Raw genomic sequence first — 142,069 nt, forward strand, 5'->3', positions numbered from 1 at the left:
TAATAACGCCAATTATACATTTCTCTTTATCACTGCTGATGGCATGATTGACCGTGCGTGCGTTGTGAGTGAGACGTCTGATTCAGCAGCTAAGTCAACTGCTGGGTTTACTCAGATTTCTGACGGGGTGATTAGCATGTGCCACCTGCTGGAAACATCGACAATGTCCCCAAGTGACAAGGACTCCTGGAACGTGGCCTGGAGCCATTGGGCAAACCCAGGAGCCTGTCAGCACTTGTGGGGCTGCTGAGGGTCGGTGGTCAGACCACAGGTCCTCTGCTGACTGGACTTCCTCCAGATCTTCCCCAGCCACTGGGATCCTAAGGTTCCTCTGTTAAACAAGCCTCTCTGGGCCTCCACCAGACAAACCTGGGCCTCGCCTCTCCCAGAGCCAGTTCATACCATCAGCACGACCTGAGGGGCCCATTAAAAGCAGCTGCTTTTTAAAAGCAGAACCATCCTGAGGTTCTGACTCAGCAGTCCAAGGCAGGCCCAGAATTGGCCTTTCCTCTGATCCTGAAGGATGCTGCACTGTTGTTTCTGGAAAAGAGTAGCCAGCAGCCCCAGTCTGCCCTAGACAAAGGGGGTCCTTAGGACTCCAGTTAAAACTGGAGTGTCCGGGGAGCCTGTGATGGCCCTCTGCGACCCCAACCAAAGCCCCCCAGGGGTGGGGTTCTGTCACTAGCTCGCGGTGCGTTCCTGGAAGACGTCCTCCTGAGGAGTAAACACATCAGCAGGATCACAGAACAAGCCTCAAAACACCTAATCTGGATTTGTTTACAAGAAGTTTTCTCTTATAAAGAGGAACTTTGAAAGAAGTAACCATTCAAATAGGGGAAAAAACTTTCAGCCATTGTGCATCTAAACTAAAGATGAATTTTATATACTTCACTTCTTTAGGTCTCAGCTCTGAACTTTATAAAGTGTTATGTTCTTTTCTAATATAGTGCATAGGTTCATTTCCATATCTTCATTTTATGCATGAAGCAGCTTTAGCTACATCTACTAACATTCAGAAAACTAAGATCATGGCATCTGGTCCCGTCACTTCATGAGAAATAGATGGGGAAACAGTGGAAACAGCGTCAGACTTTATTTTTAGGGGGCTCCAAAATCACTACAGATGGTGATTGCAGCCATGAAATTAAAAGACGCTTACTCCTTAGAAGGAAAGTTATGACCAACCTAGATAGCATATTAAAAAGCAGAGACATTACTTTGTCAACAAAGGTCCGTCTGGTCAAGGCTATGGTGTTTCCAGTGGTTATGTATGGATGTGAGAGTTGGACTGTGAAGAAAGCTGAGCGCCGAAGAATTGATGCTTTTGAACTGTGGTGTTGGAGAAGACTTTTGAGAGTCCCTTGGACTGCAGGGAGATCCAACCAGTCCATCCTAAAGGAGATCAGTCCTGGGTGTTCATTGGAAGGACTGATGCTGAAGCTGAAACTCCAATACTTTGGCTACCTCATGCGAAGAGTTGACTCATTGGAAAAGACCCTGATGCTGGGAGGGATTGGGGGCAGGAGGAGAAGGGGGCGACAGAAGATCAGATGGCTGGATGGCATCACCAACTCGATGGGCATGAGCTTGAGTGAACTCCGGGAGTTGGTGATGGACAGGGAGGCCTGGCGTGCTGCGATTCATGGGGTTGCAAAGAGTCGGACACGACTGAGCGACTGAACTGAACTAACATGTTAGCAACATTTCTGTTAGTTATATAGCAACCATCAAACAGACACCTTGTGGCTTAAAGTGGCACCACCCTCTGGTTCTGGGGTTGGTGGGCAGTTCTCCTGGTGGCGGGACGGGTGCTCTAGGGTGGCCTCATTTGCCAGTGCAGGGGTGGTCTTGTTTCCCCACATTTGATCACTCATTCTCACAGCAGCAAACCAGCCTTGTTAGCTCAGCATCAAGGGGTTTCCCACAGCATGCGCAGCAAACTCCAGGATCTGTGCACATTTCAAGCCCGTGCTTGTATCCCAGTGGTCAAACCAATTTACGTGGCCAAGCCTAGAATCAGCGGGGAAACGGACCTTTGACTCTTTGTCTCAGGGAGACAAAGGAGTGTGGATTATTTGCCAAAATCTCTGTTTCTCGTAACAAAAACTTCATTTCTTAATTGTCTTTCAAAGCAACTTGTGAGAAAGGAAAAGACTTACTACCAGAACACTAACCGGCCAAGTGCTAACAGGGAGAGCTCTAAGCAACAGAGTGCTAACCGGCATGCCACTAACCAGCAGAGTGCTAACCAGCAGAGCGCTAACTAGCAGAATGCCAGCTCACAGAGCACTAACCAGCAGAGTGCTAACCAGCGTGCCACTAACCAGCAGAGCGCTGACCAGTAGAGCGCTAACTGGCAGACCACTAACCAGCAGAACGCTAACTCACAGAGCACTAACTAGCAGAGCACTAACTGGCAGACCACTAACCGGCAGAATGCTAACTCACAGAGCACTAACCAGCAGAGTGCTAACTGGCAGACCACTGTGAGGCTGTGCCATGACAGGCAGCCTAGATTAGGAGTAGGCCTGGTTTCCCGGGGTAACATGATTATCAGGCCACCTGGAGCCAGCCAATCAATATACGCCTAGCAAACAAAAGGGAACCTATCAGGGAAAGCTGAAAAAGCCCGCGAACACCCAAGTTTGAAAAAAAGCCCGTGAAGGTTTGGGCCAATGAGATTACTTCGCAAACAGGTAACCAATCCGCTTAAGCCAGCCACCAACTGCTTATGCGCACCCTATAAATTTGGGTGACCGTTTGGGCCCGGGGCTCTCTGACCCTGCACCACTGCGTTGGTTGCGGCAGGGGCCCTGACTCGAGTCAGCAATAAACTTCCCTTTCTTTGCGTGTTGCATTGTCTTGGAAGCCTTCTCTCTTCCCGCTCGTGGATTTGGACATCGGGCATAACACCACTAACCAGCAGAACACTAAGTCACAGAGCACTAACCAGCAGAGTGCTAACCAGCAGAGCACTCCCCCAAGTCTGCACTGACAGGCAGGCCCGGTTCCAGGTCCTCAGACCGATCAGCCAGGCCCCCAGCACAACCCCAACTCTAGGGTCCAAGGACACCCTCAGCCTGGGCAAACGGAGAGAGCGGTCGCCTGTAGTCACCCTGTGAGCCGGAACCCCTGTCCCCCTTCGGCAGGGGAACACCGGGGCCGGGAGGCACACAGGGCTGTCCGGCGCTCTGATGGGGAAGGTTCAGGCTGAGGACCAGCCTGTGCACACGGCAGCTCCTGTGACGACCGAGGGCATTGTCCCCTCCGCGCGGGGCTGCTGCCCGGTCCTCACTCGCTTCATTCAAGATCATGATTCCTGATTCCTGTGGTCTGCATTAAAACTGTTTCAGGATGCGCCATAACAGGGAGGAGGTGTGGCTGGCTCTGAAGAAGCGTGAAAACCCGCGAGGATGGGGCCCCCAGAGCCCCCACACAGCTCCTGGCAACCCTTGCTCGTGCTTCTCGGGGTCATGAATCTTCACGGTTTTAAGGCCAGGGCGTTTCTCTTGCTGTGAAATGTCTGTTCATCATTATTGCTCACTTTTCTGTTGGGTCTGTGCTCTTTTGTATTGACTCATTGGTATCTTCATTTATTAAAGAAATGACTCTTGCTTAGATTATAGTATGCAAATACCTCTGGGTTTGGTTATTTTGCCTTTGGCTTGTGTTTTGTTAAAGATATAGTTTATTTTTCTATAATAAAATTTATTGATAGATTTATTTTTTAATATAGTTTTTAATCAGCTAACCTAAAGACCTTTATTTGATTTTTGAACATTTTTATTTTAAAATTCTTTTCATTAGGGCTCAGATCCCATATATTATCAGCAGATGCTTCCAGTGATGTGATGCTATGCTGTGTTATTTTATTTTTAAAATTATCTTTATTAACTATTTTCTCCTGGCGTTTCGTATCATACTGTAGAAAGAGCTTTCCCTCTCACATTATTTTTAAAATCATTCTTATTTTCATTTACTATTTTCATGCTTCCTTTGTCTCCAGTTAAATTTTTATTTGTTTTGAGTTTTTTTGATTAAGATATAAGATGTGGATTGAAGCTAATTTTTCAGATGGCTCTTTAGTTTTCTCAGACCACGTGTGGCTAATCCTTTCCCTACTGTCTGAAATGGCATTTTTATCAGTAGATTCCTGTGTAATCTTGCATTTCTGGGTTTTCTAATTTGTTCATTGATCTGTTTGTGGACCAGCACTACGCCACCACGGTGAGTCTTTTTCCTCGGGTATTTTTTGTGGCTGTCTTTGCTTCCTTACCTTCTCTGGTTAAAAAGGACGTGCGGCCCCGGGTGCGTGCTCTCCGCAGGGCCGTCTGTCTGGCACGGCTCTGCCGGCTCTCCCACTGCACCCCCCTGACTCCCTCCGCTGCAGGCTGGTTCCTGCTTTGTGATTCAACCCGACAGTCTTTCTTTTAGACAGTGAATTGAACTGATTTAAGGACGGTGGTTGCTGGTCACACTCCCAGTGTCCTCAGCCTTGTGGGGTCAGTCCCTGAGCCGCTCAGGAAGTTTTCCTGGTACGCACTCATGGTCGCTCATCCTTCTGTTTCTCTGAAACCCTAGTATTCAGACACTTCACTCCCGAGCTGACCACAAATCGCCCACACCTCTTCTCGGGTGTCTCCCCATCTCTACATTTGAGCTCTGTCCTGGCCGACAGACCTTCATGGGATTTGAGTTCAGTAAGCCTATATCTTAATTTCTTTCCTGTTCTCTGCCCGTTAGAAGATAGCATCCTGTTCTTACATGATGGATATGCACTAATTTCTGAAATGTTCCTGAGGACAGTAATTCGACCTTTAACTTTCTATTTTTTTATGTAGCTGTCTGCTCCAAGGTCATGTCAGCTCATCTCTGTGAGGATGCTTTGCAGCGTGAGTGACAATCCTCTGGGTTCACTAATAGGCCAGATCCCTAAACTCAAGTGTAAAGAGAAGAAGCAGTATCTACCGGCCATGTTCTCAACATACCTGTGTGTTTCACCTCAGTGTTGCTCCACTGAATTGGTAAGAATTGTGCTGACTCGTTGCCCAATTCACTGACATCTTTTAAAATTAGGCTTCACAGCAAATTACTATTCCATGCTCGAGGGCAAAATATCACATCCTGTGTGTTAGTTATTAGCTTTAACATTTAGGATTCCAGTCATGGATTACTTTGCTTTTCATAGTTCCTCTGAATTCCACGAAGTTTTCTTCACACCAAAACACAAAATCAAATATTAAATGTGTCTAGGTAGAGTCGATCTGGTTGAGTGTGGAAGGCTCTTGGGGTCCTGCCGTCTCAGCCTCATACCCTTCAGGGACCCAGCGGCCATCCAGCAGGGAACACAGGAGCAGGGAGGGGCTGCAGGGAAGGAAGAGGTACAAGCAGCAGCAGGTCCTGAAGGAGGTGTGACTGGAAGCTGGCAGAGGGGGTCGTCTATTGAAAAGAAGGTTAAAGTTATGAAGAGAAGACCACTCGTGTCTTCCCAAGGCCTTGGGTGCAGTGAAGGCTCTGGACTTCAGCTTTTTTGGCTTCAGGGCAAATCTGCATTTCTTCTGCAGAGAGGCCAGTGGGAGAGAGGCGGGAGGGGCAGAAGCGAGGCCAGGTCAGGGTGGGACGGAATCTTCGGGTTTGGCAATGAGCAAGTAAGATGTCAGAAATTTTAATCGGTGAGGTCTCCACGAAGACTTGAGGTCAGAAACCTGACTGAAAGGGTCCCAGAAGCTCACACAGCAAAGGACACTGCTGGTGGGAGCTGGTGAACTGGCGAAGGAGGTAGGACACCGCGGCTCCCGCCAGTCTGGCGCCACCCTCGCCTGCACCCCACAACCTCAAGGCAAGTAGCAGCTCATCTTCAGCTGAAGACTCGGTCAGACTTGCTGCCTTGTTTGTCCTTGACACCAAGATACCTACTGTGATGCTGCAGAAGGCAGGTTACTTCACCGAGGCGCGGCAGACGCTGAGGCCTAGGCGAGGGGAAACATCCCTGACCCAGAGTCAGAGCCCTGGACCCAGCTCTGCCTCCCCTCCAGCCCGGCCTGCCCTGTGAGGTTGAAACATGTGTTATTGCTATCCACTGGGTATGGGGCCGTTTTCACAGCATCACTTCCATTTTTAAAAGTTAAGTAGCTCAAGAGTGCCTCTGGACCCAGGACAAGGTGACTCTAAAACACTTTCTGACATTTATGTTCAATTTTGTCCTGGAAGAAACGAGCTTCAAGAACTCATCCGCTTATTTTAGTGAAGTGAGGGTGGTAGGGTAGAGTCTAAAACCAGAGAGACCACACACATAACTACTTATGCTAACTTTGCCAGCAAGAAGGCCCCACCTCCCCACCACCCCCGCACACAGCACCAAGACACGACCTCTGCCTGGTCACCCAACAACATGCAAAGCCAGCCGCCTCCACAGTGAGGGTCACACAGGCACATGGACGGGGCAGTGAGTGCCCCCCAGACCGCCTTCCCACATAGAGGCCAGGGCCCTTCGTTAGAGTGCATTTCCAGTCTCTCCACCCCATGTGAATATGGCAGGTGACCCGCCCCTAGAGGACACTGAAGGTGCATCGCCGCAATGGCAGTAAAACTAGAAACATGGAAATTCATCATTTGTGTTCAAAACTTTTCTCTTCTTCTGGATTAATTCCCTAAGAATATCTCCAGGGCAGGATTAAGAGACATAAGTGAACCTTCTCAGGACTAACATCCCTGAAAAGTGATTGTGTAACTGAGGCTACAGATAACCCCACCATCACTAATTACTGGCAACTAAAACTCCTTGTTTTCAAAACACCCAACAAATATATCAGATGTATCCTAAAAGCACACTCACCGGCTGCAGGAACACCCTGTCTTCTTCTTGGCCTTGGAGCTCATCCAGATACAGGTGGTTCCCAGTTGTCCCTCTGCTTAATCCTTAGCTCAATCCCCACACTGCATCATTATCTGTATGATCGTGGTTCTTTGAAACTTGTGGAGACTTTACGGCTCAGCATATGGTCAAATTTTGCCAATTTTGTAAATGTTCCTCATGTGTTGAAAATTTTGTGGTTTCCTGTTCCCTGAAGATATTTCCAGTTTCATCTTTTTTTCCATTTAAAACACAGGGAGCACCATTGTCCTCTAATCATCTCATGATTTCAGTAGCTGTTGTCTCTGGGAGTCAGTTCTGAGGTTTCTACTGGTTCTACTCATGTCAACTCACTTTGCAAGATGCTCATGCCTTGGAGACACTGGGCAGGTTTGGGGCCTTGAATGGAGACTGTCACTTTTTCTTGGCATCTTGGGATGTCTCCAACCACGGCTGCTTCAGCCAGTCCCGTGGAGTGAGAGCGTTTGGCTGCCCAGACACAGGAGCTGGGGGCAGGGACTCCCCACTCTGTCCCTGCCCTGCAGGAGCCTGGAAACTGCTTTTAGAGATTGTTTCTGGTTCACCTTCCCCCAGGGCTCTCCTGTGGGGCCCCCACGTGTCTCTCACAGAGACTGCAATTTCTGGTACCTGGAAAACCCCCGGGAAGAGCCCCCTCTGTGCTGGCTCAGGACTCTGGCTGCTTTGACTGCAGCGTCACAGCTTCGAAACTCCTGAGCCTGAGTCAACCCCTCGGTGCATTTAAGATGCCGTCTCAGGCCGGAGGAGCAGCAGCCCTGACTGGACAGAGGTGCCCAGTATCCCCATCAAGGCCCCCCATGACCTGTAATCTCCAGAGGCCACCGGCGGCACCTCCGTATTCCTCAGAACAGATATCTGTGGGCCAATTTCCCTCCAAAAGGAAGTAAGTTTGAGGCAATTTGAGATTCCTGCAAAATAAGGATGGGGCCTGTTGCTCACACTGCCCTTGTGGAAAGGCAGAGGGACAGGAAAGTCTGCTGCGGTCACAGCACGAGGGAAGATTTACAAATATTAAGGATTTAATTAAAACGTATTGTGTCACAAACACTCGATCCTGTGCACACATCACAACCAGTCGTGTGCAAGGGCTTCATGTAGCTGTGGTATCACTGGTAACATCTCAAGGCCTTACTAATAAACTCAATTTTCAAGGCAAATTGGACCAAAACACGGATTGAAGCTGAGCCAAACACACAGTTATCATGTGAATGAGCAAATCAAAAAAGGCTCTGGTATTTATTTTCTGCAGAACATAGGTAGAAACTGTTTTAATATTAAACATTTAAATCTAGAACCATGTAAAAATTCACTACTTAAAAGTTCACAGAATGCAAAATGGTGTCACGGATCGGGTCTTGGACAGAAAAGAACACCAGTAGAGACTAGCACTGTCTCTTGCTACAAACTGAACTCGAGGCCTTCCAGCCTTTCACTTCTATGAGTAATTCCTCAGTGTGTGTGAATCCTTGCCAGTGTTTCAGATTCTTCCCTCAGGACAAGCCCTTAGGAACTCCGAACTAGCAGACTTTTCTGCTCTAATCTTGTTGAGAGCATGCTAGTAACTAAAACTTAGTTCCAGCCAGGGTGGATGGGCGAGTGGGAGCCAGACCAGGCAGCTGATGGTGACCTTTCTGTTCATGGGGGCAGGTGCAGTTTCTCCAGGTTCTCTGCCTTGGGCCCCACCATCAAATCAATCAAGTAGCAAATGTGAATCAAGTGGTCAGTGGAGAGAGAGCCCAGGCGGACAGTCAGCACACGGCTGGAAGGGCGAGCGCAGCAAAACCACACGTTCAGAAGCATCCTGTGACTTGCCCAGTCTCTGCTTTGCCCTTCACGCACAGGCTGTCCACACTGTGTGAGCAAACGGGACAGAGCGGCTTCTGCCCCAGGCACCTGGCAGGATGCTGAAGTGATCAAAAACTTCTCAGCCTGTGTGGCCAATGGGCTTCAGAAAAAGAAAGACGAGAGTCATGTAGACCCACGATTGAATGAAAAGTCTCAGATTCCCAGCTGCAGACTCGGTCACTGACATCAGTCCTATGTTCCATCATTGCTAATGGCAGATATCCACCAAGCACCACTGACTGTGGGCCTGATCAGTGCCCGTAACCAGGTAAACAAAAATAACAGAAGTCTTTTGATTGTGACGTGCAGGCTTTATAGACTAAGAAATTTTATAGACTTTATAAAATTTAGACTAGACTATAAAATCTAGACTTTATAGACTTAAAGTGCCGACTATTTTTTAGGCAGTAATTCATACATTTATCTTCTACTGTGCGGAACCCAATTCCTCATAATATGCCCCCTTCCACAGAGCTGCATGGTGAACTCCCATTCGCGAACTCTGCACTGCAGAGCTTTGTAATTGTTACTGTAATGTAGTGAAGACCAGAATTCTGAAATGAAAATAGCACTGCTATTTTGTCATTAACCCGTTCCTCTAACTATGTCATCCTCAAAATTACGCATGTAATTCTGACAAAGAAGAATGAATCAAAAGATAATGTTATCATCACTTTATTTCCTTTGTATCACAGAAAACCCATTCCTAACAGAAAAAGCTGGGGAGAGAGGAATGGCTTAAAACGGCTAAAACTTTCTGTCTTCAAGTCCACTGGAGAAAAAGTTACTGAAGATCCGCCACCTAAGCTGCAGATGAAAATATTTGGAACTGTCCAAGTTATTATAAAATTCAAAGACAGAAGAGGAAGGGACTGAGGAAGGGAAGGGGAGGGGGGAGGACGCACGGAAAGAGAAGAGGAGAAGATGGAAGGAGTTAGCTGGGGGAGAATCAGTTCCGTTCAGTTCAGTCGCTCAGTCGTGTCTGACTTTTTGCGACTCCATGAACCGCAGAACACCGGGCCTCCTGTCCATCACCAACTCCCAGAGTCCACCCAAACCTATGTCCATCAAGTCGGTGGTGCCATCCAACCATCTCATCCTCTGTCGTCCCCTTCTCCTCCTGCTCTCAATCTTTCCCAGCATCAGGGTCTTTTCAAGTGAGTCAGCTCTTCGCATCAGGTGGCCAAAGTACTGGAGTTTCAGCTTCAACATCAGTCCTTCCAATGAACACCCAGGACTGATCTCCTTTAGGCTGGATCTCCCTGTAGTCCAAGGGACTCTCAAGAGTCTTCTCCAACACCACAGTTCAAAAGCATCAATTCTTCGGCACTCAGCTTTCTTTATAGTGCAACTCTCACATCCATACATGACCACTGGAAAAACACAGCCTTGACTAGACAGACCTTTGTTGGCAAAGTAATGTCTGCTTTTTAATATGCTGTCTAGGTTGGTCATAACTTTCCTTCCAAGGAGTAAACATTTTTTAATTTCATGGCTGCAGTCACCATCTGCAGTGATTTTGGAGCCCTGAAAAGTAAAGTCAGCCACTGTTTCCACTGTTTCCCCATCTATTTCCCATGAAGTGATGGGACCAGATGCCATGATCTTAGTTTTCTAAGATCTTGAATATTTTTGAGAAGAGAACGTCTTCACCTTATTCCTGAGCATGGGGCGCTGAGGTGCGCTCCTCCAAGCGGCATCACTGAGAGGATACCCCCTGCAGGGAAGGACATTCATTCCTTCTGCCAAGTGCAGAGGCCACTCTCTGGTCTCTCCCCTTCCCGGAGCTTGGGTGCCATGGAGACTGTCATGTGACCCAGCAAACACAGTCGTCCAGGCTGCACCGGACAGGCGTCCACTCTCCGTCCTCTCCGAGATGCTTGGAGGCCCCCGACTGACTCTTTCCCACGGCAGGGGGTGCCTGCAGGGCACGTGGGAGAAAGCCTACCAGGATCACAGGAGAAAGGTAGGGGCAGATGTGCAGAGCAGCACCTCGAAGCCACAGATCCCCTGAAAGCCAAAGGCTAATTTTCTTTTTGGAGATGGAATAGGTGAAATGGCATATCCTTAAAAGGTTGGTCATGCCACGCAATGAAAATTCCATTAAATAGACTATGGCTTCCAAGTGCCATGTTTTAGGACCATCCTTTCTCAATCATGGCATATTTCCCCTATCGAAACAACAAACTCCAGTAGGGACTAGGAATGGGCTTTTGTTTCTGTTAAGAGATACACTATTATTTCCATATATCTGATGCAAACGTGGGTCTCATTTGAGAAGGTGGCCCTGTGGTCCCAAGTGGCTGGGCAGTCTTCTGCCCTCGAGACCTCTCAGAGCCATCCAGGTGCAGGGTGCTGGCTGACCATCAAAGCTGAGAAACAAAGAAGCGGCTGTGTGGGAATTGGGGTGCCAGGGGATGATCTAAAGGAGTGAACCCAAGGTTCCTGCTCCTCCCGGGGTACCGCCCGCCTGGGTGCAAGGCTTGCACACTGCCTCCTCACCTGGCCTCGCACCTGCTTCCCTGCGGGAGCCCCTAGGAGCCTCTTGGCTTCGCCCCAGTTCACCTCCCTTCCTGCGACCCCCAGTTCTGGAGCCTTCCCTGCTCACTGATAACAAGGATGGCATGCAACCTCCCTGTCCCCCTCCGCCCCTCCCCAGTCTGGGAGGGTGGCCAGTCTGGTTGCTCAAGCATGTTGGAGGGTGGGAAGGACTCACCCCAGTATCCCTGTGGTTCTTCTTCTGTACTCGATGGGGTCAGCTCTTTAGAGGAGCTCCTCACTGCTTGGGCTGAGAACCCCTGAGGGTAGGAAGGGACTCAGTGCAGCTTTAGGATGACTGGAACCCCTCCACCAGCCCACAGCACCCCCAGAGTGAGGCCCCTCCCCATGTCTGGGCAGGGCCTCGTCTCAGAACCTCAACACCCGTTCATGCTAAGAAAATTACCTTAATAAAACAGAAATTGCTGCTGATATTTCCTTAACAAAACCCCGTAGCGCCTCCACCCTCCTCTGACCCCACCCTAACAGACTCACGCTGAGGAGTCTGGCTCACTTCTGCCCGCTCCCACGGCCCTGGGCGATGGGGCAGCACAGACTGTCCAGTCTCATCCACCATGCCCTCCTCCACACGCAGTGGGGAGGCCCTCTCTCTTGCCTGTCCTTCTGGGGTCCCCTTGCTTCAGGGCACAAGTGCTGGCTCCCAAGCCTGCTTTCCGAGACCCCCGGCCAGCTCCGGGCTCTCCGAGAAGACGCCTGCTCCGTCACCGCAGGGCTCCGTGGGCTCGGGTCCCAGGTGCCTAGAGCTCGGGTCCTCACACTGGAAGACGCAGTCGTGCAGCTGCTGCTTCCAGATGATCAGATCAGAGGTCTCAGCAGCTGGGGCTGCGTGAGCAAGTGGCTAGAATACGGGGTTCCTTCTTACTGCGAGTGTGATACTTACGGCCCTCGTGCGTTTCGTCCATCACATTTTAAATACAAATGCTTCCCTTGTTTGTACAATTTCTGATACAAAACTCGGCATGGATCATTTTGCACTTAATCAATGGCTAAGATGCTAATGCTGAAAATACTGCTGGAAGCTCAGAAACTAGAGTCCGGTGGACTCAGGGATGTAGTTCACTGTCTCAAAGCCAGGCAGTGCAGAGTGGAGATGTCAGCGCAGCTCTATTTAATATCTCATCCCACACACACTTGATTCTCTGCTTGAAAATGACCATGTTGAGCCATGTCTGAGGGCTGCCTGTTCCCCTCCAGGGGATGCTCAGGTTCTGAATCAAGTCCAGAGCCTCTTTCAGAACTTTCTGCCCAGACCAACTTGGTATCTCCGACGCTGTAACAACCTGCACGTGTTCCCAGGGCCCAGAGACCAGAAGCTGCCCAGTGAAAACTCAGGGTAATTGACTGGTGAGGGTGTGTGGGTCACACTGCCCGCTCTGTGCAGGTGCAGGAGGCCCGGCCGGTGGTGGACAGCCGCGCCCCGCCAACCCTCAGTCACCTCTGCCTGAAACTCGGCAAACTCAAGGTAAGTTTCAGTTCTATTCCAGTTACTGTTACGGCCAACACAACACAAAAAATATCAGCTTAAAAACCCAGGAAAACGAAAAAAACAGGCTCATAGGGAAGAAGCAAGTCATGTATCAAAAATAAAATGCCTCTCAGTTCAGTTCAGTCGCTCAGTCGTGTCCGACTCTGCCACCCCGTGAATCGCATCCCGCCAGCTAAGCCTGTCTCGCCCAGAATGGAGCTGGCGACAGCTGGGCCAGGGATCTTCCTCTGATCTCCCTGCTGACCGGGCAGGGATCCGGAAGTGGGGAGGGGGCAGAGGGGATCCACCGTAGCAATTTATTCAGCACAGATCTAGAGTAATTAATTAGCATTGTTCCTTTAAACCAGACCCTTCCGTGGCCACCTCGAAATTTTTATTTCTTGGAGTTGAAGCCATCTGGTGAGAGTTAGCATCGCACACCTCCCAGAGCAAAACGCTGCGAGCTTTCCGTGCCCCCAGTGTCAGCCTAACCAGGCAAAATAGAGGAGCAAATAGGCAGATCAGTCGGTTCAAACCTTCTTTACTTCTGAGCAGTATAAAATCTCCCTCTTAAAATATAAAGTGATTTCCTTTGTATTTCACTGACACAGCTCAGAGGTTTTGAGGAATGACCTAATTTCGCAAAGAATCGCTTCTCCCTCCCGGTTACTTCCACTCCAAGTCTGTGAAATTTGGCCCCGCCCTCAGGTATCCCAGTTAGGACACAGGAGCCCGCCTGCTGCCCAGGGAGCGGCCGCAGCAGCGCGGGCAGGTGCGAGGGGGCCCCGAGGCCCGGGGCGGGGCTGCAGGCCCCCTGGACAGGGCTGTGCGCGGGGCGGCCCTGGCGCGGCCCTGGCACGGCCGGTGTGTCTGTGCAGCTGGAGGAGGGCCGGCTGTCCGTCATCGACAGGGATAACCGTCTGCTGCTGGAGAAGGTGTCCCGCATCGTGAGGACTGGGGGGTGGGCCTGCAGCGGTGTCACCTGTGCGCACAGGAGGTAAGGGGGCCCCATCCGTGGGTGGGACCACACTGGGCGAGCCAGGCGCCTCCACCCCCGGCAGAAAGAGAGCCGGCGCCTCCAGAGTCAGGCCGGTTCCCACCCTCAGCGACACCTGGACATGGGCAGCAGCTCTCACGGTTGCAGGTCCCGGTCCACACTGGCCCTCCCAAGCCCGTTCACTTCATTGTGAACGAGAGGTGACACTCCTGCTCAGGAAACCTTCCTGCCCAGAAGGCACCCAGCTCCTTCTCTTGAAATGAGGATGAGAGTTGATGCCACCACAGGCTTCAACTCTCTCCATGTTTCAACATCTATGCTGTTTTTTGGAGTCTAAACAGGGAGAAAAGAGAGCAGCAGCTTTGCAGCCTGAGAGAGAAAAACCCGTTCTGGAGAAGGTCACAAACTCAGCGCAGGACCTGTTCGCCACACACCCTGTGGAAGGCAGACCCACCGCTGGAGGAGGTACCTCCCTTTTCTATTCCTTCCAACCCAGAGCTGTCTGAGTTTTCCATTCCTTTCATCAGATTCATCACAGGTATGGACACGCAGACTCTTTGCTACTTTAGGGCATTTTACTCTATTGTCAGCAAATGTGCCGAATGGTCGTACCTTAATAATGGAAGACACAGAACAATGACTCAACTGAGGAATTCGCCCACTGTTTCCTCACTTAGAAATGATGTGCGTGTCAGTCGCTCACTCGTGTTTGACTCTTTGCAGCCCTATGGACTGTAGCCTGCCAGGCTCCTCTGTCCATGGAATTCTCCAGGCAAGAATACTGGAGTGGGTTGTTGAATATTGGAATGGGTTGCCTTCTCCAAGGGATCTTTCCGACCCAGGGATTGAATGTGGGTCTCCCACACTGCAGGAAGATTCTTTACCATCTGAGTCACCAAAGAAACCTCCTTGAAAAATTGTAAGGAGATAAAAATGAGCTCAGTTGATCAATTATAGGTTGTAGGAGAAAGATTTGATGAAAAGCCTTCCTCAGTGGGAAGTTTTGTGACAATCCTGAAATAGCGGTCCCATGCTGCACCCAGAGAGGCGAAGGAAACTAATCTGAACATGTTTGCCAGATACTTTTAACTGTAAGCTCTCCCTTTTCATCTCGTCCTTGTTGCTGGCAAAACCATAATTCTGAATGAAAAGATGATTTTAATTTTGTCCTTAATTATCCTGTTTATGAATGTCCCAATGAATCCGATTAAAGGGCTGTAAAACCTTCACTTGCCCCATTTGTATGCATGGCTCTGGTATTTCGGGGACTTGCTTTCCCTTGAAATGCAGCCCATCACAGGGAACAACGCTAGATGTCAAAGTTTAAGGAAATACTCGGTGCCCAATCCCCTCCTCCCCCGCCCCTGCGGCCTGACGCAGACCCCCTCAGGGGCCCGGCTCTGTTGGGTGGTTTACCGAGCCTGCAGGCGTGTGAGTGGACCTGGCTCTGCTAATGCCTCTCTCCTCACTTGGGGGGAGTGTTGAGAAGCCCCCACCTTCCTGCCTGCTTGCCTTGGAAGCTTCTTACAGAATCCGGAGGCACGGGAAGAACACACACATTTCACAAAGATACGTAACTTACAAGTGATTACTAATAACAGGCACACCTGCTCGGCCCCGTTCCAGAACACCACAACAAAGTGAAGGTCACAGGAAAGGGAGTTAGGAGCGATCCGGCTTCCTGGCCCGTGTGAGCGCTGTGTTCACACCGTGCTGCACGTGTGAGCGCTGTGTTCACACCGTGCTGCACGTGTGAGCGCTGTGTTCACACCGTGCTGCACGTGTGAGCGCTGTGTTCACACCGTGCTATAGTCTACTAAGTGTGCAGCAGCATTGCGTCTTTAACAAGCACATTCCTTAATTAAAAACATTACTGCTAGAAAATGCCAGCCATCATCTGAGCCTTCAGTGAGTCATAGTAATGACATAGCAGATCACTTAAAAATATAATAACAATGAAGAACTTTAAAATATTGTGATAATTACCAAAATGTGACACAAATACACAAGGTGAGCAAAGGCTGTGGGAAGAATGACATCAGTGGACTTACTGGACATAGGGTTGCCCCAGACCTTCCATTTGTATAAAACAGCAGTGTCTGTGGAGTGCAGTAAAACAAGGTGCTAAAGCATTCAGAGAATCTAGCTTGCAATTTATATTGAAGACATGAACAGTTCGTTACAAATCTTTATTTTTAATTATAAAACTAATACTTGTTTACCATAAAAAAATAAACTATAAACCAGTACCGAGTGGGTGAGTAAGAGGGGGGCTCTCCCGGTCTGAACTGTCCGGAAGTGATCATTGCCAACATTCTGCTTATGAACTCTGCCTTTGCTCCTCTGTAGAGTTGCCTGTTAAAACAAAATTGGCACCACATCCTACATAGTTTTCTATCAGTTGCTCATTTCATTCAACAACATATCATGAAGACAGTTTCATGTCAGTATAAAAAGATCTTCTCCATTCCTTTTTAGCAGTTACAAAGTATTTTTGCACAGATGTGCCCTAATTTATTTAATCAGCCCCCTAACTATAGAAATTTAGGTTGTTTCCAGTTTTTCACTATTCCACGTGAAACTATGATAATCATCCTAGCCCATGTTATTTCTGCAACTTACATTCCTAGAAGTGAAATCATTCAATCCGAAGGTGCACACTTAATTTTTCGGTGCTAGCAAACTGCCCGTGAGAAGCGCCCAGCAGTGTGCACGTCCCCCTGTGACGGCTGCACCCTCACACTCCGGCCTCCGGATTTCTTCTGCAGAGTAACTGTCTGCGCCTGCCTTTGGTCAACTTCGCACTGCTGTGTCTCCTTTAGTTTTTAACATGCTTTATCAATATTTACTTTTTCTATTATCAGTGTCATAAATATTTTCCCATTATTATTTATCATTTCACCTAGTTTATTTCTAGGTCATTAAATCTGTGACTCTTTTCCCTCATGGCATCTTATTCTTCTACTGTATGTAGAAAGGGCTCTCTCAAGCTAAGACTGGAAAAATATTCTGTTATCCTTAATTTTTCATAGTTTTCCTGATTCACTTTAAATCTTTAATTAATATAGACTTTAATCAATGTGGAATTTTTGTTCATAGTGTGAGAAAAAGTTCCCCCAAATTTATTGCCTAAAAAATACCAGCGTGTTATATCAGAAGCTTTTCATACTTGACACAGACTACTTTCCAGAGGATTACACAGAGCCTGTGTAACAGGGTTACAGGCTCACACCCCAGGGCATGAAAGGCTCCTGGGTCCTCCCAGATGGAGAAGGGGTCCCTGCATGCGTTTCACATGGGTCTTGGGCCTTTTCCATTGGGATGTCATGTATTTACTCCTCTGGTTTACGTGACTAATTTTTTTTTTGACATCATTTAATTTGTAATGTTTCTGTGTCATTTTATTTCAGATTTGTATCTTCCAAGTGGAACACTATAATTTTGTTTTATAATCTAGTCCAAGTGGCTTTCCCCCCAGTTTTACCCATTTATATTTATGGACTTAAGTATCGTATCGTGTTTGCTCTCATTTCTGGTTTTTTGTTTGTTTATGTTTCCTTACTTTTTCCCCATTTATCATTTTGTTTAGCAAATGTCAAGAAAATGCTTGGATCCTGTGCTTCAGATTCATTCTTCATTTATTTACTTTGACTCCCTTGAAACCCTCCTTTTACAAAACAGGAAACAGATAAAGGCCACGAGCAAAGGGAGATGTTAAAGCCAAACCAAGAAAGGGAAAACAGAAGCCCCTCGCAGCAGGGCTTCCTGCACTTTATTTGAAGTGTCACCAGCTGCGCTGAGTGTTTAAGTGTGGGGCCAAGGAGCTGCCAGGACGGGACAGGAACCCAAGCGGGGAAACGCTCCCAGTTTTGACAAAGACCAGACCCCAGGGAGCTGGCGGGCAGGCGTCCCAGTGCTGGGCTCCTGGCGAGGTCATCGCTGCTCTGTGCTTCCCTTTGTGAAAAGACAACCGTGGAAAGCATGAGGAAGCGACTGCCAGCTCACTGCCTCTGGTCCCAAGTCAGAACTGTGACCTGAGTGTCACAGTCCAGACCCAAAGGCAGCTCCCTCCCAAGCGGCTCTCACACCCAGCATGGAGTTCCCAACCTCAGCTTCTGTGCAGGACGAGGGTGGGGACAGACACAGGACAGAGGGGCAGACGGCCTGCTGTGGATCTCCCCTGCCGAGGGTCCCCTTCCCTGCCTCGAACCAGCAGGACTCTTCCTTGACAAGCCCCTTCTCTCTATCCTTGGAAACACAGGGACTTGGTCAGCATCCAGGTGGGAGCAGGGGTTGCAACAAAAAACCAAGCTATTTGAAAACTGCAAGTTTAGGGAGGAGAGGACTCTGTTATAGGACCAGAGAGTTGGAAGATGGTCCAAAGAAAGTCCAGTGGCTACCCTTGCCCAGCTGTCTGAAGACTGATATTCCTACCCAACGTCCGGTCAGCTGAGCCTGGGGCCTTTGCTGGTCAGGCACAGACAGGATATGCTGCAGTTTACGTTTAAAATTCCAGAAAATATGCTCATTGACTTGGCAGAAAAAAACAGCCCTTCCTCTGGAGCCCTGATTCCTTCACCAGAGCAGCATCTCCTCAATCTTTCTATAGTTTTTGCTAGTTTAGATATTAACTTGCAAAGTATCTCAAATATTTTGAAGGAAAGGTTTCAACCTTTCGTCTTCCTTATGCTTTCAAATCATCCTCACTTATCCCTAACTCCAAACTGAGAAATTACTGAACTGATTTGATAACTTTTTATTGAGGGAGGATAAGATTTCTAAAAGATCAACCGATAAAACCTACTAGGCACCCTGGATTTGCTGGAGCCTGCAGTTCCTAGAAGTGTGTATTATTCTAATCTAGTGCCCCAGCCCCAGATGACCCCCACACGTGAGAAGGAAACAAAAACAGGACAAACACCAGTGATCTTGCAGCCAGTCCAGAGGACCTGGCGGAGACGCAGAGGGCATGAGGCTGACCCCGAGCTCACTCGGTCCCCGTGAGCTTCCATCGCTCCTTTGTGAAGAGAACCCTCTCCAGAACTCATGTCAGGGTCAGATGTTTGCAAAAACGACTACCACAGTGCCTGGCGTTTACTTGGCCAGCATGAAATCATGAAACATTATTTTATTCCTTCTTTACTGTATGCATCTGCCACACAGGATAAAAACACTAACCAAAAAAAGCACTAACTTGAAAGGTGTACACGCCCCCCCCCCATGTTCATAGCAGTATTGTTTACAACAGCCAAAATATGGAAGCAGCCCAAGTGCCCATCAACCAAAGAATGGATAAAGAAATCACAAGATATATAGTTATGCATATAGACATTATTCAGTCACCAAAGGAATGAAATCTTGCCATTTGAGAAAACATGAATGGACCTCTTGGACATTATGCTGAGAAAAATAAGTCAGACAGACAGAGAAAAACAAACTGTACAATCTCTCTTTTATGTAAAATATAGTAATAATAACAAGCTCATAGATCAGAGAACAGATTGGTGGTTGCCAGAGGTTGGTGTGGGTGGTGGGAGGTATGGGTCAAGAGGGTCAAAAAGCTTAACAAAGTAAGAGAGCCTTTGACATTATGCACACCCCAAATTCTGTTTATCTAAAATCCTTAATTAAGAGCACATGGAGAGAAGCTGCTTTGGCAGTTCAAGGGTAAAGAATCTGCCTGCCAGTGCAGGAGACAGAGGTTCGATTCCTGGCCCAGGAAGATCCCACGTGCCCTGAAGCCACAACTACTGAGGCTGTGCTCCACCAGAGAGGCCACCGCAGTGAGAAGCCCATGTACCTGAGAGCGGCCCCCGCTTGCCGCAGCTGGAGAAAAAGCCCACACAGCGATGAAGACCCAGTGCAGCCATAAATATGTAAAAATTTCACCCTTTCTGCCTCTGCTGCCCCCAAGGCGCTGGTGAAAAAGCTTGTGACAAAAAAAGAAGCCGGTCCTGCAGTGCACTGCGGACTAGGCCCATCCTGCGGAAGATGCCAGTCACGGATGCCACCAAAACTGAGCCATTTCTTCAGGAGAGGATCAAAGTGAATGGAAACGGCCGCAATCTGGGCAGCGGTGTCACAACAGTCAGAAAGAAGCCAAAGCAAGATCACTGTAACTTCTGGGGTCCTTTTCCAAAAGATATTTGAAATATCTTACAAAAAGTATCTGAAAAAAATAATCTACATGATTACGCATAGTTGCTAACAGCAAAGAAGCTCATAAACTGCGTTACTTCCAGATTAATCAAGATAAAGAAGAGGAGGAAAATGAGAATTAAAACTCAATCTAGAATATTTGTATAAGTTCTTAAACAAAATTTATCAACCCCCAAAAAAATTTTTTTAAAAGAACACACGATGGGCAAGTGGTACTTTAAGATATTTCCCCACTTCAAGGACTTTATAATCTTGGGGGGTTGTGTGTGTGTGTGTGTGTGTGTGTGCATGCTGGAAATAAATGAACGATGAAACATTAGGGGATGCTGTTGTTAAGATTATTTGAATTCTTACATGAGAATATTGAACTAGGAACAGGGTGACATTTTTACATAGCTGACTGAATTCAATTATGAAATATTCTTGTATTATCATTCAGTGTGTTATATGAGAGCCTATTACTTACCAAGCATTCAGCATCCAACAGGGATTTATTATTTTAGGCTTATAATTAAAGGTGAAAGAGAACACAGTAGGTTCTATTTAAAGGTTTTAGCCATTTAAGATAATGGGGAAAAATTCAGCATGGTTTTTTAAAAATCTATTTTTAATTGAAGGATTTTTACAATATTGTGTTGGTTTCTGCCATACATCAACATGGATGAGTCATAGGTATACATATGTCCCCTCCCTGGTGAGCTTCCCTCCCACCTTCCACCCCATCCCCCTCTGCTTATTTTAAGCCACAGGATTCCATCAACATGTTGACTGAGGTGGCTCTTCTACCTGACAATAAGTTTTAGGAATATCTTCTGATCATGCAGGCTATCCCTTGAGGGGTTGTGTGCCTGATTACTCCTTAACTATATCGTGCAAATAAAATCTGTGAGAATTCAACTCCTAGTATTTCACATGAGACTTTGCTTTGCACTGTGTAGTCCCCCTGACACCCGCAGTGTGCAAGGTCGGGGTAAGCAGACACGCTCCAGGGCAGGAGGTGACGGAGAGCCTTCATTCTCTCCTCTTCCGGGTCCTAATGCGTCCACAGCAGAGAAAGCAGCCCTGGTCTACCCTTTCCCTGAGAGACCTGGACGACTAGGTCCCATTGCCGCAGTCTCTATCCAAGGGCAGTTCCCAGCACAGACTTTCAGGGAGGGATGAGGGAAATAACAGGAAAAAGAAAACTTCTGGGATGTGGCTGACTTCCTAAAGGCCCAGCATCTTCCAACACCAACAAGCCAGAAAGTTCAAAGTGCAATCGTGGAAGTACCAATCTAGTATAAAAGTACTTTGACCCATTTCAGAAAGATTTTCAACAATACAATTGACATAGCAAAAGATCATCTGATTATTTAGATATTTCTCCAAAGAATATGGACAAATGGCTAAGAAACCCGTGAAAAGATGCTCAATACTATTAGGGGAATGCAAGTCAAAACCACAATGAGAACTTACTCCACACCCACCAGGAGACTAAAATCAAAACACAGAAGACGAGAGTTGAGGCGGGCTGTGGTGACGGGACGTGAACTTGTGCAGCCAACCTGGGAAACAGTCTGGCCTCTAAAGCTAAGTACGTACTTACCAAAGCACCTAATAATTCCACTCTGTGGTGCATACCCAAGAGAATTAAGGACACATGTCCACACAAAAAGTTGTACAATAATGTTCCATCAACTGATGAACAAATGAACAAAACAGGATACAACCATGCTATAGAATATTATGCAACCACAAAAAGGAATAAGGACTTCCCTGGTGGCTCAGACAGTGAAGAATTTTCCTGCAATGCAGGAGACCTGGGAATAAAGTTCTATACACACTGCATTGCAGATAAACATTGAGACATTCTGCTTGGTGAAAGAGGCCTGATACAAATGGCCACATAGTGCATGATTCCATTTCTATGAAATGCCCAGAATGGCCAGTCCGCAGAGACATGAAGTAGGCTAGTGGGTGCCAAGGGCTGGGGAGGAGAACTGGGAGCCATAGCTGCATGTGGCATTTTGGGTGGGAATGATGAAAGTTTCCTAAAATTGGATTTGGGGACAACTGCACAATGTAGAATATAACAAAACCACTGAAAATGCACCTTGAAATGGTGAATTTTATGTTATACAATTATGTCTCAATAATGCTGTTATTTTTTTAAAGAGGGCCAGGAGGATCCCCTGGAGGAAGGCATGGCAACCCACTCCAGTATTCTTTTCTTGCCTGGAGAATCCCCATGGACAGAAGAGCCTGGCTGGCCGCAGTCCATGTAGTCACACAGAGTCAGACATGGCTGAAGCGACTTAGCATGCACACAAGGCTGTTATTTTTTAAGGTTATATAATTAATTCTAAATAAAGTAGAACTGTCAACGAATTTAAATACTTCATTTCCCAGTGTTCTAGAAAACTGATATTTTACCATTTTTACCTAAGAAAAGTGTTTGTTTCCAACATGTATTTTTGATCCCATGGGAACTGAAGCTGAAGTTCAGCAAGGCCACCGCCTGGACCCAAAAGATGAAGTGGAGGGGAGGACTCAGAACACAGAGGAGGAGAAGATGCGTCAGAAGCAGTGGTGGACAAACGGCAAGGCTGTCATGGCCTCCTGGGGCAGCCCCCTGTCCTCAGGGACACTGCTTCCCACCCTGGCCAGGCCTCCTCACCTTATCACGCAGGGACAGCTACACGCGTGTGAGTCAGCATCCAAACTGCATGTGTTCACAGGATGTCTGAGCAGATGATGCAGCAAAACTATTTTCTGTGCTTCTAGGGCTGATAGCTGAAAACAAATTATGCAGAGTAATACTGGGAGCTAAAGCCTTTTGAATTGGATTTTTCTCTCTAGTTAGGAACACACACTCTGTTACCATATTTTGTGTTGTTGTGGATTTGTTTATAATTCTCAGATATATTTGTATAATTTGCCTTAAAAGTCTGTGATTATTACTTTAACAAATATCTAAATAAATCAGATTAAAACTCCTCAATGGGACAAAATTACACCGTGATCCCAAGATACAGAACCTAAGAAGTAAGAGTAATCAGTAGGTCTTGGTTAGGGACCAGCGCATGTGTGTACGCGCCAGGCCCTGGGACAGGCCTGGGGCTCCAGACGAGAAGATGGATGTGGTCCCACTTCACAGAGCTGGACCCTTGCGCGCATCATGGTGTGTAATGCTTGGCTGTATCTAGCTCACACTGCAGGTTTGGGTTGAATTCTCTGCTGAAATAAAGGAGGAGAACCAGGAGCTCACATCACCCCTTCCTGCACAAACTCTTGAAGATCCATGGTCCGTCTCCTCTCAGGCTTCCATGTCCACGTGGAATCACCCAGGTTCTTCCCTGCTCCCAGCATGCAGGCCCTTCAATGATGGTGTTTAAAATCATAGGCCTGGAGTCAGACAGACCTGGATATGAGTTTTGACCCTTCAGAGGATTCTCTGAGTGACTGTGAGAAGATTACTCAGCCTCTCTGAACCCCCATTGGCAGGGAGAACTGGTTCTAGAACCTGGCTCAAGACTGAATTTGGCCTTCATTATGTTAGGGGGAAACCTCAGAACCACTGTAAGCTGTCCACACTCCTTCCCTGTCCAGAAGCCTCAAACTGGGCATAGTACTGTGTCAAGAATCTTGAGCTCAATGCCAAATTGCTAGAAAAAGCCCTCCAGTAGCGATTGAATCGGAGAAGGCAATGGCACCCCACTCCAGTACTCTTGCCTGGAAAACCCCATGGACGGAGGAGCCTGGTAGACTGCGGTCCATGGGGTCGCTAAGAGTCAGACAGGACTGAGCGACTTCACTTTCACTTTTCACTTTCATGCATTGCAGAAGGAAATGGAAGTCCACTGCAGTGTTCTTGCCTGGAGAATCCCTGGGACGGGGGAGCCTGGTGGGCTGCTGTCTATGGGGTTGCACAGAGTCGGACATGACTGAAGAGACTTAGCAGCAGCCGCAGTGATCGAATGATGGTTTATGAGCCCTCATACCTGTGCCTCCTTTATAACTGTGGCTACTTAGGGTCGACTTAGGGCAGGACGTCCTTCCCAACCACAGCCAGTGTTCGTCTTGCCTTTGTCCCCTCCCCAATGACCACTTATTCCCAGAGGTGAGTTTTAGTAGCTGGTCTCTGCAGCTTCACCCTGAAAAGTCCCAATGCAGTGAATTTACTCAATATGTTTCTGATGTTTGCGGCTCCTTAGTGCTCAACTCCAAAATTCAAAAGAAGCTTGGTTGCACACAGGGGGAAAAAGATTTGTTATACATGATAAAGTTGTCCAAAGATGTCTTATTTCTAGCAAAAAAAACACCAAACCTTGTTATCTGGAGCTTTTGAAACAATTACTCAACTACCTGTATTCACTAATGTACTGTGTGCTCAGCTGTGTCCGGCTCTTTGCAACCCCATGGACAGTAGCCCACCAGGCTCCTCTGTGCATGGAATTCCCCAGGCAAGAATGCTGAGTGGGTTGCCATGCCCTCCTCCAGGGGATCTTCCCGACCCAGGGATCCACCCAGTGTCTCCTGCATTAACCCGGGAGCAAGTTGGGGAAACCACAAAACAAACTAACCCTCAAAACAATGGCCGAAACCGACAAGGCCTCCGTGATCCTCAGGGTCCGGCCTTCCGAGGCCCTTCGCCTGACCTGGCCCGGGTCCGGTTCAAGGCGTCCGCGGAACTGGCCGGCCTGCAGCCTCTGCAGGGCCTGGAGGAGCGGCGGAGGCCCGCCCTCTGGTGTTGGCTCCTGGGACCGCAGCCCAGCTCAGAGGCTGCCGTGCGGGTGGGACCACAGAGTCCTCAGCTGCCCCGACAGGAGGCTTCTGTCCCTTCCTGCCATTTGATGAGAAAGGTCAGACGCCCACAACTCCAGCTCGCCTAATTAGCACTCTTTCTCTCAGGTTGTTTGCAATATCTTCATCAAATTGTAAATTGTAGCAAAGTAATCAATTGTTCTCAACAAATATGTACTAAGTCACCCAAAATACTCAGGCCTGATCAAGAAGAATGAGTGAATCCAATCACCCCCGGTGCTTCCCTGGTGGCTCAGGGAAGAATCTGCCTGCAATTCAAGAGACCTGGGTTTGATCCCTGGGTCAGCAAGATCCCCTGGAGAAGGAAATGGCTACTCATGCCAGTATTCTTGCCAGGGAATCCCATGCACACAGGAGCCTGGCTGGCTACAGTCCATGGGGTCCCAAGAGTCGGAAACGACTGAGCAGCTAAACCACCACCATGACCACCTGCTCAGTTCTTCAGCGTGGTTTTATGGGCTGTTTTATAACAAGTCTCTGAGTCATGAAATCCAGTTCAGGAACATAATAGATTCCCCAAGAATTTTAACAGAGTCGTGTGTAGAAGCAGCAGAGGTAAGACCTGCCCTTCAAGGATCTGTGTCCGTCAGGGCAGTAACCTGTGGGGCCGTGGCTGGGGGTTGAACCAGGGACACAAGCACTAGTTCCCAAGTGAGTGTTCGCTGCAGCCCTCGGAGCCTGTGTAGTGAGCACATTTGGACGCAGGGATGGCTCTGGGAGGCAGAGCTGATGTTTGCACAGAGGCTAGCCCCAAATTTGCAGAACTGTCATTGTAAAATGACAACAGAATGTCTGAAAATCACCATCTCCTTGAGAATCACCTGTATCCTTTCAACTTTAGCCAATTAGAGTCTTTTATTGTTGTTGCTCAGTCACCCAGTCATGTCCGACTCTTTGCGACCCCATGGACGGCAACATGCCAGGCTTCCCTGTCCTTCACCAACTCCCAGAGCTTGCTCAAACTCATGTCCGTCGAGTCGATGATGCCATCCAACCATCTCATCCTCTGTTGTCCCCTTCTCCTCCCACCTTCAATCTTTCCCAGCATCAGGGTCTTTCCCAATGAGTCAGTTCTTTGCATCAGGTGGCCAAGGTATCTGAGCTTCAGCTTCAGCATCCGTCCTTCCAATGAATATTCAGGACTGATTTCCTTTAGGATGGACTGGTTGGATCTCCTTGCTGCCCCAGGGACTCTCAAGAGTCTTCTCCAACACCACAGTTCAAAAGCATCAATTCTTCAGCACTCAACTTTCTTTATAGTCCACCTCTCACATCTATACATGATTGCTGGAAAAACCATAGCTTTGACTAGGCAGAACTTTGTTGGCAAAGTAATGTCTCTGATTTTTAATGTGCTGTCTAGGCTGGTCACAGCTTTTCTTCCAAGGAGCAAACGTCTTTTAATTTTATGGCTGCGGTCACCATCTGCAGTGATTGTGGAGTCCAAGAAAATAAAGTCTGTCACTGTTTCCATTCTTTCCCCATCTATTTGCCATGGGTGATAAGTGATAAGTGATAAGTCCCATAAGTGATGGGACCCGATGCCATGATCTTAGTTTTCTGAATGTTGGGCTTTAAGCCAGCTTTTTCACTCTCCTCTTTCACTTTCATCAAGAGGCTCTTTAGTTCCTCTTTGCTTTCTGCCATATGGGTGGAGTTATCTGCATATCTGAGGTTATTGATGTTTCTCCCAACAATCTTGATCCCAGCTTGTGCTTCATCCAGCCTGGTATTTCGCATGATGTACTCTGCATAGAAGTTAAATAAATAGGGTGACAATATACAGCCTTGATGTACTCCTCTCCCAATTTGGAACCAGTCCAGCGCTTCTTAAATGACTCTCCTGCCATGGCCTGATCACAGCAGTCCTCACTCCAGTGAGCAAGATGGCTCTCTCTTTGTTTCTGAGTAATTTAATTTCTTAAGAAACCTCTTGGGATGTTTAATATTCTGGTCAGACTGAAAATCCGTGCCTTGTTTTCCTGACTGTGTTTCATGGACTATTTTAGGAGGGACTCATCAGAGAGACAGTAAAACAGAGACTTGCACGTGTGCAATTTCACAAAACTTAGTACTGCATAAGAATATCAGTGAGCAGCTGTTCCCTAGTATCTTGCTGACTTCAGACAAGTTCACATGCCAGGAAAGTCCTGGACTAGGGATTTAGAACCCCTTGGATGAAGTTGTATTATTGTCTAATGTAATTCATGACTTGATTGATGGTATCAGGGTCCTATTCTCTTTCCAAGTGTGATTCTTCATTGTCCCACTTTGAAGGCAGTGGAAGTGAGCCCTGCAGAAAAAGTAGGCAGTTTGAGGGACCACCCCTCAGATACCTGAGCTGTTGCCTCTGACTGGAGTTTTTATGTCGAAGGTGTGAGGGGGCGAGTTGGGGGACAGTCATGCACACTTAGCTGAAGTGAAGTTGCTGCTGCTGGAAATGGCATGACCCTTCACACCCCTGGTTAGAACCTGAGGGCGAGGCCGTGGTCCCAAGGTCTGCGGAGACATGACAGGCAGGGAAAGCAAATCCAAGTCCAGACCAAGCTGCTACTCCAGAAAGAAAAGAGTGCTGCTCTCTCCAAGGTAGGAGCCCAGGGCAGTCAGCCTGGCCTGCAGTAGCTGGCTGGGCCTTGGTACCAAGGACCCTTATAGGCCCAGGGCTGGCCACCTGGCTACTGAACAATGGCTCCCTCATCTGAGGTGAGGGAGGCCATGCCACCTGCTCAAGGCCACCATGGCCAAGGAAGGAAGGGGAGGGAGAGGGAGGAGGAGGAGAAGGGGAAGGGGAGAGGAGTGGGATGGTGCTGGCTGACTGAGGAGTTTGCCCTTCGGCCAGGCTGAGACTGGCCTGGAGCTGCTGGGTAAACATAGTCCTGAGGGAGGTGTGTTAAAAGTGTCAGTCGCTCCATTGGAACTCAGACCCCTGATCTGAGAGGAGGTGACTCTGCCACAGCCCAGGAGGTGGTGAGGTGCATGATTGTTACATAGGCGTGCATGTGTGCTCAGGCATGTTGGCTCTTTTTGTGACCCCAGGGACTGCACCCTGCCAGGCTCCTCTGTCCATGGAATTTTCTAGGTAAGACTACTGGAGTGGGTTGCCATTTCCTCCTCCAGGGGAGCTTCCTGACCCAGGGATCAAACCCATGTCTCCTGCATTGGCAGGCGAATTCTTTACCACTGAGCCACCAGGGGAGGGTGCTTTGAAAGCTGAGAAATCTCATTTGGATGTTGGTTATCACTTCAGGATTCTTGTGACTTTGAAATTAAACTTTCTCAAGGTTTAGATTCATAACGTAGTCGAACGCCACTGCGATTATCTTGATCGTGTGCAATGGAGACGGTTCTGGAGCTGCCATCAAGAGCAAGAAAGAATGAACTGGAAAAAAGTGATAGATTGTGCTTTCAAGAGTATGTGTTCACTTTATTAAATCCTTTTGCAGTGAAGCTTTTAATGCCTGAAGACGTTGGGAGAATCTGGCCTCATGGAATGAAATAAAAGATGTGTAATCTTCAAACTACTGCACAATTGTCCTCATCTCACACACTAGCAAAGTAATGCTCAAAATTCTCCAAGCTAGGTTTCAACACGACACGAACCAAGAACTTCCAGATGTTCAAGTTGGGTTTAGAAAAGGCAGAGGAACCAGAGATCAAATTGCCAACATCTGTTAGATCATAGAGAAAGCAAGAGAATCCCAGGAAAACATCTACTTCTGCTTCATTGACGATGTGAAAGCCTTTGACTATGTAAACCACACCAAACTGGGGAAAATTCTTCAAGAGATGGGAATACCAGACCACCTGATCTGCCTCCTGAGAAATCTGTATACAGGTCAAGAAGCAACAGTTAGAACTGGACATGGGACAATGCACTGGTTCCAAATTGGGAAAGGAGTACATCAAGGCTGTATAGTCACCCTGCTTATTTAACTTATTTACAGAGTACATCATGAGAAACGCCTAGCTGGATGAAGCACAAGTTGGAATCAAGATTGCTGGGAGAAACATCAATAACCTCAGATATGCAGATAACTCCACACTCATGGCAGAAAGCAAAGAGGAACTAAAGAGCCTCTTGATGAAAGTGAAAGAGGAGAGTGAAAAAGCTGGCTTAAAGCCCAACATTCAGAAAACTAAGATCATGGCATCGGGTCCCATCACTTATGGGACTTATCACTTATTACTTATCACCCATGGCAAATAGATGGGGAAAGAATGGAAACAGTGACAGACTTTATTTTCTTGGACTCCACAATCACTGCAGATGGTGACCGCAGCCATAAAATTAAAAGACGTTTGCTCCTTGGAAGAAAAGCTATGACCAGCCTAGACAGCACATTAAAAATCAGAGACATTACTTTGCCAACAAAGTTCTGCCTAGTCAAAGCTATGGTTTTTCCAGCAATCATGTATAGATGTGAGAGGTGGACTATAAAGAAAGTTGAGTGCTGAAGAATTGATGCTTTTGAACTGTGGTGTTGGAGAAGACTCTTGAGAGTCCCTGGGGCAGCAAGGAGATCCAACCAGTCCATCCTAAAGGAAATCAGTCCTGAATATTCATTGGAAGGACGGATGCTGAAGCTGAAGCTCAGATACCTTGGCCACCTGATGCAAAGAACTGACTCATTGGGAAAGACCCTGATGCTGGGAAAGATTGAAGGTGGGAGGAGAAGGGGACAACAGAGGATGAGATGGTTGGATGGCATCATCGACTCGACGGACATGAGTTTGAGCAAGCTCTGGGAGTTGGTGAAGGACAGGGAAGCCTGGCATGCTGCAATCCATGGGGTCTCAAAGTGTCAGACACAACTGAGTGACTGATCTGAACTGAATCTTCGAACACATCTAGGAAATGTCAGAATGATTCAGTTACTGAGGTCTTTAATCCAAACTGAATTCACTCTTTTATTTTGTCATTTTAAAAATGTGTTTGAAGGAAGGAAAATTTTAGATTATATTTATGATTTTACTAAATATTCATCTCAAATATATGACTTTAACACTAATATATATTAATTTAAAAATGTTCAGTTAAGATGGTAAACATGAAATTGGCTATGACAAGTCACCTGGCCAGTCTTAGCACAGCAGAGAAGGTCCGGGCCCACCTGAGGTTCCAGAAACTGTCTGGCAGCCTGGTTAGCTAGTCCATGGAGCTGAGCAGGTCAGAAGGTAAACTAGAGCTGTCTTGGTGCAGAGACCCCAAGTGGAGTAGAGCAAACCATCTGGCCCTGAGATGGGCTCAGAAATGGCTGATTTTCACTTTGCTGGTTTGTCTGTCTCAGGCCTCTTAGCAAGACTTCCACTACAACTATTGCCTCTAGTAATAAATGGCATTAATAACGTAATCTAGTGTGAGGCAATGTATCTTGATATTCATGTTAATATAATCATGCTCCTTTCAGAAGACATTGCAAATGTCCTAATTTGTCCTCCCATGGATAGTTTAAAGATCTTTCTACCCATTGTTCAGTTAGTTTTCTATCCTACCCAAATGGTCACATATGATAAGCACTTCTGTATCCCTTGCTTCTTCCCCCTTAACATATCTTGGAGGTTGTTCCATATCACACATAGAACTGCTTGTTCCTGTAAATAGCTGCATGGTATTTCACTATGTGAGAATGCTGTGACTTTTTAAATCCATTTCCAACTTGATGGACTGTTAAACTGTCCCTAACTTTTTGCTTTTACAGACAATATTGTGATGACTATCCCCAGGCAACAGGTCACTCTGCACACATGCAGAATGCGTCTCTAGAAGATGTTTCCCAGAATTGGGAGCTTTAGGGCTGAGTATGTACATTCTTAGCTTTGGAAGACATGCCAGCTTGTTCCCAATAGAGCATGCATCAACATCACTCAAAAACAGTGTATGAAGAGGTCTGTTTCCCCTACTTTTGCCAACAAAGTGTCACCAAACCTTTGGATCTTTGCTAATGTATGAAAAGTGATATCCCACTATTTTAGTTTTCTTATTATGAGTGAAGTTGAGTTTTCTTTCATATGTTTAGAATCCACTTGCGTTTCTTATCCTATGAACTGCATTTTCATGTCATTTACCCATTTTCCCCCCGTCTTGAGCCATTGGTCCCTTTATAGATGTACTAAAGGAAATTAGCATCTTATGGTAGATTTAAAATTTCTCCCTAGCTTGTCTTTTGACTTCGTGTGCTGTTTGTCTACAATTTTTTTTTTAGTATGGTAATGAGAATGTATTGCCTTTATTTTGAAAGTTGAACTTCTTTATGGGGAAGGAAGGTTCAGCTTACATCACCTCCATTCCAATGGCTTACATGTCATTTGATTTCTGACTTTGTTAGTACCAACCATTCCCTATTAGTCCCTCTACTCCTTCCTGAGTCTTGTGTCTTTGCACTTTGCACTTACATATTTACTCATCTGTTTCCCTCTACTAGACTGAACATTTTACACACACAGAGATTGCTCTCAAGTAAGCACAGGACTGTCTCGTCTTTGCACAGCTAACTGCTGGCACAGTGTCATGCACAGTATGGGAAATGTACTTGTCAAATAGTTCCTTTTTGCATAATTGTCAAAGATGAGCTTTTAAAGGCATTTCATTGAAATATCTTTCACATACCATAAAGTCGAAAGTGTAGAGGTTGTGGCTTTCAGTTTATTCACGGAGCTATATAGCAACCACTACAATCCATTTTTTTTTTTTTTTTTTGCTTTGGCTCCATCCCTTCATTCTTTCTGGAGTTATTTCTCCACTGATCTCCAGTATCATATTGGGCACCTACTGACCTGGGGAGTTTCTCTTTCAGTATCCTATCATTTTGCCTTCTCATACTGTTCATGGGGTTCTCAAGGCAAGAATACTGAAGTGGTTTGCCATTCCCTTCTCCAGTGGACCACATTCTGTCAGACCTCTCCACCAAGACCCAACCGTCTTGGGTGGCCCCATACAGTGTGGCTTAGTTTCATTGAGTTAGACAAGACTGTGGTCCCTGTGATCAGATTGGCTAGTTTTCTGTGATTATGGTTTTAGTGTGTCTGCCCTCTGATGCCCTCTCACAGCACCTACCGTCTTACTTGGGGTTCTCTTACCTTGGACGTGGGGTATCTCTTCACGGCTGCTCCAGCAAAGCACAGCCGCTGCTCCTTACCTTGGACGAGGGGTATCTCTTCACGGCCGCCCCTCCTGACCTTGAACGTGGAGTAGCTCCTCTCGGCCCTCCTGTGCCTGTGCAGCAGCCGCTCCTTGGAGGAGCAAGGTCTGGTGCTGTAAAGAGCAATATTGCATAGGAACCTGGAATGTTAGGTCCATGAATCAAGGCAAATTGGAAGTGGTCAAACAGGAGATGGGAAGAGTGAATGTCGACATTCTAGGAATGGGTGAATTTAACTCAGATGACCATTATATCTACTACTGTGGGCAGGAATCCCTTAGAAGAAATGGAGTAGCCATCATAGTCAACAAAAGAGTCTGAAATGCAGTACTTGGATGCAATCTCAAAAATGACAGAATGATTTCTGTTTGTTTCCAAGGCAAACCATTCAATATCATGGTAATCCAAGCCTATGCCCCAACCAATAACACTGAAGCCGAAGTTGAACGGTTCTATGAAGACCTACAAGACCTTTTAGAACTAACACCCAAAAAAGATGTCCTTTTCATTATAGGGGACTGGAATGCAAAAGTAGGAAGTCAAGAAACACCTGGAGTAACAGGCAAATTTGGCCTTGGAGTATGGAATGAAGCAGAGCAAAAGCTAATAGAGTTTTGCCAAGAGAACGCACTGGTCATAGCAAACACCCTCTTTCAACAACACAAAAGAAGACTCTACACATGGACATCACCAGATGGCCAACACTGAAATCAGATTGATTGTATTCTTTGCAGCCAAAGATGGAGAAACTCTATACAGTCAGCAAAAACAAGACCTGGAGCAGACTGTGGCTCAGATCATGAACTCCTTATTGCCAAATTCAGACTTAAACTGTAGAGAGTAGGGATAACCACTAGACCATTCAGGTATAACTTAAATCAAATCCCTTATGACTGACTATACAGTGGAAGTGAGAAATAGATTTAAGGGACTAGATATGACAGACAGAGAGCCTGATAAACTATGGAGGGAGGTTCGTGACATTGTACAGGAGACAGGGATCAAGACCATCCCCATGGAAAAGAAATGCAAAAAGGCAAAATGGTTGTCTGAGGAGGCCTTACAAACAGCTGTGAAAAGAAGAGAAGCAAAAACCAAAGGAGAAAAGGAAAGATATTCCCATTTGAATGCAGAGTTCCAAAGAACAGCCAGGAGAGCTAAGAAAGCCTTCCTCAGCAATCAATGCAAAGAAATAGAGGAAAACAACAGAATGGGAAAGACTAGAGATCTCTTCAAGAAAATTAGAGATACCAAGGGAACATTTCATGCAAAAATGGGCTCAATAAAGGACAGAAATAGTATGGACCTAACAGAAGCAGAAGATATTAAGAAGAGGTGGCAAGAATACACAGAAGAACTGTACAAAAAAGATCTTCATGGATGTGAGGGCGATCTGGTTGTGACATCTGTCACCCCATTGATCGCCAGGGTTGATTCGGCTGATCTGGCTGGCTTGGCGGGTGTCCCCTTCCTCCCTCACCGCTCCATGTGCATCCCTCCCGAAGCTGTGCGCTCGGTCAAAGAGGACGACCATCCCCGATAGAGGAGGACCGGTCTTCGGTCAAGGGTATACGAGTAGCTGCGCTCCCCTGCTAGAGCCTCCAAACAAGCTCTCAAAAAAGATCTTCACGACCCAGATAATCACAATGGTGTGATCACTCATCTAGAGCCAGACATCCTGGAATGTGAAGTCAAGTGGGCCTTAGAAACATCACTATGAACAAAGCTAGTGGATGCGATGGAATTCCAGTTGAACTATTTCAAATCCTGAAAGATGATGCTGTGAAGGTGCTGCACTCAATATGCCAGCAAATTTGGAAAACTCAGCAGTGGCCACAGGACTGGAAAAGGTCAGTTTTCATTCTAATCCCTAAGAAAGGCAATGCCAAAGAATGCTCAAACTACCGCACAATTACACTCATCTCACACATTAGTAAAGTAACGCTCAAAATTCTCCAAGCCAGGCTTCAGCAATACGTGAATCAAGAACTTCCAGATGTTCAAGCTGGTTTTAGAAATGGCAGAGGAACCAGAGATCAAATTGCCAACATCCGCTGGATCATCGAAAAAGCAAGAGAGTTCCAGAAAAACATCTATTTCTGCTTTATTGACTACGCCAAAGCCTTTGACTGTGTGGATCACAGCAAACTGTGGAAAGTTCTGAAGGAGATGTGAGTACCAGACCACCTGACCTGCCTCTTGAGAAACCTGTATGCAGGTCAGGAAGCAACAGTTCGAACTGGACATGGAACGACAGACTGGTTCCAAATAGGAAAAGGAGTATGGCAAGGCTGTATATTGTCACCCTGCTTATTTAACTTATATGCAGAGTACATCATGAGAAACGCTGGGCTGGAAGAAGCACAAGCTGGAATTAAGATTGCCGGGAGAAATATCAATAACCTCAGATATGCAGATGACACCACCCTTATGGCAGAAAGTGAAGAGGAACTAAAGGGCCTCTTGATGAAAGTGAAAGAGGAGAGTGAAAAAGCTGGCTTAAAGCTTAACATTCAGAAGACTAAGATCACGGCATCTGGTCCCATCACTTCATGGCAAATAGATGGGGAGACAGTGGAAACAGTGTCAGACTTTATTTTTTTTGGCTCCAAAATCACTGCAGATGGTGATTGCAGCATGAAATTAAAAGACGCTTACTCCTTAGAAGGAAAGTTATGACCAACCTTGATAGCACATTAAAAAGCAGAGACATTACTTTGTCAACAAAGGTCCATCTGGTCAAGGCTATGGTTTTTCCAGTGGTCATGTATGGATGTGAGAGTTGGACTGTGAAGAAAGCTGAGCACCGAAAAATTGATGCTTTTGAACTGTGGTGTTGGAGAAGACTCTTGAGAGTCCCTTGGACTGCAAGCAGATCCAACCAGTCCATCCTGAAGGAGATAAGTCCTGGGTGTTCATTGGAAGGACTGATGCTGAAGCTGAAACTCCAATACTTTGGCCACCTCACGCGAAGAGTTGACTCATTGGAAAAGACCCTGATGCTGGGAGGGATTGGGGACAGGAGGAGAAGGGGACGACAGAGGATGAGATGGCTGGATGGCATCACCGACTCGATGAACGTGAGTTTGAGTAAACTCCGGGAGTTGGTGATGGACAGGGGGGCCTGGCGTGCTGCGATTCATGGGGTCACAAAGAGTCGGACACGACTGAGCGACTGAACTGAACAATCCATTTTAGATCATTATCATCACTCTAAAAGAAATCCCATACCGTTTAGAGGTCACTTGTCATCTGCCCAACCCCACCCCTCACTCCAGCCCCTGACAACTACTGTCAATTCTCTATTGATTGGCCTCTTTTGGATATTTCATTTGAATGATGTTAAAGAAAAAAATTATTCAAATGACATTTCTTAAGGCACCGTAAGATTTTATTCAAACGTGGGAAACTGTCAACACGGGGACAAGGACCTCTGCGATGGAAATCTGCAGCGAGGGAGACACTGGTTAACTCAGGACGCAGCACACGCGAGTGGGAAGGCGCAGCCAAGGAGCTCGTGTGGGTCCACCGGAGGAAAAGGACTGGGAGCCGACTCCGGACCTCACGGGGCTCTCTGTGAAAGCAGGCCAAGGCGATCAGACGTCACCTGGGAGATTGCAGTGGATAAGGAGGGTAAAGAGTGGGGGATTCCGGCTAAAAGGACATCAGAATTCTTGCAAAAACTGGACGATACAGAAAACAACGTAGCAGCCCTGGCCACCGAAAGGGAAAGAGAGCATCTCGGAACGCACAGCGCGACGCCCGTTTCCGGCGCCAGAAGGGACGCGTTTGCACAGGGCTTCCGGGGCGGGGCCAGCCGGGAGCGGAAGTTCCCGTGCTCTGCGCGCGGTCCAGTGGGGTCGGCGCGGGCGCCGGGCGCGGGCACGGCTCCGCCGGGTGGGCAGCGGGACGCGGCAAGCGCGCCGGGCCCGGCCCCGCAGCCATGAACCTGGAGCGACTGCGGAAGCGCGTCCGTCAGTATCTGGACCAGGTGGGGCCGTCCGGGGACGCGGGCGGGGCTCTGGAGACGCGGGTCCTGGCGGCGCGCGGTCCTGCGGCCCTGGGCTTTGGTGCGGGCCGGAGCCCTGGAGGAGGCGTCGAGTGCCGGCCTCTGTTGCAGGCCGGCCGGGGAGCGCTGGGTCTCGGGCGTCTCCGCGCGCCGCGAGCCGGGCACGTGTCGGCGCCTCCCAGTCCGGCCCGAGGTGTTCAGCACACGCTTCGTACTGAACGCAAGTCGAGGGGTGGCTTGTGAACTTCGATAGTAAATAGAAAACGTTTAAAGCCTAGTTGTTCTTATTTGGGCAAGTTTAAGTGAATAGTGATAAAGACAAACTTGTAGTGTCAAAATCAGTACTTTAAAAAGTTCACGTTAACTACACCTCTTCTCCCTGCCCTTTGCTTGAATGAGCATCAGTGTTTAAGGGAAGACGTATTTCCAGAATCAGCAGCATCCCTTTAGTCTACGATGTCACCTAGTTTTTGTAAAATGTATGTGGTCCCAATAAATTGGAAACCAAGAAGGGGAGAGAAAAGCATGTTCACTGTAAACTGTTAGGTGTTGGATGTGAAATATTGTTGCCGGTTGTTTGCAACATTCAGAACGCTGTATTTTGGTTTGCTGTAAGTCAGATGAGTTAACCAAATGCTTCCGGAGCACTTTTCCTCTGTCTCTGGGGATATAGTGAGGAAGGGGACAGGCCTGTTTTCAGCCTCCAGGCACTAAGGTTGGGCAGATCTGTGACCCTCCCAGAGCATCCCTCTTCCCACATTGATTGGCAGCAGAGTTCCTGGTTTGCATCTAGGAGGCCTGAGGGAAGGACTGAGAACCTTGCTAGTGATCACTTGAATTAACCAGTTCCTTAGATACCTTCTGATGTACTTTTGCAGAGTATAAATTTTTTAAAAATCTGCCTTCTTCAACTTGTGTGTCAACAGTCTTCCAATGATATTTTTATTTTTTTTTTGTACCACTGAACTAAAACTCACCTGGGATAGAAGATTAGAGATATGACTGATACATGTTAAAAAAAAATACTGTATTGAGATGTTGGTTTGTTATATAGTATTAAAGCCTTCTAGTAGTACTAGCTATCTGTGTAAAATTATTGAAATAACCAGGGCAATTACTGCTTTTTCTTTTTATGATGCAGCAACAGTATCAGAGTGCTCTATTTTGGGCAGATAAAGTAGCTTCACTCTCTCATGGTAAGTGACAAATTCTATTTTTTCTCATTTCTCTACCCTTAAAAGAACTTTCTACTTTACCTTGCACCTCTGACCCTTTATGTTTTTCCCTCCAGAGGACCCCCAGGACATTTACTGGTTGGCTCAGTGTCTTTACCTGACAGCCCAGTATCACAGGGCAGCTCATGCACTTCGGTCTCGGAAACTGGACAAAGTAAGTGAGTCCAAAGGTGTTAAAAATGTCGTTAGATTAGTATTTTAGGTATATGTTCTTTTTTATGTGATAATACTTTAAAGAATATTTTAAAGGATTCAGTTTCTCTTATGAAATGTAAAGAGAAATTTCTTGCGTATGTTTCTTTTTGGTCTCGGCATGAGGCATGCAGAATTTTAGTTCCCTGAATAGGGATGGAACCCATGTCCCTTGCATTGGAATCGCCAGGGAAGTCAAAGAGAAATGTTTTATTCCTAATCTTGATCACTTTGTTTTTCCCTCCTGCCACCCCCGCCCCCCCCCGCCCCGCCCCCACTACCATCTGGTCACTAAGTTTTGACAATACTGTTTTCTAAATAGTTCTGAAAGTATGGGCTGTTCCTTTCTATCTGATATCCACTCTGCACATCAGGCCTGTAATTTGTCTGTTTTGTTGTTTTAGCCTCTCTCTTTTGTTCAGTAACATCTTTCCCACACCCTTTCCTCCTCTCCAGTTCATCCTTTAAACTCTCATAGGGTGGTCTTCCTAAAACAGATGTGATTACAACGCTCACAGTACCACTCAGCGCTTTCCCAGTACCTGCAGGATTCCCTTGTGGCTCAGCTGGTAAAGAATCCATCTGCAGTGTAGGAGACCTGGGTTTGATCCCTGGTTTGGGAAGATCCCCTGGAGAAGGGAAAGGCTACCCATTCCAGTATTCTGGCCTAGAGGATTCCATGGACCAGTCCATGGGGTTGCAGAGTTGGACATGACTCAGTGACTTTAACTCACAGGCTAAAGTCAGATGCTTTCATGGACACCCCCTGCCCCCCACCAGGCGCTTTGTGACTTCTCTCCAGTTGTCACATAGCCACCACCACCGTCCACCACCACCGTCAGTGCATGGAGTGTGTATCCAGTCATGCTCACCGACTGCAGCTCCTGAGATGTGTGACAGCTACTCAGACTCAGTGCTGGGATGCTGACCAACTCCCAAGTAACCTTCTCCCCCTGGAAGTGTTTCCTTATTCAACTGGCTAGTATTTTTTTGTGCGATTCTTTCATAGCTTGTAAAAGAAACGGTGTGCTGTGTTTATGTCTCCCCTGTTACAACCTCCTTGAGGCAGGTCCTTATTCCTTTTTGAATCCTTGGTGCTTGGCAAACAGTAGGTTCATGACGAATATGAGTTAAAAAGACTTTTTTCTCTGTGAGAGTAAAAGAGGAGTTACGAAAATAACTTTCATCTCTTTTTTGTTATAGTTTTCTTTTTGATTGAAGATGCATGTTTTCTTGATTACTTTTTTGATGGATTAATTTCTTTTCTAGTTGTATGAAGCATGTCGCTACCTTGCAGCTAGATGCCATGTAAGTATGCTCTCGTTATTTGGTAAAGGTTTAGTGCTGTGAATCTTTGCATCCCTCACGAGTGTGAGAATTCAGTATACCGATTCTCCATTTACTAAAAGCTGATGTGCATGAAGAAAATTCTACTTTAAACATTTTAAATTTACGTAATGAGTGGGTACAATATTCATTACCTTTTAAAATCTACAGTGGCTGTGTGTATCTAGTATCAGAAGTCATAGTGACAAAGGCTGTTTTTGTTTTCTACAGTTTGCTGCGAAAGAACATCAGCAGGCTCTTGATATTCTTGACATGGAGGAGCCGATCAACAAACGGCTGTTTGAGAAATGTTTGAAGGATGAAAGTGGCTTGAAAGACCCCTCCAGTGACTGGGAAATGTCACAGTCCTCAGTAAGTAATACAGTAAGAAGCTTCAGTGACATCAGTAAGAATTGCCCACAGGAGAGGGCAAATGTAAATCACCTTCTTTTACTTCAGTATAATTGTCTTAAAATAGTTGGGTTGCCAACTTAGTTGATTTTCTCAACCCCAAAAGATTTTAAGACATTTCTGAGCCATCAATTAGAGGTTGTAATTGTGTCCTCAGATGCTTGAATCTCAAATAGGCAGACTTAAGCTCTTTCTTCTCACCATTGATGTTTTAAATTCTTTTCCACTTTTCCCTTCTTAACTGTGTTTTGACAGTGTTTTGTAGGTATCCCCAAGAAACCTCGCTTACCTTAGATTGGTTCTTTCCAGGAAGTGGTTTGATGTTACTATTTGTGTTATTTTCTGTATTTCAGTTTATGTACTTCATACCTGCCTGAAATTGCAAATTCCTGCTGGCAGAAATTATATAATGTAATGTAATAGATAACATTCATAGTCAGAGTGCTAATCTGGACTGTTACTCTTTTCTTAAACAACTTTCTTGAAATGTAATTCACATAACATGTAGTTCATTCTTCAGAAGTGTATAGTACATTGGTTTTTAGTATATTTATTGAGCTGTATAATCCTTACCATAATCACTTTGAGAACTTTTTCTTTTTTAATTTCAGCAAGAGATCCTATATCACTTAGCTGTTAGCCACCAATTCCTTCATATCCCAGTTACTCTTTGTAACATATCTATGCAGGAACTTGGTTACTCTGCTCTTCACCATATAATGATAGGAATACTAAACATTCTTAGGTTTTTTCTTTTGAAGAGACACATTGTTTTTTGTGTGAGGAAATACATTTATGAGCGAGTTGAGGATCATTACTTTTGGACCTCTTATACATTAACTGCTAAGAAATGCATGATTTATTTTTAATGCAGTATTTATTTTATTGAGTGTGTTTTGTTTTTTTTTAATAACTCACAGATACTGCATAGGTCTAAGATTCTCCCATAATGTCCTCTACTATTTTTGAATTGTGATTTTATGATGAATCTCCTTCATCTCCTTACCAGTTAGTGGCATCTCTGCATGCATATGTGCTCAGTCATGTCCTGCTCGTTTGCTGCCCCACGGACTGTAGCCTGTGAGGCTTCTCTGTCCAGGGAACTTTCCAGGCAAGATTACTGGAGTGGGTTGCTGTTTCCTTCTCCAGGGGATCTTCCCCACCCAGGAATAGAGCCCCCGTCTCCTGCATTGGCAGGCAGATTCTTTAAGCCACCTGAGAAGCCTAATGGCATCTCTGGACAACCTGTAAGCGCACTTATTTGTGTTTTGAGGTTCAGAGTCTGGAACATAAATCTGGTTTCTACATCCTTTTGTTATTGGTAGTGGTGCGGTGGCTGCTGTGTGATCCGCTTACCATGTGCTGGCTCCGGAGGGTGCCACCTCTGACCCTTACAGCGCTGTGAGTTAGATGAGGAGGGGGCTGGGGCGTGAGCAGCTGGAGCCTGGTCCAGGGTCACTTGGGAGCATCACAGCTGGGGCTGGAGCTCGCCTCGCTCTGGCTCCCGCGGCCAAGCTCCTAACCTGTGCCGCACTGCTGCCCGTGTTCTGGTACTTACTGAGGTTCGTTCCTGAGATGCGCCCGTCAGACTGTCCTCATGTTTACTTAGTATGTGTGTGCTCTGTGTGCTCTCTCTAAGCTGTTGCCCTCTTTGAGTCAGAACAAGTGTGAACAAAGTGGCAGTGACGCTTAACCTAGTTATAAAGGTTTGTTGACCTGAGGGAGCCTAGGGAAGATAGATGACAGAAATTTTACTTTGTTTTTATGATTCTATTAATGTATATTGTGTGTGACACTGAGATGGAGTGAATCCTTTTAGATGTTAAAAAAAAAGAGTCTTCACCTTTGGACAGTATATGATTTTTGATGAAAACTACTTTGAGTAGTATTGACTTGTATGTGACTTATTTTTCCAACAGATAAAGAGTTCCATTTGTCTTTTGCGAGGAAAAATCTATGACGCTCTAGACAACCGAACCCTCGCTACCTACAGCTATAAAGAAGCTTTGAAGCTTGACGTGTATTGCTTTGAAGCATTTGATCTGTTAACATCCCACCATATGTTGACAGCCCAAGAAGGTTTGGAAACCCAGGTGTTTTTATGTTTAGCACAATTAATATTGTTTGTATTTTTTTTTTTTCCTGAGATTTATAGACTCCATAGCAGGCTATGTACAGGTTTTAAAGAAACCCATTCACTTCCTTCACGTCTTCAAGCATGAAGCACGTTGCGGAACACAGTACTGTGAGGTGCTTCTTGTAGTCAGTCTCCTGGTGACCTGAGGTTGTGTAAGAATTCAGGGTCTGATGCCGTGATTACCAGCATGGCTGCACTTTAAACCCCGAGGAGTTTGACAGATAATCAGTGTGCAGGTCCCAACTCCTGACCAGGCAAGTCAGGGTCTGTGGCAGGACCCTGGCATCAGAGGGTGTAAAGCCCCCAGATGGTTCTGAGGTGACGCACAGCCTGAGAGCCACTGGCTGAGTGTGTGGCCAGTGGTGCCAGGCGCCTGCACGCGAGAAGCAGAGGAGCTGCGGTATTAACAGGACTCAGACATACTTTGGCCCAAAGCATTGTTCTCAGCCTGTGGCTTTGTCCCCTGGAGGACGTTTGGCAGTGTCTGGGGAGAGTCTGACTGTCTCAGCTTGGGGGCGGGTGGGGGTGGGGGTTGGAGGTTGCCTGTGGAATCTAGTGGGTAGAGGGCAGAGATTGTCCCCACAGAGTCCATCGTGCCGAGGCTGGGAAAGTGGCCTGGTGGCTCTCAAGTCTGGGGGTGACTGGAGTTGCCCGAAGATTCGCGCACAGCTGTTGTGCGGTTCTCGTCAGCTGGGTCTTAGTTTTCTGTAGTACGTTTGATCTTGTTATTTCCTCTTTTGAGTTCTGTATGCTTAGACCCAGAATAAGCATATAGAAGATACATGCTTAGAATATAGAAGAATAATTTTTGTTGCTGATTTTTTTCACCATAATTACTGAGGACATTGTATTTTTTGTTAATATTTTTTAGAAAAAGAACTTCTTCAATCACTACCTCTTAGCAAGCTCTGCACTGAAGAACAGGAATTGCTACGTTTTCTGTTTGAGAACAAGTTGAAAAAGGTAAGTTAAAACACCAAGTTAGTATTTGCTTTATATAAGTATAGTATTTCTTTCTTTAAATTTGGCCTCTATTCTTTTATGGGTTAAGAATTTAAACATTAATTTTCATTAGTTTAGCACATTTTCAGGAATACACATAGGTTATTTTAAATAATATGATTCCTAGCAAAGCTTTCAAAAATACGTCTTTCTCCCAGGAACAACTCTTATTTTTAAATGATGAAGCTGTCAGATAATGGGACGATGATGTGTGAAAATGAGGGTTTTTCTTACGCTTCCTGTACTTCTGCTTTGTAAAATACTTCCTACCATGGGACTCTGATAAGAGTGAGACAAGACTCAGCCTTGTGAAAGGAGTACTGGGAGCGCTCGAAGCTGGAAGTTTCAAGAGCGTCACACCTGTTGTGTGAGACGCTGAAGCGCTCGGGTCGGGTTGAGTGCGCCTTCAGTGCTTCCCACTGAGTCATGTTTGCACTCCTCTTTTTCAGTATAATAAGCCTAGTGAAACTGTCATCCCCGAGTCTGTAGATGGCTTGCAGGAGAATCTGGATGTGGTCGTGTCTTTAGCTGAAAGACATTATTATAACTGTGATTTTAAAATGTGCTACAAGCTGACTTCTGTGTAAGTACGCCCACTTCTTTTGTGCAGGAACATAGAGCATATAGTCCACTTTACATGACGGTGTGTGGGACATGCTTTCTGAGTAATGGCAACTGACGGGTGAGCCTTTGCAGAGCACAGAGCGGGTATTGGCTCAGAAGAGCGGTCTGCAGACAGAGGCATGCACACATTTGTTGCTTCGTGTCATTAACTCGGGAGTGTCTTTGTCACTCCCCAGTGATAATTTGCAAGTTTGGGAATCCCATCCCGGCCCATGTTTTATAAAGCCCATTCTTTGTTGAAGTAGAGACGAATAAAATCCCTACAGGGATTTTATTTTATTTTATTTTATCCTACAAGTGAGTCAGGCTCACTTGCCAAGCCTCCTCCTCCACTGTCAGTTCTATATACATAGTTCACATTTGTCTTTGGGCTTGCTTAAAATCCTTGAATTCACAAAGGTTTTAATTGACAAGTAGGATTCATTTAATATTTCATATTATTTTTGATCCTTCTAAATAATTAGACCACTTAAATTATATCTGTTAATTTAAAGTAAATGTTTATAGTGATGTTTATATTTATTGCTTCTGAGTAAATCTGGATTTTCAGTTTCATTTATAACCTAATCATTACCTTAACTAAGAAAGTCTGAGGATAATGGAGTTAAGAAACCAAAAATGCATTATAACTCACAGTATTGTGTGTAATGTGGAAATGACTATCTAAATAAACATAGCTAATTGTAATGAGTGCTGTTACATTGTACCTACATACATGATATGCTGCTTTAACTTTCAGAGTGATGGAAAAAGATCCTTTCCATGCGAATTGTTTACCTGTACATATAGGAACACTTGTAGAGCTGAATAAAGCAAATGGTAAGAATATTTTAAAACTAAGAATTTTGATAACAAAAATATTCTGTAACTGGAAATTCTCTCTCTCGAGTCCTGGGTAATTGAGTTGCAGGTGGCAGCTGGGGGAGAAGCGCTGGTCAGACTGAGCAGTGGTCTGTCTCGGCACTGCGGCGGGGCATGCTTCCTTTATCCCTACTTTCTGCTTCCTTTTTTTAAATGTAACTTGTGCTCCAAGATGTCATAACTCTAGAGTGTTGGCTGGCAGTTTGCCTTTTTCTTTTTCTTGTAAAATCCATAAGAAAGCTGATAGGGCAAGAGTCAGTAACTTTAGAATCGTAAGGGGGTAGAGTTTTTGTTAATGTTTTCCGTATTTTAGCATTTCAGAAACATTTAGAGTTTGGACTATATTTGCCCTTAAATCTTTTAAGCTGAATAATCAGCTCTGTCAAGAAGGGTAGCCAGGCACTCCAGCTCTGGGCTTGCTGCTCCAAGTACCGTCCGTGGACCTGCAGCATCACGTCTCCTGCGAGTCTGCTGGGGGTGCAGGCTCTCTAGCTGCCCTGGTCTTTGTGTCAGTCAGGAGGAGCTCACCTTGCTGATGCAACAAACTGGAGAGTTTGGTCAACCACGCTGGTTGTGGGTGGTTAAGATGGTCTGTAATAGGCCCCTGCAGTAAGAGACGTGGGCTTTAAGACAAGCGAGGCTGTTGGAAGTAACCCAAGCGCATGAAGCGCTCTGTCTGTGCTGCCCGCCCACTCACTGCCGGGGTGGGGCGGGGAGTCCATGAAGCCACAGCGACTGCTCCTGGAGTTTCTGTGTTGCATCCGATAAATGAATTTTGTGTCTAGGAAGAAAGAAAAGTATAAAATTATTGCTATGAGAACACAATTTATATGATTGTAAAGAGTTGTAACTGGGGGAAACTCATATCTTAAAATTTACTTGCTATGAATAATTTTATTCTTTTTTTTTCTTTTTCTCTAATGTAGAACTTTTCTATCTTTCTCATAAATTGGTGGATTTATATCCTAGTAATCCTGTAAGTAAATATAAACTTTTTTTCCTTATAGTATTTTTTTCTTACCTAAACTTTAAGAAAATACTTAACTAGTGTTTAGACAGAGGCTAAATTTAAGTTGATACAGATGTTTTATTTTAAGTTGTTGGAGCAGAATCTTCTAATGGTTATGATAATTAGAAGCAGTGTTCACTTTTTCAAATCACAAAAGTATTTTTTTAGTATATAACTTAAAAATCTTTTATTTTTTATGATTATAGGAATAATATATGCTTATCATTTAAAAATACTTAACATACAGAAAAATTAAATACTGAAAGTGAAAGTCATATATCTTTCATAAGCAATGTTAATACCTGCTTGGTATTTCTTCTGTTGCATGTATGACAACTTACTGAATTATGCACTGAGTGAATCACTGGGTCTTCCAAACTGCCATAGATCAGAACGAAACATAGAAATTGAAAATGGAATCAGAAACTATGTGCTTAAAGACAAACGTCAGGAGTCAGGGTTTAAGTCTGAGAATAATCTGCACCCCATAGTGGAAACGGTTTATAAAGTGGAGAAATCAGTGCAAGAGAAGTTAGCTGACGAGGTGGAGTCTGTGGACCCAAGCTGGGGCCCGGAAGACAGGGCGAGTCCGGGGCCTCATGCCTCAGATGCTGCAGGCGCACGGTGGGAGGCACCTGGAGCAGCGGCTGTAGGAGAGTCTGGTCTCTCTTCCCCCCGGACCCTTTGTAGACGGCCTGTGCCGGGAAGGCTCTGCCGTGAGCTGAGTGTGTGATGGGACATCTGACTTGTTGCCGATTCCCAGTGCAAGGTTACGTCCCTTTGGTCATGGTGCATTTTAAACTTTTTAGGTGTCTTGGTTTGCAGTGGGATGCTATTATCTCATGGTTGGTCATAAAAATGAACATGCCAGAAGATATCTCAGGTATGAACTTACTGTCTTCCTCCCTTTGTTGTAAACCTACAGGAAGTAATTTCTTCGTTATCTGCTTTAATACAGTAATTTGTAGTACGTTAAAAGCAGTATGAAAGAAAGTGTTTTCTTCAGATTTTATTCAGTTGCATCCATTGTGTTCCCTGCTCTTTATAAGATGCTGTAGGAGGAAGGGGAGATAAAAGTAGTCAGTGGTATAGACCTTGTCTTCAAGGGGCTTATGATGTATTTAAATTTTTATTTATAAATTAGAATAAATATGAATAGTGAATAATATGAAATATTTTGGGAGTTTGTTATTTACAGAGATAGTATTAACCTCTTACTATGAGGACTTTTTTAATTGTGAAATTACACAAAACTCTTTGTGAGGTTAGGGTCACTAAATGTGACTGTAAAACAATTCTTGCGGACTTCCCTGGTGGTCCAGTGGTTAAGACTCTGCTTCCACTACAGGGGGCACAGGTTTGATGTGTGGTGTGGAAACTAAGATCACACATGCCACTCCGTGCAGCCTAAATAAATAAATAAAATAAAAAATACTTAAAAAAGAACAACCGGAATGCTTGGCAAAGTCAACAGGTTTATGTAAAGATCTGCTGTGGTATTAGCTTGAGGAGCTCCATGCAGCCCAGTCCAGCTGCCTAGCCAGTGTTAATTCAATTACTCAAGTACAGAAAAAGCTCTAGTAATACCTGTGACTTCCTGCATTACGAACGGAATAGAAAACAGATCTATGGTAAAGTTCACAAACTCTGGACCAGCCTTGATTTCTAGCCCCCATGCTGCCACTTACTAGATATGATTCCTTTGGGAGAGTTCATTTCTCTGACCCTCCCTCTCCTGTGAAGTGGGGAGTGATGTAGCTGTATGCCAGGGTTGTTAAGAAGATGAGATGAGAGGAGAGGATCCTGCACTAGGGGAAAAATTAGGGAGAGCACTCTGACTGTTTGAGTGTTAAGCACTTTAGAAACATGTGCTTGTGGTTTTTGGGAGCAGGATGATTCATGTTATAGCAGTTCTCTTGGACTGTGCTTTGATTTGCTGCACTTACTCAGTGATGAATTCTGCATGAAATGGACCATCTGGGTAAAAGAAATCCTAGAAAATAAAATGCTAAGAAAGTGGGAATGTCACCCTTTTTATTTTTCACGTTTTGTGATATGCTGTCTTTATTCCTGATTGTGGGTCACCTAGTTGAAGAGTGTGTAAGATTATGTAGTCCTGTCCATCGAACCAGCGTGAGTCTCCCAAGTCATCTGTAGGGTGTCACTTAATCTTTCCAGCCTCGATATACTTAGCCTTAAAACATAAATAATCCTGAAAGTTGTTAGGATTAGATGGTGCATATGAGGCACAAAGCAGGCCTTCATTAAAAGGTTGCTGCTGCCACTGATTCTCTCTTCCACTTTGAAATGAAGCTCCTGGGTTAACTAATATTTGTTAAGTCTATGCAGAAAGCTAATGGGTTCCACTACATACCTAGGAAGTTGTGGACCTCTCCTAAAATTACTTAAAATTTTGCTTGTACTGTTAAGCATTATTTTATTTCAAGTGAATTAACACAGTGTTAAATCAGTGTTTAATACATGGACAGCTCATTCATTGACAAAATTCTGATGTCCTTGAAATAGTCAACTTAGGTAAAATTAACCTAACAACTTCAAACATTACACACGTGAATGAAATTTCATCTTTTAGCAAAGCTACGACGCTGGAGAAGACCTACGGGCCGGCGTGGATCGCGTACGGGCATTCGTTCGCAGTTGAGAGTGAACACGACCAAGCAATGGCCGCGTACTTCACAGCAGCGCAGCTGATGAAAGGGTGCGTGGGACAGCAAAGTGGGCTTTCGTTATCACCGTCTCGGCCACTGGGTCGCTAAACTGTAGTGTGTCTTGTTAGTAGCTTATGTTTGTGAAGTAGCTATGGGGGTGAGGGAAGAAAGCTGATGTGACTTTGCCAAGTAGTTTATCCTGACCAGCACAGGGGAGCTCACACATCAGCTGAGGGAGCAGAGGAGGGTGGAAGCTGTTTCTCATGTGCTTGTACAGGAGTGGCAGGGTCCACGAGCAGGGAGATTACTTGTATCCTGCTTCTGTGGCTTCATTCATGATTCAGATTCAGGACTGAGCCTGCCGGTTCCCTGTTAACTGTGTTGGTACTAGCTGAGCCCTGGCAGCGTGCTGCTTTGCGGAGCGGAGCCTGCTGTCCTTCCTGCTGACTCTCCAGGTTTGCACTCGTCTCACTTTGCCCCGTTCTCTCGTGCAGGCTGCTGCTGACCACGGCCTTCCCTCTGGTGGGGAGGTGTGGGAGTGCCAGGGTGCCTGCTGGCCTTGGCCAGTTACTCACCTCCTGAGAAATGGGAGCAGCAGCAACACATAGGCCTATGCTGACTGTGAGGAGTAGTGAAGAAAATTCTAGTTACAGACTGGGATCAGTTTCTGACACACAGCAAGCACTCAGTGAAAGTTAGCTACCTTACCTTGTTTGCTTGAATTGCATTTGTTAGGTTTGATTTACCAGCACTCAGTTCTGCATCTATATTATTTAGGGTCCCAGCTTTTTTAAGTGTATTGCATTTTCTGTGTATGACTTTGATATCTAATTAGCTGTCCATGAAACTATTATAAAAGACACAGCTCCCTAAGAATCCTAGTTTTTCAGGCTGCCATAACAGAGACCATAGACAGTGATTTAAACTAAAGAAGTCAGGTTTCTCCTGTCTCAGAGGCTGGCTGGCCGATTTGGTTCCCGGTGAGGGTTTTCGTCCTGGCCTTCAGGTGGCTGCCTTTTCACTGTGTCCGCACAGACGGGGGACTCGATCTACTGTCCCTTGTAGGGCATGAGCCCTGTTGTGTTGGGGCCCACCTTTACACCCTCATCTAACCTTTATTATTTCCTCACAGGCCCTCTCTCTGAGTGTAGTCACTGGGGGCCAGCATGGGGCCCAAGGTATGGGTTTGGGGGGAGACCTACATTCAGTCCATAAGTCCATGAGCCTGACATATTACTGGTACAGTCCTCCAGATTACAGTTGTTCAACCAGTTATTGACCCACCTAAATGGTCCTCGTACCCAGTCCATCCCGTTCACCAGGACTTCGAGACACTTTCCAGTGCTTTGCTGAAGCGTGGCTCAGTGTCCGCATGCACCCCTAATCTGTCAATCTGGTAAACTGCAGCAAATAATAACAACTTACTGTGGGTTGTTTCTTCAGAGCAAATGCTAGAGTCTGCTAGTTTTATTTTGCTCTTCTTGGTGCTCACAAACCCAGAATAGTTATTACTAACAGTTACTTGTTAGTTACTAATCAAGAGTCAAAACCAATAGTTAATTGTATGACTAACACTTTTAATGTTTCCCAGTTGAGCACTTTTCTAATTAAATTTTCACATTACCTCATCAGGATAAGCATTATTTTCTTCTCCGTTTTACTTCCTTGTCAGAATAGCTTTGTATTCCCTTAGCTTACTCTGTGTTTGGTTAATTGTTTGAAATTGCATGCATCTGTTAAAATTTTCTTTATGACTTCTTGAGCCATTGGTTATTTAAGAGTGTGTTGTTTAATTATCAGATATTTGTGAATTTCCAACATTTTCTTCAGTTATTTCTAATTTAATTCCAGTGTGACTGAAGATCATACTCTGTGATTTCAGTGTTTTAGGTTCCTTGAGGTTCTTTACAACCTAGCGCGTCTGTCCTAGAGGACACCCCACACCAGCCCTCCCGTGTCCGAGAGCCCCACTCCCGCCCGCACGCTGCTCGGCTGCCTCGAGTCCCGCCGGGCCACACTGTTGTTCGTGGCTTGTGTTTGTTGTTGCTCCTCCACCTCGTGATTTCATTCATGATTGCAAGTGGGTGTGGGTCTCCCCTCCTCACAAGTGGAGTGTTCCTGTGAAACCTTTTATAAAGCTGAAGTTGTGGAAAGTTTCTTTCTCATAAAAGCAGATACCCTCTTCATATTTCCATTGGTTAGCCAAAACAGGTGGGTCTTTCATGGACGTGAAGTCGTGTAAAGCATGTTTTCAGATGGCAGCTGATTTCCTTATTGAAGTCTCCCAACTGTTGAATTGTCTTTTCCCCTCCAATTCTGGCAGTTTTTACTACTAGCTTTTGGGGTCTCTGTTGTTAGATTCTTGATGGATTTAGCCTTTTATCTTTGTAAAATATCTTCAGTTGTTTGTAGTAACAGATTTTGTCTTGAGTTTGTTTTATTTAATGTTTAGTGTAGCCGTTCCTGCTTATTTTGGTTGCTATCTGCATGGTGTATCTCTTTCAGTCTTTTCAGTTTCAACTTGAGTCTTTTGAATCTAAAGTGTGTCACTTGTGGACAACAAATAGTTGGAATGTGGTTTTATTATTGATTCTGCCAATTTCTTGCCTTTTGTTGGAGTTTTATCCATTTGTGTATAATATAATTAGTGATAAGGTAGGATTTATGCTTGCCATTTTGCTCTGTGTTTTAATGTTACATCTTTTTTTCTTTTGTTTCTCATTACTGCTCTTTCTTTGCTTAGATACTTTGTAATTACCACTTTAATTCCCTGTTTTGTTCATAGGGTAAATTTTTTGAGGTTTTAGTTATTATCTTGGGGGGTTACAATTAACATCTTAAACAATCGACTTTGGATTAATACTGACTACTGACTAGAGTACTTTCCAACACTAGCAGCCAGTTCTCTGATTCTCCAGACACCTCCGGAGTCCTACGAGTCAGTTCAGTTCTCACACTGGTCCTGGGTCACTTGTCCTTCTGACTGACTGGCTATAAATCAGGGGTTCGCACAGCTCCTCCTTGGGTCTGATTATTTGCCCAAATGACTCACAGAATTCTGGAAAGTGTTTTGTTTATAATAAATGATACAACTCAGGAAGAACCAAATGGAAGAAAAAGGCAGTGCAGGGTCTGTGGGTAGGAGTGAATGCAGCCGACAGCTCTCCCGGGACCGTGGTGTGTTCACCAATTCAGAAGCTCTCAGAATCTCACAGTCAAGAGCATGTCCAGAGTTCAGGTTCCAGCTTCTCTACCGGGAAGTCTGTGCATGGGGCTGAAAGTTCCAGTCCTCTCAGCACCTGGTCTTCCTGGTGACCAGCCTCGCTCTGAGTCCCCATTAATGTAAATTGGGTGTAATCAGGAGGGGCTTGTGCATGAAAAGGACACACCTCTCACTCAGGAACCTCCGGGCTTTTAGGAGGTCTGTGCCAGCAACCAGGGACAACACCAAATGTGTTTCTTACTTTATGACACCAATTTAATTTCAGTAGGTCAAGTTCAAGAAGAGCTGCAAACAGAAATACATTTATACTGTCTTATCCTTGCCTATGTGGTTGTTTTGTCCAAATTGTTTTTCCCTTTGGATTTGAGTTACTGTCTAAGTGTCTCTCTGTTTCAGCCTGAAGACTCCCTTTAGTATTTCTGGTTGGGCAGATCTGCTAACAGCAGCTTCCCTCAGTTATCCACTGTTGTAATGATTTCAGTATGTAATGTTGTTTTCCAAGGAAGCTGTGAGAAGGAGAGCAGGTATATGTTTATGTCCTTTGTTACACTGACCTTTTTTTTACTATTTCAAGTTCTCTTCGTTTGTTCCTGTGAATTTGAGATACTACCCAGCGTCACTTCCTTACTCCAGGACACATTACTTCCTTACTTCCAAGACTCCGTACTCCAAGTGTCCTTATTCCAAGATGCTATCTGGTGTCACTTACTTACTCCAGGACTCCATACTTTCTTACTCCAAGCTGCTGTCCAGTGTACTTCCTTACTCTAAGACTCGTTACTCCAAGACAGCTTCTGTGCTGTTAGCAGTGAACATTACATTTCTGTATACGTTAGGCCTATCAGTCAAGAGAAGAAAGATGAAATGTAATCACCTTTATTGGCACTCTATTTTTTTTGTGGATTTGAATTACAGTCTGGGGTCAGTAATTGCCCATTACTTCCTCTAGGTATGTGTGTAGAGGCTCTTTGTGACGCTCATGTAGGCAGCACGGCTGTAACTTCAGTCGTGATCCTGGAGTTGCTGAGCCTGGCACCTCCAGCTGGGTGGTCAGTGCTCACTGACACTGTCCGACCATCTTCAGGGAAAGGTTATCTTACTGTGTCACTGTCTGACAGCATGAAGTGATGAAAATTCAGATAAATTAGTTCCTCTGCCTAGTCAGAGTCTATGAGAATAGAATATGACGTATCCCAAGCTCTTTAGCATAGAACTGCTAATAGCCGATGCAGTGGAAGTCCACTCGAGGGCAGGGCTGGTTCCATAGTGGGAGGTGGGACTGACTACAGCCATGAAGGGTCTGTGTTGCTGAGTCAGTGAGAGGAAGACAGTCTTGGCTGGGGCATGGACGTGAACACATGGGGCCTGCCCTTCTGCTTTACAAGGGTTTTGTTTTTGTCTTTTTACTGTAGAATAATGGAAAATAAGGGTAAATAGTTACTAACAGATTCTAGAAGTGGCAGCTGATTATTCTAAAAACTTATTAGGTATTCATTAAATATAAGTAAATGAAGTGTTAGAAAAAAGCTAAGTGCTCTTTTTGGTATGTTAAAGTAATTTTGCAGACAGGGTTTGAAAATCTGAATTCTAAAGTTTTGAGTGTTGAATATGTGAACTTTTCCAATACTTTTAGGTGTCACTTGCCAATGCTTTATATTGGATTAGAATATGGATTGACCAATAACTCAAAATTGGCTGAAAGATTCTTTGGCCAAGCTCTAAGCATCGCACCAGAAGACCCTTTCGTTATGCACGAGGTTGGAGTGGTTGCATTTCAAAATGGAGAGTAAGTACCAAAAAGCTCAAGTCTGTCTGTTCCTTTCTGTAAACAGAGCAAAACCTTGATAACCAGAGTTTAACCTTAACTGGCCAGTGACTCTTGATAAGATGTCTTATTTTTAGAAGGAGGTGGACAGTTAAAAAGAAATAGCAACCATTGCCTTGGAAGTCTTTAAAAAGACTAAACCGGGCTTTGCTGCCCTCCCTGTGGGCTGGCACAAGCTCTCAGGTCCAGGCCTGGGCCCTGCGGGTGGGCTGGAGGCACTGCAGAGCCCCTTGTCACCTCTTTGTTGACCAGGAATTGGATTCATACATGTGAGAAAGAGTCTCACAATTTTGAAACAAAAATGTTCCCCTTTCAGAAAGTTACCAGTTAATCCAAAAATTAACCCAATTAGAGTGGCCCAGTCTCTGAGTTTCCTGGTCAGTAGCTGAGGCTTGCTGTTGTCTTGGATGTTTACAGAGCAGGCAGTTCAGCCTCGTACTGAAAGAACTGCCTGTAATCCTTTGCACTAAACTATGGGTAAATTTTAAACCAGTAAATTAGTACCAGTATAGTGTTCTCTGTGGCACTGGTGTGTATTCTAAAAACTGGGTTATCTAGTGTTCATGAGTTTGGAGCCTTTTAAAATAATGTATAGTAATAATTTCATCCAGTCAATTTAGTTGTAGTCTATTTGGTGCCCCTCCGCCGTCCCCCTCCCCCTCGTGCTTCTCTTGGTTATTTCACAGTTTAAAATGATCCCCAAGCAGAATGCTGAAGTGCTGCTTGTACCCTAAGTGCAGGAAGGCTGAGATGGCCCTTGAACAGAATGTAGGGTTAGGTAAGCTCTGTGCAGGCAGCAGTCACAGTGCTTTTCCTGTGAGTTTGGTGTTAGTGAATCCACAATATACATCGAGCAAGATGGTGCCAAGCTGGAGCCTGTGTGAAGCAGGTACTTCAAACAGCTGGTGCATCTGTGAGCAGAGGAGCATGGTTTTTCTGCTGGGTGCGATGCTTTGGCGTTAGCTAAAGTGGTGCTCACAGTGTCTTTATAGGACCTGATGACTCAGAATAATGAGGATATGCTGTCTTGCCTGAGTATTGAGCTCTTGTGAAGTTAACGCCATAAAAGTAATCATTTGTCTCACTTGAATTTTAAAAAAACTAATTACAGAAGTTTACCTCATTTTTATTATTAGAAGGAGATAATTCAAATATTTTTAAAATGTTTATACATGCCAATTTTGAATAAACTGCAACTTTTTCCCTCCCCTCTATTTTAGATGGAAAACAGCAGAAAAATGGTTTCTCGATGCTTTGGAAAAAATTAAAGCAATTGGGAATGAGGTATTCTATATAATATCTGTAAATACACACACACTCATAAGTGTGTTTAGTATTGAGTGAAGAAAATAGTATTTGTCTTGCCTAGTATATATTAGCCTAATATTTATCGTAGCAAATGTTTGTTAGTATTTGACTTATCATGGTACGTGGTGAAAAATGAGTGTGAGAGGGCAGTTGTGGGCTAGTTGCTTCTTCGGAGGCTCTGGTTTTGATCTGTGGGCGTAGTCGGAATGCATTTGGTGATTGTTCAGTAGGGAGAGCATGTGATGATCCTGGAAGTGGGTGGGCACTGCCACGTCTGACTTGTCCTCTCTCTCTGATGAATGGGTACCTGTAGCAGCAGATCCCATTTCTGCAGGAACAGGGCTAGGTGTAATTAAAATTGTTGTTCTTCCTTACCTGGTAAATTTAAGATGTGTTTAGATCTATAACCAGGCTTTGGCTCATGAAAGATGCATGAATCTGTGCTTCCAGCTCTCTTGGATGTGTTGAACATGATACTATATTAAATGTGGCAACTTTGGGCGCCTGTGCACCTCCCTAGGTCAGAGGTTTGCATGTTGTTGCTCTTTGTATCCTGATTGCTTTTATTCACACCCATGTTGTCCTATTCTGTTCCGGCCCACAGGAACACTTACCCACAACACACATCTTCCTCAGCTGTCAGTTTCTTTTTACTGAGGAGACGGTCGGAGCTCCCCTGGGCTCCCTACCAGGTGGCAGCTTACTTGTCCCTGTAGACACAGCTTTGCTTACTTTGGCCTCTTGTCACATGAACTTAAAAACACTGTATTCTGTGTGTCTGCATGTTTGTATATAAGCGGGTCATCCGCAGTTCAGTCTTGGGTGGTCTGGATGATGTATGTGTTTCTGTTAATACAGGGCTGTGCTTGTGAGCTTGCCCATTTTCTAAGGGTTGAATACCTTAGGATCTTGCCCCTCAGACTGGAACAGCGTGTCGGCATCACCTGGGAGCTTGTTAGAAGCACAGACCCTTGCGTCTGCTGAACCAGAATTGCAGCGTTAGCGAGACCTCCAGGCGATTCTCATGCACAGGGGAGTTTGAGAGGCACTGTTGCAAAGCACAGTTGAAACTGAAATTATGACTTTGATGATCTGAAGGCACTCTGGGTTCTTGCAGACATTTAAAGTAATGGTTTAAATGCAAAAGCACAATACTATTAAATTTTCCAAGTACCCATCAAAAAGTTACATGAGGAGGCAAAGATACTGTGTGACTTTGTTGCAGATGTCAGAGTAGCAGCAGGAAAGCAGTTGAGCCTAAGAATCATAGAGGATTTGTTTCTTTCACATGGGCAGTGCCTCCCAGAGCTGGGCTCAGGGGAGTTAGAGCGTGTGGCCAGGTCTGCTGACTCACTTGGTCCTGACTCATGGCTGCCTGTCAGCTGTGTCCTGAGCTCTAAGCTAGGTGTCGGTAGGCAGCAGAGAACGGGCTCGATACTGACCGCCCTCAGATCAGTGCGGATGTAACTCGGCAGTAACGATGCAGTGACAGAAAGGGCTGTGACTGAGGAAATAAAGGGGCCTGCACAGACTTGCGGGTGGGTCAGGATGGCCTTCTGGGTTCAAGCAGATGCACTTTAGTCCTGAAGGGAGGACGCTGGCCAGGCAGAAGTAGGTAGCAGGGCATTTCAGGTATTGCAAAGGGAATGTGCAAAACTTCAGTATGGCTTGGGTTTGAATTCACAGAGAACATCAAGAAACAGGGCAGAGGGTGAAACATGGGCCTCCAGGGGCCTTGAAAGGGCGTGAGAGTTTGCACCTTGTCTTGAGATGCTGGTGGGACAGGAGCGGCTCGTACGGGCGGCATGGTCAGACAAGACTTGTCAGTGGCGGCATGGGGCTCTGTCAGGGGTCTGATAAGCAGGTGCTCCCTGGAGGGGTTGGGGTTGGGGATGGCATGGACATGTGTGGGGCACTCAGAGGGGTGATGTTATGGAGCTGGGGTGCCGGGGGAGAGGATGGGGTTAGCATGTGGCCTGTTGGATTTGCAGTGCTTGTGAGATTTCTAAGTAGAAACGTGTACTAGGCAGATGGAGAGTTCTGGCTGGAGGTACAGAATTTGGGCATCTTTAGGCATAGACGGGCTCCTTGAAAAAATTGTGCTAATAAAATAAACCTCAGAAAGTGTCTTCCAGTAGGAAAGATGGAGAAGCCACTAAACCTTCTTGCTCAGTGCTGTGGAAGCACCAGGAGAGAGACCCTCGCACAGATAAGTGAAGTCCTGCAGTGCAGACGGGTCAGGGTGAAGCTGCTTGTGAATCGTGGTCTGATGTTCTTTGTTTTAGGTGACAGTTGACAAATGGGAACCTTTGTTGAACAACTTGGGCCATGTCTGCAGAAAACTTAAGTAAGTGAAGTGAAGCGTTTTTCAGAAATTCTTTGTGACTTAAATTTTACTTAATCTTGTGTAGCTATTTCCACAATTTTTTTTTTTCTATTTCCATATTTTTGAGATCCTTTAGTTTTCTTGTACTTGGTTCTTCAGATATAGGAAGCAACAGAAGAAATGTTTTTATTACCTTTGTTAATATAATTTTATTTTAGTAATATACTGAGAATAATAATAAGTTCTGAAGAATTAGGACAGTAGGACCTAATTAAAGCCATATCTGTATCTTAACTCACTGTTTTCCTCCAGATACCGGTTTTATGGAGTGATAATTGGTATGATATTAGATGACAATTGAAAAAGGGACTCTTTGGTTAAATAAGTTTGGTAACCTTGAAGTTACTCAGGATTTAGCAGATTTTTCGGGGTGTCTTGCAGTCTTCACTGCGCGTGATGAGCTGCATGTCGTGCTTGCCCAGCGGCTCCGGTGCCGAGACTGGATGAGCTGCGGTGTTTCCCAGACAGTATCGTGCGCGAAACCTTTTTCACCAGGGTTTCTGCAGAGCAAGTATTCTAGAAAAGTTGGAGAAATTTCTAGTCACCTGCTCCAGGTGACTCCTGTGGACCTTAAAGCAAAACCATTTAGTTCCTTTAACTACCCCTGGCATGGGAGGCTTGCCTTCACCTAACAGAGGCCTTGCTGTGTGATGGGGCCAGGCCCAAGAATCAAGGGTGGGGTTCAACTGGTAGCCCTGTAGGACTGTCTACACTTGGCTGGAAGACACACTCAAGTGGATACATGGCAGATGTGAAGGGCCTTGCCGTGTAGACTATCACTCTAATGTAGGAAAGTGTTTCTGTGTGTGCCCATCCGGGAAGACCCCCTGTACCCACTGACTGCTTCTCTCTTCCTGTTCTCCCTCCTCACAGGAAGTATGCTGAGGCCTTGGACTACCACCGGCAGGCCCTGGTGTTAATCCCTCAGAACGCATCCACCTACTCTGCCATCGGGTATATTCACAGTCTGATGGGCAACTTTGAAAATGCTGTGGACTATTTCCATACCGTACGTCTTTCATTTGTACCAGAACTTTAAATCTGGTTGAGGGTTACCACTTGTTTGAAACATCTTTCCTCGGCAATATTTTCTTACTTCAGAAAAGTGCAATTTAAAATTTACGTTTTAAAATTCTTCAGGCAACCTTGTGTTTTACTCTTATCTTTGCAGAGAACAGTGTATGAGTGTCATATAGTTCTCACCACATTAGAGCAGATGTGAGCCTTACCTGAGTATCTGTCAGTGCAGCTGAGCTGGGTGCATGTCTAGGGAGCCCTTTGGGAACTCCAGTCTTTCTATTTATGACTTAAAAGTGATTGCCTTAGATCATGTGACTACATGAGCAGAACTGCTGCTCTAAGCTACCATTAATAATGAGAAAGCAAAATGAAAGCAAAAATGATGCTGCCATTTAAACTTTAATGTAATTCTTTCTTGTCACTTTGGTTTTTTTGTTTACTTAGAAAAAGTGCTCTTTTGGACTTACTAGGACATAGATTTTTGTCAGGGATCACTCTACTATCTACATAAAAAAGAAGATATAAGTGAAATTGTTAGGATATTCATCAGTTCTTCACATTCAGAGTTTGGTTCTTGTAAGTCACTTTTGTACCTAGTGATCAATGTTCCTGTTTTCCCAAAATTGTGTCCACATGCCAGTACACATACCCCACTCAGGTTTCTCCCAGCCAGCAGCATTGGCTCTGCCAGAAAGTGTTACCAGAACCTTTTTGGATAATGCCCACAACTCGGTGCCTTCTTTGGGCGTTCTTCAGGTGGTGTGCGGTCTAGTTTGTGCTGCTGATGTGGCCGCCAGGCCCACCCTGCTGATACCGGCACACTCACCACAGTGAGGCCAGCTGGCAGCAGTCATAAGAAGCCGCCTGTTGCAAGACTTCCGAAGTTCAGATGCTAGGATTTGAAAAAACGTGGGTCTTCAAATTGATGAAATAACTGTATTTGGAGAAAGAGATAAAATATGAGAAAATACAGTATGTCAAAGTTAAATTAGTGAATGATAGATTTGTAACTGATTTGCAAGGGTTGGTTAGAGATTTCAGGGAAGATGAAGTCCTGAAGTATCACGGAGATGACCAGATACTTGCTGAGCAGGCAGGAGTGTGGACTAAGCAAGTTTTCTAGTTTTTGTGACCTTTCGAATGTCTATATTTGAGTGTTACATAATTTATTTCTTTTCTATGTTTTAATTAATACAGAAGGCTTTGCGAACTTTTAAAAAATCCTTCTGGAGGGCAGCATTTCAGACATAAAAGATAGAATAGTGTAATGACCCTCCACGTACCCGTCACCCAATTTCATCAGTCATCAGATGATAGCCACTCATGTTGTCTGCATCCCCACTAACAACCTCCCTTCACTGCTGTCCTGAGTTCCTGGAATATTTAGAAATGAGATCCATGGCAATGCTTTAAGCCAATCAGAAAGAAACAGATTTTCTTGTAATAACCAGGCTGAATCTTTTCTACAGGCCCTTGGTCTTAGGCGAGATGATACATTTTCTGTTACAATGCTGGGTCATTGCATTGAAATGTACATTGGTGATTCTGAAGCTTATATTGGTAAGATTATAATTATTCTTATTGATGTATTCCATATTTTAGATTGTTGTATATCTCTGTTTAGGTTTCTCAGATTCTCATATAAAGTTCTAAGTTTGTCTGATCATTCTTGCTATAGTAGTATCAAGAATCTCCATTTATTTCAATGGAACAGCTTGTGGGAATTAATGATTCATGGCTTCCCTAGTGGCTCAGAGGGTAAAGCGTATGCCTGCAATGTGGGAGACCTGGGTTTGATGCCTGGGTTGGGAAGATCCCCAACCCAGGAGAAGGAAATGGCAACCCACTCCAGTACTCTTGCCTTTAAAATCCCATGGATGGAGGAGCCTGGTGGGCCACAGTCCATGGGGTTGCAAAGAGTTGGACACGACTAAGCGACCTCACTTTCACTTTCTTTCACTTTCACTTGCTGCTGCTGCTGCTGCTGAGTCGCTTCAGTCGTGTCCGACTCTGTGTGACCCCATAGACAGCAGCCCACCAGGCTCCTCCTTCCCTGGGATTCTCCAGGCAAGAACACTGGAGTGGGTTGCCATTTCCTTCTCCAATGCATGAAAGTGAACAGTGAAAGTGAAGTCGTTCAGTCATGTCCGACTCTTCGTGACCCCATGGACTGCAGCCTGCCAGGCTTCTCCGTCCATGGGATTCTCCAGGCAAGAGTACTGCAGTGGGGTGCCACTGCTTTCTCCGTTTCACTTTCTACGTATCCATTCACTTTAAAGTTGAGTACTTGCTATATGCAAAATACCATTTTAGAATATGTGTGATATACAAGAATCAATCTATTTGCATAGCTGAAAAAATCTTGAGAGATTTTTCTAATAAGTAAATGCTTTACTATTTTACAATGCAAAGTATAGGATGTTATCTTGGCACTTCAGTGGACTGTTAAATTGGCTTATGTTCACATTTCAGCACTATGTAATTTTTAAAATTTTTATAAAGGATTAGCAAGTCATAAGGTAAGTTGCTATGGAGTTGTTGGAAAAGACTCTGATGCTGGGAAGGATTGAGGGTAAGAGGAGAAGGGGATGACAGAGGATGAGATGCTTGGATGGCATCACTTACTCATTGGACATGAGTTTGAGGAATCTCAGGGAAATAGTGATGGACAGAGAAGCCTGGCGTGCTTCAGTTCATGGGTCACAAAGAGTTGGACATGGCTTAGTGAGTGAACAATAGCAAGAACTGCAAAGGTAAGTTGGTATGGAGTTGTACTCGCTTAGTCAGGAACATTGTAAAGGAAAGAATGTTGCAGTGAGGTTACATCCTGAGATCTTGGGGTAGGCAAAGACTTCTCTAACAGGATATAAAAGCCTAAGAAGAAAAAATGTTAAATTAAGCTTCAATAAAATTAAAAACTTGAGAGCAAACAGGCACATTATAGACCAAGAGAAGTCCTTTACAGTGCATAAACTCATCAGGGAACTAGTCTAGAATACAAAAAATCCTACACATAATCCTACGATAAGAAAAAGTGTCATCAAAAATGGGCAAAATACTTGAACAGCGTTTCACCAAAGAGAATATTCAAAGAATTAGAAGCAAATGAAGGTGCTCACTATCATTACTTATCAGGAAAGTGAATAAAAGCCCTGATGAGATATCACTATAAACCTGCCAGAATGGCTGAAAGAAACAAACACTGATATTGCCTGGGGCTGGCGATGGTGCAGAGCAGCTGGAACTCTCACATGTTGTTATTGCTGGATTATAAATAGGTCAGACTCTTTGGAAAACAGTTTAACAACACATCTGCTGAAGTTAAACAGGCCTGTTGTTGCCAGCGTGCTGCTCTGGCCAGCAGAGACATGCCATTTCTCACAGCCCTGCAGGTCCGTTGGTGACTCCTGTGCTGGGCTTTCAGTTGGCAGGGCTGGTGGTCTAAGATGGTGTCATGCACAGGGGAACCTCACTGACAGAGCTGGGCCTCTCCGTGGGTCTTTACCCCAGGCGTCTTTATAGCATGGTGGTCTCAGGGCCTGAGGGAGAAGAACTAAAGTTTCAGGGCCCCCTGAAGGCTACAGTTTGCACAAAATCATTCCCATCACATTCTTTTCATCACAATGAGTCATGGGTTCAGTCCCTGATCCACGAAGGTCCCACATGCCACGGAGCCCCCAAGCCCGTGGGCCACAGCGACTGAGCTGGCGCTCCAGCGCTCGGGAGCCTCAACTGCTGAAACCTGCGCTCCCAGAGCCAGCGGTCCGCCACAGGAGAAGCCGCTGCAATGAGAGGCACCCCTCCACAACTGGAGAAGCGCCTGTGCAGCAGTGAGGACCCAGCACAGCCCGAGATAAATGTGTGAATGAAAACTATTTAAAAAAAAAAGGTCTGGAGACCCAGTACTAAGACGGACGTTTGCCTGCCTCATAGAGGTCTTACAAAGGAGGTTTCTAAGGTTCATTGCACGTTATTTTATTGAACATATAATGTTATGTTAGATTTGGGTGTACAGCATAATGATTTAATATCTGCATTGTAAAATGACCACCATAGTAGGTCTAGTTAACATCTGTCACAACACAGAAGAATTTTTTTCTTGAAACAAGAACTTACAAGGTGTACTCTCAGCAACTTTTGAATATGTAAAACGGTATTATTAACTGCCATTGCCATGCTGTACTGTTTTTATCTTTAGGAGACTTGCATGTTATCTGTCAAGACATCTATTACTGAAAGCTATTAGTTTGAAGTCTGTAAAACTTGTCTTGTTCACGTCAGAACAGTTGAGCCTGTGCTAAGTCACTTTAGTCGTGTCCGGCTCTTTGTGACCCCGTGGAGCAACCTGTCAGGCTCCTCTGTCCATGGGGTTTTCCAGGCAAGAATACTGGAGTGGGTTGCCATTTCCTCCTCCAGGGGATCTTCCCAACCCAGGGATCGAGCCAGCATCTCTTAGTTCCCCTGCACTGGCAGGCAGATTCTTTACCACTAGCGCCACCTGGGAAGCCCTGATAGAGCTTGGCCTCTCCGTGGCCCATCCATTATTCTTACAATTTTGATTTGTGGTAAATCAATGTGTTTTTCTGTGCCTGAGACTCGTGACTGTACTTGGGCCAAGCGCCAGCCAGGAGTTCTCCATCTGCAGCTGCTGAGGAGGTTCTGCCCACAGGCTCCTGTTGGTGCTGACTCCTTTTGGGGTAGGAGGCGGCTTCTGAACGTGACCCAACTGTCGTGACCCAAACGACAGAGCAGTGTTATGTATTGCTGGAAATGACAAACGGGATTTTCTGTTTTGTTCTTACTGTGGTGTGTCTGTTTTTTTAGGAGCAGATGTCAAAGACAAACTAAAATGTTACGATTTCGATGTGCATACAATGAAGACATTAAAAAACATTATTTCACCTCCATGGGATTTCAGGGAATTTGAAGTAGAAAAACAGACTGTGGAAGAAGCAGGGCTTGCACCACTAGAAACCTCAAGGAAAACTCCAGATTCCAGACCTTCCTTGGAAGAAACCTTTGAAATTGAAATGAATGAAAGTGACATGATGTTAGAGACGTCTATGTCGGACCACAGTACATGATTCCAGGCTAGTCCCACTTCCCCTTTGTCTTAGAGTAAGTCTGTTTCCTCTCATCCTTGTCTTAACCATTTCCAGTTTCTCAACATGCATCCGGACCCCACCTCTGCATTTAGGAGTGGATACCTGCCTTAAGAGTTTGGATTGCACACTTTTGCAGCAGATGTTTTCTGAATTACAAAATAGTGATGCAAAGTGAAATAAAGAAGGTAAACCATCTCTTACGTCTTTTTTTCAACAGGCTTTTATTTGGGGCTAATTTTGAACTTACAGAAAATCTACAAAGATAGTACCAAGAGCTTCCATATACCCTCACCCAGTTCCCATATTGTTAACATCTCATGTGACTGTGGGACTTCCATCATAACGTATAAATCCACCTTGGTTTCCAGTAACCAAACTCCAGGCGTTTTGGATTTCACCAGTTTTCCTGTGAATGTCCTCTTTCCACACCTGCATTCCGGGGGCCTAGGCTGTCACGTCTCCTAGGCTCCTTGGCTATGATGATGTCTCAGACCTTGTCTTTGATGATCTGGACAGTTTTGAAGAGGACTTGTCAGATATTTTGTAGAATTTCCCTCAGTTTGGGTTTGTTTCAAGTATTTCTCTTGATTGGACTGGAGCTTTGGGTTTGAGGTGTGAGGTACCTTTCTTATCACGTGTCATCACGTGTCAGGGGTGCATGTCGTCAGCAGGAGGTGTTGACCTGATCACTGGTGGCATTGGGAGTCTGCCAGGTTTCCCCTCTGAAAAGTCATTGTTCTCCCCCTTTCCACACTTTAGAAACAAATCGTTAAGTACAGTGTACCCTCCATTGGACACGGTTTAAGTAAAGCTCCATCCCCTGAGGTGGATGGTGATTTCATTTGCTTTTTTCTGTTTATTCATTTTATTTATTGATCCCATTTATTTATCAGCACTGACTCGTATAAACGTGTTTTCTATTTTCGGTTATAATTCTATACTAGTGTTACTTATGTGTGGCTCAGTTGTTTCAGCTTTGGCCATTGGAACTCTTTCAGCTTGGCTCTTATGTCCTTGTCACGTGCCCCAATCCATTTGTTTTTTTCTTCTGGATTTTCCTTTAATTTGGTAAAATATATGTAACATAAACTGTGGACTTTAGTTAACACTAATACATCACTCTTGGTAACAACTGTATCACGTTGATGCAAGAAGGGATCTGGGGTGGGGGGGGGAAGTTACTGTATGGGAACTCTGCTTTCTTTCCCGTTTTTCTGTGAAGAATGTGCATGGGGCATAGGTAGTCCTTTTATTCAAGCGTATAATTAGTGGCATTTATTTCCAGCTTTTTCGCATCACTATAAACAGAAACTTTGGCCACTAAGCAGTAACTCCCCACTTGTCTCTCCCTCAGCCCCTGGGCTTCCCAGGTGGCACAGTGGTAACGAATCTGCCTGCCAGTGCAGGAGATGTGAAAAACTGGGTTCGATCCCTGATTTAGGAAGATCCCTTGGAGGAGGAAATGGCAACCCACTCCAGTATTCTTGCCTGGACTATTCCGTGGACAGAGGAGCCTGGGGTAGCAAAGAGTCAGACACCACTGAGAGACTCAGCGCTGAACATCACCTGGTAACCTCTAATCTAATTTCTGTCTCTGGATTTGCCTATTCTGGATAATTTCATGTAAGTGGAATCATAGAATATTTGTCCTTTTGTGTCTTTTTTTAATATAGCATAATATTTTCAAGGATTATCCATATTGTAGCTTTTATCAGAACTTTGTTCCTTTTTACGGCTGAACAGCATTCCATTATGTGTATATTTACTGCATTCATCTGTTGACGGATGCTTGGGTTGTTCTCATCTCTTGCCTGTTGTGAAACATGGCTATGTGATTGTCTGTCTGGGCCCCTGTTTTCAGTCCTTTGGGTCTGTGCCTGGGAGTGGAATTGCTGGGTCATGTGATGATACTGTGGTTGAGAGACAGCAGACTTCACGGTGCCTATACCATTTTACGTTACCACCACCACTGCACAAGGGTTCCAATTTCTCTGCATCCTCACCAGTGCTTTTTACTGTTGCTTTTTCACTCTAGCTCCCATAGTAGGTGGAAGTGCTATTTCATTTTGGTTGATTTGCCTTTCCCTGGTGACCGGTGATGTTGATCGGGTACCCTGTGCTTATTGGCCATTTGTATATTTTCTTTGGAGAGATGTCTGTTCAGATACTTTGCTCACTTTAAAATAGGTTAGGGTTAGGGTTGAATTGATGATAAATGAAAGGAATTTCTGGGCTCTGAATTCTATTCCGTTGGTCCATACGCCTGTCCTTACGCTAGTACCACTGTTTCGTTAACTGTTGCTTTGTAGTAAGCTTTGAAATTGGGAAGTTTGAGTCCTACAACTTTGTTCTTTTTCAGGGTTGTTTTGCCTATTATAGTCCCTTGAATTTCCATATTAATTTTATATATATATATTTTCATTTCTGGAAAAAAAGCCATTGGGAATTTGATGAGGATTTAACTGAGTATTATGTTTAACCCATAAACATAGGATTGAGCTTTCATTTATTTGTCTTTAATGTCTTTTAAGAATGTTTTCCAGTTTTTGTTGTCTTTCACCTCCTTGGATAAATTTATTCCTAATTAATTTATTCTTTATAATACTATTGTGAATGGAATTGTTTTCTTAGTTTCCTTTTTGGATTGTATCATTCCTAGTGTATAGAAATAACTGAGTTTTGTTTGTTGACTTTGTATCCTGAGTTTGTTTCTCAGCTTTAATAATTTGTGTGCGTGTATCCGTTTTTTAGAATTTTCTACCCAATAGGATCGTGTCATCTGCAAGTAAGAGTTTTACTTTTTCCTTTCCAGTTTGGATTCATTTTCTTTTCCTTGCATAACTGCTCTGGTTAAAATTCCAGTATTTTATTGAATAGAAGTGGCAAAAGTAGGCATTCCTGGTCTTAAGAGAAAAGCTTTTAGTCTTCCGTAGTGTTGGAGAGATTCTCTTCTATTTCCTAGTTTATTGAGTGTTTTGTTTAATCAGGAAAAGGTGCTGATTTTGTCAAATGCTTTTTTGGGGGCTGTGATGGGGAATGAGTTGAGATGTTTAGTTTTAAGGAGTTCTAGGATTTTGGAGCTCTTTGAGGAAAGACATGACTATAAATGGCAGTTGCATGCTTTATTGGGGGTAGCTTTATCTGAGCCCTGTTATGACAGGTTGCAAGAATGCGTCGCCCCTTCCTGAGACAGCAGCATGGGCCACCACCTAGAAGGGGAGCAGGGCCACGGAACTCCTGGGGGAGAGGGAGGTTCCTTCCAGGGAGGTTGAAGCATTCAGGAATCTCTGGGTTCAGAAGTGCAAAGTGCAGGAGGCCTAGGGGTCTTCATGGCCCCAGGTTTGTCTTATTTACAGCTTCCAGATGCTGGGTGTAATTTTGGTGAGTATGCAAAATGGGTGGGCTCTAAATGACTGAAAATATGTTTGTTTGGGCTACATATAAACAGTTGCATGTGAAAATTTTGATTTGGCTCTGGTGGAAAAGTTTCATCGAACCCACGTCTCTTAAGTCTCCTGCACTGGCAGACGGGTTCTTTACCCCTAGCACCACCTGGGAAGCCCCAGAGCTTTCTAAGAGTCCTTCAGATGTTTTTAGGAGACTGTGTCACAGTGTGGCATTGCCATGGGCACCACCTCGCCCCAGGGGGTAGCTCAGCACAGAGCAACCCCATGTGGTCCTTTGCCTTTGAAGTAAGGCTTGGTACGGATGAGGAATCTGAGCACAGCTAGTGATGCAAGGCCAGAGAAGGCAATGGCAGCCCACTCCAGTACTCTTCCTGGAAAATCCCATGGACGGCGGGCTGCCTTCTGTGGGGTCGCACAGAGTCGGACATGACTGAAGCGACTTAGCAGCAGCAGCAGCAGCAGTGATGCAAGGCAGCACCCGGGCCCCATTCCCTGTCTCATGTCCACATACTGCATGCCAGCTGTTGCTTGCTGCTGTTTGGACTCACACAGTGTGTTCCTGAGTTTTCTGTCTCCATCAGGCATCACATATGCCTAGTTTTATGTTCTCTGTCCCTGCTTCCTGTAGCTGGGATAGAAAATCAGATGACAGAACTTAGTCACTTTTAAAATAAATAAAAATGAAGGTGTTAATACTTTTGCACATTTATTTTGCCCACCAGATGATAACATTGCTTCATTTAGTTTATTTACTGATCATGTGGTGGTATTTTTTTAGTTTTTTGGAAAAGTGAACACCATAATTAAGCCATGACTTGCTTGACAGTTGTTTAAGACAAGAGCTTCAAGACATTCGACTAAACCGTTTTCCACATCAGCAGCAGTTTAATATCAGTGTTTAGTCTTCAGAAAGTGTCAAAAAAAAAAAAAAAAACAAACCAAAAAACAGGTACATGTAATTGTTCTGCCAAGTACTTTTCTGTTATGATTCAGATCTCTAGTATCTCATAATGATGCCTAGTTTCCTAAAATATCAGCCTTCCTGCCAACTTTAAAGTGACTGTGCTGTCATCTTTGAAGAAAAATAAGAGTGTAATGGTCACCAGTTGCTTTAAGCTACTGTCTCCATCCATTAGACCTGTGTTCTGGAGTAAAATGTAACCCTTCCTGTGACCAGGACCATGCTCACGGGGGAGTGTTCAGTTAGGGGTAGGTTCTCTGACATTTGGAGATTACGTAATACTGCTTTTGCTTTGGATGTAGTTCTGTGTGTATTTTAAACAAAACATGCTCGGTAATGTGTAGGAAGCTGGATTTTCTTTGAGCTGTACTTTTTTTTCATGTAAAATCATAAGTGATTTTACAAGTGTGTATCATTCACTATCTTGAAATTTGTATTATAAAATTTTATGTAAGAATAATTTCATTATGCAAACATGAATTCTAAAATTCTGCCATTTCTCACCATCAGCTCATTCTGCCCCTACCTTCCACCCTCAGGATATAATTAACTGTCTTATCTGACAACTGCATTTTCCTTGGCTTCCCTCATAGCATAGTTGGTAAAGAATCCGCCTGCAATGCAAGACACCCCGGTTTGATTCCTGGGTCGGAAAGATCCGATGGAGAAGGGATAGGCTACCCACTCCAGTATTTCTTGGGCTTCCCTTGTGGCTCAACTGGGAAAGAATCCACCAGCTATGTGGGAGACCTGGGTTTGATCACTGGGTTGGGGAGATCCCCTGGATAAGGGAAAGGCTACACTCCAGTATTTTGGCCTGGAGAATTCCATAGTCCATGGGGTCGCAAAGAGTCAGACACAGCTGAGCAGCTTTCACTTTCTTTGTCACAATAAAAGCTTTTGATCCGCATAACTAGGCTTTCAATACAGAGTTGATTGGAGACAGACAAGGCGACTATTGATCAAGTGTGTGGCACCTTCATCATAGTTTATTCCTATAGGATTCGTTTCAGTTCAGTTCAGTTGCTCAGTTGTATCCAACTCTTTGCGACCCCGTGGACTGTAGTATGCCAGGTTTCCCTGTCCATCACCAATTCCTGGAACTTGTTCAAACTCATGTCCATTGAGTCAATGGTGCCATCCAACCATCTCACCCTCTGTTGTCCCCTTTTCCTCCCACCTTCAATCTTTCCCAGCATCAGCGTCTTTTCCAGTGAGTCAGTTCTTCGCATCAGGTGGCCAAAGTATTGGAGTTTCAGCTTCAGCATCAGTCCTTCCAATGAATATTCAGGACTGATTTCCTTTAGGATGGACTGGCTGGATCTCCTTGCAGTCCAAGGGACTCTTTAAAAGAGTCTTCTCCAACACTACAGTTCAAAAGCATCAATTCTTCAGCGCTCAGCTTTGTTTATAGCCCAACTCTCACATCCATACATGTGTACATGTGTGCACATACATGTGTACATACATAGGATTCCTTTAGACTTTATGAAATAATGAAAACGACTCCTTGCCCCCTTTCTGGAGGTTTTGAGAACTTGGTTTTGGAACTTTTTTTTTTTTTCAGTTTTTTAGCTTATTTAAAATGATGTATTTCTGGGCTTCCCTGGTGCTACAGTGGTTAAGAATGCAGAGGCACCAGTTTAATCCCTGGCCCTGGAAGACCCCACATGCCACGGGGCAACTAAGCCCGTGCACCAAACCACTGAGCCTGTGCTCTAGAGCCAGGGAGCTGCAACTGCTGAAGCCTAGAGCTGGTGCTCAACCTGAGGAGCCCATGCACCTAAGCCCATGGGCACAGGAAAGCCCAGCCCAACCAAAAATGGACACATTTGAGTTTGTTCATAGGCAGCAAGTGGTTCACGGATAAAAGACTGGATTGAGTTAAACCTGGATAAAGTTAAGCTGGATTGAGTTAAAACAGAGTTACTCCCAGTGGCTGCCGGCAACTCCCCTCATCTCTTAATGCCTGTCACTCCATTCTCGTGTGTACTTGCAGTGCTGGGAAGGCGCTACGGATGAAAAATACAGTCAACATGATTATGTCGAAAATATGAAAAAACATGGCATTTAAAAATTAACCTCTATATGAATTATTCTAACCGAAAGTACTTCTGCCTGCATGTTTGTAAAAGGCAAACATGGTTGCTGTCCCATTGGGCGCTTCAAAAAATGAGTGAAGATTATATTGGAAACATGAAGGCCATGTTTTGTGAGTGCTGAGCGTCTGAATTACTCTAGTCACTGACATTTGAGCACTAAGGGCAGGGAAGTGAAACTTCTTGGCCGCCAATTTTTTCTGTCAACTCGGGGGCATTTATTCTACTTCGTAGGGGAAAGCCATGTGCTGATTTGTGCTGTCATTTGCTTGCTTTTTCTTAAATGTAACTGCTATTCTGATGAAACGTTCAGATTTCCTTGGAAAAGAATAAAAGGCTGTGAACACTTTATTGGGCTTCCCAGGTGGCACAGTGGTGAAGAATCCACCAGTAAATGCAGGAGACTGCAGGTTGGATCCCTGGGTCGGTAAGATTCCCCTGGAGTAGGAAATGGAAACCCGCTCCGGTATTCTTGCCTGAAAAATTACATGGAGGAGCCTGGCGGGCTACAGTCCATGGGGTTGCAGAGTCGGATACGACTGAGCACACAAAAACAAAACACTGTCAAGCGCGCGTGTGTAATTTTCTGGAACGTTTCTTCTCCGCGGGAGACAGATTCGGCCCCGCCCCTCCCAGTTCAGAGCTCCTACTGAGGCTAAGCTCGCGCCCCGAATTTCCCGCTGACCGCGGCTCCAGGTCCACGGCCCGCCCAGAGCAGCTCGAGTTCCTCTCTGGCCCGCGCGCGCCCCTCCCCTGCGCGTGTCTCCGGCCCCGGCGGCCGGGGGCGGGAGGGGGATACAGACGCGGAACCCGGGGCGGGGGAGGGGACGTGTGGCTTCACAACGGCAGGGGCGGCCCAGTTCTCGCGAGGCTTCCGCTCTGACGGGAAGCGGCGGCAGCGCCGCGTGGGGTACGGATGCGCTCGGAGGATGGAGCCGGGGGCCCCGGTGTGGCCGTTGCTACGCGGGGTCCGAGCGGGAGGGAGAAACCATCATCCGCAGAAAGCCAGTTCCGCCGGGAGTCTCCGCGGCGGGAGGCCGAAGCGCCGCTGGCCTCCTTCTCCAGCTGTGGGAGCGGCGCAGGCAAACCTCGCGAGGAAAAGAGGACGGTCTTGAGCAAAGTGAGGGCGGTGCGGGGGCGGTGCGGGGCCGGCAAACCTCGCGATAAGAGACCGCCCTGAGCAGCTGAGGGCGGGGCCGCTGGCTTTCCAGCACCGCGGACAGCGGCGTCTGGGCGGTGAGGAAGCGATTGCCGCCCACTCCAGTGTGCTTGGGCCTCCCGGGTGGCTCAACGGGTAGAGAACCCGCCCGCAGTACGGGAGACCCGGGTTCGATCCGTGGGTCGGGGAAGATTCTCTGGAGACGGGCCACTCCAGTGTTCTGGCCTGGAGAATTCCTTGGACTGGGTAGTCCATGGGGTCACAAAGAGTCGGACGCAACTGAGCGACTTTTACTTCACTTTGACTTTCCCGGGTGTTTCCCGGCGAGGCTGGGACGCCGGGCCCGCCAGTGCCGTTCTGCGCAGTAGCTTTCCTCGCTGAGGGGAGCGGGGCCGCGGGCGGGCGGCAGACGCTGCCCCCCGGGCGCTCTGCCGCGGCGCCGCCTGCGGGTCCCGACCGCGTCGTAATGAGCGCGTGGGCCGCACTGCCAGCGGCTGTCTGGCTTTAATGACCATTGCCTGGGGAAGGGCTACTGTCCGCAGCCTTTTCTGACGTCACCGATCCCTGTTAGACTATTGAGCCCTCGTATTTCACTCATTTTAGGATAGTTGTTGTTGTTAAGTCGTGTCCGACTCTGCCACCGCATGGACTGCAGCAAGGCAGACCTCCCTGTCCGTCACCATCTTCCGGAGTTTGCCTAAGTTCATGCTCATTGCAGCGGTGAGGCTGTCCAGCCATCTCATCCTCTGACGCCCTCTTCTCCTGCTCTCAATCTTTCCCAGCATCAGGGACTTTTCCCAATGAGTCCTCTGTTCGCAGCAGATAACCAAAATACGGGAGCTTCAGCTTCAGTCCTTCCAGTGAATATTCAGGGTTTGATCTCCCTTAAGATTGACTGGTTAAATCTCCTTGCCGTCCAAGGGACTCTCAGGAGGCTTCTCCAGCACCACAGTTGGAAGGCATCAATTCTTTGGTGGTCTGCCTTCTTTACGGTCCACCTTTCACAACCATGATATCCTAAAATACTCCGAGCTGGATATTCCGAGCAGAAACGGGGTGACCGGGATGCGGGTGGTGGTTGTTTAGTCGCTAAGTCGTGTCCCACTTAGTAGCTGCAGCTTAATGAGGTTCTAATGAATCCAACTAGCGACCTCTCTCCCCAGGTGGTCATCCGGCGGCTTCCCCCCAGCCTCACCAAGGAGCAGCTGGAACAGCAGCTGCACCCGCTGCCTGCACACGATTACTTCGAGTTCTTTACTGCTGATGTCAGGTGAGAAGACCTCACCAGCCTTAGGACGCCGAGCGGGAGTTCCCCGGCGGTCCAGGGTTAGGACTCCGAGCTTTCACTGTCCGCACCGGTTCAACCCCCCTGAACGGGGCACTAAGATCCCACAGGCTGTGCCATGGGGCCAAGAAAAGGAAAAAAAAAAAAAAAAGAGAGAGAGAGAGAGGCACTGTCGTTGGATGGTAAAGTAATATAGATAATAGAAGCCATCTCTGTTTAAACTTCTTTCCCACACGTATGCAGAAATCAGTGCAGACCATTATTTCTTCAAGTTATTTCTAAGTAGTCGAATTACTAAATTCCCTTAAAATGATTTGAGTATCTCCATAGCATCAACATAGTCTAAAAAGAAAAGCAGTCTAACACCATATTACTTAATTTTATTTTGGATATCACTAAACTTTATTTACCCCTTCCCTGGTGGCTCAGAGGTTAAAGCATCTGCCTGGAATGCGGGAGACCCTGTGGTTGAACATCCCTGAGTTGGGAAGATCCCCTGGAGACAACCCTGAAATGGCAACCCACTCCAGTACTGTTTCCTGGAGAATCCCAGGGAGGGAGGAGCCTGGTAGGCTACAGTCCATGGGGTTGCAAAGAGTCGGGCACGACTGAGCAACTTCACTTTAAACTTTATTTAATACTACCTTTTATATGAAATAAATTGTATTAAAATATAAGAAAGAAAAATGAATAAATAATAGATGTATAACCTAATGAGTTTTTACAAGTGAACACACCCATGTAACTCAAACCCCAGTGTTCCCTTCCAGAACTGACATCCCTACTTTCAATCCACCTCTGCTAAGTTATGTCTCTTTCTGTTCCCTTTTGCAGCTTGGTAGTAAGATGTTTCTGTCAATGCTTTAACAGTTCAATATCTACTTTTTATTAAAAAAGAGCAGACCTCAAGTTAGTCCAACAGGGGACAGATCAGCTAGAATTTAGTGAATTTCACTGTGTGATTTCTTAGTGATTTCACATTATCTGTATTATTTTTCTCTTCAATATCATGAGTTCTCATTTATAGCAGTCATACATACTTTCCTTTTGAATAAATACCTTTCAGTAAAAAATGTCAGTTCAGTCAGAGAAAAGTATCACAGGTAAATATAAATTTGGTTTTTTTTTTTTTAAAAAACAATGTAAACATGATTTTTTCAAATGACTCAAGTTTAGAATACAGTTAAAGGAGGTCAGGCACTGGACTCAGAGTGACTCAGATTGGAATCCCAGCCCCACCGTTTTACCAACTGCTCCTTCTGCAGGTACCTGATATTTCTGGACCTTAGTGTTCTAGTGTTCTCATCCATGAAATGGGGTTGAAAGTTCCTGCCTATGAAGGACATTGGTAACTGTGAGATAGAGGAGAAAAGTTTAGTTCTATGTCCCATGCTGCATGCTATAATAAATACTCTTTTAAGATAACATAAACATGCTCTTTAAATCTGTAAAGGATCTCTTTACAATATAACATTTTTTCTGAATGAATCATGACTGCGTTGTGTTGCAGTCATGATGTATGATTAGGAATGATCTCTGAGTAACCTTGCTTTTGATTTCCTACCTCTGAGAACCAGTATTTTAACCCTGGCTCTGTGTAGTAGAGAAACCAACCTAAAGTGTCTCCGAAATCTTTAAAAAAAAATCTCAGTTAATATTTTGTTTGGATTTTTTTGAAGAAGAGTACCCAGATTGTTGTAATTAACTGAGAAATGATTCTTTGGCATAAAGGTTTTATCTGAAATAGTTTGTTGTATCCAGAAAAGAAAAAAAAAATTAAAAGAAGTCTTAAGTTGTTTTGGTCTTAAGTTTTTTACTATTTTCATTGTTGTCTCTTCTTTCAGTCTTTATCCTCATCTCTACTCAAGAGCATACATTAACTTTAGAAATCCAGATGACATCCTTCTTTTTAGAGATCGTTTTGATGGATATATCTTCATTGATAGTAAAGGTTGGGTCATTGGCTTTTTAAACTCTTCATTATAATTTCTGGGTACATTAATTAAGTTTTGCTAGATGTTTGTGAGTTTTAATTGAGTCCATAGATGCTAATCTAAAATAACTTCTTAAACTTTGATTATGTTACTGTGATTATGAGCTTATGTTGAAAATTAAAATTATATATAAACCAAAGAATTCTAGCAATTTTGTGTAGACAGCCTACTTAGGTATTATCATTGGACAGTGAAGTTTTTCTCATAATGAGTTTTCTGGATGAGTAAACTTTACTATTTTATGTAAAACTTTTCTGGATAAGTAAAATTCATTCTCTTATGCAAACTAAATTATTTTGTCCTAGTACTATGTACTAGGCATTATGGGCACAGCATGAAAAGTGAATCAGACATTGTCCCTGTCTGTCTGAAGCCCTGCTCTTCTCCTAGGTCTTGACTTTATGCTGCATAGTTGAGTATAAAGCAAATATAGAAAAGTGTCTTGCAGATAAATGAGAGTTAAAATATCAGTCATCTGACAAATATAAAAGTGGCTAAAGGGTTTGGTACCAAGGTAGAAGTGTTTCATCTCTTGATTAAGCAGATTCTGTTAGTAAACATTTCTGTTTGTCCCCCACCCTAATATAGCAACAAAATTAGTTTCAAGTTACTTTCATCCTGAATTTTTCTGTATGAAGCAAATCTTACCTGAATATCATGTACATCCTTTGAAACCCTCTCTTTAAATGAGTGTCTCTTGTAAGCTATGTCACTTCCTCGAATTCGTATAACAGATTAATCATTGAATTAACCTTTAAAATTAAAAAATATAAGCTATGACTAGGAAAGCTATTTAAAGGTATTCCAAAATAAGCTCTTTGGTGGGAGAGTGAAGAGGTTTATTAAGGTATAAGTTACACATGGTTAAAAAGTACCACTTTAAGGTATATAGCTTAATGAATTTTGAATATGTAACCACATGTAACCACAACTACAATGTAAGGAATTAGTTTATTTAGTAAATAATTGCTAATTCTTTGTTTAAATCTGAAGCTAAGATTACTGTTATTTGAAAGTATAATTATAGTTTAAATGGTAACATTATCAATGCTATGCTCAGTGCTTAAAAGTAAGCTAGATTATTGTTTCAAAATGAATACAGTAGAATTTCAGAATGGCTTTTGTAATTTGTTTCCTGTTAAAGGGCTAGAATATCCTGCAGTGGTAGAATTTGCTCCATTCCAGAAGATAGCGAAAAAGAAGCTAAAGAAAAAAGATGCCAAAACCGGAAGCATTGAAGATGGTGAGTCCTTTTTCAAGTAGTGGATTGTGAAGCTTCAAAATTAAGCACATTGGTCAAATATAATTCTTTCCCATACATGGGAAGTAATACATTTCTCTTTTTTTCTGTTTTAATTTACAGACCCAGAGTATAAGAAATTTTTAGAAACTTACTGTGTGGAGGAGGAGAAAACTAGTGCCAGTCCTGAAACTCTTCTGGGAGACATAGAGGCAAAGACACGAGAACTTATTGGTCTGTTTTGCTCGTTTTTTTCTCTTTATTGAGATATGTATTTATAGAGTCTATTTTTTCTTTTTCATGATATGAAAAATGGACACATGTGACAGGCTTGGCAGAAATATAGAGTTTTTTCCAGTTTTGACAAAAGGAAAAGGATGTCAGCATGGCAAATGGGGAAAGTATTTCTGATTATCTCTCGGTGGAGAGAGAACACCTGAGTTTTCAGTTACGATCATTCTGCTTCAAAGTTCTGATGCTCTGAATTGGCAGCCGAGAATACATCTGAGTGCTGTGTGTTGGGCTGCGTCAGGGAAGCTTATGTCTCAGAGCTGAAGTCAGTTATCTTTGTAAAGAGCAGGCACAGTAATGAGATGCTTTGCTTAAGTGTGATGTCATCTTGCCATCATTCAAAAACTGTCACAGCCCCTGAGCAAGTGAGGCAGATGCGTGGATAAGCCCAGTCAGAGTGCTGAATCTGGTTTGAATCACGCCTTCAGCCTTCTACCCACAAGTGATATATTTTGGGAATGGCTGTATCCTAGTAGCAATCTGCCTGAAGATCAAGGGTAGACATGAAACTCCTTTCTCTATCAGGCAACCTGCTTGTCACTCTCAAACACATGTGTAGTATCTCCCTTCTCACTTCTGTTGGGTCTGGGGCCTCCTTACTGCCTAACACTTCTCTGCCCTCCCCTCCCATACCTACCTCCTGCTCACCCACTAAGACGTACAAGACAGAACAGCTACACTGTTATAGTTTATCTTCTTTGTCCTCTCCCTCTACATTAATTGTCCTCTCATTCTGCTTCCCTGTTCCCCACCCCCCCAACAGAATGGTATTTTTGTCTTTGTAGTCTCAGTACATAGTACATTGCTTAGACAAGTTAGGTATTTGGTAAGTGTGTGTTGCATAAATTAGTAAGAAAGGTTAACATTATTGAAACATTCTTCATTAGTCTAATAATGAAGTTTTATGTTTTATAGGAGGTGATTTAATGTGTGACTGGAAGGATCTTTAATCACTGCAGTATTTACGGAGATGTGTTTAGCTCATGTTGACTGGGTGCCGACTCTGAGTCAGGGTCCAGGGCAGCATGAGGACAGGGCACACAGGCTTCCGCCCTCTGTAGCTGCCCTCCTACTGGGGTGGCTGGAGCAAATACAAGCAGAAACGCTTAAGCCCAAACATCTCCTCTTGTGAGAAGTGCCACAGATATGATGGAGTAGGATATTGGGATAGAGAGTGAGGCCTCTCTGAGACTATATTTGAGCCAAGTCCAGTGGAGCCAAGAGATGGAAGGAGAGGGCTGGAGGCTGGCACTCTGGGCCTGCGTGGTTGGACACAGCGGGCAAGAGGCAGAGTTGCTGGAGAGGCAGGGCCATTGCATAATGGGCTGGAGACCATCGAGGGTGTGATCTGGTCTGATTTATTTTTCCTCATCACTCTGGTTGCCACGGAAGATGGAGAAGCTGGGCTCTGCTTGGAGCCTCTGCTGTCCTCGGGGAATGTGGCTGGGTGAGTCCGGCAGAGTCAGCATGTGTTCTGGAGGTTGAACTGACAGGACTGGCTGAGGACTAGGTGTGGGGGTGAAACAGCAGAAAGGATCATGGCTTCCAGGAGCTCAACTTGAGCAGGTCAGTGGTTTATGGCACCTTGACTGAGGTGGAAAAGAAAACAGTGTTGAGGGAAAATTGCAGTTTCACAGTAGAACATAGTGATCTTAAGAAGAGCTAAACAAGGAAGCAAATTAGAAATTATTTACAAAACTCAAGTTCCTCCCCCTCCCATCTCTTTACTGCTTCTTCTTAAACACCCTTGTGCAGGACCTTTTCTTCTGGGCAGTTGTTGGATATCCTTCTGCTGGTCACACACACACACACACACACACACAGTCCCACAGAGTCCAGCCGTCCTCTTGCAGAGGAGAGATCTGTCGTCCTCTGTGTTCCCAGCACCTTGCCCAGTGCTTGGTGCATAGGAGATGCAGCGTAACTATTTACTAAATGAATAAATGTGACTTAGAGTCCACGAGCCCAGAGGAGCCTGTAGAACTTTGTTTCTGTGATTCCTGTTTCTGCCTATTTAAATGTAAACTTAATCAAGCAATTTATGGCAAATGCCTTTTTCTTTCCTTAGATTCTAACCTTTAGTGGATTCTTAGTCTCCAGTCTGAGCCGTGTGAGTTATGTGCAAGTGTCAGTTCACTCTAAAGTTGCAGTTCAGTGCTGGCCTGTCAAGAGTCTTTAGAGCAGACAGACCTGGGCCCAGGTCCCAGCTCTGAGACTTAGCAGCCATGGGACTTGCTTCCGCTTAGGTGGTTGTGGCCAAGCCTAGTAAGTGGGGACTGTTCTACTGCAGGTTAAATGAGGGCTACATGGTCATGCATGTTCTGTTTAGTAAAAGATGCACCTTTATGGTTTGTAAAGCACTTTCTTTGGGGCTTCTCTGATGGCTCAGTGGTAAAGAATTCATCTGGAATGCAGGAGATGCAGGTTTGATCCCTGGGTCAGGAAGATCTCCTGGAGGAGGAAATGGCAACCCACTCCAGTATTCTTGGCTGAAAAACTCCATGGTGGGCTGCACAGTTCATGGGGTGGCAGAGTCAGACGTGACTGTGCAACAGAGCATGCCAAGCACTTTCTTATACAGGGTGTCACTTACCCATCATATCAGTCCTCTGAGGGAACAAGGCAGGTGTTTATAGTAAAGGGGGGAAGACAGGTGGAGTCTTCATATCAACCCCCCTTACCCCCCTACCACCCGTTCCCCTGTAGGTCTCAGCCCTGCAGCAGCTGACAAGTCCAGAACCTCCACAGTGCAGAGCAGAGTCCTCACCCATTTCCAGCCCTGCCTCCACCCCATGGATACCAAAATCTGTGGGTGCTTAAGTCCCCTCTATAAAATTGTGTTATATTTGCATGCAGCTTACACACGTCCTGCTGTATACTTTAAGTCATGTCTGGAATACTTTTAATACCTGATACACTGTAAATGCTGTGATAGTTGCCACTGAGTCACAGATTCAAAGTTTTGCTTTTTGGAACTTTCTGTAAATTTTTTCCCAAATATTTTTGATCCACAGTTGGTTGAATCTGCAGATGCAGAACTGGTGGATGTGAGGGCCGTCTGTATATAAATAGAATATTTGGGCAGTTTAATGTATTCATTTTGCTATTTTGCTTTTATATCATTTTTGAGTAATATATAAGACTCCTTAAGAATAAGGCATTAAATGCCTAGTATGTGTAAAACTGTCAGTAGCTCCAAATTACTTGACTTTATAGAGATAGAGTAAGAATTCCCCCAGATAAAATGAATGCTCATGTAAAATTTAAAACTATATATTCTTCTCTTGTTTTAAAGGTTGAATTGAAAACAAGTATTTAAAATAGGGAAATCTTATTTTACAGTTAAATACTACATTGCAGTTTTTGTATTTTAGCTAGAAGAACCACACCTCTCTTGGAATATATTAAAAACAGAAAATTAGAGAAGCAGGTAGGTCTGGCTTTTTACCCTGTGAGTAGCCTTCTTGTTTCCGTCATGTCTGTGCAGACAATTTATACACACACTTTCCACATCTTTAGCGAATTCGAGAAGAAAAACGAGAGGAGCGGAGGAGGAGGGAGCTGGAAAAGAAGCGCCTACGGGAAGAAGAGAAGCGGAGGCGGCGGGAGGAGAAGTGCAGGAGGAAAGCAGCAGAAAAGCAGAAGAAAACGGTGGCTGAGAAGGAAGTAAGGATGAAGGTAACTTCCAGGAGTGTCAGAGGGAGGGGTTCTGCTTAGATTTGCCTTTCAAGAAAGACTTCCTAACTAGAAAACTGCACATTTGAAACCGGCTGGCTCTGTGTATCCTGGCCTTTCTATATGCAGGCTGACTCATAGAACTGGTTGTGTCATTTCTTTTGTGGTAGCAGCAATGATTTCTACATCTCTTCCCCCATTTTTTCTTTGACTGACTCATTCATTTAGCAAGGTGATTTAGGTTTTTTCTCTGTGTAAAATTTACTGCCCAGTTGGGGTCAACTGTTACCTTCTTAGTATTCTGCTCAGGTGACTAACTCAGTCTAGATTCCAACCTATCGTGCATTTTCCCTCTTCTATGAAGTGCTTAAAGTTCCCTTTAAGGAGTCATTAAAATCGTGTAATATAAAGGGAAAAAAATGAAAGGTCAGGACCAGGTGGAAACTAGGTGGAGAGGAAAGGAGAGGAAAGAGATCACAGTTGCCATAATCAAGCAACAGGTCAGTTGCTGATACGCTCAGCAATCAGAAACAGAAAAGTTGATCAGAAACATTTTCATTATCCACGAGGAGAAAACATGCCATTTCTTCAAGGAAAGCAAAGCTTTTTTCTAGGCCTTTTCTCGCATAGGTAATCGTATGGGGTTCACTGGCATTTAAGGGAATGTCTTAACGGTGCGCCTGTGAAACAGACAGCCGTGTGTGCCAATCAGGACTGGCCTGGTGATGCTGCAGTGAAAGCGGCCTCAGGGTCTCCCTGGTTTCGTGCAGCTCTTCCTGCTCACGTTACGTGTCCATTGCGCATTGCTCAGCGTAGCCCTCCAGTGACCCAAGCTGATGAGGCTCCATCTTGCATTTGCTTCCACAGTCTTTCTGACGGGGGATGAGGTGTGTAACAGCAGATTGCACACTGGTTCTTAAACCTTTTATACCTGCTGCATTTCACTGGCCAATGAAGGGCATATCCCCATCTAATGTCAGTTTGAAGGGCAGCAGCAGCATCAGGAGGATAGCCTGAAATGCCTGATGAACAGCACTCATGCAGAGCAGTTTCTGAAGGCCGCTTCTTGAAATGTGTCCCCTTAAGTGTCAGGATTTGCTGAAAAACTCAGCCTGATGGAAGTGTGGGCCAGGTCATGTTGTTCCAACATGTCTGCTGCAAAGATAAACTCAGCATGCAAGATGAGCGAGAAGCTGGACAGAGTGGTTTCCTTCATCTTGGCTTTGATGACAATTCTTACAGATCTATGTAGCTTTAAAATCTCATAACCTGATAATAACATTGATGAAATTGAGGGGCCCAATCAAGGTTATTAAGTGAAGATTGTCTATCTTGCTTATGCCAGGACATGGACCTAATAACAGGCAAAGCCAGGGTGTCCCCTGAAAATAACTCAGAGAGTGTCTCCTGTTTGTCCATGTGGTTTAGTGTGAGCACAACTATTCAGAGCAGAAATGTAGCTGATACACTTCATATAACAAACTTACATAGTCTCAGCAGTATAAATTAACAGCCCTTGAAAGATAATAAAATGAAGCTGCAATACTATGGGAAGGGCTTTGTCATTGTAGAATGTCAGCTCTGTCATGACCAGAGGGGAGGAAGGTATATCCCCAATGCAGACCTTACACTTGCAGGTATGCAGATATTGTCTAAGCTTTTCCTTTACCTTTCTCAGCAAAATGTAGTAGCACTTAATGCTTGATATTCTCAAAAGCGGTTTTTTCAACAGCTTTGAGAGTTTTTCAGGAAGAATTATTGAAACTTGTAGCCTACAATTTTGACTCTAATTTTAAGTAAGACTTACAGTATTTGAAGTATAACATTTTATTTTTACATGTTTGAATATAGAATTAGAATTCAAAATAAGCCAAAGAAATAAAAACAAATTATGTCAGTAAAAGTAACTGTAGGACTCTTTACATAGAAAAAGAAACCAAAACATGGGCACAGCAGGAGAAAGGCTTAGTCTTATTGAATCTGGTAAAACAGAATCCTGGTGGCAGGTTAGATCCCACTGACATGAGTCATCCACAACTCTGTCGTCCGAGTGTCTGATCTGATCTGGGCTTCTGATCTGACAGTACGTATCTGACTCTAAGGGGAGCCTTTTATGAGCATGTGCTTAGTGTGGGGATCTCTGACCTAAGATTCATCTGGGGAAATAAAAATTTTAAAAAAGGAAACCTAAAAAAATAAAATCTGTAAAAAAAGACCAAAAGAATTTGTATTGATAAGCTAAAAGTGAGGAGGCAGAGAGAGGTCCTCATGGCCCTTTTTTACTGTAAAGAAAATACGACTCACGGAGAGCAACCCAGTGGTTTATTTCCCTCAGAAAACTAAGCAGTGAGCTCAAGTTGAAGAAGGCAGTCAGGTTGCCAGAGTCACAAATGAAATTCCTGAAAACTGTGTACAGTTGTAGGCTATTATCTGAAAACGTTGTGTGACCTTTTCCACGAAGCTCTGTAGGAAAAGGTGTGTGAGATCAGTTTACAAGCATGGATGCAGACTGGACGGGGCACACACGTCCTCCCTGCTGTCCTCTGTGCGCCCTCCCCGTGGTCCTCCCTGCTGCCCTCTGTGCTCTCTCCCCCTCTGTCCTCCGTGCTCCCTCCCCGCTGTTCTCTCTGATGCCCTCCCTGCTGTCCTCCGTGCTCCCTCTCCCTCTGTCTTCCCCACTGTCCTCTGTGCTCCCTCCCTGCTGTTTTCCCCTCTTTCCTCTGTGCTCCCTCCCCACTGTCATCTCTGCTGCCCTCCCTGCTCCCTCCCCGCTATCCTCCCTGCTGCCTTCCGTGCTCCCTCCCCGCTCCCTCCCCTCTGTCCTCCTCGCTGCCCTCTGTGCTCCCTCCCCACTGTCCTCCCTGTTGCCCTCAGTGCTCCCTCCCCGCTGCCCTCCCTGCTGTCCTCCCCACTGCCCTCCATGCTTCCTCCCTGCTGTCCTCCCCTCTGTCCTCTGTGCTTCCTCCCCGCTGTCATCTCTGCTGCCCTCCCCGCTCCCTCCCCTCTGTCCTCCCCGCTGTCCTCCGTGCTCCCTCCCTGCTGTCTTCTCCGCTGTCGTCCTCGCTGCCCTCTGTGCTCCCTCCCCGCTGTCCTCCCCACTGCCATCCGTGCTCCCTCCCCACTGTCCTTCCTGTTGCCCTCCGTGCTCCCTCCCTGCTGTCCACCCCACTGCCCTCCCCACTGCTGTCCGTGCTCCCTCCCCACTGTTCTCCCTACTGCCGTCCGTGCTCCCTCCCCTCTGTCCTCCCTGCTGTCCTCCATGCTCCCTCCCTGCTGTCCTCCCCGCTGCCCTCTGTGCTTCCTCCCCACTGTCCTCCCCACTGCCCTCTGTGTTCCCGCCCAACTGTCCTCCCCGTTGCCCTCCATGCTCCCTCCCTGCTGTCCTCCCCGCTGCCCTCTGTGCTTCCTCCCCACTGTCCTCCCCACTGCCCTCTGTGTTCCCGCCCAACTGTCCTCCCCGTTGCCCTCCATGCTCCCTCTCTGCTGTCCACCCCGCTGCCCTCTGTGCTCTCTCCCCACTGTCCTCCCCACTGCCCTTCGTGCTCCCTCCCCCTGTCCTCCCTGCTGTCCTCCATGCTCCCTCCCCGCTGTCCTCCTGCTGCCCCCTGCTCCCTCCCCACTGCCCTCTGTGCTCCCTCCCCTTCTGTCCACCCCGCTGCCCTCTGTGTTCTCTCCCCGCTGTCCTCCCCACTGCCCTTCGTGCTCCCTCCCCCTGTCCTCCCTGCTGTCCTCCATGCTCCCTCCCCGCTGTCCTCTGTGCTCCCTCCCTGCTGTCCTCCCCGCTGCCTTCCGTGCTCCTTCCCCACTGTCCTCCCCACTGCCCTCAGTGCTCCCTCCCTGCTGTCCTCCCAGCATGCCCTCCCCACTGTCCTCCATGCTCCCTCCCCTCTGTCCTCCTCACTGTCCTCCATGCTCCCTCCCCACTGTCCTCCCTGCTGTCCTCCATGCTCCCTCCCTGCTGTCCTCCCCACTGTCCTCCCTGCTGTCCTCCCCACTCCCTCTGCACTGTTCTCCCTGCGGCCCTCTGTGCTCTCTCCCTGATGTCCTCCGTGCTCCCTCCCCCTCTGTCCTCCCTGCTGTCCTCCATGCTCCCTCCCTGCTGTTCTCCCCTCTGTCCTCTGTGCTCCCTCCCCTCTGTCCTCCCCGCTGTCCTCCATGCTCCCTCCCTGCTGTCCTCCCTGTTGCCCTCCATGCTCCCTCCCTGCTGTTCTCCCCTCTGTCCTCTGTGCTCCCTCCCTGCTGTCTTCCCCGCTGCCCTCCGTGCTCCCTCCCTGATGTCCTCCATGCTCCCTCCCCACTGTCCTGCCTGCTGTCCTCCGTGCTCCCTCCCCACTGTCCTCCCCACTGTCCTCCGTGCTCCCTCCCCCTCTGTCTTCCCCACTGCCCTCTGTGCTCCCTCCCTGCTGTCCTCCCTGCATGCCCTCCCCACTGTCCTCCGTGCTCACTCCCCATCTGCCCTTCCCGCTGTCCTCCGTGCTGCCTCCCCCTCTGTCCTCCCCTCTGTGCTCCGTGCTCCCTCCCCCTCTTCCCACACAGGGAGTTCCCCCACCCCACCAGACTCAGGCCCTCTCAGGATGGCTCCCCTTGCCGTCTGCTCCCTGGGCACATCCTGTCTGTGCAGGGAGCCCTTCGCTGACCCCTTGAGAAACCAGTCCTCCTCCCTCCCCCACACATTGTACTTTTATTCTGTTTATTATGTGTCTGTAGCATTTTATAACCTCCTGAGATTATCTGGCTCACTCTTCTGTTTTCGTCACTGTGGATATGGTTCTCCCACTCCCGTGATGCCACCGCCTTGGCAAGAGTATCAAGTGTGAGGCCCTAACTGTGGACCCTCATTTCGTACAACTGCATTTCTAGCCCCGAGCCTGGGCTCTCTTCCCCAGTTCAGGGCACATAGCTCATCAAACCCTTGCTACCTCTGGAGTGATAGGAATGTCTTGTATACTAAGAGCTAACAGGTGGCTGGGGCCCTGGATGGCTTCAGGATGGAATCTGGTCACCAGAGAGACCAGGCATGATTACAGGGTTAGAACTTCGAGCGCCATCCCCACCTCCGACGAGGGAAAGGACTGGAGATTGAGTTCAGTCATCAGTGGCCAGAGGTGCAATCGATGATGCCTATGGAATGGCATCTCCATAAAAGTCCTGAAGTGTGGAGTTTGGAGAGTAACCTAGCTGGTGGACATACACGTCCTGCTGCCGAGAGAGTGGAGGAGGGAGGCCTCAGACTGGTCCCAGGTACCTCACCCCGAGCTCTCTCCCAGCTGGCTGGGCCTGAGCCGTACTCTTCATAACAAACCAGCAACAGTAAGTAAAGTGCTCCCTGAGTTCCATGAGTCATTCTCGTTCAGGAACTCCCTGAATTTATAGCTGGTCAGTCACAAGCACTGGTGACAACTTGGGACTAACACCTGGCGTCTGAGGTGGGGACGGCCCCGTGGGATCTGACCTTGACCCCAGGTAGATGGCGTCAGAAGTGGGTTGGCTCATAGGGCAACAGCCTGTGTTGAGAGTCGCGGAGGTGGTGTTGGAAAAACTCTTTGGTTTCAGAAGTATTGTTACAACAGTTTGTAGGGGCCTAAACTACTTGTTGGATTGATGGAGACATTCACTATTGCGTTTCCCTGTGGTTTGCATATATTACTTTTTAAACTAAAAAAAGATAGACTTGTTACCTGAAAGGATTCCCCATAGGCAGGTAACATAGTGCAGGTAACCTCTGATGAGAAGCAACTTTCACAATTGTGTCTGACAGTCTGTGTTTCATTCTTAAATGATTGCATTTAGTGAAATGTGTTTGTGTATAGTTTTTCTATACCACAACTTAAATAAGTTCACTTTTATAAGTGAGAGCAAAATTCTTACATGTAGACTTACATTCATGTTCTACAAACTGACTCTGCCTGTGGTACTAAAGTTCAAAGAGTAAGAACAGAAGGAAGGTCCAATTTCATAACAGAATCAGTGTATCAGCGTTATTGCTAAGTCTGTTACAAGAAAGAGAGCAATAGGTATTTTGAAAACCATTCTCAAAGTCATCAACAGTAAAACATCTTTAAAAAGTTTTTTTCTGTTTTATAAAAGTAATACGTGTTCATTTCAGAAAAACTAGAACCTATAGATGAAAGAAAATCATTTCTGCTAACTGAAAATAATAACACAGTATTGCATGCCTTTTAGACATTTTTCTATTAATATATCTGTGAATCAACATATAAATAGGAATCAGATCATTCTGCTTTGTAACATTCTTTTCTTCATATATATAATATTTTTTATCACATTATCTTAAATTGTTTCTCATAACTACAAAGTACCTCATTGACTGAACGTACCCGTGTATATTTAACCAAAAACCTGTTTATTGGATCTTTAGCTTATGTTTTTTGCTATTCAAACATTTGAGCTTGATATCGGTGTATATTTTAACTTATTTACTAAGTACTTTCTTTTTACTATACTCTTAAAGTGGTATTTTACTAGCATTATAATTTCTCAGCTTCTCAAAAAACCAGAAAAGGGAGAGGAGCCGAGCACTGAGAAACCAAAAGAAAGAGCGGAGGAGATCGACCCTGGAGATGGGAGGTGGGAGCCCTGCCCCAGTGGGACGGTCCTGAAGCCCAAGCCCTCAGAGGGCTCGCTGGAGGAGCTCTGGGAGAGGTGAGCCGAGCTCTTGTTTCTTGGACCATGTTCTGCACCTCAAGTTGTCATCAAGTTGTGGTCGTATATCCTTCTGCAGTGTGAGTAAATGCTTGTATTTCATAAATATGCTTGGGATTCAGGAGTTCTGCTGGGGTGTGCTTGTCCACACCTTGTCTCTGTGGTCAGGGCCATGCTGACGGTGAACCGATCAGCCTGCAGCCTCGAGGCTGTCTTCAGGCAGGGAGTGTCCTGTCTCCACAGTCTACTCTTCCGCTGCTTCTCTTGGATTCCTGCCTCTGCTTGTCCCGTCTTCTCTCCTTCTCACTCTCTTCCTCAGGGGGCTCTGTCAGTTTGAGCTCTCTTCTGTGCTCTCGTCCTGTTTCTGGCATAGATGGGCGCTTGCAGATCTTTTTGTTCCATGAGCCCTGCTGCCATCCTGTGCAGAGCCACAGACAGTATGTGGGGCTCATGGAGAGAAAGACTTTAAGGTGAGGTAAGCAGCGACTTATTTACTTAGTATTCATTTAACAGTTTGATACATGCATATGTGAATTTTTTAAATTAACTTTAGCTCTGCTTGGAACAGAAACGCAAACTGTAAATACCAGGTCTGTGTCATGATGGATGTCCATCTGGTCTACTAGGAGAGCCCCTTGACTACTTCTGGTCTCATTTGCTTTATCTGTAAAAGAAACAGAGGGTTCTGTTTATTAGGAATTACAAGAATGTGTGTGTGTGTGTGTGATGCCTGCACAGTGCCTATTGCATATATGTCACTCAGGCGTAAGAGTAAATATTGTTATTACTCTTGTTTATTCATCTTTTCAAAGTTTCTTATTGAGCATCTGTCATGTGCCCGTCATGTGCAAACCTGCACAACAGTGATGAGCAGACTGTGTCTTCCCTGCCTGCTTCTGGAAGGGAAGACAGATAGTTGTCAGGCAGTTTATGTAAGGTTACTGATAATTTGTGTTGAATCACAGGTCACAAAATGACAGTGATAAAGAGCAAAGGGATAAGGAGAGAAGATCCCGAGAAAAAGAACTTGAAGCACAACGATGCCACTCGGATGACAGCAGGAAACACAGAGCCCACTGTGAGCTGGAGAAATGTGCAGGAAGAAGCGGAGAAGAGCTGGCGTGGGGGAAAGGACTGGCCGTGGACAGAGGGAGGAAAGGAAGCCAGGACGGTGGCTGCCCTGCGGAAGCGGCCGAGAGGCTGGGAAGGGAGAAGAGCGAAGACCGGCCAGCACCCAGAAAGGAGCGCACGGGAAACAAGGTTCTTTTACTCTTTCATTTCGCCTGCTCACAGTATAAACTGTAATCCTGCAGGCTTACAGCTGCTTTTCCAAACAAAAATGTTTTATTTAACCAAGTGTCTTGAGGTGTCTTGAGATGCAGGACCACAGGCTTTGACAGTGTCTTAGGGCTCCCTGTCCTGAAAGGCTGTGTCTGTAGAGCAGTGAGTCTTGTCAAGTGAGAGGGTACCAGGGCCTGAGATGAAACCAGAATCTCCTTTACTTAGAGAATTGATTTTTTTTTAACTAAGAAAGGAAAAAAAAACACAAAACCCTTTTATTTAGCATAAAACTGCACATTCACACTATTTGCCTGAAAATAAGTAATGGAAAGATTATCTATTTTTCCCCTAAGACAGTAAGGAATATCTGTCTTGGTGCTCCCTTTTACGTTATTAACAGTGTTCTGATTTTTAACTGAAGTTTAGTTGATTTACAATATTGCGCTAGTTTCAGGTGTACTGTGAACTGGTAATTTTTTTCAGATTATATTCCATGATAGGTTAATACAAGATATTGAACGTAATTCCTGTGCTATACAGTAAATCCTCGCTGCTTTTCTATTTTATGTTTAGTAGTTTGTATCTGTTAATCCCATACTCCTAATTTGTCCCTCCCTCTTTCCTTCTCTCCGTTGATAATCGTAAGTTTGTTTTCTATGACTGTGGGTCAATTTCTGATTTGTATATAGATTCATTTATATTATTTTTAGAGTCTACATGTAAGTGGTAATCATATAATTACTTTCTCTGACTTACTTCACTTAGTACGATAATCTCTAGGCTCATGCATGTTGCTGCAAATGTTCATTATTTCATTCTTTTTATGACTGAGTAATAGTACATAGTATATATGTACCACATCTTCTTTATCCACTTACCTGTCAATGGGCACTTAAGTTGCTTCCATACCTTGACTACAGTAAGTCTCCCACATACGAGCAAATTCTGGTCAGAGAGTGTGTTCATTAAGTCCAATTTGTTCATAAGTCCGACAAAGTTAGCCCAGGTACCCAACTGACACAATTGGCTATGTAGTACTGTATTGTAATAGGCTTATAATACTTTTCGCACAAGTAATACATAAGTTTATTGAGTTATATGAGTTGTTTATGTAGTTTGGATATTAACCCCTTGTTGGTCACATCATTGGCAAATATTTTCTCCCATTCTGTAAGGGGTTTTTTATTGGTGGTTTCCTTTGCTGTGCAGAAGCATCTAAGTTTAATTAGGTCTCATTTGTTTATTTTCTTTTGCTCTGGGAGAGTGACCTAAGAAAATATTGCTATGATTTATGTCAGAGGATGTTTTGCCTGTGTCCTCTTCTAGGATTTTGATGATGTCATGTCTTATATTTAGGTCTTTAAACAATTTTGAGTTTATTTTTGTGCATGGTGTGAGGGTATGTTCTCATATATGTTCTCAGTGATTTGTGTGTAGCTGTCCAGCTCCCCCAACGCCCCTTGCTGCTGAGACTGTCTTTTCTCCATTGTGTATTCTTGCCTCCTTTGGCTTAGATTAATTAACTATGGATGTGTGGGTTTATTTCTGGGCTCTCTACTCTGTTCCATTGATCCATATGTCTGGTTTTGCACCATAATGTTTTGATTACTGTGGTTTTGCAGTATAGTCTGACATCTGAAAGGGTTACACCTTCAGCTTTGTTGTTTTATGTCAGGATTGCTTGGGCAGTTCTGGGCTGTTTGTGGTTCTATATAAATTTAAGGATTATTTATTCTAGTTCTGTGAGAAATATCATGGGTATTTTGATAGGGATTGCATTACCTCTGTAGATTGCTTTGGCTAGTGTGGCTGTTTTATAGCAGTATTAATTTTTCTGATCCAAGAGTGTGTGAAAGAGCGTGATAGGCTATACAGGTCTACCAAGCTCTTTCCCACTCTTCTCATTGGCCAGGCTGATATTAAGGAAAAGGACGTTTTGGTAAACCCCATGGTAGCAACTGTGGGGACTTCACACACAGCCCAGGAGTGGTGGGTAAAGGTGAGTGGTGAGCTCTAGAGAAACAGCAGAAGACATGACCCCCGAGTCACACTGCCCTCCATGTGGCCCTGGAAGGCCATGCTGCTGTTTTGCCCATGTACACATACGGCTCCTGTAGGACTGGCTGGCCTCCGCAACAGTCCTGGCCTGCAGAATCACTTTGTCTTTCCCTGGCTTTGCTTTCTCATACCCTGAAGCAGTTTTATTTCATTTCATGTACTTTATCCAGTCATATTTTTATCCCACCATCTCGAAGAGTTTAGTATGATGACTGGTTAGTATTTTCTATAAAGGGGACAGTTGAGGAATAAGCTACACAGAAATTATAGCTTATTACAAATGTGTGTGCCTGCTCAGTTCATAGCTCAAAGGCCATGTCTTTGTTTCCGATTTTGCATCCACCGTGTATGGTGAGTTTGAGGGGTTGTGATGAGTGTGTTTGAGTTTTCACCTCTCACAATAGGAGGGAATGCCATGATTGTACCAATTCCACAGAGTGGTCTAGGTTTGAGCAATAATACTTTCTCAGAGACTAACTTTACTTTCAAGTTATTTTGAATACTAAGTCTTTCTTTTTCATGGCCTATTTTAAAATCTCAAAATGCCTAGTTTCTGAGATAGTGCTATGAAAAAGGCTGATTTTTACCTGCTAGACTGATTTTCTTTAGATAATTAGGATTATCAGGGCCTAAAATAGATAGAGCTGTTGCCCCAACCTGTGTTTCTGGCCCTTGGAAGAGTAACACGCCTTCTCTCCTGGCAGGACCGGCCAGGCTTGCAGCTGTACCAGCCCAGATCGCGCATCCAAGCCCGTGACTGTGATGGAAGACACCCCGAGGAGGGCCGCGACGGGAGGAGGGGTGAGGTGGAAGACTCAACGGTGGCTTTAGCTGAGAAGAGTGAAGAGGTGGTGTGGGGCGACATGCATGTTGGTGATGTGGGTCGGGGCTCCCCACCTCAACACTCTGTGGATTTGAGAGGGCGTTCCTTCCGGAAGTGTATAAATTAGCCTGGGATAAAACCTGCACACTGAATTTACTCCTAGTGAAGAAATGAGAAACCAGAACTATAAAGGTGGCATAGAAATACAAGAAACCATTCTTAAGTAATCTTTTAAAACTTTGAACAGAGTTACAGATTTTACCATTTCTGTTATAAACTGGTATATATAATTTAACCAGAACCAAAAGAAAATTAGTATTGTGTGAATTCTGAAGCACTTTCAACATGTTGTAGGAATACCGTGGACTTTGAGTTTTACGCATTCATGAGTAAATGGTCTGTATCTCGTGCCTTTTTTGGTTTTCTGTGAGCTGTAGTTTCTTGGAAGTGAGCAGCTCTCATTCCTTGTAACTCTTGTAATTCGGTCACTCATGTACCTCCTTTCATAAGAATTCACTAAGGCTGTGGTGCTGTTGTCCCTCTGATAGGAACTCTAACTCTGTATAAAGCCCCAAAGGTCTAATTGTTGCCCTTTTAACACTATGGCCACTGAATTAACAAAAACAGTTCCAGTCTTTTTGATGGGGTGCTCATGGTTTATAACATACATGGCATTATTTTCAAAGAGGGATAACTTAGGTATGGCATTGGGTATTTTTCTCTTTGCAGCCTGAGGCAGTTGTAAAATAACTTAATGTAGCTTTTTGCAACTGTGTATTCTATAATACTTTTTCTTTTGGTGAAATTTTAAATGTTAAGGTTTTTGGCATTGTGTTCTTTGTACCATTTATTAAATAAAAATTTTAGTTGCTATGAATTTGAACTCCAGTTATGATACTTTCCCTACGCAGAATGTTATGTGATAGAAAACTGCTTTTTAAAATGTAGCTGTAATCATCTGAATGTTTTGATTATATCTGTTCCTTATAAGATACAAAGTATTTCTCAGGAGACTGAGATTTGTTTCGGAAGCCCCAGCCTGTTGGGCGGTCTGCCATCACTGCTGTACTCCAGCTCCTGACCCAGGAGGTGGGGGTGGGGAGGAGGGCTTGCTGGGGTTCAGTGAGGTCCGGGTGACCCAGCAGCTTCAGCTCTGGCTGCAAAGGGCTAGATAGTAAACACTTTAGATTTTACAGGAGATAAGGTCTGTGTAACACCTATTAAACGCTGCCATCATAGTGGAAAAAGCAGCCTTTGAATACATTTACAATAGAAAAATGAATGGGTAGGGCTGGGTTCCTATAAAACTTAATGTATAAAAACAGGAACATTCAATATTTGGCCTGTGGACCACAGTCTGTTAGGGTTCATTTTCAAGATCCGTGGTTTAAAGGAATGGTCGTTAATACTTTTTGGTTTCAGGAATACTTTGCGTTCTTAAGAATTATTAACAACCACAAAGAACTTTTGTTTATAAGCTATTGATGTTTACTGTAGTCAAAATTAAAGCAAAATGTTTAAGCACAAGAATATATAAACATATGTTACTTTTAGCTGTCAGAGTAATAACCTTAAAATTCTATTCCTGGGTATAAATCTGAAAAAACAGAAAACACTAATTCAAAAAGATACATGCACCCCAGGGTTCACAGCAGCATTTTTACAATTGCCAAGGTATGGAAGCAACCTAAGTGTCCATCAACAGAAGAAAGGACAAAGAAGAAGGGGTATGTATACACAATGGAATACTGCTCAGCCATAAAAAAGAAGGAAATTTTTCCATTTGCAGCAACATGGATGGACTTCAAGGGCATTATGTTAAGTGAAATAACTCAGACAAAGATAAATACTATATGATATCACTCATATGTAGGCTCTAAAACAGAAAACTAGTGAATAAAACAACAACAAAAAATGACCCACAGATACAGAGAACAGTTTACCAGTGGGGAGAGCAGAGGAAGGAGGGGCAAGATAGGGGTAGTGGGTTAAGAGGTGCAAACTATGGTGTGCAAAACATTTAAGCTACAAGGATATATTGTACAACACAAGGAATATAACCAGCATTTGACAGTAACTATGAATGGAATATAACCTTTAAAAGTTATGAATCACTATGTTGCACACCTGTAACTTATGTAATATTGTTGTAATGATAATGTAACTGATGTAATACTGTACATCAACTATACTTCGATTAACAATAAGGAAAAGTGGCTGAATGGAGTGACACATTTGCTCATCAGGAGGTCACCACGTGCCTCTGTACGGAAGGCACTCCAGGCGTCAGCAACGCAGGTGAGGAGAGCAGACCAGCCCGACTTCAGAGGCCTCAGTGCTCTTCCTTTCCCACAAAAGGAATGGAGACCCTTGAGAGCTCACAGGCTTCCTCAAATCCTCTACATCACAAGTGGCAGAATCAGTCCCCCTAAATCAGGAAATCTTAACCCAAAACCTGTGGGTGCTCTTGTGACATTGTTGTCCTTCTGACCATCGGTAGCTTCCATAAATTGGGATCATGATATTATGAAAAAGCCTACTGTACACTTCTGTGGAATGGTCTATATAAGCTTTCATCAGATCCTCAAAGGAATAACTTTTCAGAAGATAAAATTTTTATATATTAGGCTGTCAGTAATCTGGCTTAAGACTTAAGTATTAAAAAAACTAAGATCATGGCATCTGGCCCCATTACTGCATAGCAAATAGAAGAGGAAAAGGTGAAAGTAGTGAGAAATTTCCTCTTCTTGGGCTCCAGAATCACTGCGGACAGTGACTGCAGCCATGAAATCAGAAGACAATTGCTTCTTGGCAGGAAAGCGATGACAAACCTAGACAGTGTGTTGAAAAGCAGAGACATTACTCTGCCAACAGTTGATGGCTTTGAACTGTGGTGCTGGAGTAGACTCCTGAAAGTTGCAGCAAGGAGATCAAAACACTCAATCTTTTTTTTTTTTTTTCAATTATTTTTGTTAGTTGGAGGCTAATTACTTCACAACATTGCAGTGGGTTTTGTCATACATTGACATGAATCAGCCATGGAGTTACATGTATTCCCCATCCCGATCCCCCCTCCCACCTCCCTCTCCACCCGATTCCTCTGGGTCTTCCCAGTGCACCAGGCCCGAGCACTTGTCTCATGCATCCCACCTGGGCTGGTGATCTGTTTCACTATAGATAATATACATGCTGTTCTCTTGAAACATCCCACCTCGCCTTCTCCCACAGAGTCCAAAAGTCTGTTCTGTACATCTGTGTCTCTTTTTCTGTTTTGCATATAGGGTTATCATTACCATCTTTCTAAATTCCATATATATGTGTTAGTATACTGTAATGGTCTTTATCTTTCTGGCTTACTTCACTCTGTATAATGGGCTCCAGTTTCATCCATCTCATTAGAACTGATTCAAATGAATTCTTTTTAATGGCTGAGTAATATTCCATGGTGTATATGTACCACAGCTTCCTTATCCATTCGTCTGCTGATGGGCATCTAGGTTGCTTCAATGTCCTGGCTATTATAAACAGTGCTAGGATGAACATTGGGGTGCACATGTCTCTTTCAGCTCTAAATCAGTCAATCTTAAGGGAGATCAACCCTGAATATTCACTGGAAGGACTGATGCTGAAGCTCCAGTATTTTGGTCATCTGATGCAAACAGACGATTCATTGGAAAAGTCCCTAATGCTGGGAAAGACTGAGGGCAGAAGGAGAAGAGAGCGTCAGAGGATGAGATGGCTGGACGGCATCACCCGGGAGATAGTGAGGGACAGGGAGGCCTGGTGTGCTGCAGTCCATGGGGTCACAAAGAGTCGGACATGACTGGGTGACTGAACAACAACAATAATCCAGCGTTAAATTTTCTTCACAATCTTCTTGCCATAAACATAAAATGGAGCAATTCAATATTATTGGCAGAAACGATCACCTAAAGTGACCAAGGAGGCCCAAGCTATGCACTCTGAGCCTTTCCCATGGTGGAAAGGCCATGGGCTCCTGGTGGCAGTGCCAGAGCAGCTCACCCTAGACTCCCCTCCCTGCAGACAAGGGACAAGTCTTGTTACTAAAGGAGTCTGAGTCACTGTGTCTGTTTCTTTTGGTTTCAATGCATGAGAAACTTTGTTGCTTTGCTGTGATGATTTTCAGAGAGTGGCCCCCCAGGCCTCAGCAGCTCCTGGGGGTTTATTAGAAATGCATCCTCAAGCCCTGCCTCAGAACTGCTGGTACTCCCAGCTTCCAGCTGACTCTGAGCTGTTTGAGATGCTCACAGTAAGTTCTTTTTCTGCTTAAGTCAGGTAGAATTGGTTTCTGTTGCTTAAAACCAAGAATTTCAAAGGAAAACTGATTAATAGGGGAGTAAGGAAATTTGGAGAAAGGAAATTTGGGGAGATAAGTTACATTGCCCTGAGTAAAAATTCCACTAATATTCAGGGATGAAAATCTAGCAGCTTATGCCCTATGGTGGAAAATGACTAATGACCAGTGGTCACCTAAAACAAACTGTTCATCGGGACCGGGTTTGAGGAAGCTGCGTTGGCACTGCCACAGAATAGTGTGAAAGGGAAAAGGAATCCAGGACTGTGGGCAGAGCAGCGACTTCTTACAGCACTGAAAGTTTTCAAACAGCACACACGGTGTCTAGTGTGCCCACTTTATAGACGTAAGAATGGGGACTTGCCGTGCAGATGCTAAAATAATTTATATCTTACAATCACAGGGTTGAAATAGCCACAAAATGCCTGTGTGGAAGTTGGGTCAATAATCTGGAAAGAATGAGACTATCTATCAGAACTGAGGTACTTAGCCCCAGACCCACAGACACCACTTGAGGGCCACCCCGCCATGCCATTCCCCCCACCAAGGAGGCTGGTTTTCTTCTGCTCCCCCTCCCCACCACCATCTCAGATCTGAAGTAGCCAGTAACAAAGTCAATGTCTAGAGGAGGCCGCTTCCAACCAAAGGAACAAGCACTGTACTAACTGACACCTACAAACGTGAGGGGAGCACATGCAGGCATGGGTTCCCAGTGTCAGGTTCTAAACTAGAAAGAAGAGAGGGCTGGGTTGGGCTGAATTTATGGTGTGGTGGTTTAAACATCAGTTCTAGTTGTTTACTCAACTGGTCATCCTAAATTCAGTGGTGGCCAAGTGAAGTTCGAGTTTGGCACAGGGAATCTAGCGAGGTACTCTTCAAGCCCAGACAGGTGCCTCTATCTGGGAGGAATCCACAGAGCTCAGGTAAAAGATAACTGAAAAATTATGAAATTTTGTGTGAAAGTGAAAGTCGTTCAGTCCTGTCCGACTCTTTGTGACCTCATGGACTATTAAGTCCATGGAATTCTCCAGGCCAGAAAACTGGAGTGGGTAGCCCTTCTCCAGGGGATCTTCCCGACCCAGGGATCCGAACCCAGGCCTACCGCACTGCAGGTGGATTCTTTACCAGCTGAGACACTAAGGAGCGCAGATACTCACTGGACCACCAGGGAAGTCCGAAAAGTTTTCTTTTAAAGCTATTAAGTCTGGTCAAATGTATGGATCATTTTGCTACAAAAACAAAAACCTGAAAATTTCCTAGAACGAACCCGTTACTATTTAAAGTTAGAATATTTCCAGAAATTAAAAGGACAGACAATATTTAGAATTTGGCGTGAAAGTGAGGATAAAATAAAAAATAAAGGAATAGACTAGAGATGCCTGCAACTGAGGTAATGGATGCCATCTGTTCTCACACGGAAACCCAGCGGCCAGCCGCTTTCAGGAACTGTCAACGGAAAAGAACTCGGGCAAAGGCAGAGAGAAGCCCAGGACTCAGCGGGAAGCACAAAGGCTTAGGCGGACCGGCCGCAGCCCCGCCAGCCCCCGGAGCTTCGGGGCGCGGCCGGGGCGGGAGGCGCGTCATTTCCGGGCGCGGGAGGGCTGCCGGGGGCCGCAGCGCTCCGCAAGAGGCGCCTGAGACCAGCGATCCGATTGGTCTGCGCGGGGGGCGCGGCGCCAAAGTCGCGTGAGCGCGCGCCCGCCCGTCCTGGGGGCGCGCGCACGTTCGCGCGTCCGTAGCCCGCGCCTGCGCCTCGCCGCCATTCGGGAGGCCGCCGAGCCGCAGGCCTTGGCGGAGCCGCCGGGACCGCGAGCTTCCCCCTCTTTTCTCGCCCGGACGCCGGCCGCGGCCCGCTGGTGAGGAGCGCGGCGGGCGGGGAGGGCCGTCCCCGGACCGCTGCCCCGAGGAGGCTTGGGCCTGCCGCCGACGAGGGCCCCGGGCGCGGCCGCGGGCCGGGTGGGGCCGCGGGGCTTGGGGCGGGAGCCGTGCGTCATCCCGCCCGAGGTCGGAAACGTTTTGTTTCCAAACCGCGCTGCGGCGACGGAACCCGGGCCCACGAGCTCCTGGTTCTGGAGGCGGTTTTCTCTGCCCCTAGGCTGTGTGGGCTTTGTCATTACTGCCGCTTGGAAGTCAGGGGGCAGCCCGCGGAGTGGGGTGGTGTGTATCTGATAATTAAGCAACAAAAAGCCGTTTAAAAGTGGGCAAAGGACTTCAGTGGGTATTTCTCCTGAGGAGGTGTGCAGATGGCCCCAGAGCGCATCGAAGGATGACTCTTAGCTATCAGCGTTGTGAAAATGGAAGCCAGCATGCGATACCGCTTCACACTCGCTAGTATTGGTTAAAAAAAAAAAAAAAATCCGAAGTGTTGATGAGGACCTGGAGAAATTGGAACAGTCCTGCTCTGCTGTCTGGGAAGTGAAATGATTGCGGCTATCAGCTATGGAATATGGTTTAGAAATTACCATTTGAAGTTACCAGTATGATCCAGCAGTTCCGCTCCTAGGTATAAATTCCAAAGTATTGAAAACAGAGACCCAGGTACTTGTACACCAGTGTCCATAGCAGCCTTATTCAGAGTAGCCAAAAAGAGGGCTTCTCTGGTGGCTCAGTGAGGAAAAAAATCTGGCTGCAATACGGGAGACCTGGGTTCGATCCCTGGGTTGGGAAGATTCCCTCGTGGAGGGCATGGCAACCCACTCCAGTATTCCTGCCTGGGGAATCCCTGTGGACAGAGGAGCCTGGTGGGCTGCAGTCCATGGGGTGGCAAGGAGTCGGACACGACTGAGTGACTAAGTACAGCACAGTCTTTGTTCAACCGGAGTAGCTAAAGGAGCTAACAATCTACATGACTGTCAACAGATGAGTGGGAAAAAAGTGGTGGTATGTACAGTGGACTGCTGCATATCCTTGAAAAAATGAAATTACGATGCATGCTTCAGTATATACATGCTAAGTAAAACAAGCCAGGCACAAAACCCCCAACATTTTATGATTCCTCTCAAAGAGGGAATTGTTGAATGGGTATAGAATTTCTGTTTGTGATGATGAAGATTTTGGAAATGGATAATGGAAACGGCCGTACAACATTGTGTATGTACTTAACGCCACTAGATCATGCATTTAAAAAGGGTAAGTTTGAATGGTATATTCATTTTTAAAGTGGTAAGAAGAATGGTAAAGTTCATGCTATATTTTATCACAGTTTTAAAAAATATATACAAGAAAGCTAAACTACAGAGACGGGTTGTGAGGAACACGGAGTTGTTAGAGCAGTGAAAGTAGTTTGTGAGGGTCTGCGAGAGATACGTGACAGGGTGTGTTTGTGAAACCCGTTTGAACTGTACAACATATGGAGTGATGCCTGTTGCAGACTATGGGCTTTAGTTAACAGTAACGTATTTGTTTATCGGTTGTAACAAATTTACCAGTGTTAATAATAGAAATGATGGGCAGAGGAGGAAAGGAGGTATATGAGAACACAGAACTTTTTGTTCAATTTTTTTTAAAACCTAAAACTTCTCTGAAGTTTAATATTTTTTAAAAAATAAGCAAAGGTGAAGAGCAGTGCTACTGTGTATATACGTTGTTATTTAGCCACTAAGTCATGTCAGACTCTGGGACCCCATGGACTGTAGCCTGCCAGGTTCCTCTGTCCATGGAATTTCCCAGGCAAGAATACTGAAGTGGGTTGCTGTTTCCTTCTCCAGGGGTTCTTCTGAATGTTTGATAAATTTCATGTAATTGCTTTTGACCCATTTACTGGCCTTTCAAGATCTTAATAAATTCTACTATATTAATTTGGTTGAGGATAGATAGCAGAACATTATTGTGGTACTTCATCAGATGCTGACTAGTTGCCCGACCTTGAGCAAGATATTAATGTGTAGGTTTCAATTTCTTTTAACTGTAAAGTTTGCTTATTCCTGTAGCATAAAAATCTATGCTTCAGGATTCGACAAATTCTTGGCAAGCATTTTCACCTCCTGCGGGTTGTGCAAGCATTTTCCCTGCAAAAAGTTGTTGAGATGCTTGAAGAAGTGGTAGTTGGTTGGCGAGAGGTCAGGTGAATATGATGGATGAGGCAAAACTCCCTAGCCCAGTTCATTCAACTTCTGAAGCATTGGTTGTGTGACATGTGGTTGGATGTTGTTTTGGAGAAGAATCGGACCCTTTCTGTTGACCGGTGCCAGCTGCAGGTGTTGCAGTTCAGGGTACATCTCATGAATTTGCTGAGCATACATCTCGTGTAATGATTTCGCCGGGATTCAGAAAGCTGTAGTGGATCAGATGTGCAGCAAACCACCGAATGATGACCATGAGCTTTTTTTGGTGCAAGTTTAGCTTTGGGAAGTGCTTTGGAGCGTCTTCTCAGTTCAAGCACTGAGCTGGTCATCGTTGGTTGTTGTATAAAATATACTTTTTGTTTCACATCATAATCTGATGGAGAAATGAATCATTGTTGCATAGAATAAGAGAAGACGACACTTCAAAACGATGAATTTTTAGATTTGTGGTCAGCTGATGAGCTTGTCACTTATCAAGCCTTTTCACCTTTCCCCTTTGCTTCAGATTCTGAACAGCTGTAGAGTGGTTGATGTTGAGTTTTTTGGCAACTTCTAGTGTAGTTGTGAGAGGATCAGTTTCGATGATCGTCTCAATTGATCATTGTCAACTTTGGTGGCTGGCCACTGCACTCCTCATCTTCCAAGGCTCTTGTCTCCTTTGCAAAACTTCTTGAACCACCACTGCAGTCTAGTTTCATTAGCAGATTCTGGACCAAATGCATTGTTGATGCTGCAAATTGTCTCTGGTGCACTTTATGACCCATTTTGAACTCGAATTAAAAAACCACTTGAATTTGCATTTTGTCTAACATCATTGCCCTAGTCTAAAATAAGCAGCAAGTAATGTCATTAGCAAAAAAAGCCATAAAGTGAGAAATGCATGTTAAAATGATGTATATCGTGACTACATTTATTTAAGAATGTATTCCAATATCAAACAGCAAAGTTCAACAATGCAAAACCACACTTTTTCATCAGTGTAATACTTTAATGGCTGCAGTCAAAATCCACACTGATTTTAATGCCCAAGAAAATAAAATCTGTCACAGCTTCCACTTTCTCTCCTTCTGTTTACCATGAAGTGATGGGACTGGCTGTCATGATCTTAGTTTTTTGAATGTTGTCAAGCCAGTTTTTTCACTCTTCTCTTTCACCCACATCAAGAAACTCTTTAATTCTTCTTCGTTTTCTGCCATTAGAGTGGTATCATCTGTATATCTGAGGTTGTTGATAATTCTCTGGCAGTCTTGATTCTAGCTTGTGATTCATCCAGTCCAGCATTTTGCCTGATGTACTCTCTGTATATAATTCCATAGTGGATCACTAAATTGAAACTCAATGAGGGAGGTGTCGTGGATATTATCTACCGTAATCTTTGGTGTCATTTTATTAATGTCTAGGCTTTGGATTGGACCCCTGTTGTTGTTGGAAGGGGCAGAATAGTGAGAGAAATTATCAGAATTCTATTATAGAGGGCACAGATTTTCACAGTGAAGTAATTTTGATTACCCTTCTTTTTGCTTTTTTCAGGTTCAACTTCTCATCTTTGTCCTTCATGTACTATACATTGTTTTCTGTGGTCTAGTCAAAAAGCCATGTACACTTGCCTGCCCTTTGAAGACCGCTTTAAAGAATTCTTCTAAGACAACTGGTAAGTCTGCTAATGAAAAAACATGTTGGTCTATATTTCTTCCCTGTTCTAAAAGTACTTGTCCTTAATTGATACAGTGATATTCTAGCAGCATTGCTTTGCATATATTTTTGTGTGCTTTTAATATTTCTCATTTTCTAACATTTAAGAGAATATTTTATGATGAGTGCATTTTTTAAAAGTGCTTGGAGTTCTTAAGGGAAAACATTAAAAGCCTCCATACCCATATTGATAGTGGTATATGAACATGTATTAATTATGTCGGTTACAAAATCTGTTTTAGCAGTTGTTGGATCCATGCTAAGAAGGGCATACCAGATATAACTGGTGGAGAATAGAATAGAGTCCAGAATAGAATCACAAAACTTAGTAATTGCTAAATGGAATGCTGCATGTCAAGAAAAGAACATTATATGTCATTGATTACATGTGTAATCAATGTTGAGATGAGAACTATTTTTTGGGGTCAAAAACGGGCTGGATACCAGAGAATTAAAGATACAAATATGTAAGAAGAGAATGAAGTTATCATAGGAAAAATAATGAGTTATTAAAAAAATATTTGAGTGAGAAGGCATAATTTAAAACACAGTCATAAGATAAACGGTTTTAAGTTTTTAATTTTTGTGTAAACCAGTTGCATTGGGTTGGCCAAAAAGTTCTTCTGGATTTTCCCATGATATGTTACAGAAAACCTGAATGAACTTTTTGGCCAACCCAATATAAATAGTTTAGGAAAAAAATAAAAAGTCAAATAAAGTCAAGAGACAAATGGTAAATTGAGAAGATAGTTTCCATAAAATGGCTGATTTTATACACAAAGACTATTTACAAATAATTAAGAAAAATGCATAAAGTCCATCCTAGAAAAAAGATATACATGTGGCTGATAAAAAGGGAAGATACTTAGTCTTTCTCATTAAAGAATGTTAAAACAATAGTGAGATGTCAGTTTTCACCTAAGGAGTAGCAAGGATTTGAAGTTTAATGATCCTCTGATGATGAGGGAGTTGGGATTTATTGAATTACTCCTCACATAGACACAGTTGGTATATAAAGTATGTAATAGTACTGCAGGTTTTTGAGAGTTTGGTAAAACATCAGTTTCAGTTGCAAAGAGCCTTCAAAACATTTCTAGGAATTTCCCCTACAAAAATATCCTCATGTTCAAAGATCTGTATGAGGAATTTCAGTGCTTAGCCTGTATGTAAAGATACCCTAGGAAATGCCTTCTAATTAGCAGAACTCCTGAAATCTGTATGTGCCCTTACTGTACAAACAGAAACTTGGTCCAGTTGCTTTCAGAATCACCAAAACATGTTCCTCTCACTTCCCTGGAGTCTGGCCCTGTTGTTTCTCCTGAGCCACAGACTTCTCTTCCTTAAATGGAAGCTTATTGCAGAAAAATATGTTTAATACTTCATTTGTATAGAATGTATTTGTGCCCTTTTGTGAACATAGAACTTCTCTTTAGTGATACATAAGTACAGTGACTACCCCTGGGAAGTGATACTGTGTGAATGTCTTGTCAGCATGAATGAGTATGTGAGTTTCTCTTAACTTTTACTGCCTAAGAAGATTAGCTTACAAGTTTAAAAGTCCTGTTTTCTGGCAAACAAGTTGCCTCCAGGGTGTCCTCCATCTGAATCGCTGTTTTTGACAAGCCCCTCACGCCTTGTAAGGTCTCTGCTGAGAGCCTTCTCTGTCCTGTCCTCCACATTCGTATCTTCTCAGCTGACGCAAGCACCACATTGTAAGACTCGCCTGAAACCCAAACACCTAGGAGAGCATAGGGCACAGGATAATTAACTCATTAAATGAATGGGTCAAAATACATTAGGATGTTTAAAGCATTACAAGATATGTTGACTTCTTTTTTTAAAGTTGTCTTTTCGTAGTTAGATTTAGTTTAACAAGCACTTTGTAAAGTGGGTCTAAAGTTTCTTGCTCTGCCTGAATAGCCTAGCTTTTAACTTTGACGTTTGCTTAGCCTTTGTGTGCTAACAGCTTGTTGATTCGGGGTATTAGAGTTAAAGTGTAAGGCACATGCAGTAGATAATTCTGGAATCAAGCTTGGGTTCCTGATAGTCTTATAACCTGGGTAATTGACTTTGAACATTAGGTTCGTCATCTGTAGAGGAAAATAATATTGGAGTCATATTGTTAGGATTAAATGAGATGATATATGTAAAAATAGCAGAGTTCCTGGAACTTGGTTAAAAATTAGTTATATTTTTCCCTTCTCTTCACAGTCTTTATAGAGATATTATATAATAAATGCACGTGCCATTCTAGACTTAAAGTTTTTCAAGTATACAATGGACTAGAAATAGCATTTCATTCAAAATTATGATCCCTGAAAATCATTCATTTATTTCTCCTTTGTCGCAGCACTGTTCTTAAAGAATAAAATCGTGTATGTTAGAAAAATGGAAGTATTCCAGGAACTTCGTAAGACGTCGGCACGTTTGGAGTGTGACCACTGCAATTTCAGAGGCACAGATTATGAAAATGTACAAATCCACATGGGTACCATCCATCCAGAATTTTGTGATGAAATGGATGCCGGTGGGTTAGGTAAAATGATATTTTACCAGAAAAGTGCAAAGCTGTTTCACTGCCATAAATGCTTTTTTACCAGCAAGATGTACTCTAATGTATACTATCACATCACATCCAAACATTCGGCCACAGAGAAATGGAATGAGAAACCAAAAAATCAGTTCAACAAAGAAGCAGAACCTGTGAAAAGCCCCCCTCTTCCTGAACACCAGAAAACAGCCTCCAGTTCAGCAGAGCTCCTGAAACCTGTCCCTGCCCTTTCTATAGAAACACAGAAACTTGGCCCAGTTACGTCTCCAGAATCACCAGAACCTGCTCCTCTTCCTTCCTTGGACTCTCAGAAGCCTGCCCCCGTTGTTTCTCCTGAGCCACAGACACCTTCTCTTCCTTCTCCTGAGCCTCCAAAACCGGCCCCTGTTTCTTCTGAACTTCCAAAACCAGCCCCTCTTGTTTCTGAATCTCAGAAACTAGTCCCTGTTCCTTCTTCAGAACCACAGAAACTTGCTCCTGTGTCTCCTGAACCAGTAAAGGCCACTCTGACTAATCCCAAAGCCCAGAAACACTCCCATTTCCCAGAAACATTGGTGCTGCCTTCAGCCCCATCCCCCGAGTCACCAGTACTAGCTGCCTCCCCAGAACCTTGGGGACCGTCCCCAACTGCATCTCCGGAGTCTCGGAAGCCAGCCCGGACTGTCTCCCCTGAGCCAAGGAAGCTGTCCCCATCAGCGTCTCCTGAACCTTGGAAGCCGTTCTCTGCTGTCTCCCCAGAGCCTCGGAGGCCAGCCCCACCTGTGTCACCAGGCTCTTGGAAGCCAGGGCCACCTGGATCCCCCAGGTCTTGGAAATCCAGTCCATCAGCAGCATCAGGGCCTTGGAAGCCAGCTAAACCTGCTCCATCTGTGTCTCCTGGACCTTGGAAACCAATTCCTTCTGTATCACCTGGACCTTGGAAACCGGCTCCATCTGTGTCCCCCGCCTCCTGGAAGTCTTCATCAGTCTCTTCTGGTTCCTGGAAATCTCCTCCTGCATCTCCTGAGTCCTGGAAGTCTGGCCCACCGGAGCTGCGAAAGACTGCTCCCACCTTGTCACCTGAACACTGGAAGACAGTTCCTCCAGTGTCTCCTGAGCTTCGCAAACCAGGCCCAACACTGTCCCCAGAGATCCGGAGTCCAGCAGGATCTCCAGAACTCAGAAAGCCCTCAGGGTCTCCAGAGCTTTGGAAATTTTCTCCTGATCAGCGGAAAACATCTCCTGCTTCAGTTGATTTTCCTGAGTCCCAGAAAAGTTCCCGTGGTGGTTCCCCTGATCTCTGGAAGTCTTCCTTCTTCATCGAACCTCAGAAACCTGTCTTCCCTGAGATCCGGAAACCAGGTCCTTCTGGGCCATCTGAGTCCCCAAAAGCAGCCTCTGATATCTGGAAGCCTGTTCTCTCTATCGATACTGAGCCTAGAAAGCCTTCCCTGTTTTCTGAGTCTGCTAAAGCCGCCCCTCCTGCTTCTCCTGAACCACGAAAACGTGCTCTTTTTCCAGAGCCCCGGAAGCATGCCCTTTTCCCTGAACTTCCAAAATCTGCCATCTTCTCGGGGTCTCAGAAGGCAGTTGAGCTTGGTGATGAACTCCAGGCAGATGCCATAGATGATCAAAAGTGCGATGTTTTAGTTCAGGAAGAACTAATGGCTACACCTAAGAAACTCTTAGAAGACACTTTATTTCCTTCCTCAAAGAAGCTCAAGAAAGACAACCAAGAGAACTCTGATGCTGAGCTTAGTAGCAGTGAGTATATAAAAACAGATTTGGATGCGATAGATAGTAAGGGCCAAGAATCAAGCAGTGATCAAGAGCAGGTTGATGTAGAATCTATTGATTTTAGTAAAGAGAACAAAATGGACATTACTAGTCCAGAGCAGTCCAAAAATATATTGCAGTTTACTGAAGAAAAAGAGGCTTTTATCTCTGAAGAAGAGATTGCAAAATACATGAAGCGTGGAAAAGGAAAGTATTATTGCAAAATTTGTTGCTGTCGTGCTATGAAAAAAGGTGCTGTTTTGCATCATTTGGTTAACAAGCATAATGTCCATAGTCCTTACAAATGTACAATTTGTGGAAAAGCTTTTCTTCTGGAATCTCTCCTTAAAAATCATGTAGCTGCTCATGGGCAAAGTTTGCTTAAATGTCCACGTTGTAATTTTGAATCAAATTTTCCAAGAGGCTTTAAGAAACATTTAACTCATTGTCAAAGCCGGCATAATGAGGAAGCAAATAAAAAGCTGATGGAAGCTCTGGAACCTCCACTGGAGGAGCAGCAAATCTGATTTTTAAACATGGTGTGGATATGTGCTCTACAGAGTTTATTGAACCCATTTGTTGAAAGTATCAGTTAGAAAGCCTAGTTGGGTCAGTAGGTATTGATGTTTATGGTGTACTGTGTTTGTCTCAGTAGTGTGACAAAAAATAAGTGTTATTTTTTTTCCTTGGTCTCTTGTTTATGTGGCTGTTGTATAAGTCAATAAATGCATATTGTATATTCCACATGGGTAAAATTTCTCTAATTTCTTTAGTATATTTGAGTAATGCGAAGAGGTAGGTGTTCTATATAACAAGACTAAGTCATACACAGTTTGAAACATCTAGTTAAATCTTTTTGTGCAACTAATTTCGGACAATGGAAATTATTCGTTAGAATGTTTAAGAATTAGGCATGAAAATTCTGAGAAGTTTTCTTTTTAAGTGTGTTTTCAGATCATAAAAATTATTTTAAAGTTTCTATTTGGTCATAAAATATTAGTTTAGTAATCTTGAACCACTTTTAGGTGTTTATTAGCTTTTATGTCATGGAAATTTGGAGTCTCAGGGTTGCTGATTTTCTGCTAAAAGGGGAAATTGAGTCAGTTTAAAATACAGTTTGCAGTCTTCTGTAGGAAGCTGAGAAACAAGCGCGTGATTTTAGGCCTTGCCCTTAGTTGATTCCTTTGGCGTCTTCCATTCTGTCCCCCAGCCCCAGGATCTGGCCCTTCCCTCCCCCGTGAGCGCATACCAGCAGGTGATCCTTACTTGCCAAATGTGTTAAGAGTTGCACCTCCTCCTGGGCCTTACGCACCATCTTTCGAGGCTTCAGACCAGGGTCATGAGCAGAACCGAAAGTCTTCCAGATTCACCACAAAAAGTTTTATAAATAAACATTGTATAAGAATACGTCAGTTCTGTGTTTTTCACAGTTGTTACTGTAAGTACTTGGTGCCTGTTTATGGATTGTTTTATTCTAAAATATTTTGTCAAATGTGTATCAACCAAATTAAAAACAAAGGCTTTCATGTTAGCAACATATTCCTGTGTGTTTTCTTTTGTGTAATTTTCATATTATGATACCAAATTCCATTATTTCCAGTTTCCACTTGTTTTCACACTGATTTTCGTATCTGGAGCAGCGTTTTCTAAGCTCTGTTTTCTCAGAGTGGTCAGGTAGGTGCAGGGACTGTACAGTTGTCCGTCTGTGTCCACAGAGCATTAGTTCCAGGACACCCTGCCGATACCAAGATCTAGGGATGCTCAAGGCTCTTAAAAGCATTTAGTGTTTGTATATAACCTGTGCACATCCTCCCATACTTTAAATCATCTCTAGATAACTTGCAGTGCCTAACACAATGTAAGTGCATTGTAAATAGTTACCAGCAAGTGGCAAATTCAAGTTTTGCTTTATGGGACTTTCTGGAAATTTTTTCTAATATTTTTGACCCATAATTGGTTGAATCCATGAAAGTGGAAACCATGGATGCATGAGGCCTAGCTTCACGAGGCTTTGCATGAAAATTCTCATCAATCCACATTAGCCTATTAAAGGTCACTTAATCCTGGTGGTGGTCAATCCTGACTGCTTCATTTAAACAATAGGAAGCATTTAGTGTCATAAGGATTCTGATTTGTAGCCAGGAATGAGATACTGGCTTTTATCAAGCTGTTCGCAGGCACTTGAAAGGAGTGCTTGTTTGATGGAATTCGAGTGCATACACCGATTGGGAATGCGATGCTTAGGTAATGCTGGAAGGTCTCATAAACTCCAGACCTGTCACTTCAGAGAGCATTGGTCTGGCAGGGAAGGCACTGCTTGATGGGATTGTTGGTTTACACTGGGCAGCTTAACAACAAGCTTGGGAGTTGTGGAGTTGACTCCTAGACGTAATGCCGACAGGTAGGAGGGGCAAGGTGTCTTAGATGTAGCTGTCTTATATGCTGACTTGATTAAAATTACGAGTAGAAAAACAAGGGACCTCCAGTGCCCAGAAACCGTTTTGAAGCCTGCAATCAAAACAACCACGTCTGAGCATGTAACAGCATGCAACAGGTTCTTCGGAGTCAAAATTTTTTTGGTGCAGGCTTCTCAGAGAGTCCTCCGTATGTCTGCTCAAGGGGAAGCTAGCTAGATCCTATAACTTGGCATCTCGTGTGGGTTTTTAATAATACTATCATAAGATAGATTTGGCGCTAGGTTAAGTAGTTGTATTGCATGTGTAGTTTTGGCATTAAGGCCTTAATTTTAGTTGAGTAAACCGCCATGTTCTTGGCTCACCTCAGTTGTAGCTTCCCAGTTTTTTCTCCTTTTACCTTAAAGGGGTAAACTGTGTCCTTAGTTTAGAACCTATTTATTTTTTGTTTATGTATTTTTGGCTGTGTAAGAATTTCCACAGTTGTGATCCACACAGTCAAAGGCTTTAGTAGGCAATGAAGCAGAATTGGTGGTTTTTCTGGAATTCTCTTGCTTAGCACTGGTTTTACAGTTGTTTTGGGAAACAGCCACAAGGCGGCAGCATTTATTCATGCCCATCTCTGGTTTCCAGGACAAGCAGAGCCTTAGGGAAAACCCTGTTTATCCAGGTTTCTCCGGCTGAGCCCTGCCCTGGAGCCCTGTTGGTCAGGCACTGAACTGATTGTGACTTTACCCTTCTGATCTCAAAGAAATGAGATTTCTTTGAGGAACAAATACAGATTGCCGTTAGACACATGAAAAATGCTCAGCATCCCTATCAGTTCAGTTCAGTCGCATGGATCTTAGGAAATTCTGGAGGAATATATCAAAAAGGACAGGGGTTTCCCAGGTCAGATTAGAGATGTAAAGAGCCTGTCTGCTAATGCTGGAGATGTAAGTTCAATCCGTGGGTGGGGAAGATGCACTGGAGAAGGCCATGGCAGCCCACTGCAGTATTCTTCCCTGAAAAACTATGGACAGAGGAGCCTGGCAGGCTACAGTCCACAGGGTCCACAGAATCAAACACAACTGAAGCAACTTATCATGCATGCATGCGTATCAGAAGAACATGCTTTGTCTTAAATTGCGTTAAGAAACTTACATGCATCTCTAAGAAAAATGAAAATACATCAGAAATAAGGAAAGGCTTAATTAACCTTCAAAACATTTGCACAGCAAAGGAAACCTTAAAAGAAATCCTAGAAGAAAAAGATAACCCTCAGAATAGGAAAAATATTGGCAGACAGAGACATCCACAAGGAATTTGTCTCCAAACACAAAAACAGCACGTGCAGCTCCATATCAGAAATACAAACAACTTCCCTCCATCCAATAAATAAATAAATAGATAAAAGGGCCAGAGTACAAAATGAGATTTCTTTGAGGAACAAATACACATTGCCGTTAGACACGTGAAAAACGCCCAGCGTCCCTATCAGTTCAGTTTAGTCACTCAGTCGTGTCCGACTCTTTGTGACCCCATGGACTGCAGCACACGAGGCTTCCCTGTCCATCACCAACTCCTGGAGCTTGCTCAAACTCAAGTCTATCGAGTTAGTGATGCCATCCAACCATCTCATTCTCTGTTGTCCCCTTCTCCCCACACCTTCAATCTTTCCCAGCATCAGGGGCTTTTCCAATGAGTCAGTTCTTTGCATCAGGTGGCCAAAGTATCGGAGTTTCAGCTTCAGCATCAGTCCTTCCAATGAACACCCAGGACTGATCTCCTTTAGGATGGACTGGTTGGATCTCCCTGCAGTCCAAGGGACTCTCAAGAGTCTTCTCCAACACCACAGTTCAAAAGCATCAATTCTTCTGTGCTTTATGGTTCAACTGTCACATCCATACATGACTACTGGAAAACCACAGCTTTGACCAGACAGACCTTTGTTGGCAAAATAATGTCTCTGCTTTTTAATATGCTGTCTAGTTTGGTCATAGCTTTTCTTCCAAGGAGCAAGTGTCTTTTCATATCATGGTTGTAGTCACCATCTGCAGTGATTTTGGATCCCAAGAAAATAAAATCTCTCCCTTTTCCCATTGGTTGCCCATCTATTTGCCATGAAGTGATGGGACTGGATGCCATGAGCTTAATTTTCTGAATGTTGCATTTTAAGCTGGCTTTTTCACTCTCTTTCACTTTGATTAAGAGGTTCTTCAGTTCCTCTTCATTTTCTGCCATAAGGGTGGTGTCATCTGCATATCTGAGGTTATCAATATTTCTTCTGGCAATCTTGATTCCAGCTTGTGCTTCATCCAGTCCAGCATCTTGCATGATGTACTCTGCATATAAGTTAAATAAGCAGGGTGACAATATACAGCCTTGACGTACTCCTTTTCCTATTTGGAACCAGTCTGTTGTTCCAGGTCCAGTTCTAACTGTTGCTTCTTGAGCTGCATACAGATTTCTCAGGAGGTAGGTAGGGTGGTCTGGTATTTCCATTTCTTTAAGAATTTTCCACAGTTTGTTTTGATCCACACAGTCAAAGGCTTTAGCGTAATCAGTGAAGGACAAGTAGATGTTTTTCTTGAATTCTAAATCCAGCTTGAATATCTGGGAGTTCTCGGTTCACATACTGTTGAAGCTTGGCTTGGAGAATTTTGGTCATTACTTTGCTAGTGTGTGAAATGAGTGCAATTGTGTGGTAGTTTGAACATTCTTTGGGATTGAAATGAAAATTGACTTTTCCAGTCCTGTGGCCACTGCTGAGTTGTCCAAATTTGCTGGCATATTGAATGCAACACTTTGACAGCATCATCTTTCAGGATTTAAAATAGCTCAGGTGGAATTCCATCACCTCCGCTAGCTTTGTTCATAGTGATACTTGCTAAGGCCCACCTGACTTCGCACTCCAGGACGTCTGACTCCAGGTGAGTGATCACACCATCGTGGTTATCTGTGTCGTGAAGATCTATTTTGTACAGTTCTGTGTATTCTTGCCACCTCTTCTTAATATCTTCTGCATCTGTTAGGTCCACACCATTTCTGTCCTTTATTGAGCCCAACTTTGCATGAAATGTTCCCTTGGTATTTCTAATTTTCTTGAAGAGATCTCTAGTCCTTCCCATTCTATTGTTTTCCTCTATTTCTTTGCACTGATCAGTGAGGAAGAAATTTTTGTCTGTTCTTGCTATTCTTTTGAACTCTGCTTTCAGATGGAGATATTCTTTCTTTTCTTCTTTGCCTTTAGCTTCTCTTCTTTTCTCAGTAAGGCCTCTTCAGAAAACCATTTTGCCTTTTTACATTTCTTCTTGGGGATTGTCTTGATCACCACCTCCTGTACAATGGTACAAACCTGTCCATTGTTCTTCAGGTGCTCTGTCTATCAGATCTAATCTGATTAGGGTCCCATTTCATTTCTATGCATTTGTATAGTTCACTGTCTATCATCTGTTGTCAAAAAAAACATTGTTTCATTAATTGAATGTTGCCAGCCTTTGTGAAACTGTTTTAGTCGAGAAGTATGCGTGCATTTGTGAGTGTTTCATCCAATTTGATTTAAATGCAAATGCTTATGCTAGTATCACAATGTTTTATATGCTGCTGCTTTGCACTGGGATAAAACATAGGGAAACGTAAGCCTTCAGGCGTGTTGCTCCTTTTTAGTGGTTAGGGTTAGGGATAAGGGTTAGGGTGTCGGGTTAGGGTTTAAAGTGTCAGGTTAGGGTTAGGGTGTCGGGTTAGGGTGTTGGGTTAGGGTTTCGGTTTAAGGTTAGGGTCCGGGTCAGGGTCAGGGTAGGATTAGGGTTAGGGATAGGGTTAGTGTTAGGGTGTCAGGTTAGGATTAGGGTTAGTGTGTCGGGTTAGTGCTTTAGGGTTAGGGTTAGGGTGGTTGGTTAGGGTTAGAGTTAGTGTTTGGGTGTTTAGGGTTAGGGTCAGGGTCAGGGTCAGGGTCAGGGGTTAGGGTTTAGGGTTAGGGTTAGGGTCAGGGTCAGGGTCAGGGGTTAGGGTTAGGGTCAGGGTCAGGGGTTAGGGTTAGGGTCAGGGTCAGGGTCAGGGTCAGGGTCAGGGGTTAGGGTTTAGGGTTAGGGTTGGGATTATTTTTAGGGTTAGGGGTTAGGGTTAGGTTTAGGAATAGGTTTCGTGTTTAAATTATACCTGGATGGTCTAGTGGTTTTCCCTACTTTCTTCGATTTAAATCTGAATTTGGCAATAGGAAGGTCATGGTGTGAGCCAACGTCAACTCCCGGTCTTGTTTTTGCTCACTGTATAGAGCTTCTCCATCTTTGTTGCAAAGAATATAATCGATCTGATTTTGGTGTTGGCCATCTGGTGATGTCCGTGTGTAGGGTCTTCTCTTGTGTTTTTGGAAGAAGGTGTTTACCAACTATCATTTGACAAAAGTCATCAATCATCTGTGATTACTCTCAATATACACGGAATAGTAAAAAACTTTCTTAGCCTGATAAAGGGCATATGAAAAAGCTATTTAATGATAAAATATTGAGTGCTTTTCCCCTAGGAGCTGAAAAAAAAAAAAAGCAAGATATCCAGTCATACCGTTTCTATTGAATCTTGTATTGGAGCTATAAACTGATTGCTGTAAGGTAATGATAGTACTTAAAAGGCCTAAAGTTCAAAAGTAAACAAAACTTAACAAAATTGTTAAGGCATCAGTTCAATCCACATTGATCTATAGATTTAGGGCAGTCCCAAACACAATCCCAGCAGACAGTTCTGTAAAAATTGATTCTAATATTTATATGTAAGCACAAATGACCTACAATATCTAAAGCAACTTTGGAAAAGAACAAGATTGGAGGATGTACATTAGCTGACCTCCAGACTTACTAGGAAGCAACAGTGATAAATGTGGTACTGGTCTACAACTGATAAACAGATTAAAGAAGAGAGAACCCATAAATAAATCACATGTTGATGGTAAGTCAAGTTTTGACAAAGGTGCTCCTGAAATCCAGAAGGGATCCAAAGGGATATGAATGTCTTCAATATCTGAAAGAGATATCCAATATCCAAAAGGTATAGGTATGTCTTCAGTAAATGATCCAGAAAAAGTGGATAGCCATATGGAAATAATTAACTTCAAACACTATCTAGTACCATACACAAAACTTAACTCAAGCTATATCATAAACTAAAATATGTTAAGTAAATCTATAAAAGTTTAAAAATAATAAGCATGATGTAATACCCTTGTAATGTGGATTTAGCAAAAGTTTTATAGACAAAACTAAGAAAGCAAGAACCATAGAAGAAAAAACATATATCAAACTTTGTGTAAAGTAAAACTTCGGCCATCAAAAGATATTTTAAAAATTAATAGGTAACCCAAAGACAGGGAAGAAACTTTTACAAACATGTATCTGATGAAAGACTGCTATATACAATACAGTTTTTTTTTTTTTTTACAATACAGTTTTAAAAACTCTTATAACTCAACAATTAACAGACAAAATCTATTAAATATGAGCAAAATATTTCAACAGACATTTGATAAAAGGAGAGATACTAATGACCAATAAGCACATGAAAAACTGCTCATGTTGGCAAAGTAATGTCTCTGCTTTTTAATACGCTGTCTAGGTTGGTTGTAACTTTCCTTCCAAGGAGTAAGCGTCTTTTAATTTCATGGCTGCAATCACCATCTGCAGTGATTTTGGAGCCCAGAAAAATAAAGTCTGACACTGTTTCCACTGTTTCCCCATCTATTTGCCATGAAGTGATGGGACCAGATGCCATGATCTTAGTTTTCTGAATGTTGAGCTTTAAGCAGACTTTTTCACTCTCCTCTTTCACTTTCATCAAGAGGCCCTTTAGTTCCTCTTCACTTTCTGCCATAAGGGTGGTGTCATCTGTATATCTGAGGTTATTGATATTTCTCCCGGCAATCTTGATTCAAGCTTGTGCTTCCTCCAGCCCAGTGTTTCTCATGATGTACTCTGCATATAAGTTAAATAAGCAGGGTGACAATATACAGCTTTGACGTACTCCTTTTCCTATTTGGAACCAGTCAGTTGTTCCATGTCCAGTTCTAACTGTTGCTTCCTGACCTGCATACGGGTTTCTCAAGAGGCAGGTCAGGTGTTCTGGTATTCCCATCTCTTTCAGAATTTTCCACAGTTTATTGTGATCCACACAGTCAAAGGCGTTGGCATAGTCAATAAGAAGAAATAGATATTTTTCTGGAATTCTCTTGCTTTTTCGATGATCCAGCAGATGTTGGCAATTTGATCTCTGGTTACTCTGCCTTTTCTAAAACCAACTTGAACATCTGGAAGTTCACGGTTCACGTATTGCTGAAGCCTGGCTCGGAGAATTTTGAGGATTACTTTACTAGTGTGTGAGATGAGTGCAGTTGTGTGGTAGTTTGATAATCATATAATCATACAATTATAGTGAGGGTCAAATTGGAAAATGTGAAATTGCTGCTTATGATAAAATGCCCTTACTGATTTTAGTGACTCTTCTCTCACTTAAAAAGCCAAATAGCTTACCCACAGAAAGCTTTTCCATTAGTCATCCAGATATTACTCCAACTTTTGACTTCATTTCTCATAGCAAGACACAGCTTTGAAGAATGACTGTCCTTTGTTGCTGTTTAGTCGCTCAGTCATGTCTGACTCTTTGTGACCCCTGTAGCCTGTCAGGCTCATCTGTTCATAGGATTTCCCATACAAGAACCTTGGAGTGGGTTGTCATTTCCTTTTCCAGGGGATCTTCCGGATACAGGGATTGAAACTGTGTCTCCTGCATTGGCAGGTGGATTCTTTACTGCTAAACAACCAGGGAGATATGATTGTGTCCTTCCTTGTACATATGGGAAATTCATCAGTCAAGTGGCAAGTGAGTGTGTGTGTGTGTGTACATATACATACTATCTATGCTTGTTAAATAGGGAAGTAAAAGAATAATTGGGCTTTCTGAAAGAATTAAAAATGAGTTAATTTTTATGAATGACACTGACAGCTAACAAAAATGATTGAAAATATGAATAAAACTAGCAAATATAAAGATGTATATACAACACGTCTTTTTACTTACTTTAAAACAAATTGTTTCCAGGGTTCTGCTGCTGCTGCTAAGTTGCTTCAGTCGTGTCCGACTCTGTGCGACCCCATGGGCCTACCACGCTCCTCCATCCATGGGATTTTCAGACAAGAGTACTGGAGTGGGATGCCATTGCCTTCTCCGTTCCAGGGTACTAGACATCCCTAAACAGCGCCTGTACTCTGAACTCCATATTCAGGTATGTCATCAAGCAAACAAGAACATGAAACAAACCTTATAAGATCATTGGATCAGTTAATGACTATATATTAAAGAGTAAAGACTATCAATATATGCAGAGACAATGAAATGAAATACAGACATCAGGTCCAGATTCATAGAGACCTGATTCATAGGTTCAAATCAAAGCTCTTGTACTAAGTTATATTATGTGATGAGAAAAGTTACTTAAAATTCTCAAGAGCTCAGATTCTATTCTGCAATTGTGTATAATAACAATACCTATTGATAAGGTTCTTGGAAGAATCAGATAAGGCAATATTGATGTTGATAAAGTCATTAATGCAGTTAGATGCATTGGAGAAAATTGCCATCAGTGAGAACAAGCTCCCAGAGCCTTTGACACAGAGCAGAAATGACAATCTTTTACTCCCGATTTCTGCTTTACCATGATCTAGGCTTACAAATATCTTTACTCATCCTTTTACATATTCACAAATATAAAATAGTTTTATTGGTTACCACAATGAAGATATGGTATCATTTAAATTTGCAACACTTTTAAGTTTTTAATAATCCTGAATACAATTTTATAGTCTTCAGACCCTCATGTGTGCGTGTGTGGGTACTAAGTTGCTTCAGTTGTGTCCGACTCTTTGTGACCTTATGGACGGTAGCCTGCCAGGCCCCTCTGTCCATGGGATTCTCTAGGCAAGAATATTGGAATGGATTGCCATGCCCTTCTCCAGGGGATCTTCCCGACCCAGGGGTCAAACCTGCACCTCTTCTGTCTCCTGGATTGGCAGGCAGGTTCTTATCCATTAGCATCACCTAGGAAGCCCAGATCCTCAGGAGCCCACTTCTTTTACAGGTAGTGTCATTGTACAAAGAAAATCAAATAATACAAATAGTGGAGAGAAAGAGCAAGGCTCTGTATTAATCTAACAAGTAATTATTAGGCTCTGTACTTCCCTAATCTGGGAAGTGTTGGTCCTTTATTGAACCGGACCCTGGTGGTCCGGAGTCGATGATGAGAGAGTGAAAAGAAAGAGGCTGATATTCCCTGGGTTATGCAGCTGGCTTTTGGGCTCCAGGGAATCAGCCAGAAATAGAGAGATAGAGAGAGAGAGAGACAGAGAGAAAGAAAGAAAGAAGGGAAGACACAGGGACCCCAGCTCTGATGGAGCAAAGGTGTTTTAATCAGCATGCTGTGGGCATATATACTGTCTTACAAGGTAGTTATTCTCAGCAAAGATAAAGATTAAAATTCCAGACTTACAAAACATAAGGCGATTCATATTAAAGAGAGAGAGTTGTAAACAATCACTTTTTACCCTATGGTTCATAAGAAGGAAGAGGGTACTTATCACCATATTGAAAAACTAACGAAGGAGATGCCTGGATTCCTCAGTTCTGGGAAAGGCTTGCCCCTCCTCTTAATTCCTGAATATTCAGGAATTAATAAGGAACAGAGGATTCCTGACAGATCCAAAACAGCACACAGGAAGCCTCCCGTTAAATGCTTCCTGACAGGGAAGTTTCTAAGAAATACTATTTTAGAATCAAATGCTCATTAAATATGAACAAATCAAACTGCTCTTTTTTTTTTTTTTAGATAAAAAGAATTTCTAAAATTTCTGTTAATACTTAGGTAATGGAGAGGATGGTGTCCTCAGAGTTTATGATCACAAGGTTTATGATCAGAAATTATTTAAAATGTGCTGTGTTGTCCTGGATTGACCCCTAGAACAGAAAAGTGATACAAGTGGAGAAGTTAGTGAAACATGATTAACATCTTGTGCTTCTTTAAGAGTAACATAATCAATGTTCACTCCACAGTCTTGACAAATATACTACTAGTAATGTTAGATGATAATTATTAGGGGAAAATAATTGAGGAGTAGACAGAAACTCTGTATTATCTTGGCAACTTTTCTAATAATCTAAAATTACTCCAAAATGAAAAGTTAATTAAAATAATAATAATAACTGTTCAGTTTCCAATATAAAAAATCTAGAAGCTACAGATTTATAGTCATGTGTCACTGAAGAAATCACGAAGCTTCTGAGTCCTCTCCGATAAAATAGAGCACCACTTGTTCAAGCTGTTGACCTGTGAGAGTCAAATAAGACAGTTACTATGAACTGCTTTGTAATGTCTAATTCAAGAGGAAGATGTGGAATCTTGATATAAGCTTTATTTTTTTAAATAGTGTTTACACATACAAAGTGCACTAAAGAATCTATCATAAGAATAAAATAGGTTTCTAAGTCAGGTTTTTAAAAAATGATGTCTTCTAAATTGCAATGAAACAGCTTCATTCATATTATCTAATTGGGAAATGTTTTAGCAAATATTTTTAGAGTCCTAAAAATGACTATATTTTTTATGCAAGTAACCCCAACCCTAAAAATTATTCTAAGAGTGAAATAAAGTGATGTTAAGTTTTATGGAAGATGATATTTCATTTATTAAAAAAATCAGAAATATCTAAAATGTTGAATAAGATGTTTACGCAACTCAGTCTACTATAAATTAATAACAAACTATGCTATGAATAAAACACTAATAACATAAGGACATACTTGGTGAAGAATTTTTACAGCATGTTAAATGAAAAATTGTAGCAACCCTATTCATTAATAATCTATGAAGATAGTAGAGACTTTTTATTTTTAACATGCATTTTGAAATAATAACAAGAAAAATTAACATTAAAAATCAATTTTAAAACCCACAACATCATATTATTTATCACCTAAATATTTGTTCAGGAAAAGATGATGTTTGAGGATAATTTTATTACTTATCCAGTGTAATTAACTTGTACTGGTGGAACCAACATGCTAACATAACATAGAATCTTGCACTATAAGTATTTTCCTGCTGTAAAGAATCCACAGATAGCCAAATCATAGGCCTGGCCCTCCCTATCAGTTTTCCTGTTGTAGCCATGCGTCCCGAGAAACAGACTCACTCAGAAGGACAATGCAGATAGTGGAGTGCAGTTTATTTGACCAGCGGGCCTAAGGCAGAGTCTCCTCTTAGCCAAGGACCCTGACCAGTTTTTCTGGTCATAAATGTATGTGCCCAAACCCACCTCCCCAAATTCCCTGAAACTAGTCTGAACAAAGGAAAAGAAAGATACAATCAAAGTTAACCTGTGATTCATATGCCTTAAGCCTAGGTAGTTAACAGTGGACAGTTATCAATAGGCCTGTGGTCCTACCCCAATAAGCATAATAGAATTTATGGCTCTATTTGGTTACACAGATAATTAGGGTAGTCCTTTAGGCAACAGAGAGTCTAGGGACGAGCCCTGGGGCTCTTCCATCCAGGCACCTGGTTTTCCAGTTGCTATGTCGTTTCCATAGATACTGGTCGTACAGCTCAAAGGCCACAGTCCGGCCCAAGATGGAGTCCTGCTTTCAAGATGGAGCCTGTTCTGTCTGTTTCCTCCTTCATTCCCCCCTCCTGATGCTCTTAACTCATAGTATGAGCATCATTCATAGGGATATATTTCACCCTGACTCTCCGACCTCCAATTTGGGAGAACGACATCAAACTTTGGGTTACAGAGTTCATAATACATTGTAAAATAAAAGGTCCACAAAGCAGAACTATCAAGGCAACTATAACAATGGTAAATATAGCTCTCCACCAATCACCCTTCACCCAAGATAGGACTTAAGTTCAAAAAGGAAGGTTATCATCATACATAACTTTTATCTGACCTTTCATGTCATCTAGGGTGACTGATATATAGCCAGATAATTCAGGAATATATACACAACATTCAACTTTAATTATAGCACAGGTCCCTCTTTGTACTGAAACTATGGTTAGTCTCAAGAGGATACCAGCAAGTCCTTGTAGCAGCAGTTGATTGTAGAGCTCCATCTCTTTTTCTTCTTTAAGATGATCTTGGTTTCACGGGGATCAGTGGGGTCCTTTTGTGTAGTCCCCTCGGCGTCCTCCAGGTCTGTGTGGTATGCTCTCTTCACCCTCATGTGGTGGATCCAGGGGGTGACACCTGCAGCTTTAACTGCAGTACGGCTGGTTAGAACAACAGTACATGGACCCTTCCAATGTGGGGCCAAGGAGTCGTTTCCAGTCCTTGACCACACCTGATCCCCGGGCACAGATTCGTGAATCTGTTCCCCAAGGGGGAACAGCATGCTTTCTTGTACAAACTGAGTTACCTGATTTATTACCTTACCCAGTTGTTTCATCTGCTGTGAAATCTCATCTCCTCTTACCTGAGGCAAATTTGTTGACACCTGTTTTATTATGGGAGGGGGCCTCCCATACACTATTTTGTATGGAGAAGAGCCATGGGACCGTGGGGTCATCCTGGGTCTGAGCAGAGCCGTCGGAAACAAGTCCCCCCCACAGTCAGTCTCTAAGATCCACTTGGAGAGTCTCTTTAAATGTTCAGTTGGTTCCTTCCACCATCCCAGAACTCTGGGGCCTATATGCTGTATGTAATTTCCACTTGATGTTTAAAGTTTTGCTTACTTGTTATACTAAATCAGCTACGAAAGCCGGGCCATTGTCCGATCCAATGCTGGTAGGAAATCCAAATGTGGGAACTATCTCCCTAAGCAGGCACCAGGCTACTTTAGATGCTCTTTCAGTCTGGATAGAAAAAGCTTCTACCCATCCCGAGAATGTACATACTATGACCAGCAGGTAATGGTAGTGTCGGTGAGGTTTCATTTCAGTGAAGTCCACTCCCAGGTGTTCAAAGGGCAGTGTGCCTTTTAGCTGAATCCCTGGAGGTTTCCGTCTGTGCCGAGAGGCAGCACTGACCTGTGAGCAGGCAGTGCAGTTCTGAGATTCTGTCCTGCATAGGGAAGAGAAGCGGGGAACCAAGAAATATTTTCAAATTAGTTCTTCCAGTTTATCATGGCCTAGATGGGTCACTTGGTGTGTTTGGCTTACCAGAGTGGGTGCCAGCTCCTCCGGTACCAATAATTTGCCACTTGGCAATTCCCACCATCCCTTTTCAGTCTTGATGGCCCCTTCTGCTTTGGCTAGTTGGTTTTGGGCTTCAGTGTATTTTGGAGAGTCTAGCATTAGCTCAGGCAGCTCTGCCAATATGAGAGCTTTAATAGAGGCTTCACTTGTCACCCCCAAGCCCTTGGTTGCTTGTTTAGTGGTCTCATCTGCCAGTCTGTTCCCTTGCCCGGGGGGTATCCTCTTTTTGATGTCCTCAGCAGTGTATGACTGCGATCCTTTCTGGTTCCCAGGCAGCATCTAATAGGGTCTTAATTTCTTCCTTATTTTTAATATCATTTTCACTAGCTGTCAAAGGCCTCTCTCCTTATACAGAGCCCCGTGTACACGTAGTGTGGCAAAAGCCTACCTGGAGTCTGTGTAAATGTTTGTCTTCTTACCTTTTGGCAGCTGGAGGGCCCGGATTAGAGCATATAGTTCAGCCTGTTGAGCAGACCAGTGTGATGGCAGAGAGCTAGCCTCAACGATGGTTTCTTCCATGACTGCTGCACATCCCGGCAGTCGTTGTCCTTGTTTCACCAGGCTGGTGCCATTGGGGTACAAGACCCAATCTCTGGGACTGGCTGGTCTCTCAAGTCAGGTCTGATGGCATAAACTTCTTCTAGGGTTTCCTTGCAATCATGTGAGGGCCCACCTTCTCCCACAGGAAGGAGAGTGGCCAGATTCAGGGCCTGACAAGGCTCAATATAACAGTCCATGGTACTGAGTAATCTGGGATGTTGACAGCCATTTATGGGGGTCCCCTCGCAGGAGGGTGTTGACCTCATGCGGGACTTTTACGATCAAATCTTGGCCCAAAGTCAGCTTGGTTGCCTCCTGGACCAGTAAGGCAACTGCAGCCACTGCCTGTAAGCATCCCAGCCACCCAGGGGCAATGTTGTCCAGCCATTTCGAGAGAAGCCACGGGTCTGTCCCGCGTCCCCATAGTCTGGGACAACACGCCCATAGCCGCCTTGTCCTTTCCAGTCACGTAAAGAGTAAACGGCTTAGCAAGGTCTGGCAGGCCCAAGGCGGGCCTGACGTAATTGTACCAGGTTTGAGTTCTGTTACCAGTGGGACTTGTTTTGCAAGCCTGGGGGGGAGTGGGTTGTCTTCTGCCCAGACCTCAGGGAATTGTTGAGTTAACTCTCTTTCTCGACTGTTTAGCCTGTCTGGTTTCCCTTCCGGGAGATCGTGCAACCTCCATTCATCTTGAGGGGTTACCGAGAGGAAGAGTAAATGGGTGGTTGAGCCCACTCGAACAGTGGGTCTTTTGTGGGGGGAAAGGTCACTTGTGCCCCCAATTTAGACAGCAAGTCTCTTCCCAACAACGGTACTGGGCATTCAGGGATGTATGAAAATTCATGAGTCACTTGGAGTCCCCCCATCTGACATTTTCGGGGTAGGCTTGATACACAAAGGCTGCATTTATCACCATCTGAGACCCAGTAGCCTCTGGATCTATTGGCGTATAAAGTCTACAGGCCTCACACAGTCTTTTGTAGAACTCAGAGGGTGATTCGCTTTCCCTTTGAATCACTTCGGGGGGTTTTGCCATACTCAGGTTTTTGGGCCCCTCCTTGCGGCCTTGTAAAATACCCGCCTGATGTCTGTCCAGGCGGCCCCTCCCTTCCTCTGTGTCACAGCCCCAGTTGGGCCTCTCACCGGGGGCGGCTGGTTCTCTCACCACTGCGGGTTTGAGGACCCTCCCTTCCTCTGTGTCACAGCCCCAGTTGGGCCTCTCACCGGGGGCGGCTGGTTCTCCCACCGCTGCGGGTTTGAGGACCCTCCCTTCCTCTGTGTCACAGCCCCAGCCGGGCCTCTCATCAGGGGTGGCTGGTTCTCCCACCGCTGCGGGTTTGAGGACCCTCAGGTGCCGTTTCTCTGAACCATTTTCTGGCCTCAGTGAGGATCCTGTGTCTGTCCTCAGGGCCGAGAAAGGAGACTAGCAGTTGGATTATGTCACCCCATGTAGGGCGGTGGGTTCGAACAATAGTCTCCGTTGGCCTAATCATGGCTGTGGCTCCCCCGAGTAAGGTGGAGCATGTTTCTGCCAGTTTAATACATCCATAGAGGAAAATGGCTGGCAATAATAGGCTGTGGGGGGCTGATGGTAGTGCCCACATGCGTCCTGACCCGGAGGCTGCTGTAGCTCTCTGAGGGGCATCTGTAGTGGGGTTCTTTCCCCCTGTTCCTTGGAGGCAAGCAGCCTCTAATTCCTGTGTTTTCTTCCCCCTCCCCATCAGTACTCACCGGGAGAGGTGGATACAATCGAGGAGGTCCAGCTGAGGTGGAATTCTGGGGGCGTTGACCAGAGGTCTCCATCGCTGGGATCGGAGCCTGCCGAGGTGGCAGCTCTACAGCCTCCAGGAGAACTGGCGGAGGAGCAGCGGCTGCTGCAGGAACTTCACCCGGCCCTGGATCGGGCGTTAGGCGGCCTCCAGTCCTGGTGGAACACTGGGCAGCGGGCGCGTCATCATCCAGTATGGGGGAGGGGTCAGGCCATCCCCGTCCAAATCCTGTAGAATTTCCTTTTTTATCATCAGTCAATTTTTGTGCCATTAATATTTTTCCTTTTCTCTTCTGGATACAGAACCTTGTCCAAGTAGGAGGGTCTTGAGCTAACCCTGCTGCTGCTGCTAAGTCGCTTCAGTCGTGTCCGACTCTGTGCAACCCCACAGATGGCAGCCCACCAGGCTCCCCTGTACTTGGGATTCTCCAGGCAAGAACACTGGAGTGGGTTGCCATTTCCTTCTCAAATGCATGAAAGTGAAAAGTGAAAGTGAAGTTGCTCAGTCATGTCCGACTCTTAGCAGCCCCATGGACTGCAGCCTACCAGGCTCCTCTGTCCATGGGATTTTCCAGGCAAAAGTACGGGAGTGGGGTGCCATTGCCTTCTCCTGAGCTAACTCTAGCCATGAGTCAATATATGGATACTGATCTGGGTGTCCTGGCTCTCCTGTGACTACTGTATAGACTGCTTCCACTATTTTTAAGTTCATGGTGTTCTCTGGTGGCCATCCTACTCCCACAGGGGGCCATTCGACCTCACAGAGTATGTAGAGGTGGTTAGGGGTCATCTTCACCCCATAGTCTCCTCCAAATCCCTTCTTTAAATTTGAAATCATGCACTCCAATATAGTTGCCTTAGATTCACTTCCTCCCATCTTGCTTACCTTCTCAGACCTTCTTCTACTTTTCCTTTTCGTTCTGTCTATGAAGTTCTCAGTACCCTATGTACTTCTGATATTTCCACTCAATGAAACACTTAAATTGCCATTCCGCCTCCTTGCCTTACCTGCCAGATCCCAGAGGCAGAGGGGGATAGGTGTGTCTTCACCAGCTGGTCAGCATGGCTGAACCAGAACACCACGTCGTCCAAGACTGTTTCTCCCTTAACTTTTAAAGTCCGTTTTGCCTTGGTGGGCTTGATCAGGTGCGGATGAAGACACAGATGAGTTAAATATCCCATGTCCCAGGCAGTCTCTGGAAAAGCCAATTTGTACTCACTTATGTATTCTCCTCCTTCTAAGCCTGACAATTCCAAGGGGGTCAAGAATTTCACAGCAGAGGGGACACCTCCCAGGGGAGGGCAGAGTACGAGCACATGAAGACCAAGTTTCTTCTCCTAAAAACCCCCAGGCGATCGCTTGGTAATAATTTTCCCCAAGAGGGCGTGGACACACCTCCTAATGATCTTCACAGATTTCCTTCCTAAGCCCTAACATGCTCTGTATCAAGAACTTGTACCAAGCAATCACTGCCACCTGCCTATTCCAGGCTCCTGTGGGTCCGAGCCCCTTCCAGTCCCTCCCAGGGAGGTGTTCAGGCCCCCTCTTCCACCCTGCCGGGGTGGGGTGGGGGTTCCCCCTCACCCGAGTGCTCAGTTCCCCTGCTGCCGAACACTACCTGCTAACGTGAAAGGTCCAGGCGTTTAGAAGCAGAATCCTTCCAGAAGGGCAAGGCACCTTCTCCCCTCTAGAAGATTCAAGCTGCAAGGACTCGGAGTAGTCCCAAATGGGACTTGTCTCCTCAAAGTGAGTTTCCTGACCAATGTGCTAAATGTTGTAGCCATGCGTCCTGGGAACCAAACTCACTCAGAAGGACAATGCAGATAGTGCAGTGCAGTTTATTACACCAGCAGGCCCAAGGCAGAGTTTCTTAGCCAAGGACCCCGACCAGCTTTTTGTGGAAACCTCATATACCCTAAGTGTATGTGGTCAAACCCACCTCCCCAAATTCTCTGAACTAGTCTGAACAGGGGAAAAGAAAGATACAATTTGTATCTTTCACATCTGTGATTTGTATGCCTTAAGCCTAGGTAGTTAACAGTGGACAATTATCAATAGGCCTGTGGTCATACCCCAATAAGCATAATAGAATTTGTGATTCTATTTGGTTACACAGATAATTAGGATATTCTTTTAGGCAATGAGGAGTCTAGGTACAAACCCTGGGGCTCTTCCATGGTGGGGGAGGGTGTCTGGTTTTCCAGTTGGTATGTCGTTTCCATAGATACTGGGCATATAGCTCAATGAAGCCTGTTCTGTCTGTTTCCTCCTTCAATGTGAAAGATTCAGATTTGATCCCTGAGTTGGGAAGATGCCCTGGAGAAGGAAATGGCAACCCACTCCAGTATTATTTCCTGGAAAATTCCATGGACAGCGGAGACTAGCAGGCTACAGTCCATGGGGTCGCAAAAAGTTGGACACGACTGAGCGACTGAGCACAGTGATGAGTGAGGGGTGTCCTTCCAGGTGTGAGTCATGCATAGCTGGACACAGCATGTTCTTATTCAGGGTCTCGTCCCACGTAAGTCATTACGGAGTGTTGAGGAGGGTTCCTTGTGCTATGCAGTGGGTCCCTGTGGATGGTTTTATAAAAGTAGTGTGTGTATGTTAATCTGAACCAGCTCATTTCTCCCTGCCCTCTGCTTTTCCTCCTTGGGAGCTGTAAGCTTCTTCTTGGGAACCATGTCAGTGAGGCCATTTCTCTTTGGTAAAGAAGTTCACGTGTCTCCATTTTTAGATTCCACCTAGAAGTGATGCCATATGATTCTTACCTTGCTCTGTTTCCCCTACTTCACTTAGAATGATCACCTCTACTTTCCTCCCTGTGGCTGGAAATGTCATTATTCGATCCCCTTTAATGGCTGAATAGTACTGTGTTATGTCTGGGTGCCCCATCTTCTTTATCTGTTCATCTGTGTTCTGTTGTCAGATTGCTGCCGTGTCCTGCTTATGGTCCTAGTGCAGCTGTGATCACAGGGCTGCAGGTGTCTTTTCAAATTTTGGTTTTCTCCGTATCTACACCCAGGTGTGGGATTGCTGGATCCTATGGTACTTTTATGTTTAGTTTTTAAAAAGAAACCTCATACTCTCTGCCTAATGGATGGGCCGATTTACATTCCCACCACAAGTGCCGGGGAGTTCGCTTCTCTCCACATCCTCTGCAACCTATTGTTGGAGGTTCTCTGAGATGGCCGTTCTGACTGGGGTGAGGTGATAGCTCCCTGGACTTTTGATTGGCATTCCTCTAACCATTAGTGGTGCTGAGCACCTTTTCAAGTGCTTAATGGCCATCTGTATGCCTTCTTCATGAAATGTCCATTGAGATCTTTGGCCCATTTCTTATTGGGTATTTTTGTTTTTTGATATTGAGCTGCTTGAGCTGTCTGTATGTTTTGGAGATGAATTCTTTGCGGGGATCTTTGTTTGAAACATTTTTCCTATTCTGAGTGTTGTCTTTTTCTTTTATTTAGGGTTTCCTTTGCTGTGAAAATTTTGCTAAGGTTAATTACATCCCTTTGTCCTACTTTTATTTATTGTTAAGCCATCTGGTCCTGGGCTTTTTTTTCCTGGAAGATTTCTGATTACAGTTTTGATTTCCTTGCTTGTGATGGGTCTGCTAAGATCTTCTATTTCTTTCTGGTTCAGTTTTGGAAAGTTATACTTTTCTAAGAATTTGTCCATTTCTTCCAAGTTGTCTATTTTATTGTTATTGTTACTCTTAAGATATAGATCCAGAAAGAACTTGCTGTGATTTACAACACATTTTTTTTTAAACTACGCTCTTTTACAAAAGAATTTTATTTATTTATTTTTGGCCGTGCTGAGTCTTGGTTGCTGCTCAGGCTTTCCTCTAGTTGTGGAGGGTGGGGGCTACTCTCTAGTTACAGAGTGCGGGCTTCTCATTATGGTGGCTTCTGTTGTTGTGGAGCATGGACTGGAGAGCGTGGGCTTCAGGAGTTGTGGCTCCCGGGTTCTAGAGCACAGGCTCCATAGTTGTGCATGGGCTTAGTTGCTCTGTGGCATGTGGGATCTTCCCGGACCAGGGATCGAACCCATATCTCCTGCACTGGCAGATGGATTCTTTACCACTGAGCCACCAGGGAAGCCCCTTACAACACATTACAAGCATTTTCGCCTATATTTTCGTCAAGGGTTTAGAGTGTCCTCACATTGAGATCTGTAAACTATTTAGAGTTTATTTGTGTGTAGGGTGTTAGGGAGTGAGAAGTGGGCTGTTTCCTGCTGTGTCAGCAAACAAGGATGTCAGAGTCACCAGCAATTGCAGCCCTCCAGTGAGCCAGGGAGCCCTCGGGGCGCTCAGGAAGGAGAGGCATGTCTGCTCTCTAGCAGCCGTCAGACTGCAGACGCTCTAAGGCGAGCCCTGAGGAAAGGAAGCTCAGGACGTGAAAACAGGACGCTGGCCCCAGACAGATGAGGTGACCTGAAAGGAGTGATTTCAGGCATCTTCCCGCACACAGAAGAGCACTAAATCCCTTCCCTCAGGGTATCTGGCTTTCTTTAGCAATAGTCTTGATGTTCAGACCACCTGCCCTTCGTTACAGAGTTCTGTGTAACCTGGCTCCTCCCTTCACCTCCTGGGAGCAGTTCCCTCAGAGTTACCCGAGATGGTGTCTCCTGGGCTTGAAATCCTAAGTTCCCAATGAATAAAACATAACTCAACTTTTAGGTTGTGCCTCTTTTTTAAGTCGACAGGAATATCGTAATTTTGTTCCCAGTTTCATTATTTAAGGAACCTTCACACTGTCTCCATGTGTTTCCCAGGTGGCGTTAGTGGTAAAGAACCCATCTGCCAACACAGGAAACATAAGACACGCGGGTTCAATCCCTGGCTTGGGAAGATCCCCTGGAGGGGGGCACGGCAACCCACTCCAGTATTCCTGCCTGGAGAATCCCATGGACAGAGGAGCCTGGCAGGTTACAGTCCATGGGATCGAAAAGAGCTGGACACGACTGAAGTGACTTAGCACGCACGCTGTCTCCATTGACGTTCCAGCATCGATGGGGGAGGGTTCTCATCTCTCCACACCCGCTCCAGCCTTGGTTCTTTGTAGAGCATTTGGCAATGGCCATTCTGACCGGTGTGAGGTGATACCTCATTGTAGTTTTGATTTGGATTTCTCCTCTGTCCATGGGATTCTCCAGGCAGGAATACTGGAGTGGGTTGCCATTTCCTTCTCCAGGGGATCTTCCCGACCCAGGGATCGAACCTGGTCTCCTGCATCACAGCAGATGCTTTACCCTCTGAGCCACCAGGGAAGCCCAAATATTTAGCAAGATTGACATCATTTCCTATGATTTTTTTTTAAAAGAGTATAGTGAAACCTCTTGCAATTGACTCTTGAACGTCTGCCCTGTGTTTTGATAAACAGTCCTAGAAAATTCCTTGAAGGCGGGTGTGTTTACTCACAACCCCATGGGCCCTCTGAATATTAAAGTGTCCATCAGCACAGCTTTTGACGTTGTTGTTACGGAAAACGGCCACAAGGCGGCAGAATTTTTCATGCCCCTTTCTTCTCTTTGTGTGCAATTTCGTTTTGATCTTATATTGGAATAGAGTTGATGGCCAATGTTGTGTTTGTATAAGGGGTACAGGAGCTTAATTCAGCCATGCACAAACACATACCTATTCTTTCCATGTTTTTCTTCCCATATACAGAAGATCCTAAAAAGTAGTGAGAAGCAAGAGTCAGAGAAGAGAATAAAAATGCAGCAAGAGGTGGTGGAGGTGTTTGAAACAAGTGGAAAACCCAAGAAATGTAATTCTGTAGAAGCAGGGCTCTGCACATTTAAAGCACGTTAACTGTATTCTGGAATTCTTTACAGTGGGTCCATTTTCCCTAAGAAACTGCCAGAAAAGCCACCCACCGTGCCTATTGGCTTTGATTTTGAAATGGAGAAAAGAATCAAACAGCGAGAAGCAAAGAGGGTATTGGAGGATAAACACTTTAAAGTTATGGAAAACCTTGCCCTTATCGTATCTTGTTAGGTGTTGTGGGTGTTCCCAATAAGAAAGAAATTCCACTCACTGTCCCCAGGACTCCTTGCCTTTGTTTGGAAGAACAGAACCCAAACCCACCCAAGAAGATGAGGTTAGGGAGCAGCCAATAGTGATAAGAGCCCAACAATCACCCATGACAGAGGACCTTTGAAGCCCAAAATCCCGGTGAGAACTGTGGAAATGCGCCATTTCTGTTTTGATACAAAAAAGTTACTTACAGAAGGAGAAGAAAGTAAATCAGCTGCAGAAAGGGGAGGTGGCCAAGTTCTAGGCACTTCCTTCGCCTCATTTTACCACCGTTAACCTGCAGGAGAAGAACGTGAAGAACACGGTTCAGGCTGAGCCTTCTCCGTGGAGCCTGCCAGAAGAGGCGCCTGAAGGCATACACTTGGGTTCTCTCTGCGCCCGGGGACAAAGAAAGCTCCTCCCGGTGTGATGGACAGAGCAGCTCCGATTCCCGGATGGCATCTGCAGCCGAGTCTGGCAGCAGGAGACGGCTGGAGAACCCGGGTGGTACCCACACAGACAAGGGCCGCTCACTCACAGTAGTCTGTGTGACTTCCATCCTCCTCCTCTGTTTTATATAAGTCAGAATATATAGTTGATTTGGTTTGTAATTTATTCACTTGAAGTGTAATTTTTACTGCTTTTATCCTTCACTTTTTATATTTAAAAATAAAGATACTTGATTTAGTTTATAGTTTATGTCTGATTCTTTCCTCTTCTCTGTGCAAAATGAATTTGGAGTTAAGGAGCCCTTTGCTGTCAGGGGGAAGCCCTGTTAACCGCCAGAGGAGGCAGAGACTTGCCTGTGTGTCCCTCACCGAGGCTGTCTGCCGGCTTTGGGCTGAGCTGCTGTTCAGGCACTTTCTGCCCTTGCTGGTGCTGACGATGAGGGAACGCTGAGCAGGACATGTTTTAAGTCCCCCTGTGACCTGGGCTGGAATCAATATGTTTGTCTTACTGAAAATTAACAAAGGCAGTTCCATGCTCCTCTCCACAGTGATCCTCAGCATGTACATCTCATCAGCCCTTGAGTGTTCTCTTTCCTCCGTGTCTTCTCCATCGTTTTCCTTTGTAGACTGAGGGTGGCCTTTCAAACAGCTGCAGTGTTCGCTCGCTGTGGTTTTGATTTGCACGTATTTAACAATTTCTGATGTGCAGCACGTTTTCATGGGCTTTGGTTTTAACCAGTGTGTGTGGAATTGACTGGAAATTTTCATCTTCACAGTCTACCCAGTTTTTGTTTTCAGTTAGTTACCCATGGACATTTTTAAAGTGCCGGTATCATTTACAGCCCATCAGTCCTTGTGAATATGAAGTGTTTTTAAGTGTTGCAGTGAAATAAGAAATAGTTTTTTCTCTTTTGCCTTTTGAGTCCTTCTCTACTTTAACTGTTCCTGATCTACAGCCAGCATTGATAGTTAAGTCTCCTTCTTTTCAGAAGACTAACCTGTTTTGTAAGCTATATCCTGCACCTGTGTGTTTGTGTGTGAGAGTCACTCAGTTGTGTCTGACTCTTTGTGATCCCATGGACTGTGGCTCACCAGGCTCTTCTGTCCATGAAATTCTCCAGGCAAGAATACTGGAGTGGGTTTCCATGCTCTTCCCCAGGGATATCCCACACCCATCACCCTCTAACTCTGCATGAGCCATATTTCACATCTATTTTCTTTTAATTTTATGCTAGTCACATCTTGATGCTTAACTTTACGGTACTCTCTCTGCAAACCTCCCCTTATAGTTTTTCTCCTTTTGCATTATGGAAAGAGAGCCTCAATGCAATGTACAAGACAATGGCCCCAACTCCTGTGACTGCCTGCTGGACCCAAGTTACTGGGCTCCCTGATGCCAGCCTATTGACTGTTTTGAAACAATGCAAAAAGAAAGAATACAGGATCCTTATATGTTTGCTCTTTATCTCCAACTCTGACTATGAGCCCCAGCTGTGTGATCCCCTCGATTCCCTATCAGGGGAGACACAGTTCTTGAGGCACAAGTCTACTGTGTTCTCTCCTCTTCCATCTTGGGGATTAAAGCCATCTATTTCCTCCAAAAAACATTTATTTCCACAAAGGCATAAGGTTCCTATGTTCTTGTTCCTTTTTGCTTTGTTTCAAAACAGTCAATAGGTTAATCTTCTGAAAAGAAGGAAACAGTTATCAACGCAGACGGTAGATCAGGAACAGCTAAAGTAGAGAAGGAATCAAAAGGCCAAAGAGAAAAAACTTTTTTCTTATTTCACTGCAGCATAGGCGATAGCTTTCAAGTTTCTGTAGTGGGAGATGGCCACAAGGAGACAGGATTTCTTCATGCCCTAGTCCTGTTGCTACAGTAACCAGAGCCTTAGGGTGACTCCTAGTCCGTGGTTTCTTCTGGCACACGCCAGAAGCCTGTGGCTCATTAACCCTTGTTTTTCTTTTTTAAAGTTAGTGTTTACTTTTTTTGGAGGATAGCTGACTTACAGTGTTGTGTTTGTTGGTGGAGAGATTCTTCATCGGTTATCCCCATACACATTCTGATTCATCTTTGTTTTTTTCACATATACATTATAATAGAGTGTGTAGTACACCACCCTTTCTAAAGTAGGTCCATGCCGACTCTATATTCTATATGTATTTGTGAGGATAAATGAACCCCAACCTCCTAATTTATCACTTCCACCCACCACTCTCCTTCTGTAACCATGTTTGTTTCCTGACTGTGCATGTATTTCACTTTTATAAAATAGCTCATTGGTATCAGTTTCTCCTTCTGAAGTACTTCACTTACTATGACTGTTCTAGTTCTAGATTATCCCTGCAAATGGCATTATTTTTTCATGGCTGAATCATATTCCATTCTATGCATATATGATTTCTTTATTCATTCATCTGTCCATGTACATTTTGGTTACTTCCATGTCTCAGCTGTTGTAAATGCTGCTGCAGTGCATGCTTGTGCGCGGTGTTGTTCAGTCGCTACTTCTATCCTGCAAAACCCAGACAGTCCCCATGAGACACTCAGTCCCCTTTCCCCTCCCTCAGCCCCTGGCACCCACTATCCTGCTTTCTGTGTCTATGGAGCCGATTGCTCTAGGGGCCTTGTGTGAGTGGACTCAAACATCATTTGTTCTTCCATGTTTGCCTTGTGTCACTGAGCATAATGTCTTCAGGATCCATTCACGCTGTAGCCTGTGTCAGATCTGCCTTCATTGCAGGCTGAACAACTTTCATTGTGTGGATGGACCACATTCTGCTTGTCCATTCTTCTGTCGAGGGTCACATGGAATATGTTCACTCATCTCTCACCTCTTGTAGTATTTGTGGAATAACTTCAGAAAGTCCCATGATCTAAAAGTCATTCACCATTAACTACTTTATAAACTTTTTTATTTTGGAAACCATCAAGCTCAGAAGAAGGGAAGAATGCATGTGAGCTTCACTTGTGTTTAGGAACGAGCACTTTAGGGTAATCATTTTATTCCCCGTGTGTGTGCTATGCGTGTGTGTGCGCCTGTTGGTGGACGTGTGCTGTTTGTGTGCACGGTGTAGGTGCACAGCACACATGTGTGCGGCCTGGGAGTGTGTCTGTGAGTGTGTGTGTGCTATGTGTGTGTGTGCTATGCGTGTGTGTGCGCCTGTTGGTGGACGCGTGCTGTTTGTGTGCACGGTGTAGGTGCACAGCACACATGTGTGAGGCCTGGGAGTGTGTGTGTGAGTGTGTGTGAGTGTGTGTGTGCTATGTGTGTGTGTGCTATGCATGTGTGTGCGCCTATTGGCGGACACGTGCTGTTTGTGTGCATGGTGTAGGTGCACAGTGCATATGTGTGCGGCATGGGAGTGTGTGTGTGTGTGTGTGCTATGTGTGTGTGCTATGTGTGTGTGTGCTATGCGTGTGTGTGCTATGTGTGTGTGTGTACTATGTGTGTGTGTGTACTATGTGTGTGTGTGCACGGTGTAGATGCACAGCGCATGTGTGCGGCGTGGGAGTGTGTGTGTGTGCTATGTGTGTGTGCGCTATGCGTGTTTGCGCCTGTTGGCGGACATGTGCTATTTTTGTGCATGGTGTAGATGCACAGTGCATACGTGTGTGGCGTGGGAATGTGTGTGTGTGTGCTGTGTGTGTGTGCTGTGTGTGTGTGCCATGTGTGTGTGTGTGTGCGCTATGTGTGTGTGTGCACAGTGTAGATGCACAGTGCATATGTGTGCGGTGTGGGAATGTGTATGTGTGTATGCTATGTGTGTGTGCTCTCTGTGTGTGTGCTCTCTGTGTGTGTGCTCTCTGTGTGTGTGCTATGTGTGTGTGCTATGCGCGTGTGTGTGCTGTGTGTGTGCTATGCGTGTGTGTGCTGTGTGTGTGTGCTATGCGTGTGTGTGTACTGTGTGTGTGTGTGTGCTGTGTGTGTGTGTGTGCACGGTGTAGATGCACAGCGCATATGTGTGTGGTGCGGGAGCGTGTGTGTGAGTGTGTGTGTGTGCTATGTGTGTGTGTGCTGTGTGTGTGTGCATGCTATGTGTGTGTGCTATGCATGTGTGTGCTGTGTGTGTGTGCTATGCGTGTGTGTGTACTGTGTGTGTGTGTGTGTGTGCTGTGTGTGAGTGTGTGTACAGTGTAGATGCACAGCACATATGTGTGTGGTGCGGGAGTGTGTGTGTGTGTGTGAGTGTGTGTGTGTGTGCTATGTGTTTGTGCGCCTGTTGGCGGAGACGTGCTGTTTGTGTGCATGGTGTAGGTGCACAGTGCATGTGTGCAGTGTGGGAGTGTGTATGTGTGTGTGTGTGTGTGTGCTAAGTGTGTGTGTATGCTAAGTGTGTGTGTGTGCTATGTGTGCGTGCTGTGTGTGTGCTATGTGTGTGTGTGCTATGTGTGTATGTGCTATGCGTGTGTGTGTGCTATGCATGTGTGTGTGCTATGCGTGTGGGTGCTATGTGTGTGCTGTGTGTGTGTGCATGCTATGTGTGTGTGTGCTATGTGTGTGTGTGTGCTATGTGTGTGTGCTATGTGTATGTGTGTGCTATGTGTGTGTGCTCTGCGTGTGTGTGTGTGTGCTCTGTGTGTGTGTGTGCTATGTGTGTGTGTGCTCTGCGTGTGTATGCTATGTGTGTGTGTGCTCTGCGTGTGTATGCTATGTGTGTGTGTGCTATGCATGTATGTGTGTGCTCTGCGTGTGTGTGTGTGCTCTGCATGTGTGTGTGCTATGTGTGTGTGTGTGCTATGTGTGTGTGTGCTATGTGTGTGTGTCTGTGTGCTGTGCGTGTGTGTGCTATGTGTGTGTGCTCTGTGTGTGTGTGTGTGTGCTCTGCGTGTGTGTGTGCTATGTGTGTGTGGGCTCTGCGTGTGTGTGTGCTATGTGTGTGTGCTATGTGTGTGTGTGTGCTATGTGTGTGTGTGCTATGTGTGTGTGCTATGCGTGTGTGTGCGCGCTATGCATGTGTGTGTGCGCTATGCATGTGTGTGTGTGTGTGCACGGTGTAGATGCACAGCGCATATGTGTGCAGTGTGGGAGTGTGTGTGTGTGTGTGAGTGTGCGTGTGTGTGCTATGTGTGTGTGCGCCTGTTGGTGGACATGTGCTGTGTGTGTGCATGGTGTAGGTGCACAGCGCATATGTGTGCAGCGTGGGAGTGTGTGTGTGTGTGTATGGTAATGGGTCATGGGGTGGGCTTGGGGCCCGAGGTGGGCAGGTGGGCGCAGGTGGGAGCTCCCTGCAGGTGCTCTGCTCTGATGGCGTCTGTGCCCCACCTCTGCCCGCCTTCTCTGCTTGGATGCAGCACGGTGCCCTGTGGGCATCAACCCCAGCATGAAGTCACTTGACCAGGATCCTGGGAGGTGTCAGGCCCACCCACCTACCCCCGCCCCTGCAGGGGAGCAGTACCTGAGTGCACTCCATCTGTAACTGACCAGCAGGATGGACGGACCCTCTCTCCCTGTGGACGCTGCAGGACTGTCCTGCCTGGGTGACCGGGGCAGCACCTCCTGCTGGGAGCCCAGGACCCGGCAGCTGGGCCACTTCCGGTCTGTCCTCACAGGACGCTGGACTGCGCTCCACCTGGTTCCTGGCTCTCCCCGGGCCCTGACCACCACGTTGTCACAGAACCTGGTCACAGTTTTGTTTTGCCTGTCGACGTGTTTAGTGACAAAGCTTTTGTTCCTTTTCCTGATGTGAGTGAGCCAGTGATTATTTCTTCTTCAAGAAAAGTAAGTCCCAGTTCTCACACGCAGGTGAACCCCTGTCCAACGATGAGAGACCCAGGGCATATGGCCTGTGCCTCCTGGGAGCACAGCCCTAGGCGACTTTGAACCTGGCCAAGTTCTGTCTACATGGTGGATTCAGACCTCTGCAAGTCCTATCTACACTGATTATGTTTAGATGAGACGTGTTCTACAGTGAGGACATTCACACCTGGCCGGGTTCTCTGTGCAGTAGGACGTGGAGACCTGGGTGCAGACCCAGCCTGGCCTCTGTCCTGGAAAACTCTGTGCCTGTGTCTGAATGTCAGTGCTCAGAGGTCTGGGGTCTGGAACTGAGGTGGGTTTCTCTGGGTAACCATGGGGTTCCATGGCCCTCCCGGGGGTCAGTACTGAAGCAGGGCTCTTAGTCTTTCCCTCTGACATGTTCACCTCCCCAGGGCTCATCGAGACACAGATAGGCTATCTGGTTGTTGTTGTTCAGTCTCTAAGTCTTGTCCACCTATTTGTGACCACATGGACTGCAGCACACCAGGCCTCCCTGTCCTCCACTATCTCCTGGTGTTTGCTCAAACTCACGGCCATTGAGTCGGCAATGCCATCCAACCATCTCATCCTCTGTCATCCCCTTCTCCTCCTGCCTTCAGTCTTTCCCAGCATCAGGGTCTTTTCCAGTGAGTCAGCTTTTCCTATCAGGTGGTCAAAGATTGGAGCTTCAGCTTCAGCGTCAGTCTGTCCAATGAATATTCACAGTTGATTTCCTTTCGGATTGATTGGTTTGATATCCTTGCAGTCCAAGGGACTCTCAAGAGTCTTTGCCAACACCACAGTTCGAAAGCATCAGTTCTTCAGTGCTCAGCCTTCTTTATGGTCCAGCTCTTACATCCGTACATGCCTACAGGACAAACCACAGCTTTGACCATATGGACCTGGCTTGTTTACACATTAGGGGCCTGCCGACCACAGCCATGGTGCCCTGACCAAGGGAATGTGTGACCCCAGGTAGGGGGGTCTGGGGACTGAGTCTCACTCCATCTGCGTGGGCCAGAATCATGTGCAGAGGGAGGCCATACACTCGAAATTAAGAAAAAGGGAAGAACACATGTGAGCTTCACTTGACTTGTGTTTAGGAATCAATGCTTTACAGTATCATTTTATACAAGCCTCTGCCTATTTCTTTACCCCTGAGCAGTTCCCCATCCCTGGGGCTCCTGGAGACTCCTCAGGTGAGCTACCTGGTAATTATTCCAATTCACTAGCAAGAGCATGGGGAGAAGGGAGCAGGTTTATCTGGGCAATTGATTGCAGGACACATGGACCAGCAAAGAGCCAATGAGCAGCAGGTGAGGTTGCAGCTGTGATCTCCTTCCAGTAGACGTCCATACTCAGCAGAGACCAGACCTGCCCCTCCTCTTCCAGCCCAGCATCTGGTGTGTTTTCATGGAATCTCAGTCGGATAACAGAAGACCCAGACTGCCAGCACCATGGCAGTGTGTTCAACATTATTATGATGGCTGTAAAAACAGTTAATATCACACAGAACTGAAGGGAATGTGGGAGAGCAGGAGGGGAACCTGGGTCCCCAGTGAGACCCTCTCAGCAGAGCTGGGCCTGGGTGAGGCTTGGAGAGTGTGACCGAGAGTTTGCTGGACAGGACGCCACATTTAGAGGGCCTCCTGCAGTGTAGGTTTCAGGGCTATATAGCAACTAAGTGCAGAGCATGGTGACTGAGCTGGTGGCTGTGGATCCTGCAGGCTGAATGCTGAACCCCAAATGTTGGAAGATTGTCTGAAGTCACAGGATGTACTTGCTCACTCTGCTGAGATGATCTCAATGGGGACCCAGGTTCCTCCTTCTACTCTCTAGCAGCCACCAGGCTGCAGCCACTTCTCATGGTGAGCCCTGGAGAAACTCAGGAAGGAGAAGGATACCTGCTTTCTAGCAGCCATCAGACTGCAGCCACTCCCCACAGTGATCCCTGAGAAAAGTCAGGAAGGAGAAGACCTTCCCTCTCAAAGCCATCAGGCTGCAGCCACTCCCCACTGTGAGCCCAGAGGAAACTCAGGAAAGAGAAGACAGGATACTGGCCCCAGATGGTGAGGTGTGTATCAAAGGGGATGATTTCAATGAGATGACTCTTGCATCTTCTCATACATTAAAAATGCTAAATTCCTTACCTTTAGATGCTACCTGCATTTTTGAAGTCCTAAAAGATTCTTGCTGAATAAAACTTAACTCTCAACACCTAGATTATAAATATTTTTATGTCTACACATATGAAGTAGACACTTTCCAAAGAGCAACAAAAGAAGACAAATCTCAACATTTGGAACACTGACACCAATGGTGGACACTCCCCAAAAGATGCGACTGGTGGAGCAACTAGAACAATCATCACCCCTTTTCCCATAAGATTGTGGAATGGACACTGAGAGTGGGGAATTGTTACAGGGAAGAACAAAATCTGACTCCATGTTTTAAAAAGATATTTTTTCAAATTAAATCTTTTATTTTAACCTTTGCTTCCTTTTGGTTTGTTTGCTACAGGGATACTGTCCATACATAATGGCCTGCCTCAGGAAACCCCGCCTCTCTGCCTTTGTCCAGGACCTGTCCACCTGTGGATGGCAACAGGAAGGGAGAAGGTAACACATCTCCCTCTGAGGCTGGCCATTCCAGGAGATATTTGCCAGATTAATGGCCTTTTTACGTTATTTTCTCACCTCCCACTCTGTGTTCTATAAAAGACACTGGCATTCAGACCCTGACAAGATGGTTTCTTTGCGATGTTAGTCTGCTATCTTCTCAATCTGCTGGCTTTCCAAGTAAAGTCGTATTCCTTGCCTCAGGACCTCCTCTCTGATTTATTGGCCTGTTGTGAGGCACGCAGAGTGAGCTTGGACTTGATAACAATCCCACATGCCTTGCAGTCAAAAAATCAAAACATAAAATGGAAGCAATATTGTAATAAATTCAATAAAGACTCTAAAAATGGACGATATAAAAAGATCTGAAACTAAAAACCAAAAGGAATTCAGTGGTTGTCTGACATATTTAGAAAGGAGTTCGTGCCCCTCTTGCCTGTACCCTCGAAGCCACACTGAACAGTTAGGCCCTGTCCATTCAGGACACCCTCTCCAGACCCCAGCTGGAGGTGCTCTGCCTCCAGCGCCCACCTGGGTCTCAGGAGATGGCAGGGGCACAACCTAGGGCATCTCTTCTCTGGTCCAGGGGAGCGTCACACCAGCCACCCTGTCTCCCTGCCCATAATAAATAAGGAGGGTTGTCGGCACCTGGGTGAGTGATGCAGTGGGCACCTGGACTGCCTCGTCCTTGTGATTTGATGTGAAGACAACACAGGAGAACCAGCCAAGAGGGATCCAGGCAGCAGTGAACCCCTCTTCACAGGGACCCTGTGAGACCCAAGCACTCACTTTGCCCACCCTGCTCTGACTTTTGGGAACTGGCCTTTATCAGTCTGCGGGCAGGAGGTGAGAAGGACAACCCGGTCTCTCTTCCACCTCCTGAGACCCAGGTGGGCACTGGGGGCAGCAGCACCTCCACCTGGGGTCCGGAGAGGGTGTCCTGAATGCACAGGGCCTAACCGGTCAGTGAGGCCGGCCCTCGTCCACAGTGCACTGACCTGCTAAAGGGTCTCGGGTTCCCTGGCATCCAGCTCACCCATCGCCAACCCCAGCTTGGTGCCTTGGGAGCCCCTCACTGGCAGGCACCCAAGAGATGAAAGCTGCATGCCCAGCGAGAAGGAGGAGAAGCCGGTGGGGCAGGGGTCTAGCATGAAGTGTCCAAGGCCCCTCTGCTCCCCCAGGAACACCCAGCCCTGCCTGCCGTGGGCTTTCTCCTCTTCAGTATGTGTCTTTGTGGCTGATGTTGCCAAACACCTTCCTCTGGAAGAGAAGGCTCCATGACCATGGAAGGGGTGGAGGTGCTATAGCCCTAAACCCAGGGAGCTTGAGGACTAACTTCCCTGAGCCCTGAACATACTGCCTGTTACATCTCTACCAACCGATGCCGAGATCCAGAGAGATTCTCTGTGGAAACACTTTCCATGTCCAACAAGAGACCCAAACTAGGCCAAGATCTGGGCAGATTCTCTGTGGAAAAATGTTTCATGTCCAACAAGAGAGGATTTGTTAACCCACAGCTGAACCCTGAGACGTGGGATGTGCTGTAACTGTGGAGGCTGCAGGGAAGGCGTTTGAGGGGCTTCTTCCCAGGAGGCTCCCCTGAGGCCCCTGGAGTTACTGGACCCAGAGGTGGAGCACTCACACTTCTCTCCTCACTGCAGGCCAGACGGTGCCCCCAAACTCACAGCCCTAGTCCACCACCTCCCTGAGTTCAACAGAAACCCCCCGGTCACGAGGCCAAAGCACAGTCTTCTTGGTGAGCAGAGCAGAGGCCGGTGGGAAGGGGGGTGGAGGCTGAAAGCTTCTTTGTAGAAGAAAAACATGCATGTGTGTTCCCGTGAGTGGTGGCCGGATGCTGCAGTAATTGGTGTTCCCTACAGATTTATGGGTGGGTTTTAGTTCCTGTATTTTCTAAATTTCTTTTTTTTTTAAACAGCTGCATATTATGAGAAATTTTTTTTGCAATCAACCATGAGAACTTGCAAAATAAGATCTTTTTTTTTTCTTTCACTAAAATGTTGCAGTTTTCTCTTGGTGACAGATGAACAACCTCCTACTTTTAAGTATTCACTTAATCGGCTGCGCTGGGTCTTAGCTGTGGCACGCAGGGTCTTCAGTTGCAGCATGTGGGATCTAGTGCCCTGACCAGGGATTGAACCTGGCCCCCCTGTGTTGGGAGCTCAGAATCTTAGCCTCTGGATCAGCAGAGAATGCTGAGATCTCCTACTTAAAAAAAGATTATTTATTTATTTTCGGCAGTGCTGGGTCTTCGCTGCTGTGCCGGCTTGTCTCTGGCTGTCGGGCGTGGGGGCTGCTCTCTCGTTTCTGTGCTGAACTTCTCCCTGTGGCGGCTGCTCTGGTTGGGAAGCACGGGCTCTAGGCTCTTGGGCTGCAGTAGTTGTGAACGGACTAAGTTGCTCCACGGCACGTGGGGTCTTCCCAGATCAGGGATTGAACCCGTATCTCCTGCATTGGCAGGTGGATTCTTAACCACAGCACCACCAAGGAAATCATTCCCCTCCCCGCTTCCTGCCAACATCACCCTTTAAAAAAAGACTAAAAATAATCTGTTTAGTAAATTTTCAGGAGTCTGAGCTCTGAGGTCAGCGTCTGTGGTGTCATTCTCCCAAAGGCTTCAGACACCAGTTGGGCTTATGAGTCTGGCGACCAGGGCAGGTCTGGCGGCTGAAGACAGGCTTGGCCTCTGGAGCTCTGCCCTCACTGACTCACTCAGGGTCCCTGAGCCCTGGCAACCAGCAGAGCCGCGCGCAGGCGGGGCTGGTACAGCCGTGGGGCTGCTGTGGTCAGGGTGGAGCGTGCGGCGGAGGCAGCTGGCTGTCCGTCCCATGACTGCTGGTGTCCTGTGTGCCCGTGCAGGGCAGTCACGGTGTCAGGTGCGGCCTGGCCGCTGTCCTGGGGACAGGATGGAACCTCAGACTGCTCGCATCCCCACTCCCCATCTCCCAGCTCCGCTTCAGATCATGGCTTGTGGCTGCTGGCAGCTCCCTGGGCTGGGAGGCTGTGTAAAGCACCAGCCCCCTTGCTCAATGTCAGCTGAGACCCCCGGCTCTGGGGTTACACACCTTCCGACTGCCATGCAGGTCGTTCCACTTCTGTGAGGGAGGGCCTGTGCGGGGCTGTGGGTGATGGGGGATTTGGGGGTGTTGTGGACTGGCCCAGGAGCCAGCTTTTTGAGGGGAGGGAGGGGAGGGAGAAGCTTTGACCTGCTCAGGCTTCCAGGAGATTCCAGGCCCAGCTCTGGTGGGAGGTGCAGGTGAAAAGCCCCTGCAGGTTTCTGGATCCCCACCGTTTTTCAGTTGAAGCCCCTCTGCCTACACCACCCCTAACTCTCCCTCCCGTGGCCCCGGCCTGAAGCCACAGAAGATGGGGAGTTTACGTGGCTTCCCTTCCTGTAGGGAAGCCAAACCACAAACACGTTCCTTTAAGAAAGCATAGACACAGGAAAATAATAGTGGGTGGTTATCACTGACACGGTTTATGTAGAGACGCTTCACATGCCTGGCACACGGAGGGAACTGAGGGCCGTTGCCCCGAGTCCTGGACTTCACACTCTCCGCCCCCCGCCCCGTGGCCCACTCTCCCCTTGGTGTCTTCTGGTGGCCGGGCGGACTTCAGCCTCCTGAGCCCCTTCTGGAAGGACCAGGCCAGGGCAGAGGTCATTCACAGAGGGGAGGGTGTGGTCGACCTTAAGAACCCCATTGCCCCCACTCTGTGTCAGAGCTCAGTTCTGGGTCTGAGCAAGCGTGGCTTCCTGGTGCTGTCCCCACCCTCACTCACCCAGGGTGGGGGGCTTTGTGTCCACCTTGTCCCCTCGTGCAGCCTGGTCAGCCAGGGACCCGTGCTGTGTGTGCATCTGCCCTGCTCACAGCGCACCCCGGGGCCCATCAGACTTCACTCATGACAGGGAAGTGTAAGGATGAACTTTTCCATGGTTAAGAATTTCAGGGTCGCAACAACTTTGCCCACAGCGCACGCGCACAGGTACGAGGCCCATGCAGAGAGAAGCCGCGGTGTGGGCTTCAAGGACCCTCCGTGTGGGGGTGGGATGGGGGCCGGACAGGGATTTCCTGCAAACGCGGCTCCAGGCTCTGTTCTCGGCGGGGTGACGACTGTGGGCACTGCCTGTCTGTGGAGGGGCCCTGGGGCTGCCCAGCTCAGCAGGAACGGCAGGGGAGGGAAGGGAGGTCGGCCTCCCTTAGCACCCCTGACCTCACACCCCCTCAATCAGGGCAGCCCAGTGCCTAAACAGCCCCTTCCTCATCTAGCTCTGAAGACCTGGAAGGTGTGGGGGCTGAGGGACATGCAGAAAACAAAATTCTGTAAAGCAATTATCCTCCTATTAAAAAATAAAGATTAAAGAAAAAACACACAGGACAGCAAAGGTGGGGCTTGCGTTCTCAGCCAGCCTCTGGCAGATTCCGCCTGTGCTTACGCATCAGACCAAAATGCTGGTGCTCCCACCTCGTATCACAGATGAATAGAGAGAGAATAGAGAGAATAGAGACACAGAGAGGTTGAGCATCTTGCCCCAGCTCACAAAGCTGCTGAGGGCAGGGCTTAGAACTGGACCCCTGTGGTCGAATCTGGAGTCCAGATGCTGTGATGACCCTGAGCGAGCGGCAGAGACCAGATGGCCCATGCTGAGACAGGCGCGTGTGCACACACACACACACACACGTGCACGTGGCCTTCACCTTTGCGGCTACAGAAGTCAGAGGGAACCAGAGGGCCACCAGGAGAGGCATAAGGAGAGTTGGAGTCTATAAGGAGGAGAAGCCACACTTCCCAGGAGGCCGGGGAATCCCTTTCCTGGTGAGTCTGTCTCAAACCCTAGATTCCTCTCCCTGGACCCAGGAACTGACTGTCCAGTGACCTAACAGTTGGCTCCAGAATTATGCCTTCCCAGGGGTTCAGCTATGACTGGACTCCACTACTGTCAGTGATAAGAGGGGAATGAGTACACAGTCTGGGCTTCAGATTTGTTTGGAGACAAAATTTATTAAAAGAGGAGTACTAAAAAACCATGAAGGCAATTGGCATGAACATCTCCAGAACACTTAAGAAACCCTCTGCTGTTTATCTACCTCCTCTCCTGTCATGAAAGTGGAAGGTCTATTTAACAAGTAATTCTGTGCTTATCACACTCTTTCTTTAAAATATTTATTATCTATTTATTTATTCGGCTGTGCTGTGTCTTAGTTGCAGCCTATGGGAGCTAGCTCCCCAATCAGGGATTGAACGCGGGTCTCTGCATTGGAGTCTTGGCAACTGGACCACATGGGAAGTCTCTCCTCATACTCCTGGGGACAGTAACGGGTCACAGGCCTCCTCTGAGGCCCCCTTAGAGCTGAGGCATGGGGCGGCTGCAGTAATCCTCCTGTGGCTAAGGTGTGGTTTGTTGGTCATGACTCACTTACACTCCCTGCAAACATAGGGCTTCTCCCCTGTGTGTGTCCTCTCGTGTGTGATGAGGACGGACTTCTGACTGAAGCTTCGCCCACACTCCCTGCAAACATAGGGCTTCTCCCCTGTGTGTGTCCTCTGGTGTGTGATGAGGACGGACTTCCGACTGAAGCTTCGCCCACACTCCCCGCAAACGTAGGGTTTCTCCCCTGTGTGTGTCCTCTGGCGTCTGATGAGGACGGGCTTCCGACTGAAGCTTCGCCCACACTCCCCGCAAACATAGGGCTTCTCCCCTGTGTGTGTCCTCTGTTGTCTGATGAAATCTGACTTCTGACTGAAGCTTCACCCACACTCCCCACAAACATATGGCTTCTCCCCTGTGTGTGTCCTCTGGTGTCTGATGAGGGTTGACTTCCGACGGAAGCTTCGCCCACACTCCCCGCAAACATGGGGCTTCTCCCCTGTGTGTGTCCTCTCGTGTGAGATGAGATTTGACTTATCATTGAAGCTTCGCCCACAGTCCCTGCAAACATAGGGCTTCTCCCCTGTGTGTGTCCTCTGGTGTCTGATGAGGACGGACTTGTGACTGAAGCTTCTCCCACACTCCCCGCAAACATAGGGCTTCTCCCCTGTGTGTGTCCTCTGGTGTGTGATGAGGTTGAAGTTCTTACTGAAGTTTTGCCCACACTCCCCGCAAACATAGGGCTTCTCCCCTGTGTGTGTCCTCTCGTGTGTGCTGAGACTTGACCTGTCCTTGGAGCCTTGCCCACACTCTCCGTATGTGACCCTCATAATGCCCGAGACCCCTGCCCCCGTGAGCAATGTGCCTGTGTCCTCTGGATTCAGTTTCTGGCTTGTGCTGGGCTCGTCTTTCATTCTCTCATGCACCCCAGAACCCCCCATTTGTCCTCTGGGTGAGTAGGAAGAGGCCCTTGAAATCCTCTTCAGCCTTATGCTTTTCAGCAATTTTGGGGGCCTGTCCTTGGCCTCCTGACCCCCAGGTTTGTCGCTCGGGCTGTGTGGATCTGAATATCGCTGATTTTGATTGCCTGGGCAGGGATCCTCTGGTTGGAGGAGGTCTCTTTCAGATGGTCTCAGGAGGGTCTGAGAGGGGTGACTGCGTTGGGTGTGTTGGCTGAGGAATTTCTGACTGGAGAAGGCCAGAGAGCAGGAGGCACATGGGTGGATCTTGGGCTTCGGTTCTGCTGAAAGAGGAAGCTTTTGGTCAGATAGCTGGTTTGCCGTGGTCAGGCCTGCCTCACTAATTATCTAAGTGCTGACAGTGCACGATTTGTCTCCCATCAAGTGTCTTTATTGTCCACTTTTCCATTCCACTCTTATTCTCTACATCTACAGAAATCCAG

The 142,069-nt window shown here is 45.3% G+C and overlaps 4 protein-coding genes across 12 annotated transcripts; all 4 read left to right on the forward strand.

Annotated features, from left to right (window-relative positions):
- The first annotated feature begins 10,584 nt into the window (after nucleotides 1-10,584).
- Nucleotides 10,585-22,834, forward strand: CFAP97D2 (CFAP97 domain containing 2). Of its 2 annotated transcripts, none has more exons than XM_043892293.1 (4): nucleotides 10,585-10,703; nucleotides 12,678-12,758; nucleotides 14,091-14,223; nucleotides 22,392-22,834. In XM_043892293.1, the coding sequence occupies exons 1-4, from the start codon at nucleotides 10,614-10,616 to the stop codon at nucleotides 22,649-22,651; spliced, it is 564 nt and encodes a 187-aa protein (XP_043748228.1). In that variant the 5' UTR covers nucleotides 10,585-10,613; the 3' UTR covers nucleotides 22,652-22,834. The 2 variants fall into 2 exon arrangements, with proteins under 2 accessions (XP_043748228.1, XP_043748229.1); XM_043892294.1 differs by having other exon boundaries at nucleotides 14,100-14,223.
- Nucleotides 22,835-35,683: 12,849 nt separating this feature from the next.
- CDC16 (cell division cycle 16) lies at nucleotides 35,684-62,396 on the forward strand. Its single transcript, XM_043891605.1, has 18 exons — nucleotides 35,684-35,850; nucleotides 37,010-37,064; nucleotides 37,160-37,257; nucleotides 38,565-38,603; nucleotides 38,853-38,993; nucleotides 40,952-41,111; nucleotides 42,041-42,132; nucleotides 42,621-42,754; nucleotides 43,535-43,614; nucleotides 44,583-44,632; nucleotides 45,475-45,548; nucleotides 47,259-47,384; nucleotides 52,191-52,343; nucleotides 53,603-53,666; nucleotides 55,976-56,037; nucleotides 56,950-57,085; nucleotides 58,566-58,656; nucleotides 61,921-62,396. Exons 1-18 carry the CDS (start codon nucleotides 35,803-35,805, stop codon nucleotides 62,178-62,180), a joined length of 1,863 nt encoding a protein of 620 aa, XP_043747540.1. The 5' UTR covers nucleotides 35,684-35,802; the 3' UTR covers nucleotides 62,181-62,396.
- UPF3A (UPF3A regulator of nonsense mediated mRNA decay) lies at nucleotides 62,255-90,014 on the forward strand. Of its 6 annotated transcripts, none has more exons than XM_043891608.1 (10): nucleotides 62,255-62,386; nucleotides 70,991-71,097; nucleotides 72,957-73,063; nucleotides 74,251-74,349; nucleotides 74,470-74,580; nucleotides 78,012-78,067; nucleotides 78,157-78,315; nucleotides 84,815-84,975; nucleotides 85,941-86,235; nucleotides 89,019-90,014. In XM_043891608.1, the coding sequence occupies exons 1-10, from the start codon at nucleotides 62,366-62,368 to the stop codon at nucleotides 89,262-89,264; spliced, it is 1,362 nt and encodes a 453-aa protein (XP_043747543.1). In that variant the 5' UTR covers nucleotides 62,255-62,365; the 3' UTR covers nucleotides 89,265-90,014. The 6 variants fall into 6 exon arrangements, 5 of the variants coding, with proteins under 5 accessions (XP_043747543.1, XP_043747545.1, XP_043747542.1 ...); XM_043891607.1 differs by lacking the exon at nucleotides 62,255-62,386 and adding an exon at nucleotides 69,145-69,788 and having other exon boundaries at nucleotides 78,157-78,303; XM_043891606.1 differs by lacking the exon at nucleotides 62,255-62,386 and adding an exon at nucleotides 69,148-69,788.
- A 5,038-nt stretch (nucleotides 90,015-95,052) lies between these two features.
- On the forward strand, nucleotides 95,053-105,045 carry CHAMP1 (chromosome alignment maintaining phosphoprotein 1). Of its 3 annotated transcripts, none has more exons than XM_043891612.1 (3): nucleotides 95,053-95,308; nucleotides 99,047-99,167; nucleotides 101,559-105,045. In XM_043891612.1, exon 3 carries the CDS (start codon nucleotides 101,597-101,599, stop codon nucleotides 104,039-104,041), a length of 2,445 nt encoding a protein of 814 aa, XP_043747547.1. In that variant the 5' UTR covers nucleotides 95,053-95,308; nucleotides 99,047-99,167; nucleotides 101,559-101,596; the 3' UTR covers nucleotides 104,042-105,045. The 3 variants fall into 3 exon arrangements, with proteins under 3 accessions (XP_043747547.1, XP_043747548.1, XP_043747546.1); XM_043891613.1 differs by lacking the exon at nucleotides 95,053-95,308 and adding an exon at nucleotides 95,340-95,955; XM_043891611.1 differs by lacking the exon at nucleotides 95,053-95,308 and adding an exon at nucleotides 95,964-96,581.
- Nucleotides 105,046-142,069: the final 37,024 nt, after the last annotated feature.

The sequence above is a fragment of the Cervus elaphus genome, chromosome 30 (genome assembly GCF_910594005.1).
Source record: "Cervus elaphus chromosome 30, mCerEla1.1, whole genome shotgun sequence".
NCBI classification, from domain to species: Eukaryota; Metazoa; Chordata; class Mammalia; order Artiodactyla; family Cervidae; genus Cervus; species Cervus elaphus.

Bases quoted from the DNA above. Each gene is read 5' to 3' on its own strand.
- CFAP97D2 (XM_043892293.1), top strand. From the start codon at position 10,614: ATGCTTGGAGGCCCCCGACTGACTCTTTCCCACGGCAGGGGGTGCCTG. The intron at 12,759-14,090 runs GTAAGTTTCAGT...TGTTTTTTGGAG, and splicing joins TGAAACTCGGCAAACTCAAG to TCTAAACAGGGAGAAAAGAG. The intron at 14,224-22,391 runs GTACCTCCCTTT...TGGGAACTGAAG, and splicing joins CAGACCCACCGCTGGAGGAG to CTGAAGTTCAGCAAGGCCAC.
- UPF3A (XM_043891606.1), top strand. From the start codon at position 69,585: ATGCGCTCGGAGGATGGAGCCGGGGGCCCCGGTGTGGCCGTTGCTACG. The intron at 69,789-70,990 runs GTGAGGGCGGTG...CTCTCTCCCCAG, and splicing joins AGAGGACGGTCTTGAGCAAA to GTGGTCATCCGGCGGCTTCC. The intron at 74,581-78,011 runs GTCTGTTTTGCT...TTTGTATTTTAG, and splicing joins AAAGACACGAGAACTTATTG to CTAGAAGAACCACACCTCTC.
- CDC16 (XM_043891605.1), top strand. From the start codon at position 35,803: ATGAACCTGGAGCGACTGCGGAAGCGCGTCCGTCAGTATCTGGACCAG. The intron at 37,258-38,564 runs GTAAGTGAGTCC...TTTCTTTTCTAG, and splicing joins GGTCTCGGAAACTGGACAAA to TTGTATGAAGCATGTCGCTA. The intron at 47,385-52,190 runs GTGCGTGGGACA...CAATACTTTTAG, and splicing joins GCAGCGCAGCTGATGAAAGG to GTGTCACTTGCCAATGCTTT.
- CHAMP1 (XM_043891611.1), top strand. The intron at 99,168-101,558 runs GTAAGTCTGCTA...CCTTTGTCGCAG, and splicing joins GAATTCTTCTAAGACAACTG to CACTGTTCTTAAAGAATAAA.